The sequence below is a fragment of the Schistocerca piceifrons genome, chromosome 3 (assembly GCF_021461385.2).
Source record: "Schistocerca piceifrons isolate TAMUIC-IGC-003096 chromosome 3, iqSchPice1.1, whole genome shotgun sequence".
NCBI classification, from domain to species: Eukaryota; Metazoa; Arthropoda; class Insecta; order Orthoptera; family Acrididae; genus Schistocerca; species Schistocerca piceifrons.
Genome location: NC_060140.1, coordinates 641,887,562 through 642,031,740, shown reverse-complemented (window position 1 = coordinate 642,031,740; position 144,179 = coordinate 641,887,562).

The following is a 144,179-nucleotide window of genomic DNA, read 5'->3' as shown; positions in this document are numbered from 1 at the left end:
TTAAAGTCAGTGCCGCCACTAGACTGTTTTTTATTTGCAGTGTTACATTTATACGATCATGATTTCGGCTGTAAAGTGCCATTATCAAGTGTTTTAATGTTCTACAGTGCCTAAGATGGCATACTGTCGTATTTAAAATACACTATTAGACACATTGACTAAGGGTCAGTATTTCTGGTAGAAGCCTACTGGTTTGTCTTATCACTGAGTAGAACATCTTGACAGCAGTCACTACTTGATTTTTTTATTCGTTTAGAGAACAAGTGAATAAGAATATTATTTTTGGGTAGTAGAGTTTGTTGTATAAAAATGCATATTTTAACTTCAATAACTTTGAAATAGTCTTCATGGGTTTGTCGCGGGATGACGTGAAAATTCCACCATATTTCATCGCAGCAAGTCTTCGACATCTTCAGGTGGGACAAGCTTGGTGGTGGCTCGGTGGGACTGACGGTATCAGCACGTTAACGCCGTGTATATAGAATACGTGCTCGAAGAATGCGCAGGCGTGGAAATCAGGCATCGCAATGATTTGCAGATAGATGGCGCCCTACTACAACGTTCTCTGCCGAAAATCGTAGAGTGGCTCTCCTGTAGTGTGCTGTACGCTATATTTACTAATATTGCAACCAGACGTCACTGACGAAAATCTATACTAGACAAATGCTATGTCTGTTATCGAAAAAAAAAAATTAATTTTCTCGTCGTGATTTAATAGCCGCCAATGCAGGGTTCCAGACTGTGCTCAGGTGAGGTCCAGCATCCCAGGTCATGAGATTATCGACTGTACGAATATGTATTGCTTCCTTAATGATGAAATCTCTGAAACATGACACCGGGGATAAGACTTCCGTATTTTCATAAATCTTGCGGTGTCCTACATTCAGACAGTGTATTACAACTGCTGACTTTTACGGTTGACCTAGCCGTGTATGCCGCTGATGTTCATCGCAGCGATCTTGTGCTGCGCGACATTTCTGGCCTATATATGCTGCCCTACATTGTCAAGGAATCTTGCACACACCTTGTTTCTTCAGGCCAAGATCATCCCTAACCGAACCCAACAGGTTCTTCAGTTTTGCGGATGCTATGAAAACACACTTAAAGTTACATCTTCCGAGGACTCTCCGATTCTTGGCGACATGGCACCAAAATACGGCCAAAAGGCCAAAGTGGTGGGTGTCTTCGAATATTCCCTCTGCTCCAATGATTGAACTCGCATAAGCCTCAATGCATTATGTATTTTACCCTCAGGATAATCTCAAAGATTAGGTGTGACACATGCCGCATATTGACTCGAGCTCCGCTTAAGAAGTCCAATTTTAACACCACAACAGCTAAAAGACATGCTCTACGAAAACTGAGAAGAGAGCAAGACATCATCATCTTACCTGCTGACAAAGGAGATGCTACTGTGCTTCTCTCACGCGCCGAATATAATAACAAGACGCAAACCGCTCGACTATCCTGCATACAGTAAATTAAAAACTGATCCGACGAGTAGACTCCAGAGAAAGACTTCGGAACCCATCAGAAAGAGCTGGAACTCAGTGCAAGTCACTAAGGGTTTACGTCACCCGGCTACAGTAACTCCTAGATTTTATGGCCAACCCATGATCCAAAAGAATGAGGTGCCACTCCGTCCCATTGCGAGTAACATATGAGCACTTACTTATTTTGTTGTCAAATATTTGACATCACTATTGGGACCTCTCATAGGCAGGTGCGACTCCCATATTCAAAACTCTGAAGATTACATAGGTCACCTGAAAATCCTCGGATTGCAATAGTCTAATCTCTTAGTAACTTATGATATCATGTTTTCATTTACAAAGATACCCTTGCAGTACTGTTTAGAGCTCATTAGCAACAAGTTTGAGGAGGACATAACGACGTTATTTAAACACGTGCTTACTTAAAGATACTTCTTATTTATGACCAATATCTTGAACAAGTGAACAGTGTCGCCAAGAGACGCCCTCTGTCTCCTGTGGTGGCAAATTATTTTGTTGAGGACTTTGAAGAAAAAGCACTACAGACAGCCACTCTCAAACGCTCTTGTTTTCTGTGCTTTGTGGATGATACATTGGTGGTGTGACCTCATGGACATGATACCCTACCTACGTTTCTTCAGCATTTCAGTTCGCTCCATCCGAATATAAACTTCACTATGGAAGTGGAAAGAGATGATACTTTACCTTTTCTTGATGTCATGGTACGAAGGAAAATCAGATGGCACCTTGGGACACAGCGTCTACCGCAAGCTAACGCATACAGATCTATATTTTCAGGCAACAAGAATACATCATCGTGCACAATGTGGTAGTGCATTACGAACGTTAGTTCATAGAGCGCATGTGGTATCTGATCCTGAAAGCCTGTCGAGTCAAATATAATATTTTAAGACAGTGTTCCTGCTAAACGGTTATTCTGAGACATAGATACGTAATGAATTGAGGCCCAAGCGAGTTCAATCAATGGAGCAGAGTAAAGATAGGAAGACACCCTTCACTTTGGCCTTTTTGCCGTATTTTGGTGCCATGTCGTCAAGAATGGGAAGAGTCCTAGGATGTTATGACTTTAAGTATGTTTTTCTACCTTCAGCAAAACTGAGGAATCTATTTGGTTAGGGTAAGATGATCTTGATCTGAGGAAACGAGGTGTGTACATGATTCCTTCTTAATGTGGGGCAGAATATATACGCCAGACATTTCGCATAGTACAAGAACGCTGCGATGAACATCAGCGTCATATACCGGAAAAGCCGGCAATTGCAGAACACTGTCTGAATGTAGGACATCGCACGAATTATGAAAGGACGGAAATTTTATTCACGGCATCATCTTTCTGAGATTGTGTCATTATGGAAGCAATACATATCCGTACAGCCGATAATCTCATGAAATGGGATGCTGGATTTCAACTGAGTACAGCCTGGAACCCTGCATTGGCAGCTGTTAATATCACGACGAGAAAATTAAGAGTTTTTTCGATAATAGTCCCCTCATAATATTTGTCTAGTGTAACTTTTAGTGAGTGACGTCTGGCCGCACTATTAGTAAACACAGTGTACAGCGCACTCGTAGGAGGGCCTCTTTGCGATTTTCGGGGTTTCAGTAAGGCGCCATCTCTCTGCAAATCATAGCGCATTCGTGATTTCCGCGCCTGCGCATTATTCGTGCTCGTTTTCTGTATACAGGTCCTTCACATGCGGATATCATCAATCGCACCTAGCCACCAGCAAGGTTGAATCAACTGAAGATGTCGGACAGTTTCTCTGATGAAATGTTGTGGAATTTGAACAACGTTATCCGGCGACAAACTCGTTAGAAAACCAATGGAGATGGGGAATGGTGGTAAAACTGCAATATTGGAAGAAGAGGACGACACACAAGAAATATGTGAAGATCGGCAAATGTCGATATCGGCAGACTCATGATGAAGAAACCCAAGAAACAATTTCCGACGTGAGTATTGTAGTTTACCAAAGGAACCCTAAGAAGATACTGTTTTTGTTTCAAATGTTTGTGAAATCTTATGAGACTTTCACTGCTAAGGTTATCAGTCCCTAAGTTTACACACTACTTAACCTAAGAACAAACACACACACCCATGCCCGAGAGAGGACTCGAACTTCCGCCGGGACCAGCCACACGAAGATACTGAATTACCACGTCCCGTATCAGGTCATTTTGCTGAGCTGTACGGAGGACTATTCACAATTATACAGAAAAGCTTTATCCATATTCCTAAGGAACAAACGGTACGAATTTGTACGCGTATTCAAAATCAAATAGATGGGAATTTTAAACCCTCTACTTATGAGCAAACTCTGCTAAAGAGTACACGTATGGAACAGAATATGAATTAAAATTTTAAACCTTTATATGATATCGCAGTGCCTGTGTTATTGTGATCATGATGCGAAATTCCTTTGGAGATGCATGCATACCGCGCAAGCGGTTTTCAAATACAACGTCTCACCTGTAGGGGAATATACAGGGTGAGGCAGCGAAACGACATGAATTCGACTCCAGCTGACGGGAGCGGAGGGGGCTTATGGGAGAGGGTGAAAAGATCTGGAGAGACTAGACAGGTGATAATTCCAGTAGCCATGGAGCGTTGGTCAAGCGCGCAACTTGCGTTTGCTGTAAAAGCATATTGTAGAAACACAGATAGTGTGGTTGCTTCAAATGGCTCTGAGCACTATGGGACTTAACTTCTAAGGTCATCAGTCACCTAGAACTTAGAACAATTTAAACCTAACTAACCTAAGGACATCACACACATCCATGCCCGAGGCAGGATTCGAACCTGCGACCGTAGCGGTCGCGCGGTCCCAGACTGTAGCGCCTAGAACCGCTCGGCCACCACGGCCATCAGTGTGGTTGGTGCCCAGCGCGCTTTCCGTCATGAGTTTAATGTACCGCCACCGGCTCCCGTACCATCAAGGAAAGCTACCCTCTTGTGAGTGAAAAACTCTGAAGTCACTGCAAGTACGACGAAGAAAATAGATGGTAGCGAAAAAAAACAATCCAGAACACCGAGATCATTGATCGTGTGCGCGATGCATTAGCCCAAAGTCCACGGAAAAGAGCAGAGCGGCACAGCGCTGAACTTGGTCTCAGCAAACGATTAGTGAGACTGATTTTGAAGAATGACCTACACTATCATCCACACAAAATACAGATAGTGCAACCCTAAAACGATTACAATCATCACACACGCTTTTGCCGAGCGATGCTTAATGTTATTGGAATGAATGGAAAACGAGGGCATAACTTATGGATGAGTGATGAGGCCCACTTTCACCTTAGTGGCTTTGTCAATAAGCAGAAATTACGGTATTGGTCTGCGACTATCCCCATTCTGAAAAAGGAACAGTTTGGTGTGCAATATCTTCTCGTGGAATCGTGGGACCCTATTTTTTTGAAGAGGAACATGATAACATAGTAACGGTGCACTCTGAACATTGTTCTGACATGTTGGCCACCTTTGGTCTGCCTGAAATCGATCAGTATGATCCAGACAAAGAAACATTCTTCTGACGAACGGTTCTAGGCACTACAGTCCGGAACCGCGTGACCGCTACGGTCGCAGGTTCGAATCCTGCCTCGACCATGGATGTGTTTGATGTCCTTAGTTTAATTAGGTTTAAGTAGTTCTAAGTTCTAGGGGACTGATGACCTCAGAATTTAAGTTCCATAGTGCTTAGAGCCATTTGAACCAAACATTATTCTAGCCAGATAATGCAACAAACCATCCCGCTAATGTCTCAACGGATTTGCTTAAACTCGAATTTCCAGGATTGCTAATCAGCAAGAATGGTGATATCCCATGGCCTTCTCGTTAGCCAGGTTTGACCGCCCCAGACTTCTTTCTTTGGGGGCTATCTTAAACGCGAAGTTTTCGAGGAAAATCCATCAGGAACAAAAGAAGATTTGAAGGAGCGAATCCGGCAGGAAATTATCAACATTCCGTTGTAGATGCTACAGAACTGACTCCATATTTAATTTTTATGATGAAACAGTAATTTCTACTCATGTACTTACGATTCGTGTTGAAACAATTATGCTCTTTTTGTATACGTATTATTGGTGATTTTTCAAAACCGTGCCGCTTCACTGCCTAACCCTGTACGTGATGGATGTACGAGTCTAGATCGTAGACGCCTGGCCAACGTAATATGGGAGATGGGGTCTGGCCATGAGTCGCTCGCGGATAGCCAGATGGTAAGGCGACCGCTCGTGATAAGCGGTAAATCCCTCTTTTTCCATTCATTCCAATAACATTAAGCATCGCTCGGCAAAAGCGTGTGTGATGATTGCAATCGTTTTAGGGTTGCACTATCTGTATTTTTTCGAGTCCCGGTCTCGCACAAATTTTCATTGTCATTATTCCATTCTGCAGCAGATGGTTGTCATTATTCACATTCGCGAATAAATTTAATGTATTGAAACGTTAATTACAGAGCAATCCGATCAACTTTCTGGACTAAATGTTTATTTAGAAACACTCACGAATGAGTTAGCAAATTTCAAACCTGTTTGTAACTATTTACCAGAATATGCAATGCAATTTATTCCGGTAAAAGAACTGAAGGAAACCCAGTCTGAATTATAGAATTCTGTACAAGAGATATGTTCTCAAACTAGCCGTATGAACGAGGAATTTGTTACCTGATTACAAAACAAACCTGAATAAGTTAGCGAATGTTTAAGTGTACAACGCGATAGAATTAACAACGAATTTGTTAACTGGTTGCAAAAGAAAGGTGCCCAAGTAAATGAAACATTAAAAACCGAGTTAGGTACAGTAATACGAGCTCAAGTGTACATGTTCTGACCAGTCGTAAAGAAGATAACGATGAAGTCAAAACAGAATTAGTAAAATTACAACTATGCTAACACACGAAACCCCGAGGTAGAAACAAAATAATTTACAGAAAGAGCTATCCGTTTCAAGCAATAATGCAGGCGAGACTCTAGCAGCAATAGCCAGCAACAAAAACGGATACTTTGCTACATGAGAACGTAAAATGTTGTATCGGGAAGTAAATCATGTTCCAGACAAGTACAGAAATTACTCTAAGTGCGAGACGAGGGCGGTAAATGAGTTATTCACAATTTTGATGCAAGAAGGTCTTCTAAAGCATTGTCAATTTCAAGTGTACACACACGATAAGAAAGGAGGGCCTCATCCAGTTATTTCCGTAAAGATTTTTCCAGCGGTGCTGCCAAGATGATGGAAAGACATTAGATGTTACAGTCTGTGATTTCATATGTTCAGGGTGATGGAGCCCTCTGGGCATCGGAAATAATTGGTGAAATTTACGAGAAATTTAAAATATCTGTTCTGGCCAAATACTGATCTCAATGCATCCAAGAGAGGTTAGGCAATGAAGTACAGTCCCCAGAAGCTTGAAAGAGTAAGCAGAAAACTTTACGCAAATATTTTGAAGGTATATGAACAAGACAAGGTATTGGGATGACCCAGTATCAACGAAAGAGTTAATTCTAATTCTAAAAGCAAAACCGCTTCTGAACATGAAAGAAAACTTGTTGCATACATCTGTAACAGACATACAACAACTTCTTGTCAGCAGCTGATTGAGCTGACCTGCTATACGAGGACTCGAAAACGTAACTAATGGCGATAGTCACAATACTAGAAGTGAGAATCAACAACAGTGTAATAATAATAATAATTATAAGAAGAAGAAGAAGAAGAAGAATCACCATCGCCTTAATCACAACGGTAATGTGAATGTTAATGATAGATCCTCACATCAATGAAATTGTATAAATAACTATGATGATGACGTTACTAACAGGTCTAGGTACAATCATGGGTACCGAAATAATAATAGTAGCAATACTAATAATATGACAGATGCGTGCAAGGTAATGTCCAAAGCAACTGGCATTAGAATCCTGTACCACAGAGCAGTGGTCCGCAGAATTCAAATCAAAATCAGAACCAAAACAATAACACTAATAATAGCAGTAACAAAGCAAATTGGAGAAAAAAACCAAACCGTGAGACAATTTGAAAGTAATCAACCATTTAATAGCAATTCAACAAACTGATTTTGGACACGTCATGCTCTCATATTGTGGTCCAGAATAGCGTAGGAGGCAAAACCATAGAACAGATCAGTTTGATCAGATATAATGAAGATGAAGATATACTGTAAGGAAGAAAATAATACTGTAGTCCAAGCCGCATTTGCAGCTGTTGTGAGTAAGGTAAAAACCGCATTGATTATAGACTCATCTACCTCAATAAATGTACTTTCCCTCGACCTATTTAAGCAAACATGTGAGGGTGGTATACCTTCCCCATTAGCAGTCCAGCACTGCAGAACGATAGGTGTCATTGGCGCAAGATGGAAGACTTTTAGCTGGCAGACGCAAGTAGACATTTTTACAGCAAACGCAGCATGTAAGGGCACGTTCCTGCTAGTGGAGAATATGTCGGGCAGCTGTGTATTAGGTATAGGATTTCTGCAGGAGGGGTACGCAAAAATCGACCACTCTGTTGGTTAAGATTTGGTTCAGGACTTGATTAAAAGGAAAGCGAAACATGCTAAATTTTGCTGGAGGGTAAAGGTTAAGTTCGTGGGTACTGAGACATCGATAATAGGTAATCTTTCAATTACTCAAGCTAATGACACTACGTGCACCACTAATGTTAATGATATGCCATGATCTCATTGTAGTTCTACGGAGAAAGATCCTACGATCTGGATATTTAACTAAACAGCAACTCAGTAGTCTTTTGTACAAATACTTGCAGGTATTGTTTGAGAAACCGAGGGTAAACAAACGTTACGTATATGATATGCAAGTACAATCCCATGAAACATATTATAGTGCATCCAAATTGCGTGAAAATGTAATCACATGTAAGTTCTAGTATAATATATTTGTCCAATGAATACCCGTTTATCATCTGCATTTCTTCTTGGTGCAGCAATTTTAATGGCCAGTAGTGTAAGTGTACAGATGAACGTCTTCTCACCCGACAAATCTTAACTCTCTACTAGTATGGTAAAACCAAACGACCTTATTCCCTGCGTCTAGCCCATGAGATGCCTGACCTACGAAAGAATACAACCTGGCGATCTGTATTTTGTTAGTAACTACGATTTCCTTGCTTGTATTCCTGTGTTCCTGTCAGCTTCCGAGGGTTCTGACGTCGACCTACAACCTACCTGGCGAGACGTCGATCCTTCAGTTCCTCAGGGACGTGGGCATAACGGGGATGTCAACCTCGTCCCGTCTGTCCCCAGATCGGTCTGCCGCTACGGTTGCCCCGGTTGCTGCCCGCAGTGGGGCTGAACCCTCGCCTGTGGTTGATTAGGAGGTCGTTCCAATTCCTGGCAGGCAGCGAAAGACGTCCCCGAAGGCTGGTCAGAAAGCCTCTCCGGTGCCTCTGACTAACAGGTTTCAGGTACTGTCACTGCCTGAGCCAGATGCAGCTGCCTGCCCTGTTTCAGAGGATGATACTCAGCCTTGAAGGTCGGGGCAATAGCAGAGGGTGGGCTTATTGGTAGTTGGGAGCTCCAATGTTAGGCGCGTAATGGAGTCCCTTAGGGATATGGCGGCTAAGGAGGGGAAGAAATCCAGTGTGCACTCTGTGTGCATTCCGGGTGGAGTTATTCCTGATGTGGAAAGGGTCCTCCCGGATGCCATGAAGAGCACAGAGTGCAGCCAGCTGCAGGTGGTGGCACATGTCGGCACTAATGACGTGTGTCGCTTTGGATCTGAGGAAATTCTCTCTGGATTCCAGCGGCTATCTGATTTGACGAAGGCTGCCGGTCTTGCTTACGAGCTGAATGCAGAGCTTACCATCTGCAGCATCGTTGACAGAACCTACTGCGGACCTTTGGTGCAGAGCCGGGTGGAGGGTTTGAATCAGAGGCTCAGACGGTTTTGCGACCGTGTTGGCGGCAGATTCCTTGACTTGCGCCATAGGGTGGTGGGGTTTCTGGTTCCGTGGAATAGGTAAGGAGTTCACTACACTCATCTGGCGGCTACACGAGTAGTGGAGGCTGTGTGGCGTGGACTGGACGGTTTTTTAGGTTAGAAGGCCTCGGGAAAGTACGGGGTGGGCTGCAATCTCGAAGGGTGCATGCCAAATACAGGACGTGGTTGGATCAAGGAACAGTCGTAATTGTAGTTGTAAATTGTTGTAGTTGTGCTGGGAAAGTCCCTGAGCTTCAAGCGCTAATAGAAAGCACAGAAGGTGAAATCGTTATAGGTACAGAAAGCTGGCTAAAGCCTGAAATAAATTCTGCAGAAATTTTTACGAAGTCTCAGACGGTGCTCAGGAAAGATGGATTAGGCAGAATTGGTGGTGGAGTGTTTGTGTCTGTCAGTGGTGGTTTATCTTGTAGTGAATTCGAAGTAGATACTCCGTGCGAATTGGTATGGGTGGAGGTTATACTTAACAGCCGAACTAAGTTAATATTTGGCTCCTTCTACCGACCCCCAGACTCCGATGATATAGTTGCTAAACAGTTCAGAGAAAATTTGAGTCTCGTAACAAATAAATACCCCATTCATACGGTTATAGTTGGTGGGGACTTCAACCTTCCCCCGATATGTTGGAAAAAATACTTATTCAAAACTGGTGGTAGGCAGAATACATCTTCCGAGATTGTCCTAAATGCTTTCTCCGAAAATTATTTCGAGCAGTTAGTCCACGAAATCACGCGAATTGTAAATGGTTGTGAAAACACACTTGACCTCTTACCACATACAATCCAGAGCTAATAGAGAGCATCATGACTGATACAGGGATTAGTGATCAGAAGCTCTTTGTAGCTAGGCTGAATACCGTTTCTTCCAAATCCACCAGAAACAAACGCAAAATAATTTTATTTAAAAAAGCGGATAAAGTGTCACTAGAAGCCTTCCTAAGAGACAATCTCCATTCCTTACGAACTGACTATGCAAGTGTAGACGAGATGTGGATCAAATTCAAAGATATAGTAGCAACAGCAATAGAGAGATTCATACCTCATAAATTGGTAAGAGATGGAACTGATCCCCCATGGTACACAAAACAGGTCCGAACGCTGTTGCAGAGGCAACGGAAAAATCATGCAAAGATCAGAAGAACGCGAAATCCCGAAGATTGGCTACAATTTACGGACGCGCGAAATTTGGCACGGAGTTCAATGCGAGATGCCTTTAATAGGTTCTACAACGAAAGTTTGTCTCGAAATTTGGTAGAAAATCCGAAGAAATTCTGGTCGTATGTAAAGTACACAAGCGGCAAGACGCAGTCAATACCTTCGCTGCGCAGTGCCGATGGTACTGTTACAGACGACTGTGCTGCTAAAGCGGAATTATTGAACGCAGTTTTCCGAAATTCCTTCACAAGGGAATACGAATGGAATATTCCAGAATTTGAAGCACGAACAGCTGCTAGCATGAGTTTCTTAAAAGTAGATACCTTAGGGGTTGCGAAGCAACTCAAATCGCTTGATAGGGGCAAGTCTCCAGGTCCAGATTGTATACCGATTACGTTCCTTTCAGATTACGCTGATACAATAGCTCCCTACTTAGCAATCATATACAACCGCTCGCTCACCGATAGATCTGTACCTGCAGATTGGAAAATTGCGCAGGTCGCACCAGTGTTTAAGAAGGGTAGTAGGAGTAATCCAACTAACTACAGACCTATATCATTGACGTCGTTTTGCAGTAGGGTTTTGGAGCATATACTGTATTCAAACATTATTAATCACCTCGAAGGGAACGATCTATTGATACGTAATCAGCATGGTTTCAGAAAACATCGTTTTTGTGCAACGCAGCTAGCTCTTTATTCGCACGAAGTAATGGCCACTATCGACAGGGGATCTCAAGTTGATTCCGTATTTCTAGATTTCCGGAAAGCTTTTGACACCGTTCCTCGCAAGCGACTTCTAATCAAGCTGCGGGCCTATCGGGTATCGTCTCAGTTGTGCGACTGGATTCGTGATTTTCTGTCAGGAAGGTCGCAGTTTGTAGTAATAGACGGCAAATCATCGAGTAAAACTGAAGTGATATCAGGTGTTCCCCAGGGAAGCGTCCTGGGACCTCTGCTGTTCCTGATCTATATAAATGACCTGGGTGACAATCTGATCAGTTCTCTTAGGTTGTTCGCAGATGATGCTGTAATTTACCGTCTAGTAAGGTCATCCGAAGACCGGTATCAGTTGCAAAGCGATTTAGAATAGATTGCTTTATGGTGTGGCAGGTGGAAGTTGACGCTAAATTACGAAAAGTGTGAGGTGATCCACATGAGTTCCAAAAGAAGTCCGTTGGAATTCGATTACTCGATAAATAGTACAATTCTCAAGGCTGTCAGTTCAACTAAGTACCTGGGTGTTAAAATTACGAACAACTTCAGTTGGAAAGACCACATAGATAATATTGTGGGGAAGGCGAGCCAAAGGTTGCGTTTCATTGGCAGGACACTTAGAAGATGCAACAAGTCCACTAAAGAGACAGCTTACACTACACTCATTCGTTCTCGGTTAGAATATTGCTGCGCGGTGTGGGATACTTACCAGGTGGGATTGACGGAGGACATCGAAAGGGTGCAAAATAGGGCAGCTCGTTTTGTATTATCACGTAATAGGGGAGAGAGTGTGGCAGATATGATACGCGAGTTGGGATGGAAGTCATTAAAGCAAAGACTTTTTCGTCACGGCGAGATCTATTTACGAAATTTCAGTCACCAACTTTCTCTTCCGAATGCGAAAATATTTTGTTGAGCCCAACCTACGTAAGTAGGAATGATCATCAAAATAAAATAAGAGAAATCAGAGCTCGAAAAGAAAGGTTTAGGTGTTCGTTTTTCCCGCGCGCTTTTCGGGAGTAGAATGGTAGATAGTGTGATTGTGGTTCGATGAACCCTCTGACAAGCACTTAAATGTGAATTGCAGAGTTATCATGTAGATGTAGATGTAGATTTTATTTAAAAACTATTATACGTTTTATATTGTAAAAATTTGTTTCGTTATGGGAAAGATAACAAGCTCAAATGTGTGTCGACTTACGAACCCTTGTCAACCTTTAAATGAACAATGTCTACAAACAACGATGTAGAACCATGAGTGTTTAATAAAATGTATAAACTTTTAAGAAAAATTCCACAGTGAACTGAACATATTTTTATAATAACTGAACTCTCTAAAATGAGTCGCAGTAAATGCTAATCGAATTCTAAAAAATTTCGTGTTTATGTAATGTCTCATGACCATAAATGTAGTCCCTAAACAGACGAAGATAATGTACAGAAATGATTATAATAAGCATTGCACAACGGCCCTAGATCTCAGTTTTTGCTTATCATTCTCGCTCGCTTTGTCAACTCTCTGGATTCTGAGCTATGCTAGCTTTGATCCGATGTCAATTTAACTCGGTGTTCAGCTTCAAATCTTATCTGGGGAATAAATGTTCAACCAGATTCTGGGAGTAATGAAATATATAGGAATCTTATATGGGTATTATGTTCTCATAAAACATTCTTCTCATTTTCGTTAGTTTCTGTGAAGACCAAAGGTAAGTGTTCATGTCAATTACCTTGGAAATATATTGTTAAATTAATTTTTATTTCATTTAAATACCATTCCTTACCTTGCATATTTAATAATTGTGGAGTAATTAAACACGAAAGCTTTTCTTTCGGTCCATGTGACTTACAAGCGCCATTTCATGTTCAGCTATGTGTCGTCTATAAATTCCGATAGCACTTGCAATCCTTTTTACATTATGAAGTCCTGTTATACATTACACATTCTTTTCCAAAAGCAAACAGTATAAAATTTCACAGTCAGCGAAAGAGCTGCCATCCAAGCTAACTGAGGGCCGTAGCTATTTTAAAGTTGTTACCGGAATTGTTTACTAACTTACGTGAAAACATTTACGTGAAAGCATTAACAATAGATCAAACAAACTATATTTCGTGAAAAGAGGCCCCTGTTTTCTTTAATGTTTCCGCCTTTGCTAATTATTGCGAGTCACAATTAACAGAAAATTAACAATTTCGTTTCTCAGCTATTTTACCTAACTATTTAAATACAGGCGGTCACGTTGAAAGGATTATGTTAATGTGCACCTGGTTGCTTTACTTTTGGATTGTCTTTTTCCGAACGTATGGTCAGTTTCGTAATGTAAGCTGTCGTATGCGAAAAAATTTCGTTGGCAGGAAAGAAATATATGCATAAACCAACTTCATGGTTATAGTTGTCCGCGACAATGAGAAACAAACCTGACATCAAAAATATAAATCAAGTATGTCCTTCCTGAACCAACCTTGTCTGTTACAAAAAGAGATTGGACTGACAACTCTACTGAGAATAAATAAATTCTGCACTGCTAATCGACCCTGTGCAACTGAAAACACGTATCCCCTGTATTTGGCTTACACGTGTCGCAATGGTTTTCATCAGGTGATGGGAGATGAACAATGACGTAGGGTAGTATGAGTTACTCAGCAGACAAAAATTCTTCTCAAGAAACTGTATTAAAAAAAAATTGGTCTCAAAAATTTTCCTGATACTATTCCACTTACAAAATTTCGCCATTGAAGGTTTAGCAAGCAATAAGATAGTATTTACGTATGAAGTACAATTACTTAAGATTAGCACCATAGAAATACAAAAATGTAACTGATCCTGAAAATTTATTCTAACACAAAAGTCGTCATACTAATGATTAATTTCCTTTCGACTTTTCTAAACACTGACTGTGACAAAACTTTATAAAAATAGCAGGAAATTCCTGATTTAGACGGCTGAGTTAAACCAAGAATGCCTATATAAATGCTGCCTCAACAGAATAAAGTATGTTCATTCATTACCTTAAATCCCAGTCTTCCCAAAATAATATCTATATTAGTAAATCTATCTCATTCACTGCACAAAAATTCCTTTTGTAATAACAATTTCTACCTTCAGAACAACAAAATAATTTCCTAGCGCACCATTTTTTGCGTCATTCCTGCACAGGCTCACTACCTCAACACCCCGCTACAACTTCCCATCTCCTCTCCTCACGATGAACCTTTATCAACCTTTAACACACCCGCATCTTTAGTGCAACGGCTACCTAACTATTTTCCGGGAAGCGCAGCGTCTCTAACTAAACAATTAAAATGGTACATGCCATTCTTAAGTCATCCAAAAAGAAGAAAATTACTTATAAAGTTATATACACACAACTTTCACTCTGTATATTACTCTTGCCAGCACTTTGGATGTACTGATACGTCAATAGTCGATTGGTATTCTTCACTCTTCCTGTTGTCTTCAAAATAGTTTTCCATTTCGTGGTGTATTACGTCAGCCGACAGGTCCTCCCACTCGCAAAGACGTGTATACTTTCCACCTGTGCACTCGCAACGTTTTACAGTGCCATTTCTCCTGCACTCACAATGCCGACATTTTTGCCTTTAATTACGCAGAAGAATTTCAGACTTTTCCATATTCTGAATCTTCCGTTCCGATGAACATTTCATTTTCGATTTCTTCATATTCTTTCCTTAGCCACTTCGTCTTAGTTTTCTAGGACTTCCTACTTATTTAACTCCTGAGTCATATGCACCACTATATTTCATTCTTTCAGTGGACATTTTTATACTCCCTTCTCTCGCCTATCAGTCGAAACATTGCCTCTGTTACACAACGTTTATTCGTAGTTACCGTATTTGTACCTACATTTGTCTGGACAACTTCTGTAACAACGGAGAGTTGTCCATTCAGCCTTAGAGAACTAAAATAGTACCTCATCGTTCTTTAGTTCTTTGGTACCTCATCTGTTTGCTCGTATATACATTCTGACAATTTTCGTAAATGTCACGTACTTAAACGTCAAGATGCCGCTGAAGCAATGGCTTGGCCGTGGTGGCCCTTCAAGTACAACACCAGTCTCCGTCTCTGAGATCCAGCTTCGGTGCGGGCTAGGAATGAGGAATTTTCCTACCTCCGGCCCCTCCTCCCCCCGCCCCACCAGGATGGCCTCAGACCTGCTCAGCCGGCTATTATACTGAGTACCATACATACGTTTGAGCAGTGCACGACTATATAATAGCAACCCTCTAGAATATGGTGTTGACTATAGATCCCTTATTACTACATCAGTATTCCTACTAGACGTGACAAGGCCGTTAAACAAGAGATATAAGTACAAATACAATTGTTTTCGGCATCAGTCGCAAACCTCATGCTCCTTTATGGACGAAATATTGAAAGATAAAGAGAGCAGTAATATACGTTTTGGCCAAGTAGCTTTGGTGAGCTGCCGGCCGCGGTGGCCAAGCGGTTCTAGGCGCTTCAGACCGGAACCGCGCGACCGCTACGGTCGCGGGTTCGAATCCTGCAAGGGGCATGGATGTCTGTGATGTCCTTAGGTTAGTTAGGTTTAAATATTTCTAAGTTCTAGGGGACTGATGACCTCAGATGTTAAGTCCCATAGTGCTCAGAGCCATTTGAACCATTTTTTTTTTTTTTTTTGTGAGCTTTTCGGTCTTCTAGATGGCTTCAGGTGAATGTTACGAAGCTAATTTTCGAAACTCCCACAGCTAAATTCTGCAGTGTTCTCGCACAGGAAACTGCACCTTCTCCACACTTATATTAAGAAATGCGGAACTTAAGTTACCTTGTAATCTGTGGGGCGCAGTACTCGTTAAAGCCTGTGCTATGGTAAGTGAGCGGGGTTCACCTTATGACAAAGGATTTTCGTATAGATATCGACCGCGTGTACCTGAATGGTGGCAAATCAGACTTACATCCACTCTGTAATAACAATGATACGTCAAGTAAGTTTGAAACGCAATTACACGTCAGGATGGATCAAAAACAACACAGAAGATGCTATCAATTTGATAATAATACGGTCGTCAGCCTAATTAGACATTAACTGAGTTTCTTCCCTGTAAAAGTTGGTATGTATTCAGGCAAAACAACAAATTGTAACACTGCATAATATAGTAGAATTTTAGGGACCAGAAAATCTATTGAACAGATAGTTTCACGTTCTGTACTGATCGAGGGGTTCTATGCGCTTCAGTTTGGAACCGCGCGACCGCTACGGTCGCAGGTTCGAATCCTGCCTGGGGCACAGATGTGTGTGATGTCCTTATATTAGTTAGGTTTAAATAGTTCTAAGTTCTAGGGGACTGATGACCACAGATGTTGAGTCCCATAGTGTTCAGAGCCATTTTCCTGTACGGATATGGAAAAACCATGAAAACATAACACTACACTATAATGTATACTACAAAACTTTATACTGTCTACTAATCTGATTAAAATCGGGCATAGGTTACCCTAGAAATAGCACTTTCGTGCCACACACAAAATGTCAGATTTGTTAAAGATAAAACACTGATAAATTTTGACTTTTATATTGACTTTAACTTTTGCTGGTCAAACCAATTTGGAACACTTCAAAATTCAAATGAATAAAAAGGGGGGGGGGGGGGGGGCTGAAACTGTTATGATCGCTGTATTAAAAAAAATGATTACTGAATTTATTATGCGTTCAATATTTCCAGTATATAAGTTACTTCTCTTTTCATCTTATTTACTGCTCATTTAAATACCTTTATATCTGTCTCGAAATAATAAATTTCATTACTATATCAATATTAAAGTTATCTTTCAAATTCGTTAGACCTTCTTTATTCACTTACTGGTTCATTAACAAAACATTTCTTTAAATACCATTCTAACATAGCTAGTTCTGCAGATAATTATTATTAACACAGATTTTAATTTTCATTTCGGGACACTCGGATTGTACAACATTTGGAAAGGACCCCGTCTAGGTTAGTTGTGAGGATAATTAAATGATGGGAAAGTTCTGGTAAAATTTAGGTTTTTATTGGACAGTTCACTCTCTGGTCCACACGAATACAGTACTAAAAGTTTCAACCTGCTAGTATCGATGCGGTGGTTGGCGGGCGGCGAGATGACGAGGCACAGAGCACACATACGAGGGCAGTTCAATAAGTAATGCAACACATTTTTTTTCTCGGCCAATTTTGGTTGAAAAAACCGGAAATTTCTTGTGGAATATTTTCAAAAATTCCCGCTTCGTCTCGTACAGTTTCATTGACTTCCGACAGGTGGCAGCGCTGTACGGAGCTGTTAAAATGGCGTCTGTAACGGATGTGCGTTGCAAACAACAGGCAGTGATCGAGTTTCTTTTGGAGGAAAACCAGGGCATCTCAGATATTCATAGGCGCTTGCAGAATGTCTACGGTGATCTGGCAGTGGACAAAAGCACGGTGAGTCGTTGGGCAAAGCGTGTGTCATCATCGCTGCAAGGTCAAGCAAAGCCTGTCTGATCTCCCGCGTGCGGGCCGGCCGTGCACAGCTGTGACTCCTGCAATGGCACAGCGTGCGAACACACTCGTTCGAGATGATCGACGGATCACCATCAAACAACTCAGTGCTCAACTTGACATCTCTGTTGGTAGTGCTGTCACAATTGTTCACCAGTTGGGATATTCAAAGGTTTGTCCCCGCTGGGTCCCTCGTTGTCTAACCGAACACCATAAAGAGCAAAGGAGAACCATCTGTGCGCAATTGCTTGCTCGTCATGTGGCTGAGGGTGACAATTTCTTGTCAAAGATTGTTACAGGCGATGAAACATGGGTTCATCACTTCGAACCTGAAACAAAACGGCAATCAATGGAGTGGCGCCACACCCACTCCCCTACCAAGAAAAAGTTTAAAGCCATACCCTCAGCCGGTAAAGTCATGGTTACAGTCTTCTGGGACGCTGAAGGGGTTATTCTGTTCGATGTCCTTCCCCATGGTCAAACGATCAACTCTGAAGTGTATTGTGCTACTCTTCAGAAATTGAAGAAACGACTTCAGCGTGTTCGTAGGCACAAAAATCTGAACGAATTTCTCCTTCTTCATGACAACGCAAGACCTCACACAAGTCTTCGCACCCGAGAGGAGCTCACAAAACTTCAGTGGACTGTTCCTCCTCATGCACCCTACAGCCCCGATCTCGCACCGTCGGATTTCCATATGTTTGGCGCAATGAAGGACGCAATCCGTGGGAGGCACTACGCGGATGATGAAGAAGTTATTGATGCAGTACGACGTTGGCTCCGACATCGACCATTGGAATGGTACCGTGCAGGCATACAGGCCCTCATTTCAAGGTGGCGTAAGGCCGTAGCATTGAATGGAGATTACGTTGAAAAATAGTGTTGTGTAGCTAAAAGATTGGGGAATAACCTGGTGTATTTCAATGCTGAATAAAACAACCCCTGTTTCAGAAAAAAAATGTGTTGCATTACTTATTGAACTGCCCTCGTACATCCACAGCTATGGCTCGACGTATCGGCACTTTAATTCTTCTTTGCGTCGCAATAATTTTCCATTTACTGCCTACGGAATTTTGCCATGCTGTGTGGGCGTTGGAAACGCATACCCGAGGCTCAGTGAAGCTATGTCTTCCAGGAGAACCCCCTCGCTCCAGAAGGTGTTGCTCAAACCAGTGCCAAACTCCAACTACAACTGCTGAGCCCGTTGTGCCGTGCAGTGCCCGTGCTCATTTTCCCGCGCTCGCCTGCCATTCACCTTTTACCGCTCCCTTACAGACCGGGTATTCACCCGAGGTTTTGCATTCTACATATCCTAACACATTGCCTACGTATGGACCAGACGCACAGTTACAATGTTAAACATCTTACAACAGTTTCAACATCTGTTACATTTCAGTTCTATTACAATATTGCTTGAAATTTGACATTAACGTTAATATTCACATTGAAACTTATTTACAGTTTTCTTAACATAATGACATGAAACAAAAAAATAAAGGATATCAGAACATCAATTACACAAGTTTATCGAAAAATCAGAAGAAAAAAAATACTTATATGTACAATAGTACAGCGTCGCTGTTGTTTCAACCGCATTACCAATTTTTTAATTAGAATGTTCTTTAGACCAGACACTGCACACCTGAGACGGCACTGCACGAAAGCTTGTGAATATGATCAATGAATTTTTAACGTCTTTAACTATCACGCTTCTGGTCCTTAAGCTATGTCAAAGGGTTAAGCTCAGAACCAAATGTGAGACCCAGAACCGGGCCATCTGCCTATAACTACAGTAGTTTTCATCGTCTTAATATCAGCATATCTAAAACAATGTGAACGGTTAAACAGGAATACACACTTTTCACTGTTGGAAAGTGGAAACCTTTCTTCTCCGACCGTTTCTCCCAATTCTGATTGTCAGCGATAACCGACGAACTGTTGTTGCAAAGCCGGATGAGGGACACAAGGTGGAGAAGTCGTCCCCAGTCAGCTAACTCTGTACGGGACGTTTCACTGCCATCGGTCTACTGTTAATAGCTGCTCCTAAACCCACACTGAAAGCGATTAAGAAGCGTTAAGAATTGTAAGGTCTAAACAGAGTGTTGGCTAACTATCAAGACCTTACGTACATCGCTAATGAAGATTACTGCACGAACAAGTACGATCCTTCAAGGATCTAAAGGGGAATAACAAAAAAATTGCTGTAACCCTCGGGCAAACGTCCTTAAACCGAAACGAATTTAAGGAGGACGAGCAGCATTTGTTGTGTTCTCTGTCTGAGGTGCCGCAGCATACTGTAATGTATGTCATGAGAAATCTAATATAATGCAGCATTCAGCTACAAAATAAGAACAGGAATTGTGTAATTTAAGTGCGTCCAACCCTTCGCAGCAACCATACTGTTTTGTCAGGTAACTGGATCCTGAGCATCACTGTCCGTAACTTTGGAGAGATTGTATGCGATTGTACGGAGAATGTGTAATGGATAGAATTGCACACTTCCATTCTGCAACACATCAGACACAGGACAGTTTCCACCTGTCTCAGAAATCCTTCTGCTAGTCCCTCACACAAACATACTTTTGGTGAGGCGATTTGTCGCCAGGAAGTAATGTCATGATTTATTCTTCATCTACTTAATAATACGGCGACATAATTCAGATATACCTACCGACATTAGTTGACGGGGAGAGACAGTATACTATAGTAATCGGACAAGGCCAGCGTCACCTCACACTGCAATGTTGTCAAATTTATTCAAGATGGAATATCCAAGATGGTCACATCAGATATGGCAATGTAGCAGTGGTGTCATGGCGGGAAGTTCAAATTTTGCCGGGAAAATAGGTCAATTGAGGTACCTCCTCTAACCTAACCCCCTCCCCTTCCCAAGAAAATGGCAGGAATTTGAAATTTTGACAGAAAAATGGTCAATTGGGCAACCTCCACTAACCTAAGAAAATGGCGGGAAGATAGGTCACATGGGCTACCTCCAAAAACCTAAGTCATCCGACCACCACCTCATCCTTGGAATTGGTGGGAAGAGGACTCAGCCTGTGCTGGGCTGCTGAATAGGATGGACATAAATCTTTATTTTGTGTGAAGTGTTTGTTTAAACAATTTGAGTTGTCATAGGGAGTAGTTCAATCCATTGTGTTCACCACGAGGCCCAGAGTCCAACTGACCGGGTACACAGTACTGCCACCAGAGGGCGCTGTGGTTGTAAGTTCTGTCTGGGGAAAAGTGGTGGGGCCGGCCGCGGTGGTCTCACGGTTCTAGGCGTGCAGTCCGGCACCGTGTGACTGCTACGGTCGCAGGTTCGAATCCTGCCTCGGGCATGGATGTGTGTGATGTCCTTAGGTTAGTTAGGTTTAAGTAGTTCTAAGTTCTAGGGGACTGATGACCACAGCTGTTAAGTCCCATAGTGCTCAGAGCGATTTGAACCATTTTTTTGAAAAGTGGTGGGAAAGGACTCAGTCTGTGTCCAGCTGCTGGGAAGAGGAAGTAGTGTACTTTGTTTATTTTGGAAAGCTTATTTAGTTATGAATTTCACTTAGTTAATTTATTACATGTATACAAAACAGTGGCTCTGATGCTCTTGGGGTCACACTACATAGCCTACAGATCTGCAAACTAAACATAAATCTCCCTGATAATGTAATACACTGATGTGCAGACATGAAAACAACTCGTAAATTATGAAAAGAATGTACGTAAAACGCTCTGCAGACATGCTCACTAATTGTAAACTGTCGAAATACACTCCTGGAAATGGAAAAAAGAACACATTGACACCGGTGTGTCAGACCCACCATACTTGCTCCGGACACTGCGAGAGGGCTGTACAAGCAATGATCTCACGCACGGCACAGCGGACACACCAGGAACCGCGGTGTTGGCCGTCGAATGGCGCTAGCTGCGCAGCATTTGTGCACCGCCCCCATCAGTGTCAGCCAGTTTGCCGTGGCATACGGAGCTCCATCGCAGTCTTTAACACTGGTAGCATGCCGCGACAGTGTGGACGTGAACCGTATGTGCAGTTGACGGACTTTGAGCGAGGGCGTATAGTGGGCATGCGGAAGTCCGGGTGGAAGTACCGCCGAATTGCTCAACACGTGGGGCGTGAGGTCTCCACAGTACATCGATGTTGTCGCCAGTGGTCGGCGGAAGGTGCACGTGCCCGTCGACCTGGGACCGGACCGCAGCGACGCACGGATGCACGCCAAGACCGTAGGATCCTACACAGTGCCGTAGGGGACCTCACCGCCACTTCCCAGCAAAGTAGGGACACTGTTGCTCCTGGGGTATCGGCGAGGACCATTCGCAACCGTCTCCATGAAGCTGGGCTACGGTCCCACACACCGTTAGGCCGTCTTCCGCTCACGCCCCAACATCGTGCAGCCTGCCTCCAGTGGTGTCGCGACAGGCGTGAATGGAGGAACGAATGGAGACGTGTCGTCTTCAGCGATGAGAGTCGCTTCTGCCTTGGTGCCAGTGATGGTCGTATGCGTGTTTGGCGCCGTGCAGGTGAGCGCCACAATCAGGACTGCATACGACCGAGGCACATAGGGCCAACACCCGGCATCATGGTGTGGGGACCGATCTCCTACACTGGCCGTACACCACTGGTGATCGTTGAGGGGACACTGAATAGTGCACGGTACATCCAAACCGTCATCGAACCCATCGTTCTACCATTCCTAGACCGGCAAGGGAACTTGCTGTTCCAACAGGACAATGCACGTTCGCATGTATCCGTGCCACCCAACGTGCTCTAGAAGGTGTAAGTCAACTACCCTGGCCAGCAAGATCTCCGGATCTGTTCCCCATTGAGCATGTTTGGGACTGGATGAAGCGTCGTCTCACGCGGTCTGCACGTCCAGCACGAACGCTGGTCCAACTGAGGCGCCAGGTGGAAATGGCATGGCAAGCCGTTCCACAGGACTACATCCAGCATCTCTACGATCGTCTCCGTGGGAGAATAGCAGCCTGCATTTCTGCGAAAGGTGGATATACACTGTACTAGTGCCGACATTGTGCATGCTCTGTTGCCTGTGTCTATGTGCCTGTGGTTCTGTCAGTGTGATCATGTGATGTATCTGACCCCAGGAATGTGTCAATAAAGTTTCCCCTTCCTGGGACAATGAATTCACGGTGTTCTTATTTCAATTTCCAGGAGTGTAATACAGTGCACAACCACCCAGCCCTGCACCTAATCAGCTGTTCTACTCCATGTCACCCTGCACCCAACCCCTCCCCGTAACTATTGTACTGCTAACACCATGTTGATACAAAAAAATTATGCAAATTAATTAAATCGATATCCTTCACATGTATGGGGTAGCTTTTTTATTTCCCAGCATCCTATTGTTTAGGGAAAATGATGGAATGTAGTTTAAACAAAAGATCACTAGTAAAAAAACACTTCCGCCACCAGATGCCTGACGCCGCCACAGCTGACATCGTACACGAACTTTGCAGGGGCAGCCGGACACGAGTCACCACTGGGGAGATGAATGCCAGCGCGTGAGCCACCGCTCGCATGCCTCTGCTGTCCGCAGCCAGCAGGTGAAAGTCGCGTCAACTTTCGGGTATACTGTTAGAATTCTTAGACTGTTATATTTGCCGTTGACGTCACATGTCTATGTAAAGAAGAGCAAGTCTCCCTCTGGACGCAATACAGAAATCCTTCAGAATATCACTGGATGGATTGTTCCTAGTGATCCTAACAGGACATACGAGATTCATGTAGCTGCGCAAGTGATTACCATGGTTGACGCATGGCTTTAAGAGCTGCAGGTCCAGAAGAGGCCTAATTGGCAAGTGAGAGATATCTGCATAATGGCTCACCCTCACAGACGCAGCTAAAATGCTGTCAGTGTTATACCGACACCACATGTCTATCTAAATAAGAGCCAAGTCTACCTCTCGGAAATCGTAAAGTGTTGCAGAGATAGTTAATGGTCGCTTTTGTTGTTATTGTAGGAGCATTTATGATGTCTCGGGTTGTCTGGAAGGAAACTCTCGCCCTATGAGGATCTGTTTGCGAAAATAGCTCAGAATAACACCGAATGCACTCTACCTTATTGTCCTAATGGGGCATCCCATGCTACCTTTCCTGGAAATCAATTTGCCCTGCTTTCAACATACGTCACAGAAACTGCAAATGTTATCACCGCTAAAATCCTTGATCATGTATGTGCACACTTGGGAAAACACCATTAATCATAGAAGCGTTCTTCTTGTTTGGAAAGAGCACTGTCTAAGCACAGACAGGAAAATCGGAACAATTACGTAAACAGAATTCGAAGCACTGTCCTGTAGAAGAGAGAAATGCTGGAATTTCCGGTGTCCTACAGCAGCTGGAGATGTCCCAATGCCACAGTGGTGAATGAGTCACCACATCCCACCATAGATACACTGCCCCCATCTTGCTAGAACCAGTCCATAGAGGCGCCTATATCCCAGCACAAAGGGTTATTTTGTGAATGAATGGAGCATTCTGATTGGCTCTTACTGAATTTATGTACCCAATTACTAATACAGCCAGTGTGGGAACACTGTCCGTCTTTTTTTTCTGCAGACGAAACTTTCAGCGGCGAATCTATTTTGTACAGATCGCCATGTTGCAATGACAGTTAAACGTTGTAAAAGTGGTCCACGATCGTCAAATATGGGAAGACACTTCCTCAATTACACTGCTCTGCCGCTGATGATGGAAGCTTGAATATTTCTGCGTGAAACTGATCTCTAACCCAGCTATATATCACCACATACTATAGCCGGTCGGGTTAGCCGAGCGGTTCTAGCCACTAGTGATTACCAGAGACCAGTACAAATACCCCGAAGACTGTTGCACAAAAGCTGGGCTGGTTCCCCTTGGCACAAAGACGTTACTCTTTCCGGCCCCTACCTGATGACTCACTTGCTTTCTATCCCCATCTCCTGACTCTGGGATTACAAGAACATACGTATTTTCACATTTTGTGCCAGAATATCATATCATATCCGCGGTACTTCTCGATATCAAGCACTTAGCAGTATGCTAACGATCAAATGCACACATTATTTCTGAAGATATAGACTGGAAATTATTTCTCTCGAAATCCGAAACTTTAGCGAGGTGGAAAGTGCGGTAAACCACTGAGTAACTAGATACTTATCTTCTCTGCGAAGACCTTCACCTTAAATCCCTCCCCCTCCCCCCCAAAAAAAACAAAAAAGAAAAAGGAAACTGATATTTCCACTCATGAATACAGCTGATTCCAAATCATCCATATAATTTACAAAGTCAGCTAAGGTGCTTCTCATGTCTAGAGTACCAGAAAACGTGTCTTCTACCCGTCTTACACCTTCTAGATGCACACACCACAATCGACGTTCTCTCGACCAAATAAAGGCCGGAAATGTGCAGAAGAGTGAATCGGACCACTTACATGGGAAGGAATAATGGTCCAGCGCAAACACACGTCCATATAGAATATTTTCAAATTTTCAAGGAGAACACATGTTATCTCGAAGGCTATCCATAATACTCAGTACTAAATCGCTATTCAGCCATTTAAAGGGCAACACATTTAGGTTGGCTACATTCCTGTACCTCAACCGGTCTTTCCATTAGGACGGCTTCTGCTGTTAGCGGAAAACGTGAATCATTCCCGCCACAGGCGGCACAAACACGCACCCTCATACAGAATCGTCGTAGGAAGCTGGCTACATGTATAGTTGATTACTGCACTTACAATTAAATATTACGATCGGGCTCTCTTAAATTACATTCGACAATGAGTTAAGTATCGGAAATACTTCCTGCTAATGTCAGTGGCTCAGCAAGTACAGTTATCTGTACCATACTTATGAGTTGACATACTTTTCCAAGTAAAAATTTTTTTCATTCCCTTGCTATTGCAGTATTCCATGTCAAATACATACATCCCTTACAAATGGACATAGTTATTTCCTCTGCACATGTTGGAACACACAAACATACTTCATGAGCGTGATGCCCAATGCGAACCTATCATGCATCCCCTACTACTAAATACTTCGTTGCTGGCATACAAAACAATACTGAGCGAAAAGGGTGGACATCTCTCACAAGTTTTTCCTGCGAATGGTACCACTGTGTCTCAGAAAGAGAGGCGTATTCAACTTACAAGCCGCCAGATGTTAAAAACATGGTCACAACGACCATGTTACTGTCACAAGTGGTCTTGGTTCTCCTCGTGCTCACAAGGATCCATGATAAAAGCTATACTGGCTTTATAAATCGAAGTATTGCGTTACCTCCGAATGAAGAGGTTTTTCCAGACAAATACCATGGTACTGAATGTAGACAGTGATCGGCGGAGTGTGTGTTATCAGACCAACGGTGCGGTTACACGTCGCCGATGATACAAACTCGTGATAAAATTACCGAATTTAGAAAGTTACTCAGCTAAGGAACTTAGTATGAAGCCAGTATTTTCAACTCCCTCATGCCACTGCTAGATATTTCGCCAGTATTTCTGATGCACTCTGTTTCGATGCCACGTCAGAGGTTTGGTGATATATCCACTGGGTTGTAGTTGATCGAGTAGGATTAGAAGTAGTAGATGGTGTGCTGACTGTGGTTGTAAGAAATGTACACTAGCCTTCCATATCTCTAGTGCTACGCTTTCCGGTAGATATCTGTGTTTTGGAATCAACTGTTTCCATTCAATCACATACCTGTATTGGGTCCTATGGAGAAGTCTTTTAATCATTACAGCCGCTAGCGAATCATACTTTTGGCACTCTCATATCTCGAAATAAGTCACCTCTTTTGAACCTATCTGCTACAGTGATATTTTAGGTAGTCCCGATGCCTCTAGCAACTGCTTCCATTTCTGCAGCTTTATGCATGTGAGTGTTCCAATTTAAGTCGGAACTCAGCAAAAGATGGAGATAGCTATATCTGCCACTTTCTGCAATCCATGTAGAAACAGAGTACCTGAGTTAGTACGACAGGACTGTGTTTTCATCATTCGGTGGAAATGGGAACGTGTTGTTGTAGCTCCACCAACAGTATATTATGTGTAAGGTCAGCGGCAAACGAAGCCTTCTTCAACACAAGGTAGTATAAAAGACAGTATGGGAACTGGGAGACGGACGAGGATTTTGCTACTGTTTTGTGGTGCGTCATCGAACTACATATAGGTACTGCAGTCTGAAGCAGATCTACGTCCCTCAGGGCCCGTCCCTCAGGGCCCCAGGGCCCATTCACGTCGACCACCCCAACATGCTATCATCGTTTTTCTATACCATCCAACAGAGCAAAATTGTGATCTATAAAAGCTCCACTAACTTCATCCAAAAGAGAACTTGATAAGTTTTTTACTGCACTCCCTCCTCCCATATATCAAAAACAAATACCGCCTGCATGCCGGCATCGAGCACATGTGATGATCATGTTAAATATATAGGTAGTGATCCATCGCACAGAGCAGTGTAAAGTTGCATCGCCTGTACTGTAGGAGGATGACCATATCCCACAAACTATACTTTAAGCCGCAAGAGACGCTGCCTGTGACCCCGTGCCGTTTTTGAAACATTGGTTTCATTTCTGCTGTAACAAGTTTTGTACACTGCCATACTTTTGTTTTCTCCGCCACAACTTCGAGGTGTATGTCAGGTTCTAAACTGACATTAACACTTTGTGATCCATTGTCTCTCACAGAAAACTAGACTCGCACGGTGTAAATTATGTTGCTGCTGCTGCTACCATAACACACCACACACACTGGATGATTTTAAATAAAAGACCTTTACAATATAAGGAAACTGGAAGAGCTTGAAAGCGTTGTGGAGCGTTTCCAAACTGCTGTCCAAAGGTGATTGATAACCTCTACATTTAAACTCATCTGTCCAGTGATAGCAGGATAGCTGATGACTCTGTGTTCCATTTCGATTTATTTCTCACATTACAGTCATGTACACAATCACTGTTTCAGTGCTAGCCACCCTGAGAAAGTGTTGCCCCTCCACCAAAACTCTTTATGCATCTCAAACAAATGATGTCAGTTAATCATTATGTGGTAACCAACAGTTTGATGGATGGCATAGAAAAGACACCATCAATGTACTGTAATAATAAGCACAAAAATTGATAGTGATCTATCTCTATGCAGATTGGAGTCACAGGGCATTGTCACAGTCTTAGGATAAAATTAGAGACTGAGAGATCCCCTCGCACTGTCTTTGACCAACCCGCCCTGCAGCACCATTACCGATTTAATCTGCAGCTTACCAGAAGTAGACCACTATATCCTGCATCTCACAAATGAATGGAACTTGCCGAGCCTGAGCCCACCCAACTGCACAAGATTTCTCCAGATGCGCCCATGTTGAGGAGGTTAGCACCCCTTATTGGTGTATAGTATTATATTTGAAAGTGTTGTGACGTAATAACAAATGGTTACGAAAAACAAGAAACGGATGGTTTTTGTACTTGATGGAACTCCAGACTGATGGAGTTTGAAGCATTTTACGTAAATCAACTATATTATGAATTTTAAAGTATTGTTCTAGTGTCTGGGATTAGTACCAGGAGGGTATTGGTAAGAGAGAAGTTAAACACACGCACTCCTAAGGCTATACAGTTCTTCACTTAAAACAGGCTATAGCATGCTATAGCACTATAGCCAATTGCATGCAGACGCTTCCACCCACATATTCGACAGTTTCAGGGCGTTCTATTTTTTGTATGTCTGTGTATGTGCATGTGTCACAATTTACGAATTATTTTCGTGTCTGAACATCACTGCACTACATTATCTCCGTGATTTACGAATAGTGTGCCGGTCTGTAGGCTACGTATGTGACCCCAATAACGTAAGAGCGCTTGTTTTGTATCTGTGTAATAAATGAAATACGCGAAATCCATCCCTAAATAAACTGTTCCAAAATAAATAAAGTACACTCCTTCTTCTCTCCAGCAGCTGGACAGAGACTGATTCCTTTCCCACCACTTTTCCACAGACAGAACTTAGAACCACAGCGCACTCTGGTGGCAGTACTGTGTATCAGGTCAGTTGGACTCCGGCCTCTTGGTGAACACACTGGCTGGAGCTCCTGCCTATGACAACTCAAACTTTTTAAATAAAAACTGCATGCAAAATAAGGACTTACTTACATCCTATCCAACGGCCCAGAACAGGCTCAGTCGGCTTCCCCCCAGAGGTGGTGGTCGGATGACTTTAGTTAGTGGAGGTGGCCCAAATGACCTTTTTTCCACCAAAATTTAATCTTCCCGCCATTTTCTGGGTGTAACAATGCAGAGTAGGGCGACGCTGGCGTTGTCCCACTACTGACTCTAACTCGATATGTGCAGGAAGATCAAATATAATAACCATGCGGCTATGGTATGCTAAAGTTTTGTACCTCTGACCACTTGTCAGACTTTCTCCTCTAGTCAGCCCTGTCGTAGATGTGTAATATATTTCATTATTCCAGTTTTAAATGGTAACATTCGCTTCCTATGTGTTTCAGACATTTTGTGAAATTAGAACCATCTCCCCGCAAAAGTAAGGCCTGTCAAAAATATAATAAACTTCATCAAGATTCAACGTGGTCGTGTACCGACGGACAAATCTTCACTTCAAATTTGTAAATGTTCCAATCCCGAAAAACCTTGTCTTTGTTGCACACATGGAAAATAATCGCAGCATCAAGAAGGAGTTTGGGACATAAACTTTTAAGCTGGTAGGCATTTTTCAACACCTGAATGGTGATATGCATTCAAATAACGCGCCTGTGCGTGAGAGTGGTGCTAGTAGCAGATCAGGCTTGCTTTAAATACACGCTGTAACAGTCGTGAGCATTTGTTAACTTTGTGACTGGACATGGTTAGCTGATATTAGTCAACAATGCTTTCAAGGCGCAAAGACTTCATTATCAGCTCCTCACTGAATCTGAACGAAGTATTGTAATAGAACTACAAGAAGCTGGTCGTTCCTTCCCCGATATTGTGGAAAGGCTTGGCAGGGATTTAGCCACTGTATATGATTGATGGTCACGAGAACGCTCTAAGAGAACTGACACAAGACTCAGAATAGGAAAACACACACACACACACACACACACACACACACACACACAGTCACTAATTCAGGAACAGAAGTCGTCAGAACTCCAGCTACAATTTTCACAATCTCTCGCAGTATGCGAAAGTGTGTCTAAAAGTAGCTGCAAGGCGTCCAACGAACATGAGAACATAACAAACTACGTAACAACCTAGTACAAACCGAAAACAGTATCCGCAACACACCGCAATCTCAATTGCGTAGCACTGACATGCATAAGTTCACTTTTTTGTGTTTGTTTTTGTGTGTTTATTTACTAACAGACATTCATACAGCAGCAGATGCCATGATGTATGCCGAGAAAAACGACAGCAATAAATGCAGAAAATATGCCATAAACAACGGCAACAAATGAAAAATCGTGATGTGACGTATAGTAAATAAGGTATTATGAAATTAATTACAGAAACAGTATTTGGAACAAAAAGTATGCATATAATAATGTTTTACAATGTTTTATAAGTATGATTTTTCTGAATGTTTCAGAATCAAAGAACGCACTAATGATAGGGATACTTGTCGCTGAAACAATTTTGGGAGAATAAATAAATAACTAACTAATTCCATACTGCTCAGTGAGGTATACTTGGAAGATTTCTGGAGACACGAGAATATACAAGACAGTTTAAATCAATGGAAACCCGACATTTCGTTATAGTTATTTGATTGTTAAGGGGTAACGAGGAACAGATGTAGACTCAGATAAATGTTTGATAACAGTAAGGAGTAGCCTGAGGTTTAAGTGCATTTCGTGAAGGTTCTGACGACAAATAAATTGGGTTCTGAATTATTCAGGAATTTTGAGCAATATAAATTCTCACACACCGCAAGGTCTGCAATGATGAATGCCACAGTACGCAGTTCTGTCACAGAAGATTGCACATCCTTAAGGAAGGGACGCCACGGCAAGAGGTAGACAATTATCAGGTAGGTATGATCTTAATCAACATGGTTTCAGAAAGTAAAATCAAAAAACCATAAATTACCTACAAAACAAATGTTCTCTAAAATGTTACATATTCGTATGGGGAAAATTTCGAGTAGAATTAACAGACTTTTCAAGGATACCAACCTTTCTATTGCCTTCTTTCTCACAAATACCCTTTTAAATAAATTGACACTCTACTGGGAATACCAATAAACACTTTTCTCGCTCACATGTATACAAATTGACTTGTGGTAACGGTGAAAATAATTTACATTGGACAGACTGGACGTAATTCTGTAACGAGTTTTAAGCAAGATACCCCAGCAATCTCACGAAATAAATCGATGTTTGGACAGCGCCTTATAAACGAGTAACATACGGAAGGTGAAGTCACCAACTGCCTTGAAATATTACACACTAGCCCAAAGGGGCTACTCTTGGACGCACTTCAGGACTTCGAAATTTATATTCACTGAAGAAACAATCCGTCAGTTCTTTTAAATGAACAATCAGGTTTTCAGGAAACTACCTTTTTCGATCTTTTTGAAGAAATAATGAAAGGAAGGATTGTTGCTTCTTCGTTTCCTCATTTAATAACCTTCTATCACACACTTTTCAAAATATTTCACTGAACGTTGTAGATATTGCATATTTCGTTTTTACCCATTGACTCCGTCACTTTTCTGGTATTTTATTTCCCAAATATTTTACGAATTCTGATTCACTGTGTTATACTACAAAAAACTTTAAAAATATTCATGATATTTATTTTACGACTGACATAGCCACATAGCTCTCATTACAAATTTTAATTAATTGTTATAAACGATTTTTGGCCTTATGCTACAGTCATTTACAAACACATTACAACTATTGCAAATGCCGTCTAATTCTCCCAGTCTTTTATAAACCGCGGTGTTCTCTACAAACACCGCTGAAAATTTCGAGCAAAATGCCAATTCAACCAAAGTAACGGCCGCCAGGAAAACGACCCCATGGGAACAGCGTAACCTGCAGACAACGTCTCCAAGGGAATGGGGTAGGCTACATAAATCTGTATATGCCAAGAGGCACTATACAACGTCGCCAAAGCAACAGTATGCTACGGCATGGGCTCTGACAAGCAACGACAAAAACATCGCCGTTTCCATGGAAACGGCGTCGCCTTATAGTACAAACAAGCACCACCACCTGGCGCTCAACGTTCGCACAACCTTCTGAATTAGTGCACTTGAATTTCAAGCTTATTTCAAGCTTATTTCAAGTGCAGCAATTTTTTTAGCGATCTGCACTATTTATTTAAACAGCTACAGTTGTATAATGATATACATATAACTGTATAGTTGGTTTTATACTTCATTAAAACGTCATAAATATTTAAGTAAGATCCCATTGGCTGCAGCTGACGTAATGCACCAAATTGGCGCTCTATTACGTGCTATTTGACGTGTGGCAGTACAGCCACCAGCAGCAGTTATGGACTTGAAAACACGAGGCTGCTCGTCACGCCGATAGCTCCACAAATTAGGTAAAACATCACGCCCCTTTAGTTTAATCCTTGTACATTTTATGCAAGACTGGCATCCCCAATTATCATGCACTTTTATAATGTTTACAGTGCAATTAATCTCAAGAGGACACACTGCATGTGCTGAAACGGGTCTTTTCAAATAACTAATACTCTGCGATCGTGATTGTTTCTTCTTGAGTAACTCTCAGATAGGTAACTATGAAGAAAGCCTGATTAATAGAAAAACTTAAATACACGGGCGGAAATATGAACTATAAAAAGTTTCAAGGGAAAGTAATGTAAGACAGTCAGAAAAGAAATGCGGAAAGTGTAGGGACGCTAACTCGAAAAAGTTTCAGAAAGACTGTGGAGATATCAAGATATGGTAGTCTTCGCAACGACAGATTCATTATATGCAAAATAATAAAGTTAACAATAGTGACGTCAATATCAAGAGTGAAAAAGTACTCAAAGGAGGCAGTGTACACAGAAGTCCACTCTTAGGGGAAAACATTCCACTTATGTGATATAAGTAGTGCATGGCGTTATGGAAGATTTAGACGGCAAAATATTACCGTCAGAGGTTAACACATCTTTGGAAGATTTGTGAATAAACGAAGCAGAAATTGTATGTACTATTCGTTTCGAATTTCGAAAATCGGTAAGCAAACTTTTGTTCAAATTGGTTACGATGAATCTATGTGACTGGGGAAGTACCATCAGACTTCCGGAGATATATCGCCAACATAATTCTAGAGATGGGACGGGAAGATGAAGTTGATGGTAGGAATCATATCCAGAAGAATGAAAAAAAGTGGGTCTGTTAGAAAACGATCATTATGAGAATAAAGACACCAATTTGTTGTTATGAGAATAAATAAGGACACAAGAGATTGGCGAAAGCAGAGTTAAGAAAAAGCAAAACAAAATACCTGCATAAGATACGTTGGCCTTGGAAAAGCTTTCAGCAGCGTAAAACTTCAGTATTTGTTTCAAATTGCAGGAGAAATAGGTATAAATTATAGGTGAAGACAGGTAATATGAACTATGTACAGCGACAAAGAGGTTTCAATAACTGAAGAAGACCAAGAGGGAAGTGTTTGCATTAGAAAGAGTCTCAGGCAAAGACATAGTCTTCATCCCTTTCGACGAAAGTGAAAGTCGATGAAGTAATGGCGGAAATAAAGGAAAAGTACAGGAATGGGTTTAAGGTCAGGGCGAAATAAATCATTGGTAAGACTCGTTAATGGCATTGCTATCATGAGGGTTGACCGAACCTCTTAAGTGTATCGTCTACTCAGCACAGAAAATAGAACCGAAGAAAGACGAATGTATTAAGGAGACGCAGAAATGAGACTGACGAGAAACTCAACGTCAAGACTGGGGAGCACGTAGCACACGAGGTGCTAACTCGGAAGCAGAATAACGTATGAAGCAATGGCGATATGAGAAGCGGAACAGCACAGGCAAAGAGGACGCTTCTCGCTGAAATAAGTCGACTAGTATCAAACATTGACCTTAATATGAAATGAATCAGGCCATTTTATAAAGGGATAGTATCGAAGCATTTGCTAGGCCTTTGTGTTTTACAGAAGGGTAACGCAAATTAAGTGGGCTGATAAGATAATAAAAGAAGTAAATTCCTTACGACTCGTGAGGAAAGGATTATATGGCTTAGAAAAAAAGGCCAGAGTCATTGGAAATGTCTGTAGATAAGTTTGACACAGGAGAGGAAGTCGAGATCACCAGCATGAAATCATGCTGAAGGAATGGACGACCAATCTAATGGGATGTGTTTGGTGTAATCTCTGCAATTCCTGATGCCACAATCGTACTGTCTGATAAGGGTGTACATGTACTGGTACTCTTAGAGTCGGTTTCCACGCCACTGGAATGAGGCGATATACATCGTGTATAAGAGTAACAGATCGAAGTTATCTTCTCCCATAATTCGAACGTCGAATAGCGATGTTCCAGTAACGTGAGAAGAGAAACGGCCGGTAGTTCACAGAATAAAATCGATACCGGTAACACTGGAACGCTGAGAGTGGGTAAGGGGTATGTGGTCTTACGGCCTGGTGGATATCCGTAAGTGCAAGGCCAGCCTTAGACGGTGGGTCCGTGCGGGATAGGGTTGCCGATGCGCAATGACCAATTCTCGCCCAAAGCGCTGACGAGTTCATTCGTTTGTTCACAAGGGGAAGCCACCTTTCGGTCGGTCTCTGATGATAGAATCGAGGCGCACCCCCTGTAGTCATCCTCAAACTATATTACGGAAAGTATTCGATAGAGAAAGTTCATTTTAGGTTCACTTAAAGCTTTATAAATCTGGTTTATGATGATGTGAGCATAATTTTCTTAATGGTAATAGTTCCTGTGATACTTAAATGGGACTAAGACACTGCGACAAATTCGAAAAAGTTTGCAATGAAAAATGGAGGTCGCTACAATTTTGCGTTTGGTGCATACTACATAATATGTTGCTGTATATGAAACTTAATACCAATTTTTTTTTTTTTTTTTACTTGGGTGGTGGTGTCTATCTGTAAACAATCTCGAGTAACTCGATTTCATGTAATATACTCATTACGGTCTCGTCATGCAAGCGATAAAATCAGAATGAGATATTGCCGGCCGGTGTGGCCGTGCGGTTAAAGGCGCTTCAGTCTGGAACCGCGTGACCGCTACGGTCGCAGGTTCGAATCCTGCCTCGGGCATGGATGTGTGTGCTGTCCTTAGGTTAGTTAGGTTTAAGTAGTTCTAAGTTCTAGTGGACTGATGACCACAGAAGTTAAGTCCCATAGTACTCAGAGCCATTTGAGCCAGAATGAGATATTCACAACATTCCTCCCATTTCATAACCGACCTGAGACATCGAAAACAGATTTTGGCAAATGGCAGGACACAAAGAGCAAAATACTTCTTCATTTGTCTTCTATGAAAAGTTTCATTATCTGGCATGTTATTCCACTAACTGCAGACTTTTTCAATGGAAGTATGTAATTTTTAAGGGCCATCGATAGCTGGCGAAACGAGAAATGCTATGGGTTTGGGAAGAACATAACTGAAGATACTACACGTCAATTTGTACGGAAGATGTGCTTTTATATAAGCTACCCACTTTACTTTCCCTTGGTTCCAGACTTAATAAACTATTGTTTCAGAATTCTCTCGTAATTGTGTCTGCACAGCATGTTAGTAAGGTGACAATTTGTAAACTCTGCTGTGTTTTGGAAAAAGAAACAAATTTTAACATGGTAACAATAGAAATGTTTATATTGTACTCAAATTTCGCCGCTCATGACGCTTCTTTGAAAGCTGTAAATGTTGAAGAAGCCAAGGTGAAAACAAATCACTGGATTTCCTGCGGAAATCTTTTTAGATACTAACCAAAGCAGAAGTAACAGATCTTTTTGTACGGTCACCATGCAGGTGTGGGCGTGGAGGGCTTCAATTTAATATTTACAAACAACATGAGCTTCAGTTTAGAACGGCAGCCCTCATCCAGCGCATGGCATTTCCCCTGCAGCGCCTGCGTGCAACCTTCGCCACCAGCCCTCTTCCCAGGCGTGCCCTGCCGACTGCGCATCTACGAGCCATGGCATTTTCCGCAGACATTAACAAAGGCATCGGTGCTAGGGCTGACCCAGTAGGTAATGCGCAAGAGTTCTTAAAGGGATACGTCTCGGTTGGCCGATTCCTTATTTACCGATGACGCGCAACACGGTTTTCTCAGAAGACGCTGTTATCACTTCTTTTTTTCATTGTGTTTCACACGTTCTTGTACGCAACTCACCTTTCGAGTAAGACGCAGTATCAGAAGGAGCGCTGGCTAATGTGTTATGCCTTTATTTGCTGCACCTGAATACGTCTGTCCGTTGTTACAGATAGACAATCGATGGCGATTTATGATTAAAACGTATATTTTCCAGTGGAAGTCGACTGTGGCGAAGGTAGTTTTCCTGGAATTGGGGTGTCCACGGGACACCCTAACTCCAAAGCAAAGCAATATTTTGGCTGCCATCCGAGAATCTAGTGCACTACTATACACCGTTTTTGATCCACAGCCATTACTTGCTTTTTTTCCGTTTATCAACTATTTCTCACTCTTTAATTAAAACACAAAGGACTGCACAAAACAACAGTTTAAGAGAGCGCGCACTATGGTGGTCTGATATGCAACTCAAGAAACACAGTGATGCCAACAGAGCTGTTTTCGTGTGTTCACTGTCATCTGTTAGTGCTGGAAGAGGACTTCAGAGTATCGTTTGTTGACAAGCGGTTTCCGTTGTTTACTGTGTTTTAAGAAAACATTCTGTGCTTAAAATTGTGACACTGGAGTGTTAGAAGCACAAAGGCGCCCAAATCATTTTGAAATGACACACGGCAATTTACCCAGCGCCCAACTGCTTAACTTTGGAAATGTACACCACTTAGAATAAAGTAATCCTTATTTGAGCATGGGGAAGTATTATAATGATATTAATTAAAGTAGGACGGATAGTACGGGGGCCGCATTGTCACGAGCCGGATATTCGAGAATCTACTACGGATATTTCTCGCTTTCAAATGAGGAAGAGAACTGTTAAAAGAACTGTTACTGACGTTGCTTCTTTAAATGACTGTTTTTCATTTCGTGCGCTGATCGCCAGTATGAGTTCCGGGAACTACGAAAGGCCCTGAAAAATATACTTGGTCCCAATGCTGTGAATATTCTACTGGTGGAAGTTAGCTGTTACTGGAATGTAATCACAGTTTACGCATCGTCACTGTTACCAACGTCTCTCAAGAAAGAACTAAATTCTCTTAAAACACTCGTCGAGAGATGAGTGCGCAAACTTCTCATTGGTTACCACCGATGTTTCTTCTTGCTTTCAGAGAACCTCCGCAACTGAACTTCATTGACTTCCGCAATAACTCACCTCCACTGCCGATAAATTGTTCTTTACTCTCCAATCTATGTCATAATACAAGAAAAACAGGCAGACGTAATAGCGATAACTTACCTCAGTAATATATTTATTTTCTTTATAAATCATAGGAAAGGTCGAGAAACTCGTAAATCCTGCGATAGCCCAACGTCAGTTTAGTGCTTCGTAGTTATTATTCGGTTAAAACGTAAATGTACAGTTTAAATAATGCAATCTACACAGGAAAAATTACTTTCCACTAAAATAGTGTGGCACCGTTGCAGGTCTCCTGATGTAACGTAATTTATTACATGTATTTACTATACAATATTTTCTAAACCATTAGATGTACAACATTTGCAAATTTGATACATGATGCTATAGACGAGGGTGAATGTTTACAGCATATACGTATGTAAAAGCATTTTTTTATATTTCTGAACATAACTTTGTGATAAGGAAAGCAATATGGTTTTAAGGAATGAAAACTGTTTGAAATCCATTGTTTTCTTACTCGGTATGTGAAACATTTTGTAAATAACTTACACATCATCGAGAGGAACCTAATGCGCCTGTAGACTTTAATAAGATGTTAGTACCTAACTTCCGATGAAGAACAACTGCATTTTCCCGTCTTGGGTCAATGTCTTCGATGGAAAAGTCCTGTGATTAATTTGGAGATCCTGCTCTGTTAGTTCGGCTCTGGCTTTAAACTTTTCTACTGAAGTATCATCTCCAAGCCGTTTTCTTCTTCATATCCTTGATAGACTAATGCAACTTATCTCACACTGTTTTCTAAATATCAGTCATTTCATTATTAAATGTAGTTAGCCCCTCAAACATATAAAAATCCTTCAATCATTTCAACAATTTTCTCTCTGTTGTTAGTTAATATGTTATGCGTTATCCTTAACTGATGAAATGTTATGTTCACCTAACATAAGCTTCTAGTCAGTTTTTCCATTCTTTATTTTTACTTTTTCTTCTTTATTTAATTATTTATTTATTTATTTAGCTGCCAATTATTTCCTTTCCCGATCATTTACTGGTCTTCTCGTACACTTTTTAAGACGTTTGCGGACAGTTTAAGTTTGCATACTCTCTCATATTCGAGTTATTCAAATTCTCATCTTCATCATAACTGTTGCCTTCTCCCATGTGAAGTTTACCTTTTTCAAAAAGTTGGATCCGCTACATTGTTTATTATTTGCCTCTGTCTTTTCGGAAAAATTCGACGTACTGATTGTGTCTTTACAACTCGCATAAAGGCAATTTCATCTTAGGTTAGTTCCATTTGATCATTTTATTTCTTTCGCTCTCGAAAGACATGTTCTTGGAAAGGTGTGAAACCGTTTATACTAAGTTGTCTACATTATCATACCTGAAGTTTGCTTGGTTTGGGGTAGCGTATTTTACCGCTAATTAAAAACGTTCTGGGTTGTGGGTGGGATCCTACCCATCCCTTAAATTTGTAATAAAAGTCGTTAGCAATAGTGACTAAAGATTTCCAGTGTAAGGACTCAGAAGCGTTTTGCCAATGGCCCTGCCAAAGAGTATGAAGGAGCGAAGACAATTTCTGGGTAACCTTCTTGTTTTTAGGGTGATAAAGCGATCCTAAATGCGGAAAAATCATCAATGCTCAATGACACAGGAATGTAGAAGACAAATAAACCATTACACGCAAGTCACATACGGTGTATCCGCAGGCATGTAGAATGTACCTGAAGTAGCATTATGATGGTTCCCCCCATTGACAAAAGATTATGCGTTGAAATCTCAGAGAGGGAAACGCCTTGGAGCAGGTGACCTCGGGAAACAAGTCTAAATGTAGAATGTAGCTAGAAAAGCTGTGACGTCTAGGCCTAGATACAGTGGGGTCAGAGAAGTGAAATGGAAAGAAGATAAGGACTTCTGGTGCGACGAATATACGATAATATCAACAGTAGCAGAAAATCGTATGCCGCGGTTAGAATTATTTAGGAATAGGATGATGGGTCAGACTGAGTCATTGTGAGCGGTCGAGTGATAGGTTTCTTCTCATCAGAATCGATAGCAAGCAAAAGCGAACTACAATGGTTCAGTTTACAGCCCTAGGTCACAAAAAGAAACTGAAGAGCTGTAGAAAATATAGAATAAAATCGAACAGATAATTCAGTATGTAAGGAAATATGAAACTCAAATAATCACTAGGAAGCAGAACACGATAGTAGGGGAAGGCATAGAAGAAATAGATAACGCAGGCTAGGTAGTAAGACTGAGTTCTGCGATGTCTTTAAGCAAATAACAACGAATACACTGTTCAACAGTGACAAGAGGAGACAGTGTAACTGAAAAATGCTCTGAAACACGGCAAGATTCCTACTGGTTTACATCATCGCCAAACAACGAATTCGATATCAGATATTGGAGTATAAGGCATGTCTGTGAGCACATACGGACTCAGATCATCAATTATGATGAAGATGACGAAGTGGGATCGTGAAGTACTGAGGACTAATAAAACTCATTTGAAGTGCTGTAAAGCTGCAGACACTGCAATAATGAATATCACATTATGTAGCTCAGTTCGAAAAGAATGATCTTCTTTGACAAAAGGAATCACATAAGACGCACACTCAAACATAACTACAAAAAAAGTACTTGCGAGTAAAGATTGGATAAGTGCATAAGTACTTCAGCTGATCGAAGAAAGGAAGAAGTGATAAATGTCTAGCGAAAGATAGAAAGTCTTAAGTCACTCCATAATGATCCAGATAAGACGTGCAGGAAAACCAGGACGAAATAGGTAGGGTAAAAGGTAGTGAAAGAGAAACAGAAATGTACTTCGAAAGGATTGAATCGGCATAGGCAAAAATCAAATCAAACCGCGGTGTAATTAAAAGCAAGTGTGGAGCGTTAAGAATAAATAAGAATTTCGATGTTATACGCAGAGGAGGGACAGATACGTGGAGAAGAGTACACTGCAGGAGATTACGAAGAGAAGGAATTGTCTGATGGAAGACATGAGGGACCCAGCATTGATGTCATAGTTCCACAGAGTTTTGACGATTTGAGATCAAATAATGCAGAAAGGATTTTCTAAAAGTTGTTGGGGGAAGTGATAGTCAACAACTGTTCACGTTAATGAGTAGAATTTATGAAACTGGAGACCTATTATCACACTTCTGGAAAAATATCAGCCACAAAATTCCGAGGACAACAAGAGAGTATAAATGGAAGAGTTATCGTTAAGAACACGTGCTCTGAGACAGTAATTTGTTCTAATGAGTTCATTGAGCGTTTTTTTTGTTCATTTCTGTTTCTCAGAATGTCGAGCCGGTGGTTAATGTTTCATTTTTCTACGAATAATGGTAAAAAGAACAAAGATGAATTTTATAAATTTGCCTTAGAAGAAAAATGCCCTGAGGTGACCAAAGTCATGGAATAGCGATATGCACATATACTGATGGCGGAAGTACCGCGTACACAAGATACAAAAAGACAGTGCATCCGCAGAGGTGTCATTTACACTCAGGTGACTCGTGTGAAAAGGTTTCCGACGCAATTATGAGAGCACGATGAGAATTAAAAGACTTTGCATGCGGAATGGTAGTTGGAGAGAGACGCATAGGATATTCCATTTCGAAAATGGTTAGGGAATTCAGTATTCCGAGATGCAAGGTGTCAAGAGTGTGTCGAGAATAACGAATGTTCGACATTACCTCTCACCACAGACGACACTGTAACTGACGGCGTTCCCTTGACGACCGAGATCAGTGGCGTTTTTCATAGAGTTGTCAGTGCTAACAGACAAGCAACACTGCGTGAAATAATCGTCGGACTCAATGTAGGATATAAGATGAACGTATCCCTTGGGATAGGGCGGCAAAATTTGGCGTCAGTGGACTATAGCAGCAGACGACCTAAGCGAGTGCATTTACTGACATCGCCTGCAGTGCATCACCTGGCCTCATGACTATTTCGGTTGTATCCTAGAATACTGCAAAACCGTGGCTTGGTCAGATGAGTCGAGAGTTCGGTTGGTAAGTGCCGATGGTATGGTTCAAGTGTGGCGTAGAGACACTGTGCAATCCAGTGGTGGCTCCACAGTTATGTGTGCTTTGTTTATGTAGAATGGACTGAGCGGTCTGGTCCAGTTGAACCGATCGCTGAATGGAAATGGTTATGTTCGAGTACTTCTAGACCACTTGCATCCATTCACGGACTCCATGCTCCCAAGCAATGATGGAATTTTTGTGGACGACAATATCCTATATTACTAAGCCACAACAGTTCGCGATTGGTTTTAACAACATTCAGGACAATTCGAGCTAATGATCGGCTACCAAGATCACCCGAGATGAGTCCCAGCAAACATCTATGGGGCATAATCGAAAGAGCAGTTCGAGCACAAAATCCTGCACCGGCAACACTTCCGCAGTTATGGACAGCTATAGAGACAGTGTGTCTCAGTATTCCTGCAGGGGACTTCGAATGACTTATTGAGTCCATACCATGTCGTGTGACTGCACTATGGCGAGCAAAGGAGGTCCGACACAGTATTAGGAGGTATACCATGGCTTTTGTGTCCTCAGTTTATGATAACAGTCTTGTCATTTTTATGCAGCATGTATGGTACGCAGCATGAGAAATATCGTATTTTACGGACAATAAGACGCCTCGAACTATAATAAACACATTAATTTTAAGCAGTTTTTTTTAAAAACAGCGTTTTTCCCGTTATTATTATTAGACTGCAAAGCCAGACTACAATAAATTCTCAGTTTATAAAATCGAACTGTCCTTTAAAATCCCTGAAAATCGCGATCTGAACTTTCTTAATCTTCTTATTCTTCCTCTTCTTCCACTTCGTCGTCATCGTTGTCCTCTTCGTGTGTAAGATGGTCTTCACTGCCATCGAGAGCGTTACTTATGCTGTACTTCTTGAAAAATTTAACAATAATGTCTTCTCTCACTCTAGATTATGACTATTTTTATCCGCTGACACACTTGTTTGGTTGAAGGTCGTTTTAAAGCTATCTTCGAAGAGAATTAATTTTGGATTTCATCTATCACCCTTTCGTTCCATTCCTCTCACACATACACTTTAATGGTTTATTTATCGAGACATCAAGTAAGTCCTTCAAGAGTAACAGGAAGCTCCGTATTTCCCTGTTTCAGTTTGTCTTTTGCAGAATTTTTCAAGTGTCTACTAAACTGATCTGACACAAGAATAAAGCACCTTCCCTTCCTTCCCACACTCTGCTAATCTGTAAGTTCATACTACCCTCGTCCTTCCAATCCTTGTCAAATACGTGAACAACACTTGGCAATATATTAAAAGGTGTTGCGCTTGAAAATGGTCATTTGATTAAGTTCAGTACCGTCGGCACAACATGAAAGGACAACCGTGTAGTGCATTTTTTCATGTCCACTTGTTTTTATAGTTTGTCTTAGCATCTTCCATGGCAACAGTTCTCTCTCTCGGAATTTCAAATGTCAGAGGAGTTTCGTCCATATTCCCTATTTGGCTTACTTCCACATTGGTTTTCTTTCGATGTTGAATAATAAAGTGATGGAAAGATCATATTTTATCTTCATTCTCTTGTGGCGCTTTCTGAGCGATATTGGTTTTGGTTCCCAACTACGTCCATGATGCTTCATAAACCTGTAGTACCAACCATCTCCACCCTTAAGACTGTTAAGTTCCACTGTAACGCTGTGTATATGAATCATCTTGTATCACCTAATTCCAGTGCCATTTTGACGGTGTTCTTGAATCATTTCAGTACGTCACCTTCCAGATTTGGACTTATGCATTCAGTCCTCTATTTGCAAATTTAGTCTTCCTCGTCTTTTTCAGTTGTTCTTTACTAGTCCGCCAATAATGAACGGTTTTATCTGTTAGTGGAGGGCCAAAATACCGCTCAGCTGCTCTGTTTCCTTTTTCTACTGCATATGCTATTACTTTCAATTTATAGCTAGCATCATATGAACATCTTTTAATTTTTTCCGTTACGAAATTATCTACTGACAAAAATATTGCACTGTTACCGATAACACAAATAACTTTTAATTCAAGTTCAGCACCGTAGACTGCGATTACACATCATAGGCTAGTCGGTGATTGTGATGGCGGGACAGGAGGGAGACAGTGTTAGCAAGCTTGTGAATCCCCACAACTCATGATCATCGCATCGGTGCACTGCTGCTGCCAGTTAAATCCAGTGTTGGCCGATGGACATACGTTTGAAATTAAAGGCTGGACATTTTCATACTAATTTAGATTATAAGACGCACCTGCCTTTTGAAGGCAATTGTTTGAGGAAAAAAGTGTGTCGCATAGCCGGTAAAATACGGTATACAGCGACAGCAGAGGCATCTACTGCGCTCAAAACCGCCGGTCGAGAAACGGCGGCTGCCATTATTACTATAATGTTTGTATACGCTAAATGCACCACTCCTTTTTCCCTACGTATGTTTTATTGAGAGTAAGTTTTCGGCGGCAGCCACTGGAACACGGTTACGTGTAACATTTTATGTTTTTGTTAACACTCTGTAACATAGAAAAAAGAATTTTAATGACGGGACGTGACGGGAGGGGGGGGGGGGAAGAGGAGGCGGGGTAGGCAAGGACTGTAGAGGGGAGAAATCTGTTTATGTTTTAAGGTTGGAAAACGGCGATGCTATGTAGTACACTCGCTGATTTTAATTTAATTTTTCTGATTTTCAGGCTTGTTGTTGTTATTGTGGTCTTCAGTCCTGAGACTGATTTGATGCAGCTCTCCATGCTACTCTATCCTGTGCAAGCTTCTTCATTTTCCAGTACCTACTGCAGCCTACATCCTTCTGAATCTAGTGTATTCATCTCTTGGTCTTCCTCTACGATTTTTACCCTCACGCTGCCCTCCAATGCTAAATAGGTAACCCCTTGATGCCTCAGAACATGTCCTACCAACCGATCCCTTCTTCTAGTTAAGTTGTGCCACAAACTTATCTTCTCCCCAATTCTATTCAATACCTCCTCATTAGTTATGTGATCTACCCATCTGATCTTCAGCATTCTTCTGTAGCACCACATTTCGAACGCTTCTATTCTCTTCTTGTCCGAACTAGTTATCGTCCATATTTCACTTGCATACATGGCTACACTCCATACAAATACTTTCAGAAACGACTTCCTAACACTTAAATCAATACTCGATGTTATCAAATTTCTCTTCTTCAGAAACGCTTTCCTTACCATTGACAGTCTACATTTGGTATCCTCTCTACTTCAACCATCTTCAGTTACTTTGCTCCCCAAATAGCAAAACTCCTCTACTACTTTAAGTGTCTCATTTCCTAATCTAATTCCCTCAGCATAACCCGACTTAATTCGACTACATTCCATTATCCTCGTTTTGCTTTTGTTGATGTTCATCTTATACCCTCATTCCGTTCAACTGCTCTTCCGAGTCCTTTGCTGTCTCCGACAGAATTAGAATGCCATCGGCGAACCTCAGAGTTTTCATTTCTTCTCCACGGATTTTAATACCTACTCCGAATTTTTCTTTTGTTTCCTTCACTGCTTGCTCAATATACAGATTGAATAACATTGGGGATAGGCTACAACCCTGTCTCACTCCCTTCCCAACCACTGCTTTCCTTTCATGCCCATCGACTCTTATAACTGTCATCTGGTTTCTGTACAATTTGTAAATAGCTTTTCGCTCCCTGTATTTTAACCCTGCCACCTTCAGAATTTGAAAGAGAGTATTCCAGTCAACATTGTCAAAAGCTTTCTCTAAGTCTACAAATGCTAGAAACATAGGTATGCCTTTCCTTAATCTAGCTTCTAAGATAAGTCGTAAGGTCTGTATTGCCTCACGTGTTCCAACATTTCTATGGAATCCAAACTGATCTTCCCCGATGTCAGCTTCTAGCAGTTTTTCCATTCGTCTGTAGAGAATACATGTTAGTATTTTGCATCCGTGCTTATTAAACTGATTGTTCGGTAATTTTCACACCTGTCAGCACGTGCTTTCTTTGGGATCGGAATTATTATATTCTTCTTGAAGTCTGAGGGTGTTTAGCCTGTCTCATACATGGTAGAGTTTTGTCAGGTCTGGCTCTCCCAAGGCCGTCAGTAGTTCTAATGGAATGTTGTCTACTCCCGGGGCCTTGTTTCGACTCAGGTCTTTCAGTGCTCTGTCAAACTCTTCACGCAGTATCGTACCTCCCATATCATCTTCATCTATATCCTCTTCCATTTCCATAATATTGTCCTCAAGTACATTGCCGTTGTATAGGCCCTCTATATACTCCCTCCACATTTCTGCTTTCCCTTCTTTGCTTAGAACTGGGTTTCCATCTGAGCTCTTTATATTCGTACAAGTTGTTCTCTTTTCTCCAAAGGTCTCTTTAATTTTCCTGTAGGCTGTATCAATCTTACCCCTCGTGAGATAACGCTCTACATCCTTACATTTGTCCTCTAGCCATCCCTGCTTAGCCATTTTGCACTTCCTGTCGATCACGTTTTTGAGACGTTTGTATTCCATTTTGCCTGCTTCATTTACTGCATTTTTATATTTCCTCCTTTCATCAATTAAATTCTGTATTTCATCTGTTACCAGAGGATTTCTACTCGCCCCCGTCTTTTTACCTACTAGGTCCTCTGCTGCCTTCACTACTTCATCTCTCAAAGCTACCCATTCTTCTTCTACTGTATTTCTTTCCTCCATTCCTGTCAATTGTTCCCTTATGCTCTCCCTGAGACACTGTACATTCTCTGGTTCTTTCAGTTTATCCAGGTCCCATCTCCTTAAATTCCCACCTTTTTGCAGTTTCTTCGGTTTTAATCTACTGTTCATAACCAATAGATTGTGATCAGAGTCCACATCTGCCCCTGGAAATGTCTTACAATTAAAACCTGTTTCCTAAATCTCAGTCTTACCATTATGTAATCAATCTGAAACCTGTCAGTATCTCCAGGCTTCTTCCATGTATACAACCTTCTTTTATGATTCTTGAACCAAGTGTTAGCTATGATTAAGTTATGCTCTGTCAAAATTCTATCAGGCGGCTTCGTCTTTCATGTTTTAGCCCCAATCCATATTCACCTACTACATTTCCTTCTCTCCCTTTTCCTACTCTCGAATTCCAGTCACCCATAGCTATTAAATTTTCGTCTCCCTTCACTACCTGAATAATTTCTTTTACCTCATCATACATTTCATCGAGTTCGTCATCATCTGCAGAGCTAGTTGGGCATATAAACTTGTACTACTGTAGTAGGCGTGGGCTTCGTGTCTATCTTGGCCACAATAATGCGTTCACTATGCTGTTTGTAGTAGCTTACCCGCACTCCTATTTTTTATTTGTTGTTAAACCGACTCCTGCATTCCCCCTATTTGTTTTTGTATTTATAACCCTGTATTCACCTGACCAGAAGTCTTGTTCCTGCTGCCACCGAACTTCACTAATTCCCACTATATCTAACTTATCCATTTCCCTGTCCTCTTGAGTAGTCCCCGCCCGGAGATCCGAATGGGGGACTATTTTACCTCCGGAATATTTTACCCAAGAGGACGCCATCATCATTTAATCATACAGTAAAGCTGCATGCCCTCGGGAAAAATTACGGCCGTAGTTTCCCCTTGCTTTCAGCCGTTTGCAGTACCAGCACAGCAGGGCTGTTTTGGTTAGTGCTACAAGGCCAGATCAGTCAATCATCCAGACTGTTGCCCCTGCAACTACTGAAAAGGCTGCTGCCCCTCTTCAGGAACCACACGTTTGTCTGGCCTTTCAACAGATACCTCTCCGTTGTGGTAGCACCTACGGTACGGCTATCTGTATCGCTGAGGCACGCAAGCCTCGCCACCAACGGCAAGGTCCATGGTTCTTGGGGTGAGGCTTATATTGAAAATATAATTATATTGAAAATATTAGAGTAATGGTAGGATTACTGACCTGCTTTTTGATCCAGCAAACTAGTGCACAAGTGTTAATGAAAAATAAATCTCTGGTTCAGATTAACTTATTCCGTATTTGTAGCTGAAGGAAGTCACATTTCTTGCCACTTATGCAATTTTAAAGTCAACATAACCATATACAGAAGGTAATAATAGTTAAGCAAAAAAGACGCGAGCAACATCATCAAAAAAACACAGTCACATGAGTATGAAATATGAAATTTACTGCACTACAGAATCTCTGTGGCAACTGTCGAATTGTGTAGCTCACAGAGAGCACTTCCAATACAGCCCACTAGTGGTGTTTTGTAGCTCGAGAAGAGCAGTAGAGTTTTGGAGTTAATATGGCTGGTCGTGGAGAACGATGGCGGTGCCTGAGCATGTCCTCTTGGATTATTGGGAGGTTAGTCCCTTTTTTATTGGGAGGTTACGGAATTTATCTGTTGGGAGATTACATTTGGCGACAGCCGACCACGTTCGATTTTTTATTTTTTGTGAATTTCTGAAAAGTAGTCAGTTATACATCTGCTCTTATTTACCTTATGTTAAATGTAGTTTTCATCTGGCACAACGCGTTTACTAATTTGTCACTCCTTCTTCCTTTTTCCCTTTCCATCACATCGGTTGTGAGGGTTCCGGTACCTGTACGGAAAATAGGAATACAGATCAACATAAACATCATTTCCGCCCTTTTCATTGCTCATGAAAACCACGCATGTTGTACCACCATACAGCTAGACCGTGGTCCAGATTGCGGTACACACAAGTACCTCTAATACCCAGTAGCATGTCCTCTTCCTACGATACATGCCTGTATTCATCTGGCATACTGCCCACAAGTTCGTGAAGGCAGTGTTGGTCCAGATTGTCCCACTCCTCAACGGCGATACGGCGTGGATCCCCCAGAGTGGTCGGTGGGTCACGTCGTCCATAAACATCTCATTTAAATCTAGCCGAGGCATGTTCGATGAAGTTAATGTATGGAGAACATTCTGGCCACTCTATTCAAGCTATGCTGTTATCCTGAATGAAGTCATTCACCAGATGTGAAAGATGGGGACGAATTGTCGTCCAAGAAAGCGAATGCCTCCCCAACGTGCTGCCGATATGGTCGTACTATGTGTCGGGGGATTGCATTCACATATCGTACAACCATTACGGCGCCTTTCATGACCTCCAGAGGCGTATGTCGGCCCCACGTAGTTCCACCTCAAAACAGCAGGGAACCTCCACCTTGCTGCACTCGCTGGACTGTGTGTCTAAGGCGTTCAGCCTGAACGGGTTGCCTCCAAACACGTCTCCGACGATTGCCTGGTTGAAGGCATATGCGACACTCATCGGTGAAGAGAACGTATAATAGGTCTATTAGTAAGGAATTTATTGCTTGCGCACTCGAGCGGATGTGACTTCGAAGGATTGTTCACTTTCTGCCTGCAATATGTAAGCTACAACAGAATTGCAGACCAGAGAGCAGTGTCGGCAGCAGTAGTTAATTGTAGCTCGCACTCGGGAGGTTGGGTGAGGTCACTCCAAATAGCAGTTGTCGCGTTGTATAGCTCACAAAGAGCACTTGCGTGCTGGAGTTCGGACAATGCAGTCTAGTAGTGATGTCTCGTAACTCGAGAAGGGCAGTAAAGCTATGGAATTACCAATGTAGGTCCTGGAGAATGATGGCGATGCCTCAGCGATGTAGTATAAGGCAAAAGCAAAATATTACTGTTCTTTATTGCCGCGCGTATATGTTAATTGCTACAACTGATTTTTGTACTATAGTTGTATCAAAGCCCATGTAAATGTTTTCAAAAATCTTGCAATATTCATCTTTCTTATAAAGATAACTTTTGACACTCATTTATGTGGATTTAAAGTTTTTACTAATTTCTCCTATCGATAGTCGTGCCGATTATCGTAAAGAAAATCAGTTGTTTTTCATACATAACAAAATCTTGTGGCCAGCACTGCACTGGGCTGTGCCAGAATAATTTCTTACAGGAGCAGATACATACAGGAGCAGATATATACACGTCATCCGGCGACATCATTGAGGTAAGAATTTTCAGTTTATTCAGAATGATTTTTCGGGGCCATGACGCAGCACTGCTGACGTCCGGATTTACCAATTTAGATTCACAGTCAGTTAATTATTGAAAGGTTACATTACGACATTTCTTTTGAAATGTTATATATGAGTCACATTTGAATTGGCGGATTAGGCAATTTTTTATTGGGAGGTTGCGGAATTTATCTGTTGGGAGGTTACACTTTCTGAAAAATAGTCAGTTATATGTCTGCCCTTATTTACCTAATGTTAAATGTAGTTTGCATCTGGCGCAACGCATTTACTAATTTGTCACTCCTTCTTCCACAGATCATCGGCAATTTATTGCTCTTTGTTGTTATTGCATTTGTTCCATTTTTACTTTGTCTTTGTTTCATTTTGAGCCTATCTTTGACTTGTGAAAATGCCCCGAAAAACTGCCAACAGTACATCGCGATATGTAATGAGTGAAAAGGCCGACTTGATTAATTTGACTGATAATATTAGTGACACTCAGTGTCATAAAGATAATCCTCCAATTACAATCACCAGCTGACCACCAGTAATGATTATAATCTAAATGATGAGCAAACGGTAAATTTAACGACAATTGATGACGCGGCACGTTCCGCTACTATGAACGCTGCCCAGTTTGACACATGTGACTTGCAAAATTTACACAGTGAACAGATATATGTTTCTAACGAAGATGAACAATGTACTCAACATACGTCAGATTTATTTCATTCCGATGTAGTGACAAACAGTGTACATCCAATTAGCAAACCATTTCATGAATCAGACAATGAACAAATGGTTACAAGAAACGTGACAAATGCAGATTCACCATCACACAGCACAGAGAATAGGGTCACTAATTTTGGCATGGATCTAGATGTGTCATTATTGCTACAACTTAATTAGAAACACGACAACAATTACAAACGAGTTAGTGAACAGACTACAGCCGTTGGCGTGCAATGTCATGATACCAAAGAATAGTTACGTGAGGAAAATAAGGCTTGTACTAGGAATAGTAGTGGAGAAATTAGATCCGTTGAACTAGAAATACGTAATACACAAGCAGCCACAACAAAATTATCTAGAGATTAAATCAGTGCAGTTACTAAACAATGTTCAGAAAACGCAACACAGTTACGCGACGAGTTTAAATTAATGTCAGCAGAACTTTCACGCACTCTGGATGCGAAAGTCGATAAGAAATTTGAACAACGGAACAGCCAAATTGACTAACGTTTTAGTCACCACCTACAAAACAGTGAAACGCATTACCGTAAATTCATACAGGAAGAGAACAAAGTAAATAAATAAGTCATGGAAACAATTACTACACAGAGACAGGAAGACAAGCGAAAGTTGTTTACGAAAACAAAAAATACTTAGACACCAACATTGTTACAGTATCAGACGAAATCATTACTATCAAACTGTTGAACACTGAAATGCTTGGTGAAATCTCCGATCTAAAAACAAAAACAGATACTGATATTCAGACTTTGGAAAATAAATACAGAATAGACTTTCAGGCAGTGACCAGCTGACTCGAACAATTGGAATTAATACAGTATCCTGATGCCATTGAAGCAGACGTTAAGAAATTAAACAAAACCACACGTAAAATGCAAAAATAAATTGATACCTGTGACACTAAAATTGACGTTCAGGTAAAAGCACTGACTGAAAAATTTGATGAATTGGACAGTCGTATTGACGTTATCGAAAATCAGACGATACGTCACCACTTTGGTTCAATCAAACACCCAAATTCCAAATACACGGCAGACAATCAGTGAGATAGGTACGTCCAATAATACATTACGTAGAAAATTGTGTTCTTTACAGCAAGAAGCGACAGAAATGAAAAAATGTTTCAGCCTCTAACACTTCACAGCATACACCACATTCTGAACATTCGTCACACAGCCACTATAACTTAGGTAATTTACAGAGAGTAGGTGACTCAGATTCCAAACAGACACAGACAAACAGATTCTCATATAATCCTGAATCTGCTCAGACATTCAGAGACGATGATTTTGATTACAAGCACTTTCTATGAGTTAGGAAATTTAAGGTATTTAAAAATGATAGAACACCGATTCGCCCTTGGCTTGGATACAACAATTTAGTTTTGCTTTTCCACCAGCTTACCCCAATGTAGTACATGTCGAAACTTTGAGAACAAGAAAATCCAAGGGCAATCACCATATTTCCAATATTAAACCCTTTATTGAATGAATATACTTCATTATTTATCACACGGTAATGCCATTTTCAGATATTCATGATGCTCATGTTTTTTCTTGGGAAGTGCCCCGCAAGGTCAGGTTAGCAAGTCGCTTTTCTTGTCATTATACCTCAGACCATGCACATTGTTCCAGATTAACTTACATATGTGTGAACACTTATGCACTTGTATCTATGTGACTACTTACTGATGATGACCATATTTTTTCTTGGCAAGTGCCCGGAAAGGTAAGGTTAGCAGGTCGCTTCTCTTCATCTACATCTACATCTACATGACTACTCTGCAATTCACAATTACGTGCTTGGCAGACGGTTCATCGAACCACAATCATACTATCTCTCTACCATTCCACTCCCGAACAGCGCGCGGGAAAAACGCACACCTAAACCTTTCTGTTCGAGCTCTGATTTCTCTTATTTTATTTTGATGATCATTACTACCTATGTAGGTTGGGCTCAACAAAACATTTTCACATTCGGAAGAGAAAGTTGGTGACTCAAATTTCGTAAATAGATCTCGCCGTGACGAAAAACGTCTTTGCTTTAATGACTTCCATCCCAACTCGCGTATCATATCTGCCACACTCTCTCCCCTATTACGTGATAATACAAAACGAGCTGCCCTTTTCTGCACCCTTTCGATGTCCTCCGTCAATCCCACCTGGTAAGGATCCCACATCGCGCAGCAATATTCTAACAGAGGACGAATGAGTGTAGTGTAAGCGGTCTCTTTAGTGGACTTGTTGCATCTTCCAAGTGTCCTGCCAATGAAACGCAACCTTTGGCTGGCCCTCCCCACAACATTATCTATGTGGACTTTCCAACTGAAGTTGTTCGTAATTTTAACACCCAGGTACTTAGTTGAATTGACAGCCTTTTAATTGTACTATTTATCGAGTAATCGAATTCCAACGGATTTCTTTTGGAACTCATGTGGATCACTTCACACTTTTCGTTATTTAGCGTCAACTGCCACCTGCCACACCATACAGCAGTATTTTCTAAATCGCTTTGCAACTGATACTGGTCTTCGGATGACCATACTAGATGGTAAATTACAGCATCATCTGCGAACAACCTAAGAGAACTGCTCAGATTGTCACCCAGGTCATTTATATAGATCAGGATCAGCAGAGGTCCCAGGACGCTTCCCTGGGGAAGCTTCAGTTTTACTCGATGATTTGCCGTCTATTACTATGAACTGCGACCTTCCTGACAGGAAATCACGAATCCAGTCGCACAACTGAGACGATACCCCACAGGCTCGCAGCTTGATTAGAAGCCGCTTGTGAGGAACGGTGTCGAAAGCTTTCCGGAACTCTAGAAATACGGAATCAACTTGAGATCCCATGTCGATAGCGGCCATTACTTCGTGCGAATAAAGAGCTAGCTGCGTTGCACAAGAGCGATGTTTTCTGAAACCATGCTGATTACGTATCAATAGATCGTTCCCCTCGAGGTGATTCACAATGTTTGAATACAGTATATGCTCCAAAACCCTACTGCAAACCGACGTCAATGATATAGGTCTGTAGTTAGATGGATTACTCCTACTACCCTTCTTAAACACTGGTGCGACCTGCGCAATTTTCCAATCGGTAGGTACAGATCTATCGGTGAGCGAGCGGTTGTATATGAGTGCTAAGTAAGGAGCTATTGTATCAGCGTAATCTGAAAGGAACCTAATCTGTATTCAATCTGGACCTGAAGACCTGCCCGTATCAAGCGATTTGAGTTGCTTCGCAACCCCTATGGTATCTACTTCTAAGAAACTCATGCTAGCAGCTGTTCGTGTTTCAAATTCTGGAATATTCCATTCGTCTTCCCTGGTGAAGGAATTTCGGAAAATTGTGTTCAAGAACTCCTCTGTAGCAGCACTGTCGTCGGTAACAGTACGATCGGCACTGCGCAGTGAAGGTATTGGCTGCGTCTTGCCGCTTGTGTACTTTACATACGACCAGAATTTCTTCGGATTTTCTACAAAATTTCGAGACAATGTTTCGTTGTGGAACGTATTAAAGGCATCTCGCATTGGAGTCCGTGCCAAATTTCGCGCGTCTGTAAATTTTAGGCAATCTTCGGGATTTCGCGTTCTCCTGAACTTCGCATGCTTTTTCCGTCGCCTCTGCGACAGCGTTCGGACCTGTTTTGTGTACCATGGGGGATCAGTTCCATCTCTTACCAATTTATGAGGTATGAATCTCTCAATTGCTGTTGCTACTATATCTTTGAATTTGAGCCACATCTCGTCTACATTTGCAAAGTCAGTTCGGAAGGAATGGAGATTGTCTCTTAGGAAGGCTTCTAGTGACACTTTATACGCTTTTTTAAATAAAATTATTTTACGTTTGTTTCTGGTGGATTTGGAAGAAACGGTATTGAGCCTAGCTACAACGACCTCGTGATCACTAATCCCTGTATCAGCATGATGCTCTCTATCAGCTCTGGACTGTTTGTGGCTAAGAGGTCAAGTGTGTTTTCGCAACCATTTACAATTCGCGTGGCTTCGTGGACTAACTGCTCGAAATAATTTTCGGAGAAAGCATTTAGGACAATCTCGGAAGATGTTTCCTGCCTACCACCGGTTTTGAACAAGTATTTTTGCCAACATATCGAGGGGAGGTTGAAGTACCCACCAACTATAACCGTATGAGTAGGGTATTTATTTGTTACGAGACTCAAATTTTCTCTGAACTGTTCCGCAACTATATCATCGGAGTCTGGGGGTCGGTAGAAGGAGCCAATTATTAACTTAGTTTGGCTGTTAAGTATAACCTCCACCCATACCAATTCGCACGGAGAATCTACTTCGACTTCACTACAACATAAACCACCATAAACACCGTCTGAGACTTCGTAAAAATTTCTGCAGAACTTATTTCAGGTTTTAGCCAGCTCTCTGTACCTATAACGATTTCAGCTTCTGTGCTTTCTATTAGCGCTTGAAGCTCAGGGAGTTTCCCAGCACAACTACAACAATTTACAACTACAGTTCCGCCTGTTCCTTGATCCAAGCACGTCCTGTATTTGGCATGCACCCTTTGAGATTGCAGCCCACCCCGTACTTTCCCGAGGCCTTCTAACCTAAAAAACCGCCCACTCCACGCCTCACAGCCTCCGCTACCCGTGCAGCCGCCAGCTGAGTGTAGTGAACTCCTGACCTATTCAGCGGAACCAGAAACCCCACCACCCTATGGCGCAAGTCAAGGAATCTGCAGCCAACATGGTCGCAAAACCGTCTGAGCCTCTGATTCAGACCCTCCACCCAGCTCTGCACCATAGTCCGCAGTCGGTTCTTTCAACGATGCTGCAGATGGTGAGCTATGCCTTCATCTCGTAAGCAAGACCGGCAGCCTTCACCAAATCAGATAGCCGCTGGAATCCAGAGACAATTTCCTCAGATCCAAAGCGACACACGTCATTAGTGAAGACATGTGACACCACCTGCAGCTGGCCACCCGGAATGCACACAGAGTGCACACTCGATTTCTTCCCCTCCTTAGCCGCCATATCCCTAAGGGGCCCCATTACGCGCCTAACATTGGAGCTCCCAACTACCAATAAGCCCACCCTCTGTGATTGCCCAGACCTTGAAGGCTGAGAATCATCCTCTGAAACAGGGCAGGCAGCTGCATCTGGCTCATCCAGAGACAGTACCTGAAACCTGTTTGTCAGACGCACCGTGAGTCTTTCTGATCAGCCTCCGGGGACGTCTTTTGCTGCCTACCACGCCTTGGAACGACCTCCCAATCAACCACAGGCGAGGGCTCAGCCCCACTGCGGACAGTAACCGGGGCAACCACAGCGGCAGACCGATCTGAGGACGCGACGGGACGAGGTTGACATCCCCGTGATACCCCACAGTGGTGCCCATTGGCAACAGCCTCAAGCTGCGCGACCGAAGTCAGCACCGCCTGCAGCTGTGAGCGAAGGGATGCCAACCCAGCCCTCATCCGAACACAGCAATCACAGTCCCTGTCCATTCTAATCAATGTTGAACAACAGTCACTGAAACACGAGTCTGTGCCTAGATAACGCAAGGGAAACACGCAAAGAATGTATTAACTAACCTGTACAAATGCCTAACGACTGCGCTACAATATGCCTGAATTTACGATTACAGTAACTAAAACTCGATATTACACCCTCTATACGAAACTCACACGCAATTTAAGTAAGAATCTACGAAGTAAACACTAAAGCGCGATGCTACAACTCTCAAATACTATAATACGCCCGAAATTTATGAATTAAACAATACAAGTACCCAAAAACACGCAAAGAAATTAAGAATTAAACTATGTAACAAATAAGTAGGCTAGGGGTATATGACTTGCTGCTGCAGCTGCTTATCCAATGGCGGCAGGGAACACGTTATATATCAGACCGTGCCATATATATATATAATGGTTTTCCTATCGAAAGTAGAATTTTCTCTGTATGCGCTATAAAATCTTTAACATATAAGGAACCCCAGTTGACTCTGACATTTTGCCTTATGATATCCCAATATCTTGAGTATTCCACATTCTTTCTTTTTTTTTGCTACTACATTATGATATTGTGTGTACATTTCTGCACTTGAAAACTGTCTATGGTTTTGACCTAATACGTTTTCTGTCATGCTATGCTGTATGCGTAGTCATATCACTAGGAACAAGTTTTCATTTAATGGGTATATGATTTAAATGCAAGATATTACTCCATATTCATCATTTTCAGAAAGAAATACCAAGTAAAAGAAATAAATTAAACAGCCACAGTGGTTTACTATGAAATGGAAGTTTCACCATCGGAATGAACGAAAGAAAATGGAATACCTTGCCATGAAGAGTAAATGGATCTGAATTAACAAAGATTACCAAAATATAGTATATGCACCTCATTATAGCAACATTGACTAATTACTTTTCTTTCAAAGTATGACGCAATTGCGGCAGACAGTCGACCAGAACTACGTATGTTAATTTTAGTGATGAACTATCCCAGAAGTAAGAAACTTAGTAATATATGAAATGATGAGTCTGATGAATGATGCTGATAAATAAGATAATGAATAATGAACTCTTCTGGCAGAGGATAATAAATGATGGTGTCTAGTTATATGAAGGAAATGGTAATGAATAATGAAGTATTTTTTTTTTTCTTTTTTGCAGATGAGGATAATGATGAAGTTTATGTAGTTATTTAGGTATTTGTTGTAGTTCTATTTGAAAGTATGTCGTATATTGCGTAGTATAATGATTGAATGTTTTGGAAAGGGACAGCTAGATGTGTCATTACCTGTTATTTATAAGTTTACCACTTTTCAGCATAATATACATTTCTTCTTTCATTTCAATAATCCACTTTCAATTTTTTTCTAGGAGGAGCTTTTCATGACATTAAAATGATTTCTGAAATATGTCGTTGTGTTACATGCTACAAGCACTTTGTTATTAAGCCTTTTCTAGTACTTCTTTTTACCCAGTTGCCTGTATCAGCCATGAATTTTATCACATATACTCTACTTATCTTATAACTTTGCTACAGCTGACTCATGACGAATGACGTTAATAATCCTTATTTCCAGCAATAAGTGAAAAGCAAATATTTTCGTGCCCCAGCAATTGACTATTGATCCCAACGCAATGCACTGCCAGCACAAAAAATACTAGTCGCGACTATTACCAGTATACAACTAAATAATGCTAACAGTTTAAGATATATTGCTAGCCCTATATATAATGCAAATTTTACTGATGTATTGATTCCATTATGTGTATGTATTATTGGACTAAACACGCTGAGTACTAGGTCCAGCGTCTTATATTTTAAATATGTCATCTGTCACATGCATGATATCAAATATGCTAATTAGCAGCTTGTTGCTACACACAATAACTCCTGTTTTGAATAATTAGTTCTTTGTCATTTGTATTGCTTAATTATGTTGTGCAATACTACATAAATGCTTTGTAACTGGCCAATGAGTGCCCATAATTATTGAAATCAGATGACTTCTGAATAATATTTTTTAATGCTATATAAATGCTTTGTAACTGGCCAATGAGTGCCAATAATTACTGCAATGAGATGACTTCTGAATAATGTTTTGTAATACTCCATAAATGCTTTGTAACTGATCAATGAATGCAAATAATTATACAAATCGGATGATGCATTAGTGTAGTTCTGAATGATGACTAGCATAAGACTTAATGTACCGTTCACCTACTGACCTAATTAACACGAATTACTGCGATATCCTTATGTCCTGTCCATCCTCATGGTCATGGATCACTATATTTGGTTTTTGCACTAATGCTACATTGATGTAAGATTATGAATTTTACAAGAACGTGGTGTTGACATATTAAGCTGTCCACCATTCTGATAGACACAGATGTCATTAAGGTCCTACTGTTTGATGTACCTACTGTACTACCAAGAGGACAACATGCAGTCTTAATAATACATTTCAGTGTCTTGGCTACACTGATAAATACTTCAGGGAAAAGAACTTCAGATTATCACACTTGGTGTTGTGCTTCTGTGAAAAGATATGGACTTTTGTGCAGCTATGTGCAACCCACTGTGCTACACCCATGATGCTATCCTTCCCATTCCTTTCCTAATTCTTGTAAAATTGGCAAAAACTGATATAATGCGTATGCACTCTGTTTCACTTCTTAATATGTTATGTATTCAGTGCGTGTGCACTTTATGTCATTTCTTAATATGTCCTGTACTTATATTATTTATCAATAATCTTATATACTCCGTGACTGCAGACTTAGTAATGCTCATGGCAAGTCCAATTGACTTAGCATCGCTGCTGTAAGAGTTCCGTGACTAAGGAATTTATTGCTAGTGCACTCGAGCAGATGTAACGTCGATGGATTGCTCACACGCTGCCCGCGATATGTAAACTACAATAGGATCACAGACCAGAGAGCAGTATCGGCTGTAGTAGTAGTTGTAGCTCGCAGTCGGGCATTTGGGTGAGGTCGCTCGTAGAGAGCAGTTTTCGAGTTGCATAGCTCACAGAGAAGCACTTGCGTGCTAGAGTTCGGACAACGCAGTCCAGTAGTGGTGTCTCGTGGCTCGAGGAGAGCAGTAGTGTTATGGAATTACCAAGGTTGGTCCTGGAGAACTAAGGCGGTGCCTGAGCGATGTCGTATAAGGTAAAATCAAAATATTATTGCTCTTTATTGCCACGCGCATATGTTAATTGCTACAACTGATTTTTGTGCTATTGTTATATCAAAGTCCCACGTAAATGTTTTCAAAAACCTTTCCATAATAATCTTTCTTATAAAGATAACCTTCGGCAGTCATTCATATGAATTTAAAGTTTTTACTAATTTCTCCCATTGACAGTCATGCCGATTATCGTAAAGAAAATCAGTTGTTTTTCATACATAACAAAATCTAGTGGCCAGCATTGCACTGGGCTGTGCCAGAAATATTTCTTACAGGAGCGGATTTATACGCGTTATCCGGCGACATCATTGAGGAAAGAATTTTCAGTTTATTCAGAATGATTTTTCAGGGCCATGACGCAGCACTGCTAACGTCCAGATTTACCAGTTTAGATTGACAGCCAGTTAATTATTGAAAGGTTACATTAAGACATTTCTTTCGAAAGGTTATATATGAGTCTCATTTTTATTGGCAGATTAGGCACTTTTTTATTGGGAGGTTACGGAATTTATGTGTTGGGAGGTTACACACGTGATGCCAATCCTGAGCGGTCCATTCAAATGGTTCAAATGGCTCTGAGCACTATGGGACTCAATTGCTGAGGTCATTAGTCCCCTAGAACTTAGAATTAGTTAAACCTAACTAACCTAAGGACATCACACACATCCATGCCGGAGGCAGGATTCGAACCTGCGACCGTAGCGATCTTGCGGTTCCAGACTGCAGCGCCTTTAACCGCACGGCCACTTCGGCCGGCTAGCGGTCCATTCGGTGTGTTGTTGGGCCCATCTGTACCGCGCTGCATGGTGTCGTGGTTGCAAAGGTGGACCTCGCCATGGGCGTCGGGAGTGAAGTTTCTCATCATGCAGCTTACTGCGCACAGTTTGAGTCGTAACACGACGTCCTGTGGCTGCACGAAAAGCATTATTCAACATGGTGGTGATGCTGTCAGGTTCCCTCCGAGCTATAATGCGTAGGTAGCCGTCATCCACTGCAATAGTAGCCCTTGGGCAGGCTGAGCGAGGCAAGTCTTCGACAGTTCCTGTCTCCCTGTGTCTGCTCGATGTCCGAACAAGATTGCTTTATTTCAGTCGAGATGGCTGTACACTTTTGTTGAGAGGCCTTCCTGGCACAAAGTGACAATGCGGACGCGATGGAACCGCGGTATTGACCGTCTAGGCATGGTGGAACTACAGACAACACGAGCACACCTCCTCCATGGTGGAATGACCGGAACTGATCGGCTGTTGGACCCCCTCCGTCTAATAGGTGCTGCTCATGAATGGTTGTTTACACCTTTGAGCGGGTTTAGTGACATCTCTGAATAGTCAAATGGACTGTGAATGTGATACAATTTCCACAGTCAACCTCTATCTTCAGGAGCTCTGGGAACCGGGGTGGTGCATAACTTCTTTTGATATGTGTAGTTTTAGAAAGTAATTAAGCGGTAGGGGATGAACGGAGGATGTTACTTTCAGGTGGAAGTTACTTTCGCCCTTAAGTTTTGCATAGCAGTGAGCGTCTGTGAATGATCCACGAAGCGGTACACGTGCCAGTTTATTCCCAAACTTGCGCTTTATTGAGATGGGCTGTGTACTGTAGCTGGCTAAATAACATGATGCATAATTCGCATCATGATGTGTTGTTGAATCTGTGTTCTGAAGTAGGTGAGAGGGCAGGTAACGTTGCTTACATCAGTTTTATTGGGAAACTGATACAAAATCTGCGCGATGGTTGTTCCTGTTGTCTTTTGGAGTTTCCATTCTATGAAAGTCTCTCTATATGTAGAATATACACTTGACAATCACAAAGTAGATACGACTAAAGGTTTTTATTGGCTTACATGTCTTAAATTTGTTGTTATCTTATGCGGGGGACATTTTCATAAAGACAAGACAATACATGAGAACACTGGAACTGAATATTGGACATGGGACATCAGAAGAGAGGTGGAGTGAAGCGAAGGCTTTTGCTTCCAGTAAAACTGAGGAGACTTATGTTTACGTTTTATGTTCAGCATATTTGACAACGTGTGCTGTACATTAACATTAATAATTCTAGCTGTAAGTACAGAGTAATAAGCTGTTCAGTCGTCGCAAATGCTCTCAGATTATCTCATTAAGAGCTTTATGCACTAAAAGGAAGGCTTTCAAACAGATTTGTGTATACGCATAAGAGTGTTACGCACCGGTAAGTCACACGAAGCCCAAACCATTTCACCAGTTATTCCTTTTATCACTAACGAAGATTAGATAAAAGAAAAAAGTTATTATCTCCCTCACGCTCTTGGAGTCGACTCAGAATTTCTTAGTTGCTTTCTCAATCTACTTGCACAAACGTTTTAAGGTTAGAAGTATGTATATTGTTGTGAATGATGTTTAATGTTTTCAAAGCACCCCACATTACATAAAATGTATTAATGTGCATAAGCTGCCTCTATAGATTATTATAATGTATCGAAGAACGTGTAACCATTCACCTGGCTTTCCTATCGCTGCACAAGACGCGAGAGCGCTGCTGTATCTTGGTCGTGGGCTACAGTATTTCGTATCGCTCAAGGTCCCAATAGCGACGTAATAGCAGCGTTGTCGTAGAAGGAAGTGTTAACTGATGATCCGAACCTGTTTTTTTTCACTAATATGTGATGAAATAGGTTTAAGTAAGGACCAACAGTCTCCTCATCAGTGGGAATCCAATGTTAGAAGCTGACAATTCTGACACCAGTGTCGTCGCCTAGTAGCAAACCGAATGCATTAGGGAAAGTTCCGATTCCAAAAACTGGAATCAGGTACAAAACTCTGTTTCCTCTGATGCGGACTGACTCCTGTAAACAACGTCAGCAGTTTACGTGGAATAACTTTTCTTTTAATTTAATCCATTATGGAGTCGAGGTAGCTGTTGTCGTTATACTGGTTATCACTGTTAGCATTCAACCGCGATTCTTATACATATATTTTAACAACGCGTTTCAAGAGACAATGCTCTCATCATCAGGTTGTAAAGTCTATGTCATGAAATTAAACCGATTAAAAAGACAAAATACCATCACAAATAGTTGGGAAGTCCATAGAGTAAAAACAGAATCAAAAGTATATTGGACTGTGGGTCCTCGTCTTACATTGAAGTTGTTGACACAAGTCGATGGCCGTCCCATAGCTACCAAGTATGCTGTCGCACTGTGCAGGCTCGGGAGCTGTTGTGGACTGACGTGCCTAGGTGTTGTGGCGTGGTTACAGCCGTGTGCTTGACGGTTGCTTCCAGTTGCCATCTAATAAGTATTTCTCTAATAATCCTATTCCTCTAATAAACCCTATAGTCTTCGAGAAATGCGTCACACAGCCCTCTCTTTTCGTCGCCGTATTGACCTGGTCGCGTATATGAAAATGGTTGACAATAGCCAATACGCTTTAATTCATTTCCACATTAGTAAATGAGATATGTTCGAACGACATAACCTTTATTAATAAAATCAAGGCAATAGGCAGAATATTGGCAGGAAAAATACTAGAAAAATATTGCTACATATAAACTCTGAAAATCTTCCTTACAAGGGAATAATTGGTCTTAGGGAGATACTTACGTCCAAACCATTGAGGACTAAAAGAAAAAATCGGTGAGATGTTGTTACAGACTTGCAAAAAGTAGAAGGAAACTTTTCCTTTTTGTAGAGGAAACCCGTGTTTCACTTGAGAGATAACCTTTAACGAAAAGATGTACAGGTAAGTGTAGGGCAGAATCTTGAAGCTATTGAATGCAGAGTGCACACAGTGTCCTACAAAACAGTTAGCATGTTTACTACTTTCCACAGCGAGCTTAAACTATGCGATGGCAAATGGGAAAGAAATTCATCATGATAAAAGATCTAATGGATCAATGTCAGTTTCAGAGTTAAATTACTATCGCAGGCAGTTCCTCGCACAAAATCGTACTAAGAGCATCCTATTAAGAGGTTTTGCTGCCCAAACTTTTCTTTATGACCTCAAATGCAGCTTTCCTCGGAGTCGAAGACATGAGTACCTTATTTTTATCAGAGAATATTAACGATATAATGAGATGAAGCTATGCACTTCACCTTTGCTTCGTTTTGTGTAAATAATTCGCCTGCGTCGACACATTTCAGTGGAAAATTATTAACGATCGTTATCTTGTTGACTTCTTCCAGTCTCGCTACACCCATGAAAAATAACAAATATCAGGAAGCAGTATTGTGACCTTAAGAGTTCCTAAACAGGAGCGAATTTGTGTGCTTTAGTAGTTTAGTTTATTGATTTTTTGCGTGTTAATTTAATATCTAATAGCAACAGTTCTCACGTTTGCGATTGCGTCAGAATGTAAACCGATTTTGTGACATATTAGAAGTTCCTAACCAGGGGCGAATCATTTAGTTTCACCTGAGTGCTTTTGCAGTTAGGTTGTTGAATCTCTGCGTATTAATGTAATTTATTAGACACAGTTTCTACGTTTTCGTCAGGGTCTACAGTAGAGTTGCGCAGCACGTGCCGGTAGTCCATTTATATTCATAGTTTAATTTTCCACGGTCGTTAGTATGGACAGGGACTGCGATTGTTGTGTGCGGATGGGAGTCAAATTGGTGACACTTCGCTCTCAACTTCTGGCTGTGATGGCTTCGGTTACACAGATTGAGGCTGCAGAGGATGGGCACCACTATTTTGTGCCGGCCGTGGGGATCCAACGGACGTCCAGCATGTCCAAGCCCTCCTATCGGTCCTCACCGGTGACCAGCCCAGTTACTGCTCGCACTGAGGTTGACCCCTCACTGATGGTCTAGTGGGAGGTCGCACTGGGGCGTAGCAGGCAGCGACCGCACGTAAGGCCTCCCAGTTTGTTTGACAAACAAGTTCCAAGTGCTATATGTGCTGACTCTGTCGCTCTGTGTCAGATGCTGTCACCTGTCCTATTTCAGAGGAAACCTCTCAGCCTGCAAGATCCGCACAATCACAGAGGGTGGGAATATTGATAGTTGGGAGCTCCAACGTTAGGCGCGATATGAGGCATCTTAGGGACATGACGGGAAAGAAAGTCAATTTACACTCCGTGTTCATAGTGGGTGGAGTCATTTCTGATGTGGAACGGGTCCCCCCACACGCCATGAAGAGCACAAGTTGCAGCCAACTGCAGGTGGTTCTTCACGTCGGTACCAATGATGTGTGTCACTTTGGATCAGATGAGATTCTCTCTGGTTTCGAGCGGATAACAGAAATCGTAAAGGTTGCCGGTCTTGCTTGCAAGATGAAAGCTGAGCTGACCATTTGCAGCATAGTCGACATGACCGATTGCGGAACTCTGGTACAGTGGAGGGTATGAATCAGAGGCTCAGACGGTTCTGTGACCGTGTAGGCGCAGATTCCTCGAGTTGCGTCGAAGGCTTGTTGGGTTTCGGGTTCCGCTGAATAGCTCAGGTGTCCACTATATACAGGAGGCGGCTACACGGGTTTCATGGGCTGTCTGGCATGGACTGGACGCTTTTTGAGGCTAGATGCCCTCGGGAAAACACAAGAAGGGCTTCAGTCACAAAGAGTGCAGGTCGAAGACAGGATGAATGTAGATACAGTGACCATGGGTATAACCGTTGTAAATTGTCGTATCTCTGTTGGGAAAGTACCAAAGCTCCAAGCGCTAATAGAAAGCACTGATGCTTAAATCGTTATAGACACTGAAAAAGTAGCTAAAACCGGAGACAGAATCAGCCGAAATTTTTCCATAGAACCTAACGGTGTTCCGAAAGGATAGACTAAACATGATTGGCGGTGGCGTGTTTGTTGCTGTTAGAAATAGTTCACCCTGTCGAGAAATTGAAGTAGATAGTTCCTGTGAGTTAGTATGGGCAGAGTTCATCGTTGCCAACCGGAATAAGAAAAAAATGGATCCTTTTACCGACCTCCCAATTCAGATACACAGTTGCTGAAATGTCCAAGGAAAACTTGAGTGTGATTTGAAACACGGACCCGACTCATACGATTAAAGTTGGTGGTGACTCTAATTTACTCTCGTTACACTGGCGAAAATACATGTTTAATTCCGGAGGTACCCATAAAACATGATCCGAAATTGTGATACACGCATTCTGTGAAAATTATTTCGAGCAGTTAGTTCGTGAGCCCATTCGAATAGTAAACAGTAGTGAATACACACTTGACCTCTTAGCAACAAATAATCCTCAGTTAATAACGAGCATCAAAACGGATACAGGGATTAGTGAACACTGGGTTGTCGTAGCGGGACTGAATATCGTAACCCCAAAATCCTCCAAAAGTAAATGAAAAATATACCTGTTCAAAGAAGCAGATGAAAATTCACTTGACGCCTTACTGAGAGGCAATTTCCACTCCTTCAAATTAATAATATAAGTGTAGACCACATGTGACTTGAATGTAAAGAAATAGTATCGGCAGCAATTGAGAGATTTGTACCAAATAAATTAACAAACGACGGAGATGATGCTCCTTGGTGCACAAAACGAGTCAGGACATTACTGCAGAAACAACGATACAAACATGCCAAATTTTAACACACGCAAAATCCCTACGATTGGCGACCTTTTATAGAAGCTCGAAATTCAACATGGACTTCAATGCGAAATGCGTTTAACAGTTTACACAACGAAACTTTGTCTCGAAAACTGGCAGAAAATCAAAAGAGAGTCTGGTCGTACGTAAAGTATGTTATGGGCAAGAATCAGTCAATGCCTTCTCTGTGCGATAGCAATGGAGATACTAGCGAAGACAGGGCTGTCACAGCACAGTTACTGAACACAGTATCCCAAAGTCCCTTCACAAAGGAAGACGCAGAAAATACTCCAGAATTCGAATCAAGAAAAGCTGCAAAGATCAGTAACGTAGAAGTAAATATCCTCGGAGCAGTGAAGCAACCTAAATCCCTTAATAAAGGCAAGCCTTCTGGTCCAGACAGCACACCAATTAGGCACCTTTCGGAGTATGATGATGCATTAGCTCCATATTTAAGAATCATATAAAACCGTTCTATCGACGAAAGATCCGTACCCAAAGACTGGAAAGTTGCGCAGTTCACACCAATATTCAAGAAATGTATTAGGCGTAATCCACTTAATTGCAGGCCCATATCATTAACGACGATATGGAGCAGGATTTGTGTTCGAACATTGTGAATTATCTCGAAGCAAACGGTCTATTGACACAGTGTCAGCATGGGTTTAGAAAACATCGTTCTTGTGAAACACAACTAACTCTTCATTCGCATGATGTATTGAGTGCTATTGACAAAGGATTTCAGATCGATTCCGTATTTCTGGATTTCCGGAAGGCTTTTAACAGATCTACAAGCGGCTTGTAGTGAAATTGCGTGCTTTTGAAATATTGTCTCAGTTACGCGACTGGATTCGTGGTTTCTTGTCAGAGATGTCACAGTTTGTAGTAACTGAGGAAAGTCATCAAGTGAAACAAAAGTGATTTCTGGCGTTCGCCAAGGCGGTGTCATAGGCCCTTTGGTGTTCATTATCTATATAAAAGATTTGGGAGACGATATGAGCAGCCGTCTTCGGTTGTTTGCAGATGACGCTTTTGTTTATTGACTAATAAAGTCATCATAAGATCAAAACAAATTGACAACGATTCAGAAAAGATATCTGAATGGTGCGAAAATTGGCAGTTGACCCTAAATAACAAAAAATGTGAGGTCATCCACATGAGTGCTAAAAGGATTCCGTTAAACTTCGGTTACACGATAAATCAGTCAAATCTAAAGGCCGTAATTTCAGCTAAATACATAGGAATTAAAATTACGAACAACTTAAATTGGAAGGAACACACAGAAATTGTTGTGAGGAAGGCTAACCAGAGACTTCGTTTCTTTGGCAGGACACTTAGTAAATGTAACAGATCTACTAAGGGGACTGCCTACACTACGTTTGTCCGTCCTCTTTTAGAATACTGCTGTGCGGTGTGGGATCCTTACCAGATAGGACTGACGGAGTACATAGAAAAAATTCAAAGGAGGGCAGCACGTTTTATATTATCGCGAAATATTGAAGAGAGTGTCACTGAAATGATACAGGATTTGGGCTCTACATCATGAAATGAAAGGCGTTTTCGTTGCGACGGAATCTTCTCACAAAATTTCAACCACCTCCGAATGCGAAAATATTTTGTTGACACCTACCTACATAGGCAGAAACGATCACCACGATAAAATAAGGGAAATCAGTGCTCGTAAGGAAAGATGCAGGTGTCTGTTCGTTCCGCGCGCTATACGAGATTAGAATAATAAAGAATTGTGAAGGTAGTACGATGAACCCTCTTCCAGGTACTTAAATATGAGTTGCAGAGTATCCATGTAGATGTAGATGTAGATCGAATAGAAGTGACGGAATGGGCGCTCCTCAGAGAAACTGGAAACTGTGCGTTCCGCTGACTTAATTGGAAATCTGAGTCATTCTCCAGGATACCGTGAACGACATCGTAACTACTGTGAGTGTGTCCATCCCATAGATTACAGAACTGTCTACGGAACGCTCTCTAGAAGCTGTTGTCTACATCAATATCGTGTTTGGCTGGACCGTGTTAGACAGCTTCCATTGCAGTTATCAAATAGTTATGTAAAGATCTTTCCTTATATCTTTTGTGTGTGATTTTTTTCCGATTCTGGTTATCGGTCACAAGTACAGGAACCTTACACAGAGATCACGCTTCGTTGCGAAAATAACTTTACCAAGTGCCTTGTACAAATACGTATCTCTTTTGCGTTGCAAATATTTATATTATTTGCTAAAAGAAAAGAAAAAATTTCAATCTGAATTAATAACAGTACACGTCAAATAGCTTGGGCTTATTGATCCTTTCGCATGTAATACACTTCCCTAACACTGTCTAGGTTCATTCAGCTCGTTAAACAGTTAAGTTAGTTTTACATTCACCTAAGTAACCATTGCCACGTTGCGATTTCACGTTAATTAAACAATCACTGACCAAGAAAGCGTTTCCAATTACGTTGTACTATGTATGTTTTCTATGACCAGTATTAATTGTCTAACATGACACTGTATAAAACATAAATCGTTTATTTAATCCTAAGTGCCTTTCTGGGTAACAGGTGGAATACTTTTCGTTTCCGTCCTTCTAAACGGACGAAACGCTTTGAATTATAGTTCCACTTCCTATTAGATTCTGCACGTTACTTATCAGAGGCACGGCGGCATGTCGCTGCCCCGTAAGCAAACTCAACATCGACGCTTCTTTCCACGCCACGTCGGTGCCTGACTATACTGAAGCACTGTTGTCGCTATGCAGCAGTAGAATGCTTCCACAGAGAAAGGGCACGCTAGAGTTCGAAAGTTTAACACAGCCATTAAGTAACAATATCGATAAGTTACGACAGCAAAGACAGCAGTATTCCTAACACTGTCCTCTGAAAGAGGCGTTACATTCACTTGCAACCAGTGGCTACAGTCATCCCTGATTGTCTGTATCCTAGTAATATTCGGTAGCTTAGGGTAAACTGCAGGCAGTGATTTAGAGCGTAAGTATAGATGGCATCGTATTAGAACGTGTTATCATTAGTGGACGGAATGTCGACTGTAAGGTCAATGTTGAGCTTATTGCGAATGCATCTTGGCCAAATTTCAAGACGAGCTACATCGTATCAGGCATGTTTTTTGCATTTGTCATTGGCATTTTCGCAATCAATACGTACTCTGTAACTGTTTAAATATTCTGCTACAGCGTCTAATAGTTTGGGTGTTTCATCGGTCGACGTTCCTTACAAACATGATTATGTTTAAAATACGTATTTCAGGATGTTATTTTTTCTCACTGTAAAATCTGCGTAGATTTTTCTTCGTCACATTTCACGGAGACATAACATAGGTAACAAAATATTCGTGTTGTCCTCGAAAGCTAGATGCATATATCACATTTTTCAGTAGCCCGTCTTGAATTCTGAAACCAGAAAGCAGTTAAAATAAATAAATTAATTATTAATACAAATGAGAGACAGAAGATCCCCCTTGGTTGCCCGCTGCCCTTGTTTCACCATAACACAAATTACAGTCGAATGACAAAAGTCATGAAATGCCTCTCATTCTGGTGTCCGATCTCTAACTCTCCTTGTACGCCCCTGCAGAGATACTCAGTCATGCTGCCTCTATAACCGTCCATATTTGTGGAAGTGTTGATGGTACAGGATGTATGCACGAACTGACCTCTAGATTATGTCCCATAAATATTCATGGACTGATGACCTCAAATGTTAAGTCCCATAGTCCTCAGAGCCATTTAAACCATAAATATTCGATGGGATTCATGTTGGGTGGTCTCGGTAGGCAAATTAGTCGCTCAAATTGTATGAATGGCTACAAATGTTCTACAAGTAACCGAACAAAACCATTTCCAGTGAATGATCGTTCAGTTGGATAGGAGGACCCAGTCCATTCCATGTAAACAAGCCCACACCCTTACAGAGCGATTATCACTTAGCACAGTCCTTTGTTGACAAATTTGATCTGTGCCGCAGTCGAACTCTGCAGTCAGCTACACCCATCCAAAAAAGTTTTGCCTCACCTCGGTTCCGAGAGTTCTGGAACCTGTACAGAAAATTGGAATAGAGATCAACATAAACATAATTTCCGTCGTTTTTATTGCTCATGAAAACCGCGCCTTGCATGTTGTACCACCATACAGCGAGACCTCCTGAGGTGGTGGTCCAGACGGTGGTACACACCGGTGCCTCTAATACCCAGCAGCACGTTCTCTTGCATCGATGCATGCCAAGATTCCTCGTGGCGTACTGTTCACAAGTTCATTAAGGCGCTGTTGGCGCAGGTTGTCCCTACCCCATAGCGGCTGTTCGGCGGTGGGTTACGTCGTCCATAAACAGCCCTTTTCAATCCGTCCCAGGTATCTTTGATAGGGTTCATGTCTGGAGAACATTATGGCCACTCTAGTCGAGTGATGTCGCTATCCTGAAGGAAGTCGCTCACAAGATGTGCACGATGGGAGCGCGAATTGTCGTCAATGAAGTCCAAGACATCGCCAATATGCTGCCGATACGGCTGCAATATCGGTTGAAGGATGGCATTCACGTATCGTACAGCCGTTACGGCGCCTTCCATTACCACCAGCGGCGTACGTCAGCCCCATATAAAGGCACCCCAAAATAGCAGGAAACCTCCACCTTGCTGCACTCGCTGGACAGTGTGTCTGAGGCATTCACCCTGACCGGGTTGCCTCCAAACATGTCTCCGACGATTATCTGGTTGAAGACATATACGTGATGCCAGTCCTGAGCGATCCGTTCGGCATGTTGAGCCCATTTGTGCCGCACTGCATGGTGTCGTGGTTGCAGGAAAGGACCTCGCCATGGACGTCAGGGGTAAAGTTGCGCATCATGCAGCCTATTGCGCACAGTTTGATTCGTAACACGACGACCTGTGGCTGCACGAAAAGCATTATTCAACCTTGTGTCGTTGCTGTCAGGGTTCCTCCGAGCCATAATCCGTAGGTAGTGGTCATCCACTGCAGTAGTAGCTCTTGGGCTGTCTGAGTGAGGCGTGTCATGGCCAGTTCCAGTCTCTCTTTATCTCCTGGATGTCCGAACAACATCGCTTTGTTTCAGTCCGAGACGCCTGGACACTTCCCTTGTTGAGAACCATTCCTGGCACAAAGTAGGAATGCGGACACGATCGAACCGCGCTATTGACCGTCTATGGATGGTTGAACTACTGACAACACGAGCAGTATACCTCCTTCCTGGTGGAATGACTAGAACTGATCAGCTGTCGGACCCCATCCGTCTAATAGGCGCTGCTCTTGCATAGTTTACATCTTTGGGCGGATTTGGTGACATCTCTGAACTGTCTAAGCGACTGTGTCTTTGATAGAATATCCACAGTCAATGACTATCTTCAGGAGTCCTTTGAACCGGGGTGTTGAAAACTTTTTTTGTTATTTGTTTTACCAAATGAAAGCCACACAGGGAAGCCATGTGGTCGAGCCCACTTGCTACAGTTCACACGGCTCTTCCCGTCTGAGGTACGAGTCTTCTCTCGGTAGTGTACGTTACTTTAAGTTACATTAAGTAGTTTGTAAACCTAGGGACCAGTGATCTCAGCAGTTTGGTACATTAGGAATGTACCTAAAATTTTCAATTTTACCAACTGAAATCTGGACTCTTCTGACCAGGTCACGAGTATCCAGTCGTCGATGTGTTCACGAGCCCAGTAGAGGCGCTGCAGGCAATGTAATACTGTTGGCATAACCACTCACATCGGTCACCTGATTCCATTGGCCATTGACGCCAAATTTCACCGCACTGTCCTAAGGATACGATCGTTGTATGTCCCACATGGGTTTCTGTGGATGTTTCACGCAGTGTTACCTGTTTGTTAGCAGCGATATCTCTACGCAAATGCCACTGCCCTCGGTCGTTAAGTGATCGCCGTCGGCCACTGCGTTGTCCGTGGCGAGAAGTAATGCCTGAATGTGGTATTCTCGACACACTCTTGACACTGTGAATAGCGTTATATTGAATTTCTTAACGATTTTCGAACTGGATTGTCCCATGCGTCCATCTCCAACTTCCATTTCTAGTTCAAAGTCTGTAAATTTCCGTTGCGTGGCCATAATGACGTCGGATACCTTTTCACATGAATCACCTGTACACAAATGACAACTCCACCAATGTACTACCCTTTTATACCTTGTGCACGCCATACTACCGTCATATTTATGTGTCCATATCGCTATCTCATGACCTTCGTCACCTCATTGTATATCATGTAAAGTGTATAATTAGTGGTTGCTTTGTTAAGTTCCCAGTTCTATCAGATCATGTAAAACTCCGTCGTCATGCGTTACTGTGGCCGTAGAAGCACGTGTCTGTATCTTTACGGTAGTAGAAGAGCTTCTGTATTTATCAACCGCCAGTCTGGGAAGTCAATTCACATTGCAGAACCCAGTCTTTTCTATATATTTACTAAGATGGTATCTGTTCTTTCGGACATGTCCGAAAGAACAGATACCATCGGTGACCAAGCAGCTTGTTAGAATGAAATTACAATGAAATGGACACCCTTAGCTGCTTACAGGCGTTGACATACGTCATCGGGGACAGATGAAAATGTGTACCCTGACCGGGACTCGAACCCGGGATCTCCTGCTTACATGGCAGACGCTCTATCCGTCTGAGCCACCGAGGACACAGAGGATAGCGCGACTGCAAGGATTTATCTCTGGCACGCCTCCTGCGAAACCCACATTCTCAATGTATTGTCCCACGCTACACTCGTAGTGCCACCGCCCTTTATACTCATTACTCGCGGCGCGTTGGCGATTCCCGTTAGAGTTCGGGCACTGTTTGTGCATTCGCACAGAAGAAGAAGATGGTCAAGAGGCAGGTGAGCCTTAACTCTATATTTACTAAGATGGTATCTGTTGTTTCGGACTTGTCCTCTGTGTCCTCGGTGGCTCAGATGGATAGAGCGTCTACAATGTAAGCAGGAGATCCCGGGTTCGAGTGTCAGTCGGGGCACACATTTTCATCTGTCCCAATTGACGTATGTCAACGCCTGTAAGCAGCTAAGGGTGTTCATTTCATTGTAATTTCAGTCTTTTCTAACCGAGCTCCCTGAATTGTTTCTTACTTTAACGTCATCCAGAAGGCGAGTGTAACTTGTGAATATTGCCAACGAGGTGAATATGACCGGATTTCTCTCGGTTTCTTGAAATGCTTGTAAAATGATAGTTATGTGGACAATACGAGGGAACAAAAAACGAAATGGGATGTCGCATTAAACAGAAAGGAAGGTTATTCATTTGATAAGCCAAATATTACTTGACGACTTAAACGTGAAGATGCTGGAAGAGATAGTACTGAGTGAATGCAATCTGCGTTATCACTAAGGTGAAGAGGAATCCTACAGAAGGTAAAGAGTAAAAGAATACAATGGGTGGGCCATTTAACCCGTATGCCCGATGGAAGACAGGCGAAGGTGGTACTAGAGGGGAAACCAAACACTAAACGCCCCATTGGACGATCAAGGCGGTGCTGGATGGACGACCTGGCGAAGGACCTAGCAGCTCTGGGGACTAAAGACATCTGGATGAACCGGGCACAAAACAGCATGTAATGGCGGAAGTTTTGTGGAAGTAGCGCTTGGTCTGCAGGGCCTGTGACCGCTGGATATCGATATGAAGTGGAAATGTAAAACATTACATTTATACATAAGTTCTAGTGTGACATAATGCCTGATCCTAGAGCTCAACTGCAGATATTACAGATATTTGTCGTGAAATGTTAAAAACAATAATATGTTACTCTTCCATGTGTTACTATAACATTCATTCGATTATGATGATTGGTGAAGTACTGTCCGCCCGCCAGTGACAGTTATGTGGGAGGTGCGGGTGAAAGCGGGTTGACATTGAAGCTTAATTGAGCTGAGGAACGTCTGCAGCAATCTCAAGTAAATTTTGTATAAACGTTACTTTTTAATTGTATAAATATTTGTATAAAATTATTGTTAATATATTCCAGCCACACCTATGGTATACAGTTTAAAAATGGCTCTGAGCACTATGGGACGTAATATCTTAGGTCATCAGTCCCCTAGAAATTAGAACTACTTAAACCGAACTAACCTAAGGACATCACACACATCCATGACCGAGGCAGGATACGAACCTGTGACCATAGCAGTCGCGCGGTTCCGGACTGAAGCGCCTAGAAGCGCTCGGCCACCGCGGCCGGCTAATACAGACACAGTCTTATCCCAGCATGGAATATCACGAGAGCGTGCACAGGCCATCATTGCAGAAATGCAGTACGAACTACTTTCTGCACGTTAAGTGCTTGCTTCGAGTCATCACTCCTGACCAAACACAAACAGAGGAGACTGGCCATCTGTCAACCATATGTTTTGCGTTTTCAACGTGAGGGCGACTGGATCCTTAACAACATTGTACAGGTGATGAGTCCCTCGCAGCCAGTGTCTATAATCCCTTCCTGTCTTAGTTCGTCAACAACACTGTGACAGGTGATGAAAGGTGGTTTAACCATTCTGACCCCAAAAACAGGAGGGTATGAAAGGAGTTCCGCCAGAAAGCAGAAACGATGCTAAAATATGATTATATGAATGCATGCCGACTGTTCACTCGAACATTTCCGAAAAAATACGACGCATTCATGTAACTGATTCTCGTCAGTGAGCAATGAACCCACAACCTTCTGAGAGGTTGGACAACTACGTTCGACCTCCAGAGGGAATCTAAAAATTATCGAGCATAGAGGACATGGACAGGGACTGTGGGTAAGTGACGGAGAGTCGGCCAGGGAGTGTGCCAAGATAGCCGCCGCACTGGCGATAAACACCGTGTCTGGGTGGCGCAGTGGTTAACGTAACTGCCTTGTAAGCAGGAAATCCCGAAAAGTTAGAAATTTGTGGTGAGATCCTATGGGACCAAACGGTTGAGGTCATCGGCCCGTAATCTTACACACTACTTAACCTAACTTAAGGTAAATGATAATTAATTGAAACCCTTAGCTGCCAACAGGTGTTGTTGATATTCCTCGATGGGGACAGCTGAAAATGTATGCCCGGGCGGGACTCCAATCCGGGATCTCCTGCTTACATGGCAGACGCTCTATCCATCTGAGCCACCGAGGACACAGACGAACAGCGCGACTGCAGGGACTTATCCCTTGCACGCTCCCCGTGAGACCCACATTCCCAACATGTCCACAATTTACATACCTAAAAGATATTTGCCCATCCACTTATTACATTTTCAATGAAATTAATACTGTTTTAATGAGATGGGTTTGCGCAAGTATCCTCACAGTTGTGTAAGACACAGCTAGCTAATCTGAGTCATTTTGTAACACACACACACACACACACACACACACACACACACACACACACACTGCAGGCTTACGCATTGGCGGAAAGGTACCAGTCCTTGTTGAAATTTGGTTCCTTGCCTGATGTTATCAAATGCATTATCGCAGTCCTGTCAGAAAAATCATGGCGTGTTTTTTGACCACAGGCTCAGCAATACATCGTTGTTTAACGTCTGAGACAGCATAAAGTGTCTGAAATATGATACCAGGACAAAGAAGGCTTCTTTATGCTGGGATAAACCCCATGTCTTATTGTGTACAGTTTTCCTTGGTGAGGCATGATCCTGATAGATGTTACAATGTGTCCTAAAAGTTTATTTCGTCCAGTCCAAATTCGGACTTTTAGAGATCTACTGCTACACTTCACTCAGCTAATGTCTGACGAACACTACTTACCAGTTCCAGGTGCTCTGTCCACGACTTTGTCACTATAAGCTGGTAGTCCACATACATTGTTACCCTGTCTAGCAGGTCTGTCTAAGACCTTGATGAAAACTCCAGAGCTCTTGTTGAGTCTGAAGGGTAGAACTCCAAACTTGTAGCTATGACCAGCAAATATAAATGCAGTGTATTTTCAACAGGTTTCAGATAGTAAGACCTGCCAGTATGAGGCATTTGGTCCAAGCTTGTAAGATATATCACGCCCTAGGACTTAAGTATTTGTTCTCTACATTTCTGATCATGTGCACACAGGAATGATATCTTGGTTATGTCAAGCACAAGGCGAGTGTTACCGTCCGACTTGGAGACTGTGATCAATGGGCGACTATAAGGGGATAAGGAGGTCTTTATTAGCCCCAACTTCAGCACACATTGTATCTCTTTGGATTCAAATTTTTCTTGCGCCAGGGGACAGATTAGGTAATTCGGCAATATGTCTCATGCTGTTTAACTTGCATGTGATAAATGTATCCTTTTATTATGCCCAGTTTCTCCGAGAATAGCGCAGCGTAATGTTTTAACAGTTCTGGAAGTTGGTACTGTTGACTGTTGTCGAGATAATTTTATTCGGTGATCTTAGTATCAATGTCTTTTTAATGATGTCAATCACATTCTCGTCATTCCTACACATACGTGAGTAGATAGGATTGATGGAGGACATCGAGAAAGTTCAATGACGGGCAACACGTTTTGTATTACCGCGAAATAGGGGAGAGAATGTCACTGAAATGATGCAGGATTTGGGGTGAAAATCATTAAAACAAAAGTGTTTTTCGCTGTGGCGGTATCTTTCCACTAAATTTCAATCACCAGCTTCTTCTTCTGAATGCGAAAGAATTTTGTTGACCCCGACCTACATAGGGAGAAACGATCACCATAATAAAATGAGGGAAATTAGAGTTAGCACAGAAAGATATAGATGATCGTTTTTTCAGCACGCTGTACAAGATTGGAATAATAGATAACTGTAGTGAAGGTGGTTCCATTAACCCTCTGCCAGGCAATTAAATGTGATTTGCAGAGTATCCGTGTAGATATAGATGTAGTCTTCCTGCTTATCATTACACGCAATGTGTTGAACTTCGGCCAGTCATAAGTAACCTTTAACCAAATACAATACTGTCCGTGTGCTGCCAGTTCTACAATTCTGCCTTTATTCCTTAGTGAACATACAGTAAAAAAAAGTTCTATATCTGCATCCCTCTCTCTCAAACAGTCCACATACGGATCCAACAATTTGGCTATTTTGCATCAGCAATAATGGCATCGTATGTATCTGGTTTATGCACCAGAAGAAGTCATAATTCACCACAGATACACTTGGAGCAGAGTCGTAGATGATATTCCATGAAAAGTTCCCTTAATCGCAGTTTCCACCAGTTCAGTGTTCCGCTGACCACATCTGCGTGTATCAGCGCACAATTCCTCCTTCAGGTCCAGCCCCTCGTTGTACCTGTGCATGGATAAATTTACCTGATAATTGGCCCCCATTTGTGCTCCACCCCTCCCCCTTTCGACGACATGTTGAGAGCTTACATCGACAGTGTAGAGTTTGGCGCTTGTGACGTGTTGGGCAGGGGTTCGTCAATAACGTCAAGAATACTAATGCCATGAGATTGCTGCAGTATGTGCGACGCCATCTCGTTTTGTGGCATTTCCACTGTTGTTGGTTAGGAGGTGGCATTGATATTACACTGACATTATTTACCGAATGGTATCCATCCCACGGTGGATTCAACTTCCAGTTTACTGGACCTGTTCTTTGTTCAGGATAGTTCACCTCACGCATGTTTTTAGGTTGGAACTGGGCATTATACTCGTACTATCTTTGTTCCGCATTTTTCTGCTAATATTGCTGTTTCGATTACGGAACTGATTACGGTTTGATCAACTGTTATGACTGTTGATTTAATGTCTATTTGGTTGATTGTTGTTATTCCATGTACAGTAATCACTACCACTCTTTTTACCGTTCTCGAGTGGACTGTTGACATTCTGATTTTGTTTTTATTGTAGCTCTGCTTCGCATCCTCTTGGGTAAGCCAGAGTGAATCACCTACGGCTATAAACAATTCCAAGTCCGTATCAGGAACGTGGTATAGTTTTTCGCGTAAAGCGATCGGTAATCTAGATTTTGAAATCCTTAACACGTCGCACGAAGACATGGTTTCATCCCAGTATCGCGAGTTATTCAAGTACTTTTCAAAGTATATGCGCAGGTATCCCTGCTTTGGTTTGCCCGCCTCAGGATTATAATCTTGTTTTCTTAAGCGTTCTTGTGCACACTTCGACCAGAAGCGACCCAAGAATGTCTTGTCAAATTCAAAAAGCGTCTGGAAGCTATCAGCGATCTCCATCTCCCACAGAGTTAAGTCGCCAGTTGTAAATGAAATCACGAAATGGATCATTGGTCTTTCAGTCCATAACGTAGGCAGTACATTCTGAAAACTCTTAAGAAATATCACGGGAGGCACAGTTTTCGTCTCTTCTTTGGATTTTTGGAACTAACAGTGTTTTATTAAAGATTCCTCATATTTTATGTGTGCCAATGTTGGAACCACAGCTCCAGTTTGTCGATACCTACTGTCATCGACCTAACGCTCTTCTCCAGGCTTAAGCTGCGAAACGTCATGCCCATTCTACCGCAGTTGTCTACTACGTTATTTTTCCTCGCAGCTCGCTCAACTATTCCTAGGCTGCAGAGTCGCGTCTGCTTAGTATTCCGTCTTCCTATCAAAGTTGATAAACAAATCGTCTACAGTCGCCGTAATTTTTTAACCTGCTCTTCAAGCGCTTGATGCGCTTCCCCTTATGTAGTGAATTGTGATTCTATTTCGCTCTCTTTGTAATGTAAATCGTTGTTTTGCGTAAGAAGCTCTTCGAGCTGGGTGCGCTTTTTATCTATGATGTTATTGTTGTGGTCTTCAGTCCTGAGACTCGTTTGATGAAGCTCTCCACGCTACTCTATCCTGTGCAAGCTTCTTCATCTCCCAGTGCCTACAGGAGCCTACATCCTCCTGAATCTGCTCAGTGTATTCATCTCTTGGTCTCCCTTTACGATTTTTACCCTCCACGCTGCCCTCCAGTACCAAATTGGTGATCCCTTGATGCCTCAGAATATGTCCTACCAACCGATCCCTGCTTCTAGTCAAGTTGTGCCACAGACTCCTCTTCTCCCCATTTCTATTCAATACCTCCTCATTAGTTATGTGATCTACCTATCTAATCTTCAGGATTCTTCTGTAGCACAACATTTCAAAAGCTTCTATTCTCTTCTTGTCCAAACTATTTATCGTCCATGTTTCACTTCCATACATGGCGACACTCCATTCAAATACTTTCAGAAACGAGCTCCTGACACTTAAATCAATACTCGATGTTATCAAATTTCTCTTCTTCAGAAACGCTTTCCTTGCCATTGCCAGTCTACATTTGATATCCTCTCTACTTCGACCATCATCAGTTATTTTGCTCCCCAAATAGCAAAACTCCTTTACTACTTTAAGTGTCTCATTTCCTAATCTAATACCGTCAGCATCACTCGACTTAATTCGACTGCTTTCCATTATCCTCGTTTTGCTTTTGTTGATGTTCATTTTATATCCTCCTTTCAAGACACTGGCCATTCCGTTCAACTGCTCTTCCAAGTCCTATGCTGTCTCTGACATAATTACAATGTCATCGGCGAACGTAAAAGTTATTATTTCTTCTCAATGGATTTTAATTCCTACTCTGAACTTTTCTTTTGTTTCCTCTACTGCTTGCTCAATATACCGATTGAATAGGATCAGGGAAAGGCTACTACCCTGTCTCATTCCCTTCCCAACCACTGCTTCCCTTTCAGGTTCCTCGACTCTTATAACTGCCATCTGCTTTCTGTACAAGTTGTAAATAGCTTTTCGCTCCCTGTATTTTACCCCTCCCACCTTCAGAATTTGATAGAGAGTATTCCAGTCAACATTGTCAAAAGCTTTCTGTAAGTCTACAAATGCTAGAAACGTAGGTTTGCGTTTCCTTAATCTTTCTTCTAAGATAAGTTGTAGGGTCACTATTGCCTCACTTGATCCAACATTTCTTCAGAATCCAAACTGATCTTCCCCGAGGTCGGCTTCTACCAGTTTTTCCATTCATCTATAAGAATTCGCGTTAGCATTTTGCAGCTGTGACTTATTAAACTGATTGAGATTGTAATTATCATATTCTTCTTGAAGCCTGAGGGAATTTCGCCTGTCTCATACATCTTGCTCACCTGATGGTAGAGTTTTATCAGGACTGGCTCTCCCAAGGTTGTCAGTAGTTCTAATGGAATGTTGTTTACTCCCTGGGCCTTGTTTCGACTTATGTCTTTCAGTGTTCTGTCAGACTCTTCACGCAGTGTCATATCTCCCATTTCATCTTCATCCACCTCGTCTTCCATTTCCATAATATTGTCCTCAAGAATATCGCCCCTGTATAGACCATCCATATACTCCTTCCACCTTTCTGCTTTCCCTTCTTTGCTTAGAACTCGGTTTCCATCTGAGCTCTTGATATTCATGCAAGTAGTTCTCTTTTCTCCAAAGGTCTCTTTAATTTTCCTGTAGGCAGTATGTATCTTACCCCTCGTGAGATAAGCCTCTACATCCTTACATTTGTCCTCTAGCCATCCCTGCTTAGCCATTTTGCACTTCCTGTCGATCTCATTTTCGAGACGTTTGTATTTCTTTTTACCTGCTTCATTTACTGTATTTTTGTATTTTCTCTTTTCATCAATTAATTTCAGTATCTCTTCTGCTACCCAAGGATTTCTACTAGCCCTCGTGTTTTTACCTACTTGATCCTCTGCTGTCATCACTATTTCATTCCTCAAAGCTACCCATTCTTCTTCTACTGTATTTCTTTCCCCCATTCCTGTCAATTGTTCCCTTATGCTCTCCCTGAAACTCTTTACAACCTCTGGTTCTTTCAGTTTATCCAGGTCCTATCTCCTTAAATTCAGACTTTTTGCAGTTTCTTCGGTTTTAATCTACAGTTCATAACCAATAGATTGTGGTCAGAGTCCACATCTGTCACTGGAAATGTCTTACAATTTAAAATCCGTTTATCTGTGTCTTACCATTATATAATCTATATGGAACCTTCAAGTATCTCCAGGGTTCTTCCATGTATACAACCTTCTTTCATGATTCTTGAACCAAGTGTTAGCTATGATTCAGGAGGCTTCTGTTGTGTCTTGGCAAGACAGCCAAGTCACTATGAGGTGAATCCGAAAGGCACGCGTTAAGCTCACGCAGGCTGGCGTGAGGTCTGGAAAATGACAAGGTCTTTATAGTAGCAAAAATAGTACGTAGCTTCTGGAATACTTAACCTTAATCCATAATTGGTGAACATCGGTCTTACGGTACATGCATCACAAGATTAATAGCAAATGATAATGGCGCCTTGCTAGGTCGTAGCAAATCACGTAGCTGAAGGCTATGCTAACTATCGTCTCGGCAAATGAGAGCGTAATTTGTCAGTGAACCATTGCTAGCAAAGTCGGCTGTACAACTGGGGCGAGTGCTAGGAAGTCTCTCTAGACCTGCCGTATGGCAGCGCTCGGTCGGGAATCACTGATAGTGGCGACACGCGGGTCCGACGTACACTAACGGACCGCGGCCGATTTAAAGGCTACCACCTAGCAAGTGTGGTGTCTGGCGGTGACACCACAGCTTCCTCTTTCATTTCTTAGCCCCGATCCATAGACACCTACTACATTTCCTTCTATTCCTTTTCCTACTGTCGAATTCCAGTCACCCATGACTATGAAATTTTCGTCTCCCTTCACTACCTGAATAATTTCTTTTACCGCATCATACATTTCATCGAGTTTGTCATCATCGGCAGAGCTATTTGGCATATAAACTTGTACTACTGTAGTAGGCGTGGGCTTCGTGTCTATCTTGGCCACAATAATGCGTTCACTATGCTGTTTGTAGTAGCTTACCGCACTCCTATTTTTTTATTCATTATTAAACCTACTCCTGCATTACCCCTATTTCATTTTGTATTTATAACTCTGTATTCACCTGACCAAAAGTCTTGTTCCTCCTGCCACCGAACTTCGCTAATTCCCACTATATCTAACTTTAACCTATCCATTTCCCTTTTTAAATTTTCTAACCTACCTGCCCGATTAAAGGATCTGACATTCCACACTCCGATCCGTAGAACGCCAGTTGTCTTTCTCCTGATAACGACATCCTCTTGAGTAGTCCCCACCCGGAGATCCGAATGGGGGACTATTTTACCTCCGGAATATTTTACCCAAGAGGACGCCTTCATCATTTAATCATACAGTAAAGCTGGATGCCCTCGGGAAAAATTATGGCTGTAGTTTCCCCTTGCTTTCAGCCGTTCTCAGTACTACATCAGCAAGGCCGTTTTGGTTAGTGTTACAAGGCCAGATCAGTCAATCAACCAGGCTGTTGCCCCTGCAACTACTGAAAAGGCTGCTGCCCCTCTTTAAGAACCACAAGTTTGTCTGGCCACTCAACAGATACCCCTCCGTTGTGGTTGCACCAACGGTACGGCTATCTGTATCGTTGAGGCACGCAAGCCCCCCCGCCAATGACAATGTCCATGGTTCATGGGAGGGGGGGAGGGATTTTATCTATTTAATCTTTAATATGGTCAACGATATGCTTAGCTGGTACATCGAAGACCTTATCAAGCTCTTCTACTAATCTGTTGTCTCTTCCTAATCCTTTCTTTTTTTCCCCTTCCTCCTCCTTAACTACTTCCTTCTCCTCACGTTCTGTCTCGGTAATCCTTTCTCTGTCTTCTTTTTCCCTTTCTTTCGTGTTTTCTTTCTCCTGGCGTTGTAGTTCCTTATCAGCTAACTTTTCCTGTACAGTATGGATTAAAGCCGGGGGAAAGTCATTTCCTATGACCGTCGACAGTATAACATTTCCTGCCGCTACTGCATGTTCAATATTGAACTTATCGTCAGCTGATCCGGCGCTTGCTTGTGGTTCGAACGTTTCCACATTAGAACCAGACGTTAAGATCCATAATTCAGACTTCTCGATTTCCTAAGCTTGATATTCCAGCTAACATTATCCGTATCAGTATATGGCAACTCACTGATATCCTTAGTCTCCTCTAAATTTGCAATATTGTCACCTTCCTCTTTCTCTTTGGCCTGCTCTTCTTTGATGACTAAGTACAAAGTACACGCTAGATATACACAAATACAACACACAAAACACAAAAAAGGGTATGACACTGAAAATGGTGCAATAAACCGAATAAAAAATCTTTCCCCCTTACTAAACCTACTGAAAGGTGGCTACACTGAGTCACAGCGCCAGAGACTGCACCAAAGATTATTATTCCGCCGCCTCCACTGTGCAGTAGTTGTTGAGAGGATGTCGAGTGCAGTTGTTGTTCTGTTGAGCGAGAGAGTAGATGCTGTTCGGTTGGTGTAATGTATAGATGGTCTAATGGAAAATTTTCGTCAATATATAATGAGGTAATAAGGTATTACAGTTTTCTTTAATGACAATGCCTCTTGCTCACAGGTACAGTCAAAAAAGCATCTGGCTCATGTTCATTTATTAGACTTGTAATTCTGGTTTCTATGTGCAGTTATAGTATTTCCGGTTTTTCAATTAGTTCATTGTAAATGGTGTTCGAAATATTTTGTCGTATTGAGAAAGAACCGAGCCAGATGCATGTACGTTGACTCACACTACCACAGACAGAACTGCTACACTTGTGCTTTGTTATTTCGTAGCTTTTATAGTTGCAGGGGACTTAATTAATTAATTGTGTTAATTGATATTCCTTGTCATTCTTTATTTTTATTTTATGCAGTCAGATTGCGTGCTAATACTAGTCAGGGCCAACCGGTTACGAAACTTCGTAACCGGTAACACACGTACTAAAATTATTGAATTTATTCATTAATATTCTAATAATTAAGTCCCCATGCACTACTCTCTAATAATCTATTGAAACTAGTGTGTGAACGAAACTATCTCTCACAGCACTGCAGTATATGTAGCGACACGAAATACTTTAAGAAAAAAATGTACAAACGCAAATCACTGATTGGATGCACACAAGCTACTACTGGCGTGTATCCTAGAAGCTTGGTGGGCATAAAACCGTCCCCTTTCCTTTAATGTTCTGTCGTATTGTAAATTTTCTCAGAATCTGAATTTGCAATGCCTTCACTCTATTATAGAATCCTTGCCAATCAGTATCTATGTCATTGTTGTGATCGACGTAGTTCATGAAAGAAAATACAATTCATATTACGATAAAATACAAATATTGTATAACCCAACCAGTCAAATATTTCTGGCCCCACGTTGGGCGCTAGTGTGTTGTTTTTAATATGTATGTGCTTTAATTGTGTGTACTTTGCGGTTCACTAAACTGTATGATTTGTAGGCAAATACACGTACAGTTACACATCAAATGACGCCACACACACTAAAGTAACTATCACAACTTACAGTGGGCAAATTACACAGTCTTTTTTATGGATACGTTACTTCAAGATTTAATGCCCGCAAGGTAAAACACATAAAGAGCGTTGAGAAGCACTGTACTGACTCGCATGTTAACGAAGTATGTCAGTTTCTTTTTGCGCTGTAATTTCATTGAAATTAATACTGCTTTAATGTCATGAGCCCTTTTAGAGAAATATTATTGTGTGCCATATTTATCACTGTGAATTTACGTAGCTGAGATAAAAGACAGCCGTTATGCGGCAACGACAACAATTTACGGAAAACTACTATTAATCTTCGCAAATGAATCAAAATGACACTGAAGTTAAATAATGTAATGAAAATGCAAGCTTTGTATGTTGTTGCTACTGCTCTATGCGGTTTAGTATTGGTAATATTCAAATAAGACGTAGCGGCCGTGCAAATGGCCGACAACAATCAATCATTTATATGCTAGCGCAGTATTACGCTTTATAATATTCATAAAAAATAAATTATTAGTTTCGTAATAGTGTTTTTAAGAGCAAGTAAACACATATATTTAACCAAAATGCACCGTAAGTACACTTAAAATGTCTCTAACGTCTACCCGTCATCCAAGATTAAGACCAGAGTGAGTAATTACATAACATCATTCGACTGTTTCACCATTATGGATATTTTTAATGAAGAACTAATATACGTAGTAAGTCGATATTATTTTTAAATACAATCACGTTGAATGATAAATGTTTTTTCTGTACATTTTATGTACATGTTTGAAGCATCATAAACGTCTCAATTGCACTGTTCGTAATTCCATAAGAAGGAACATTGTTCTCCCTAGAGCAACCGGTAGACAAAGTCATGCTCACAGTGTTCTGGGATAGTCCGGGTGTGGTGCTTTTGTAATTCATGCCCAAACGCACCACCATGTACGCTGCACTGTACTGCGAGTGTCCTCAGAAAACTGGAAACACTAACCCATGGAGTATCCTCTACTTCAGCGCGACAGTGCCAAACCACAGACGAGCGCTCCGATATCCGTAACCATCAGACACCATGTGTTCCGTGTTATCGATCATTCACCATGCAATCCCCATCTGGCTCCATCAGATTTCCATCTGTTTCCAAAACTTACAGAACACCTTCGAGGACTTCACTTTGATAGTGACGAAGCGGTGCAAGCAGAGGTGAGGTTACGGCTGTGTCAATAAACATTCTACACTGACATTATCAACAAAGTGTTGATCGCCACGGTGACTATCTTGAGAAATAAATAAACAGACATGAAGAATAAATATAGAGAATCTCATTATCTTTTATTAAATAAAAGTTTCAAGAATTTTCAAATTAAAAATTCGAAAATATTACTTTTCAGCAGGCAAATTTGGCGATAGGTGTATAAGTGTAGATTTTGTGATTATTGGTATCTTCATATGTACCCACTGTATTTAGTTAGTTTTTTCTCCATGTTTAACAGTGTTTGAGCAATCACATCACATAATTTACTATCTGATGCTTTGTACATGATCGTAATTGCACCACTGAAAGGAGTACGCCTTTCAGTATAGAGTTTTGCGTACACAAGTCTACACTTCATCCCCCTGCCTACTGCCAACGGGAAAATAAGTATTAACAGCTTGCTCTTCCCACATGTACCTGGAGTTATTAATCAGCCTAAAAATTATACTACTCTTAATAGCAATAATTATTAGTCTACAAACAAAATATATACTGATGTAATGCTGTTCAGTGTACTGCCCCTACCACCAACAAAAAATCTGTTCTGATACACCCCTAACTCCCTATATATAAGGTGAAACAGAACTCCACCCCTAAGCTATGAGAGATGAGGTATGAATGAAATGAATAGGCGAACCAGAACTCCACAGACTAACTCCTAGGAGGGTACTATGAACCAAAACAAGAAAAAAATATTCAATAAACGTGAGCTCTAAAACGTATACCTTTAGAGCTATGAGCAGTAGTTCAATAGAGGAGATAGCTTCATAGTAGCGAAGAGGTACAAGTGGTCACAGCTCTTAAGATACGCATTTTACATCCAATACTTACAAGAAATTTCTACCTTGTTAATGTAGGTAGCAACAATCCTGAAAGTTTGTCCATGGAGTTCTGGTTCAACCAATAATTGATATATGCGGACGTGGTCAAAGCTGAGGGCAAACATCTAGTTCACAATAAACTATAAGGTTCGTTCTAACATGAAATTTCCCTTACGAGAAGTATTTCAGTAATTTGTCGTTTCCATGCCTTCTCGTCAGGTAAGTCTCATATGAAACATAGCTCCAGCTAGGTATAAACTGGGGATGTTCTCTTCTGGCTGTTTGGAATGTTCAAATATACCATCCGAATTTTCGCGTGTTATAGCGAGATTCTTTTCTCCGGTCTTGTGAGAGATCAGTCCCGTAATTCTTTTGACAAATCCATCTGAGTGCAAAACAAAGTATGTGTGATTGTTTAGGAAGCATTTAACCGCCTTGCCATCGTCTGCAAGCCTCGCAGAGCCACACAGATCCCGCGACGGGTCCTCTGGCGCGAAATCGCTTCGTCGCACGGCCATTCTGCAATTCGCAGTGGAGCAGAAATTGCCCGCCCACAGACACGCGGCAGAGCCCGGGGCTGTTATGACATCTCAAAGCGGCAGAATTGCGTCCGCCAGCACGCAGAGGGCAATAATTTGCGAAGGGTCTCGCTGCGGCCGGGTCGGACGGCTGATTTGCATGACTTTACGAGCCACGTCGGACTCACAGGATCCTCTGTTGGTGGTCCAGTCCGCTCAGTTGCTCTCGTGCCAGAGTTTGCGGGGTGGCGATAAATATTTCCAGCCGCCTGAAATACTCTGCGACCGTCACCAAAGGGCATCCTCGATGACCAGTTGCGCACGTTGTTTTTTGTTCTCTTCTCTGGTTCCCTTCCTGAGTGAACCTACGCATTTAGCACGTCTGCCGTTACTCGTCACGCTAAATACCAGTCGCGGTCCGCCAACATGAAACCGCCCGCTGTGCTGCTCCTCGACTTATCAGGCACTTGCGTGCTTGGAAGAGGGCACTGCCTGTTCCTCGAAGAGCATGCAGCGTTTCGCTGGTGAGAGGAGGGGTTCACAACTAACCGGCATGGCATGTTAGTCGGGGAGACGTCACATTCTACTGCGGCAGCCGAGCCGACAGCTCAGCCACAGTCAGCTCCGCCATCAAGGACAGTGCCACCTATAGTGATCACCATTGTTCCAAGCACGTGCAGCTGTGCAGATACGTATGACGTATCTTCCTTTGGGGTACACCGCAGATATCGTAAAATATTGCGAGCACACAAACTAGGGCTACCACAAATTGTTTAAAACTTTGTTTCTGTGTGGATCCACAGGCCCTAAATAATAAATGAAAATTTTAAAATTTTGTGTGTGGCTGGATCAGCAACGGCAGGATGAATCTTCTTATATAAATAGTAAACAGCTAATCACTTCCAAAATGTGAAGTTCATTAAAACCTCTTTACAATGATTTCAACTTTTATAAAAACGTCTTTTTCATAAGCAAGTATTGCCAACTGAATTGGATGTTGCGGCAGACGTACGTTAAAATCTAACCGAAAGGCGTCAACCAAATGTAAAATACTAGCCACACAATAACTAAACCATGCACAACATGGTTGTTGTTATTCGGTATTTCCACCCGAATGTATAGCAAGTGTCCAAGCTATATATTAGTGAGGAAGTACCAAATATCAACAAAGAGATTGTGCATATTTTGTGATTATGGAGGTGAATTTTTGTAATTGCCTGATGCCTTTCGACTATATTTTAACGTATATGTGCCACAACATGTATCCAGTTGTCAATATTTGCCTCTATAGAAGAAGTTTTTATAAATGTCGAAACCATGGTAAAGGGGGTTTAATGAAGAACCTTCCATTGGGCAACTGATTGGCTGTTTGCTGTTTCTACAAGAAAATAAACATAACACACCCTACGGTAGGCTATAATGTAAACAATCTTTTTTAAATCATGCAGTTAGCTAATTTCGATAATCTGTCACTCTCAAGCATCTTTAAAACCAACGTAGAAGAGTATAACATTGTATACATCACAATACATCGCCATGTGTAAGTATCACATTACACAACTCACGATAACATACTTCCTTACGATGCACTTTACCTACTTACAGGTGTGATATTATTTTTCTCTACACATACGAAGCAGTCGTCATATTCCATTCTTACATTGGGAATTCATGCAGATCAATGTCACAACCTCACATGTAGTGGTAACTGTGCTCTAATTACTGCAGCCCAACAACGAATAACAGCTGATGTCGAAGATACACTTACATCCAAACACAGAAAAACTGTCAACAGAAAATGTAAGAGGCGCATTACTTATATTTCTGGCGTGTCAGACTTGGTGATGTACTGTATATTAGGTAATCAGAAACCGAAGACTATTTCAAGGCATACAAACAAACGAAATAAACTGTTTTATAAACCTGTGAATGTACATATGGGTTCTGACCCAGTGCTTATGCCGAAGCGTACAACCAGTGATGGGACGAATGATATGTACATTACAACGCCGTTAAATATGATAACAAAATTGCTACTCTACACCCTCAAAACTTTTTTTAATATTATTTGATGGCATGTGAATTGTTACTTAGTGGCTTGTTCGGACTATTACTATTTTATATATCTGACTTCTCAGTTTTACCGTAATATTTACGTAAATCAAGAACGATGTACTTTTAACCTCCCACGCCAAATGATGGGGATATGTTTTACAGTAAGCAACCGTGTATATTTGATGTCATGTATGTATGGGTTCTTACCCAGTGCTTATGCGGAAGCCTATAATCACTGTTATAACACTGCTAGCTTGCCCAAAGGGACAAACGAGACGTACATCAGCACATCGGTTAAATATGATAACAAAATTGTTTATCCACACCTACAAACATTTTTGTAATGAACATTGTGTTTCACGGCATTTTAATTATTAAGTAATGGCAGTTTCGTACTGTTATTATTTTTTTATATATTTTACTCCTTAGTCTTAACGTAACATTTTACGCAAATTACGAACGTTGTACTTCTAACTTCCCACGCCAGATGGTGGGTATTATGTTTTTTTTTTTTCAAAAACCTATGTTACACCTCATTCATGTTATTCATTTATTATTGTTTTTCATTATCTTTTGCTCTTTTATATGTCCTGTGCCCTGACAACTTATCAACGATCTGTTTTATGTTTTATAAGTTTGTTTTTTAAAAAACAATACGCCAATGTATTTTAGATATTTCATTCCCCCTTCGTCTGCTATGTATTGTACGTACATTTTAAATTTGAATTACTGCACGATTCACAAATGCACAAGAGTTATTTAGTGTTAATATCTCGCAAAACCAGTAATACTATGCCTTCACGTGACACATGTCACATAGAGGGCGTGTCAAGCCCCGTCACACCGAGGTCTGCTGAACAAGTGCATGTAAACAGCGACCTCAGTCTATGTGATCGCCGTAAGCTTATTGACACCAGTGCTTACTAATTTAAGTTATATATTACAGGTATGTTCCTAACAAGTGTTATGTTCATATGCAGATGTAAATGTGATTTTCTGTTTTATACTCTCTGATCGTAATGTAAAAAAAAATTTAACTTCTAGCACTGAAGATGGTCACTAAGTGACCGAAAATCGATTTTGCGATAGTAAACAAAAATATAGGACCAATGCTGTCTCTCCTTCCAAGTATACCCATTATCTGGTCGTAGTGCACAGGACACTATGGAGTCGCCAATCAATAAATAAACTATGTTATACAGCAAATTAAAATAATATATGAAACAAGTATATATTTCATAAAATTTTGAAAGATGGCAAACAACTAATTTCTAGCGTGCCAGACTTAACGAATGCGTCGTATCTGTTGTGTCAGCTACTGCGGGAGTCAGCATGGACACAACACAAAAGGAGAGAAGTTGCGATGGCCGGTGGCAGGAATCCAAAATGATCTGCATATAACATTTTAAGATTAATTAATCCCTTTGTTTGTAAAAAGAAAATAAACATAAATTACCTTACTTCCTGTGCCTCCTACATGCAACAAAAAATGGCTCTGAGCACTATGGGACTTAACTTCTGAGGTCATCAGTCCCCTAGAACTTAGAATTACTTAAACCTAATTAACTTAAGGACATCACACACATCCATGCCCGAGGCAGGATTCGAACCTGCGACCGTAGCGGCCGCACGGTTCGAAACTGTTGCGCCTAGAACCGCTCGGCCACCCCGGCCGGCTACATGCAACACTTTTCGCTATTACTTCTAGCAGAAGGCAGGTTAAGTCTCGTCTTCCTGTCACTCAGTACTGATGCTCTAGGAGTGTGAGACCGAAGGGCCCGATGACATCAGCATTTCGATTCCATAGGAACTTACCACATCTACCACCATCTGCGACCGAACTGTGCCGACCAGCGATGGGTGGCTGGTTAAATCAGTATTGACAGGGGGCGCTGAATTATGTCTTCCAAGAGGTGTGGCGTTGCCCGCTCTTTCCACTGTCGCGCGAGTCAGCGCCGTCTTGATGCTGGTCCGCGGCGCTGCGCTGGTGGGTTTGCGATCGACATTTTAGGACTGCACAGTGCCGTACGTTATCAGTGTCTGAAGACAATGTGCAGACACACAGAAGCCAACTTCTGACATTTTTTGTAGAAGAGCAATCCATAAAAATACACGTTTCATAATATTTTTATCTACTAGCGGTGATGAAGCGAAAGAAGGAACCTTTCGATTCTATATGGAAGATATCCTGTAGTATTCTCAGAATTTGTACAGATATGGGAGACTTGAGACCAAATAAGACAGAGAGGACAGAAAACATTCCATCGAAGTTTCTGAAGTCTATGAGGGAAGTGGCAACCAAACGACCATTCAGGTTTCTCTCTAGAATCCATGAGACTGGAGACGTACCACAATTCGCATAATTCCGAAGATACCAAGGCCTCATAAATGCGAAAATTATCGCACACAGCTCATGCATCCATATCAATGCTGAAAGATTCGCTGATGACATTGCTGTTATCTGTGAAAATGAAGAATTATAGGTCGTTTTGCACAGAGTGATCTTATGGGTACACCTTATGGACTAAGAGTAAACCGGAAAAAGTCATAGGCAATGAAATGTAGCAAAAAAGGGAATAGTGAGAATCTTAACATCAAAATTCGTCATCACAAGTAGGCGAAGTTAAGGAAGCAAAACTACCCATGGCAGATGAAGCTTAAAAACCAGACCACCACAAGCAAGTCTGCTAGTATCAAACACAGAACTTAATTTCAGAAAATTATTTATGAGGATTTACGTATGGAAAGTTACATTGTATTGTGGTGAGTCAATAACTGTGGGAAAAACGTAATAGAAGAGAAACCAAGCGTTTGAGGCGTGGTCCTACAGATGAATGTTGAGAATGCCTTATGAAACCTTCCCATCTCCTCTATACCTCTTTTGTTATTGATAACCTTCCCTTTTCCAATAACTTACCTAACCTTCCCTTAGGATTTCTTTCTCTTGCTTAATAATAACAAATGAAATCTTCCCTTTGATATTTATTCTCTTTCTCTATCTTCCCATACAAATTTAATTGCTGCTTATTAAATGTGATTTTCTGATTATTTCGACGAAACATAGAATGTGTCGTCGTCGTGGCCCTCAGTCCTTATCTGCAATAACCCAAAACTGTTGCTTACCTTTTTTACTGTTACTGGATCGCCATCTGACTGCTACATCGAACTGTGACATGAATATACTTACTCTGTTTTACTATACTCTATTACCTGCTGGTGGGCTTTATAAAATATAAACATCTTTCATAAATTGTGATTTGACAATAAACAATAGAAATATACACTTCTTACATAACCCTCCACTGGATTTCCTTCAAATTTTCCCACGTTGTTAAGTCATTTGGACATGACGTAAGAAGGAAATTTGATTATACAAATATGTGTAGTAATAAGTAAGTTAATGATATAATATTTCTTTCAACAAAGCACATACATATACTGTCATAAGAATTTGTTTTCCTAAGTCTAACAAAGAGAATATTCAAAAGAGTCTACATCAAAATATACAAATAATATGAGTCAGTAAGTTGGAAGTGTACATCAGGTAGTAAAAGTTACTTATATTTCTAATACTAATGGATGGCAAAAATTAGAACATAGTTTATGTTTCATTATAAATTGGCATCTATTAGTACCATATTCAAGGAAGGGATAAAAAAGGAATTGGATAGCATGATCAAAGCACTGGCAACTGTCTGTGAACGCACTCAAAAGTCCGTTTCTTTCCCTCACATAGCACAACACCAGAATTCGCCATGTGATTCCGTCGTCTCTTTGGTCCATAGTTTTAGTGTAACCAGACACTAAGTTAACCATCGAATTGCCTGAGTTGCCGCAGCTACATCAGTTACAAATTCCAACTCCAATTGTCCATTAGTAGTGATGGTGTGCATCTTGGTATGCAAGCACCTATTGACATACATCATGACTGTGGTGTGCATCTTGGTATGCCGACATCTCATAGAAAACATTGTAGATTGAAGTAACTTGGTTCACTATTCACTTAATTTGTCCTCCATAACAATGGGGATGCACAGGAATTTAGGTACAGGTATAATCATTTTGTCAAAAGGTTCATGGATATGGTTGATACCGTAATTAGCAAATTTTACATCGTCTCTTTCCTCTGTGCTCATAAAATTATTTATTATAATTTTAAAAGGATAAAATATTTCACATTGTGTGACTGTAGATAAAGTTTATAGTTTTAAACAATTACATAAAAAAACATTTTCCATCTGTAGTGAATTCAACCTACAATACATATTACATTACGTGACAGTCGATAACATAAACAAATATTTCTGTAAGTGGAATTTAATAGTACATTTAGGCATCAACATTTTAAATAAAATAGACAAGTACCTTTATACAAACTATGTCACGTTCTGTGACTCTAAATAAATCTTAATCTGGTGCTCATATAAATAATTACATAAAGACACTGTTATATTACTTCACAGGTTGTGAATTCACAATTTTTGAAATATGAAAGTACATTTTGACAACATATGTCACTTTCTGTGACTTCAGTATGTTCGATAATGTGTTTGTCAGTTACGAGTCATATTGTCAGTCGACTACATATTATGTTTGAGTTGTGTAACACACATCGTCATTGTTATTTAAGAGAAAACATTTGTATTATACGTAGAGTGCGAATCGGTATGCTGACATTTGGTGTGATCTGTTTTTCCTATGTATGTATCTGATGTAAAAGATATCATGTTCAATGCAAAGTACATATAGTAAGAAATTTAATGTGGTTTCTGTGGTGTCACCGCCAGACACCACACTTGCTAGGTGGTAGCCTTTAAATCGGCCGCGGTCCGTTAGTATCCGTCGGACCCGCGTGTCGCCACTATCAGTGATTGCAGAACGAGCGCCGCCACACGGCAGGTCTAGAGAGACTTCCTAGCACTCGTCCCAGTTGTACAAGCGACTTTGCTAGCGATCGTTCACTGACAAAATACGCTCTCATTTGCTGAGACGATAGTTTACCATAGCCTTCAGCTATGTTATTTGCTATGACCTAGCAAGGCGCCATTATCAGTTACTACTGATACTGAACCATGTACTGTCAAGACCGACGTTCACTATTAACGGATTAAAGTTAAGTATTCCACCAGCTACGTCCGTTTTTCTAAATTCTAATTTCCTTGTCCTGTTCCAGACCTCACGCCAGCCTACGTGAGCTGAAACGCGTGCCTTTCGATCTCTTCTAGTAACCTAGTGTTGGCTCTCCTGCCAACCAGAACACTGGCGACGAGGCGAAACTGCGTTCTTCTTTCAACTGCCCTGATTTACTTGTGTAATGGCTTCGCCACGGTCTCCAGATGTACTGTCCGAATTTTATCGCTTACAGAATCAGCAGACGCAGGCCTTACTGGATGCCCTTGGACAGGTCGTCCAGGGTCAACGTGCGATGCAAAACGATGCGGCAGCCGCCGCTCCACCGCTAACGCAGCCACAACACGCTGTTGCACCAACTTTTCGACCTTCTGATGCTGCACTGGAAAGCTGGACGGAGTGGTCACGCCAATTTGGATTCCATCTCGCCGCCTACAGAATTCAAGGTAACAAGCGGCAGCCATTTTTGTTGTCTTTAGTCGGCATACAAACGTACCGTGTGATAGTCAAATTATTTCCCCGACGCGACGTAGCAACTCTGTCCTAAGACGAAATTTTGTCTGCATTAGTTGCATATTTCAAAGAATCAGTCAATGTGGTTGCGAAAAGGTATACCTTCTTTCGTACAAAACGTACGGCAGGTCAGACTAATCGGGAGTGGGTTGCAACCTTGCAAGGCCTTACTAGGGATTGTGCTTTTGAGTGTCAATGTGGACTCCCTTATTCAGATACTATATTTTTTTTTTGTCATCAGTCTACTGACTGGTTTGATGCGGCCAGCCACGAATTCCTCTCCTGTGCTAACCTCTTCATCTCAGAGTAGCACTTGCAACCTACGTCCTCAATTATTTGCTTGACGTATTCCAATCTCTGTCTTCCTCTACAGTTTTTGCCCTCTACAGCTCCCTCTAGTACCATAGAAGTCATTCCCTCATGTCTTAGCAGATGTCCTATCATCCTGTCCCTTCTCCTTATCAGTGTTTTCCACATATTCCTTTCCTCACCGATTCTGCATAGAACCTCCTCATTCCTTATCTTATCAGTCCACCTAATTTTCAACATTCGTCTATAGCACCACATCTCAAATGCTTCGATTCTCTTGTGTTCCGGTTTTCCCACAGTCCATGTTTCACTACCATACAATGCTGTGCTCCAGAAGTACATCTTCAGAAATTTCTTTCTCAAATTACGGCCGGTATTTGATATTAGTAGACTTCTCTTGGCCAGAAATGCTTTTTTTGCCATAGCGAGTCTGCTTTTGATGTCCTCCTTGCTCCGTCGGTCATTGGTTATTTTACTGCCTAGGTGGGAGAATTCATTAACTTCAATGACTTCGTGACCATCAATCCTGATGTTAAGTTTCTCGCTGTTCTCATTTCTACTACTTCTCATTACCTTCGTCTTTCTCTGATTTTCTCTCAAACCATTCTGTGTACTCATTAGACTTCATTCCGTTCAGCAGATCATTTAATTCTTCTTCACTTTCACTCAGGATAGCAATGTCATCAGCGAATCGTATCATTGATATCCTTTCACCTTGTATTTTAATTCCACTCCTGAACCTTTCTTTTATTTCCATCATTGCTTCCTCGATGTACAGATTGAAGAGTAGGGGCGAAAGGCTACAGCCTTGTCTTACACCCTTCTTAATACGAGCAATTCGTTCTTGATCGTCCACTCTTATTATTCCCTCTTGGTTGTTGTACATATTGTATATGACCCGTCTCTGCCTATAGCTTACCCCCACTTTTTTCAGAGTCTCGAACAGCTTGCACCATTTTATATTGTCGAACGCTTTTTCCAGGTCGACAAATCCTATGAAAGTGTCTTGATTTTCCTTTAGCCTTGCTTCAATTATTAGCTGTAACGTCAGAATTGCCTCTCTCGTCCCTTTACTTTTCCTAAAGTCAAACTGATCGTCACCTAGCGCATTCTCAATTTTCTTTTCCATTCTTCTGTATATTATTCTTGTAAGCAGCTTCGATGCATGAGCTGTTAAGCTGATTGTGCGATAATTCTCGCACTTGTCAGCTCTTGCCGTCTTCGGAATTGTGTGGATGATGCTTTTCCGAAAGTCAGATGGTATATCGCCAGACTCATATATTCTACACACCAACGTGAATAGTCGTTTTGTTGCCACTTCCCCCAATGATTTTAGAAATTCTGATGGAATGTTATCTATAATTATGCGACTGTATTTCGCAGATAACTCTTTTCTGCGTGCTTTGAATTTCGCATGTATTAAATCCAAAAGATTGTGGGATAGATGTAGTATCTTACATTAACCTTTCGTTAGTCTTAGAATGACTGAGCGACCGAAATGACGGTCGTCATATCTCCATCTCAATGCTCCCACTATCAGAAGCACAACAAAGTTACCGACCTACCTTCATTCCACTGCAGAAATCAGCGCTTCCTGCAGGCTACGCTGCCTCGGCCGCGCTATGTATCTGGTTTTGGGGGCCTCTGGTGAGGTGCGTCGGCATCTCAACCAGCTGCGCCTCTGTCGTCGCACGGGATCTGCCGCTCGCAGTCTGCTTTCAGTGACGGTGCGGTCCGGTCAGCGCCCTGGGGACCCATCTACTGGCTCGCCTCAGCCTCGGGTGTTACCGACGCTGCCTTCAATTTTGCCCCATGGCGACGCGCCGCGCCATCGCCGCCGCCGCCTGTTCTCCCGCCGGCGACGCCCACAGTGGATGCGTCGCTGCGACCGCCGGGCGCCTCCCTGGGTCACGCGCTGCCGATCGCTTCCCGTGACCGGATGTCCTCCGACATAGAACTCTTGCCCGCTCCGGACCATATGTCGTCTTCGCCCGTCGGGTGCCCCGACCCGATGGAGGTCGACCCTTCGGCCCCTCCTGTCTCTCTGCGGGCGCATACACCGCATGTTGGCGTGCACCCTGGAGCAGGTTTTCAGGCGTTTCCTAGCTCCCCGCGGTCCGAATGGCAGGGTGTAGGTGGCACAGCCTCGCCTGTTGTTAGGCTCCCCACCTCGTCGCGTACGTCAACATGGGGTCCTCCCCACGGCGGGCGGAAGCCATACGCCACAACCGTACGCCGATTTGCGATTTGCCAGACACCACACTTGCTAGGTGGTAGCCTTTAAATCGGCCGCGGTCCGTTAGTATCCGTCGGACCCGCGTGTCGCCACTATCAGTGATTGCAGACCGAGCGCCGCCACACGGCATTTGGAGAGAGACTTCCTAGCACTCGCCCCAGTTGTACAACCGACTTTGCTAGCGATGGTTCACTGACAAAATACGCTCTCATTTGCCGTGACGATAGTTTAGCATAGCCTTCAGCTACGTTATTTGCTACGACCTAGCAAGGCGCCATTATCAGTTACTATTGATACTGAATCATGTACCGTCAAGACCGACGTTCACCATTAACGGATTAAAGTTAAGTATTCCACCAGCTACGTCCATTTTTCTAAATTCTAATTTCCTTGTCCTGTTCCAGACCTCACGCCAGCCTGCGTGAGCTAAAACCCGTGCCTTTTGGCCTCTTCTAGTAACCCGGTGTTGGCTCTCCTGCCAACCAAAACAGTTTCTCCATCCGTAGTGCTGCGCTGCGCTGTGTCACCCGTTATCAAAATAAACCATTACTTAATTATATTCCTTACATACTAACGTCTTCATTCTCCTCTCTCCTTTGTACCTCGTGTCACCTCTCTGCATAGCCTATAATAAAATATTCATTGTTAATAATCATCAGCGCACGGCATGACTTCAATATCTCTCTGTATTACCTATAACAAAATATTCGTGGTTAATAATGGTCAGCGCACGGCATGACGTAAACATCTCTCTGCATCTAGAATATCGCGTCAGCTCTCGGTATGACCTGTAAAGCATTTACCAACATTTCTCCATATTCAATACTGATATTATAATTAAATATACGTTTATTTTGGTGTACTATGACAACAATGCCGCATGCACGGGTTAAAGAATACATCTAACTGCTACTACTGTATGAAAATTATTTGAACGTGTTATACAATTACATTTAAAGTAGTCCTGTTAATTGCTTCACTTACCTTACATAATGTGAAATAGATGTCCTGCGAGAACGCTTCTAAGACTGCTATTAATGTTCAGTGTATTTATCTAGCTCACTGTATTCGGGCTTGCTGGAATGTGTCAAAAAGCTCATTGTTATACTCTGTCAATATGAATCCCTGTAAGGAGGTTTTTCTATTTTAAGAATTTCTTTATGTTTGACATATGATGGTTTCCTCTCGACTTTTTTGTTCTGAGTGTCTCAATGTGTACTACATTAGCGTGCGGAATATTTCGAATTCTGTACGGTCCTGCGTATAGAATTTCAAATTTTTTGCATCGTTTCTTCCCTTTATGTGACAGATAATGGGTGCGAACTAGTACCTTATCGCCAATCTCGTACTTGCGTAATCTACTTACCTGCTTCTGCTGTCTCTTCCAACGATCTGCAGCTCGTTTAATGTTCGCTAGTGCCGTGTCTATTATCTCACACTGACGAAGTCTACGCTTCTTTGGAAAAGTAATCATTTCAGAAAGTTTATTCGGTGGGTCTTTATTCGTCAGTATTACAGTTGGTGAGAGCATCGTTGATTCGTTAGGTATTGTATTTATTACTTCTTGAAACTGTGAAATGTATTCATCCCATGTTGTATTTTTTCTGTGGCAATAAATTGTAAAAAGTTTCCCGATCTCTTTCATTATGCTTTCTGACGGGTTAGAAGAACTGTGATATCTTGATATGTAAATTGGTGTTATGTTCTTACTCTCTAACATTTGTTTCCATGTGTCTGACCTAAACTGCGGTCCGTTATCTGAAATAGCCTTCTGTACATGTCCTACTATTGATACAAAATCTCTTACAAATGCTCTTGATACTGATCTAGCTGTTGCTTTCCTTGGTGGAGAAAATGTTACAAATTTGGAAGTCAGTTCTACGGCAACTAGAATATAACTATAACCTTTACTTGCTCTGGGGATTTGACCGAAAAGATCTACTGCTGCCATGTGTCTTAACTTACTTGGTATGATGGGATACAGTGGTGGAATATGTGATACTGTAGATGTATTAGCTTTCTGACATATCTTGCAGGATGCTATAACTTTGCGAACGTGTTTTTCCATATAGTTGAAGTGGTAATTTTGGCGAAGAATTAGAAAGCATTTCCTAGCTCCGTAATGTGCATAGCTTAGGTGCGTATACCATATCAATTTGTTTCTGATCCCTTCTGGAATACATAAAAGCCAGTTGTTGCCGCTGGGTACGAGCGGATAAACAGAATATTTTGATGCGTAGTGTAATTATGTCTGATTTTTGCTTTGCTCTTGTCTCGCCAAAGCGTTAAAATCTCTTTTAGTGTTTCATCTTTCTGCTGTTCTCTCTCTGTCCTGTAATGCTGATGATATAAAGTTTTCGACAGCTACTTGTTTGATGTACATAATACTATGGTTGTTGTAGCAGAAGGTATTTTCTTTCTCTAGTCGTTTGTGCTGAATAGATCTCGATAGTGCGTCGGCAACAATATTCTGCGTGCCTGGAATGTGTACAATAGTAAAGTTGAACTCTTTTAGATATAATTTCCAACGGCTTAATCTATCATGCGTAAGATTTGCTGATAGTAAAATCTGGATTGCTTGGTGATCGGTATATACTGTGGTGTGTCTTCCATATAGATAATGACGGAATCTCTTAAATGCCCATACTACACATAGCGTCTCTAATTCTGTTACAGAGTAATTGCGCTCTGTTGGAGAATGAATCCTGCTTGCAAACGCAATATGTTTAACGATTGTCTTACCGCCCTCCTCAACTTCCTGGAAAATATGTACTCCTAGTGCTGTAGTTGAACTATCTGTTGCAATGGAAAAGTTTTGTGTTGGGTCAGGATGCGATAACAAAGGTGCCCTTAGTCAAGCTTCTTTCAAATTCTCGAATTCAGCTTCAGCGTCTTCATCCCATGACCAAATTGTGTTTTTACCTGTGAGCTGGTATAGCAAGGGTGTGTCTAATGCTTTATAATGAATGAATTTTCTAAAATAATTAATAAGGCCTAAAAAGCTCCGAAGTTCCTTCTTATTTGTTGGCACGTCGATATCTTTCAATGCTTGAAATTTGTCAGAGTCTGGTGCAAAACCTGTTTGTGAAATGATATGACCTAGAAATTTTATTGAGGCCTTTCCAAATTCAGATTTACGGAGGTTTATAGTTACACTCTTTTGCTCGAATGTATTCAGTAATTGTTGAAGAGTGTGGTTGTGCTGTTCCTAGTTTTCTGCTGCGATTAGAATGTCATCTACATATGTAGTAATTTTGTTTCTAAAATCCGGTGGGAGAATTGTATTCATGCCTCGTATAAAGGCTACAGACGAAATCGTTAGTCCAAACGGAAGTTTACAAAATTGGTAACATTCACCAGAGCAAAGGAATGCCGTATACTTTCGGCAATTTGGATGCAACTGGATTTGCCAAAATCCTGATTTGAGATCGAGGGTGGTATATATAGAGGTGCCATGAAACTTTTGCAGTAACTCTTCTAACGTCTGGGGTCGGTCAGTTTCTGTAATGATTATTTTATTAACCTCACTTGAATCTAAAACTAAACGGAGTGATCCATCCTTCTTTTCAACGATGTGTAATGGATTTATATATTGGCTTGCTGCTGGTTCAATTATACCCTCATCAGTAATTGCTCGTAACTCTTTCTTAACTGCTTCTGTGTATTGGATTGGATAGTGTTTTGCCTTGAAAGTCTCGTGTGGTTTCAACTAAAATTCGTACATAAATCCTGTCATCGTTTCTGCAACATTGTTAAAAACTGTTTTATGTTGCACAAGAATTTTTCTAATTCTGTGCGCTCTGTGTCGTCTTTTGCTATACAGTCTCCAACCTTGCGTGTAATTGTCTCTAATACATTATACTCCTGTTCCTCTGCCATGTCGTTATTATGTGTATTCGTGTATTGTGTGAGATAACAATCGTTATCTTTAGAATCTGCTATAATCCCGATCATGTGCATATTTTGTTCTTCTGAGGATACTGTGGTTTGAAATCTCACTACCACTTCACTGTCTTCCTTGTGTAATGTTAGGTATGACGATTTAAAGTCAATCTTTGCGTCTTACTGTACGAGAAAATTCATTCCTAAAATTATATCAGTTGTTAAATGTGGAACTATCCAACACTTGCTGTGGAAAGTTTGCCCGGCAAAAACAAACGTTAATTGTGTCTGTCTTTTGACTTCAATGATTTTTCCTGGAAATGCTCCCTTAATTTTAGTTTTGTGTAACGGGAATACTGGTTAATCATTATCGCTATTGCATCTGTTAAAAGTGTCTTCGTTAATTACGCACATTGGTGAGCCTGAATCAATTATTGCTAAAATATTTTGTGACTTTAAATTTATCTGAATTATTGGGTGGCATATAGTTTTCTGCATGATCGGTTTTTCGTGTAACAGTGTGTCTCGCACGTCGTCGAATGTAATGGAATTGTCTATCGTTATCTTTTCTCTGTCCTTATCCATAGTGTCGGCATTTAGAGATTCATTACAGGCTATCTCTAGTCATAAATGTTCTGACATTTCGTTTTCTGTTGGGGAGTGTTACGTGTTTTCTATGAGCTGTACTGTTCTACCGTTGGGAGTGCCGCGTTGAATTGTTGGATCCAATCCAGTGGATGTATTTGCGTCCTGTCGTTTTTAAATGTTTTAAACTTTCTCACTGAATGGAAATGCTTGTGGTCGAAACCGTCATGTCTAAGTGTGTAATTATTTTCGTGATGTTGTGAATATGAATTTGTGTGTCTTTCTGCCTGGATAAGATCTCTTACTCTCTGAAGTCTACCGACATTATATGTATTGTGCATCTGAGGCATGTCGTAATGGTGTGTGTTCTGTTGGAATTGATTGTTTGCAGTTGTTTCTTGTGTGTCAGCTATCCTTTACTGTAAAGAATTGATTTTCGGATGTAACAAATTATTACGTGATTCTAGGTCTGCGATTGTTTGATGCACATTTGTAATTTGCGTATCTTTACTATTAGAAATCTGTTGAACTGAGACTGGTGTAGTGTCATCTGACTTATTCTCATTGGTAGTATCTAACAGGTCTATTCTTGCAATGAGTTCGTTGATCTTTTCTGTCAATTCGTTTCGTAATTTATGATTACTTTTGGTTACTTTCTTAAAACCTGCTTTCAAATTTTCTGAGTCTTGATTGATTTCTATGTGTTCCATTTTGTCAGTTAGTGTCAGAACTTCTTCTGTTAATTTATCCCTAGTATTCTGGATTTCAGTGTGGGTAGAAATTTTCGCCTCAGTTGTATGTGACTGGATTTCGGTGAGCCTCTCTTGTATTTGAATATTTGCCTCCTTAACCGTTTAGATTTCTTCCGAAATCGAGTGTATATGATTGTCGATGTAAGTTTTTCCCTGAGCAAACATTTTATTGTTGTCGTCCTGTCGCTGTTTATTAATTGTTTGTGATAGTTCTTTTCGTTCTTTATTCTGCGATCGTACCAGTTTGCGGTGACGTATCAAACAGTTTCCTCTGTGATTGTTAAAACGTTCATCAATGTGAGCGTTTTGTTTAGAAAAGTTCTCTGACATTGTTTCTCGTATGCTTACCGCGAATGCGTGTAATTCTTGGTTTGATTTTTCAGCGACTGCTTGAATTTCTACTTTGATTTCGTGTTTTAGACTTTGGTACATTTTGTCTAATTTCTGATCTGTGTTTGTGCGTTCTGCCTTGATTTCGTTTTTTAGGTCTGCTGATTCTTGTGCCCTTCTGTTAAAGTTTTGATTCGAGTCTTGTCTCATTTGTAGCAAAACTGCCATTATTGCATACGTTTCGTTTTGACTTCCGTGTGTATTTGAATTCGTTGTTAAAGGCTGTACATCTGTGTTCATTTGTACATCCTCAGACGATTGTAATCGTGTCACCTCTTCCGTGGTTTCGGAATTTTTGTCGATAAAACTGTGGTATCTGTTACCCAGATTGTGTAGCTGTGTACCGTTTGAATCTGTCTCGGCACGTAATGTAATCACACTGTTTGACTGCATTATAGTGGTTTCGTTACAGAAACTATTATGTCTGCTACGCGTAATTTGTGACTGTGTAGCGTCTGTTGTATTTAAAAACAAATTATTTTGCACTAATGTCTCATTATCAGTTGACATTTCTGAATTTGATTGTTCGTCAAAAGAATCCATATTATAACTGCTCTCGAATGTCTGTTCACCTAATGTTTCACTACCGCGATTTTCACACGTAATATTTCTGTCCATTCCTGAAAAGAATTTCTCGTCACTATTTTCTACACTTTTATCGCTTTGAGAGCGAGTAATTATTCTGCGGGACATTGTCTATAATTAGCACACGCAACAAAATATATCACTGTTCAAAGCGGATTTAACACTGAACAAACACTTTTCAATGCAGAATCAATTGCCGATAGGCTGTGAATTAAAGGTATACAGTTTAGTATAAGCGTTGCGCCACTTAACACTAGCTTATTCATACAATTGTCAGAGTCAGTATATTCATTTTCACAGTAGATTCACTAAAGAGTCTTACCGATTGGATGTCGCCAAGTGAAACCTTCTCGTCTCCTCTATACTTCTTTTGTTATTGATAACCTCCCGTTTTACAGTAACTTATGTAGCCTTCCCTTAGGATTTCTTTCTCTTGCTTGATAATAACAAATGAAATCTTCCTTTTGAAATTTATTCTCTTTCTCTATCTTCCCATACAAATTTAATTGCTGCTTATTGAAAGTGATTTTCTGATTATTTCGACGAAACACAGAATGTGTCGTCGTCGTGGCCCTCAGTCGTATATCTGCAATAACCCAAAACTGTTCCTTACCTTTTTTACTGTTACTGGATCGCCATCTCACTGCTACATCGAACTGCGACATGAATATACTTACTCTGTTTTACTATACTCTATTAGCTGCTGGTGGGTTTTCATAATAAGTGGCTGTATTTATCACCAAAGCTGACGTTATTCCTTAATAGCAAAGCTGACGTTATTCTTTAATTAATTTGACTGAAGTTACGTAATTCATAGTTAAACTTTTTCTTGACAACAATAAAGTTTTGCAAAGTTTTACGTTGGTGGTTTTTGGGATGGATTATAATTAGAAATGCAATACTGCTGGCAAAAGTTAATTATATTCTGAATGAAAAGATTTTACAAACGTTCAGATGGGACTTACTTTTTACAATAATCTTACAACTAGCAATGCGCAAATATACCTTCAGTAGTCTTGAGTTTCTCAAAAATATTAATTCAATAATATTAGTTCCTCTTATTATAATAGTTAGCTGATGTCTCTGTACATCCGTTTATAATCTCTTGAAAATCATAGCTAGTGGCTGGCAGGCACATCGCTCCTCTCAACCTCTCGCTTCAGACCTGCTACCGACTCGCTTCACTTCTCTCTTACTACTGACTTCCTACGAGCGCTAAAGTGCGCTCTCTCCTGCCAACAATACTTTCTGGTGCAGACAGTCCCTGCTACCATTACAAAATGTATCAATGCGCGGTCTTTCCCGCTCTTTTCTTGAAATAAATCCATATGCGGTCTCTCCCACCCTTTTTAAAATTATATCAATTTGCGGTCTCTCTTGTCAACAACACTTTGGTGCAGACATTCCCTGCTACCACAATTATTTCCAACATGACAAATATTAATTATTCCTACTTAATCCTATTAATAAAATATAAATAACTTTCATAAATTGTGATTTGACAATAAACAATAGAAATATACACGTCTTACACATAGACTGATAAAATAACGAATGATGAGGTTCCCCACACAATCGACGGGGAAAGGAAAATACGGAAAACACTGACAGGAAAAGACGGAACGATAGAACACGTGTTAAGGCAACAAGGAATAACCTCGACGGCAAGAGACGAAAGTTTGAATAGACAAAACAAATAATGGAAGACGTGGGGTGCTAGGACTACTCTGAGATGAAGAAGTTAGCGCAGGAGAGGAACTCATGGCGGTCAGCAACAATCATGTTACGAGAATGATGACTCAAAAGAACTTCTTCTCGTTTGCGGTAGGGTATTAAACAATCTGTACAGTTTTTATTTCTCTTTTCTGACAGCACACAAAATTCTGAACAGCTCTGATAGAAATTTCAGACATAATAAGTTGAACAACAAAACCGCAAATCGGTGACGTAGTATAACTGAGGCGGAATAAGAGGAACCAGCCCCCATTCGACGAGGCAGATGGAAAACCGCCTTAAAAACCATCCACAGACTTGCCGGCACACCGGACCTCGACGCTAATCCGGCACGCCTTCCCGATGGAGAGGAACACCTGCGATATAGTTGGCCGCCCTGTTCTATACAGAGGAGACCACGTTCCGTCTCTCTGGTCATGTTAACACACGATTATGGTCAACGAAGAACCGTTATGCTTTGCCGGATACGCCATTGTATGGTCAGAAAACTGGAGTGTGAGTAGCAATATCCGTACGGCGCATTACTGGATTGGACCTTTATATTTGAAGAAAGCGTGGATGTCATTATTTAATGATCCGTGACTTCATTGGCCAAGTAAAGGAGGACGAAATCAACTAATCACGGCCGGCCGCTGTGGCTGAGTGGTTCTAGGCCCTTCGGTCTGAAACCGCGCGACCGCTGCGGTCGCAGGTTCGAATCCTGCCTCGGGTAAGGATGTGTGTGATGTTCTTAGGTTAGTTAAGTTTAAGTAGTTCTAAGTTTTAGGGGACTGATGACCTGAGATGTTAAGTCCCCTAGTTCTCATAGCCTTTTCATTTTTTCAGCTAATCAAGGTTACAACTGTACGATGCTACCGCACACACAGCCAACAATACTAAGTGCCTTCTGGAAGAGTTTTTGGGGAACGGGTCATCTTAAAAAATTTGTGACTTCCTCGCTGGCCGACCTTATTCCGCAGATTTTTCGTAGGGGAGCAGCAAAATGGTAATACATTGCAATCCCAACACACGGTTTGTGATGCATGAGTAACATATCACAATCCTATCTGCAAAAAGTGGTAAGCGGGCTAGGATTAACAGCCGTCTGAGGACGTCTATTTCAACATACGTTTTAACTGCACAGCAACTTTCCTAACACTTTGCAAAAGAACTTTTTATTCAATGTCATAAGACAGTGAACACACACCGAAATTACAACCTAACACATTTCAATAAAATTTGTAGGAAAGCTTATTGTGTGCACAAATACGCTGCCGAAAGAAAGTACATCTAAAAGTACTACGTGTAATCTGATCCGATGACGTCTTATGTCACAAGCTACAACTCCCGTTCAACCTTGGAGTTTCAGGAGGTACATTAACCAGCCCTCGATACATGCAGAATGTTGTTACACCCATGCTTTTGTAGTTCTTGCAACGGGAAGGTGATACGTTGTTCTATCCGGATAATGCTCGCCCGGACACTGCCCGTGAAACTGCGTGCTCTGCAGACGTGCACCAACTTTCCTGGCCAGCAAGGTCTTCCGACTTGTCTCCAGTCGAGCACTAAGATGTGGAGCGAAGTGACTCGTGCGACACGTCAACCAAAAACTCTTACATAAACGCATATACCTCGTGTTTACGGAACATATCACCGACAAGACATAATTTTTCCTACTTTCGAGGAAACCTCTGTTTCTCTCTTTTGAGAGGATGCAGTTTTCTCCCAACAATCACAGTTTCCACGCTGAGGTAATGTCTCACTTAAAGAATCTTTTTTTTTCATCTCAGAGTATCACTTGTCGTCTACATCTTCAATTATTTGCTGGATGTATTCCAATCTGTGTCTTCCTCTACAGTTTTTTGCCCTCTACAGCTCCCTCTGGTACCATGGCATTCTTTACCTGGTATTGTAACACATTTCATCCTGTCCCTTCTCCTTGTCAGCGTTCCCCACATATTCCTTTTCCTCGACAATTCTGCGTAGAACCTCCTCATTATTTACTTCATCAGCCCACCTAATTTTCAACATTCGTGTGTAGCACCAGTTCTCCAATGCCTCGATTCCCTTCTGTTCCGGTTTTCCCACAGGCCATGTTTCACTACAATACTCTTCTCCATACGTACGTTCTCAGAAATTTCTACCTCAAATTAAGGCCTGTCTTTCATACCAGTATACTTCTCTTGACCAGAAATGGGCTTTTTTCCAGTGATAGTATTCTTTTGAAGTCGTACTTGTTCCGTCTGTCATTGGTTATTTCGTTGTCTAGGTAGTACAATTCTTTAATTTCATCTACTTCGTGACCATCAATCCTGTTGTTAAGTTGGTCGTTGTTTTCATTTCTGCTACTTCTTATGACTTTCGATTTACTTTCAGTCCATATTCTGTACTCACTAGACCGTTCATCCCATTCAGCACATCATGTAACTCTTCTATACTTTCACTTAGGACAGCAATGTCATCAGCGAATCTTATGATAGATATCCTTTCACCCTGAGTTTTAATTCCCCTCCTAAAGCTTTCTTTGAGTTGCACGTTGCTTTTTCGATGTACAGTTTGAACAGCAGGGCTGAAGGACTATATCCCTGTCTTTCACCCTTCTTAATCCAAGCACTTCGTTCTTGGTCGTCCACTCTTATTATTCCCTCTTGGTCTTTTACATATTGTATATTACCCGTCTCTCTTTACAGCTTACTTCTACTCTTATCAGGATTTCGATAATCTGGCACCATTTTACATTGTCGAACGCTTTCTCCAGGTCGATAGACCCAATAAACGTGTCTTGATTTTTCTTTAGTCTTGCTTCCATTATTGACCGCAAGTCAGACTTGCCTGCCCGGTGCCTCTACTTTTCCTAAAGCTAAATAGAACGTAATCAAACAATTTTCATTTTTCATTCTTCTGTATATTATTCTAGTCAGCAACTCAGATGCCGGAGTTGTTAACTGTGCGATAGTTTTCGCACTTTGCAGCTTTTAATGGCGTCAAAAACACATGTATGTCTTTGCGATGATGAGTATCATTTTGATCAACAAACCATCTTCTGATCCTTCCCTGGAAATGCAGTAAGAAGTGTACCTTATGAACATTGTTTGAGAACCTGTAAAACTCGTTGCATATTTTCGATGTGTTCTGCAGTATGACTTAGAGCTTTAAAAAATAGCTTATAATCATTCTGGAGTAGAGTCCGTACCTAAAATGCAAATTATCACGGAGCCCGCTGAGTCATAAAGATATGTATTGTAGAAAAGTAACGTAACGATGACATTATTAGCTGTGTCTGATGTTCTTGTTCCAGAGCTACGAGAGATCTGTGGTGTCGTCCCAGACGGTTTTTGCTTTCGGTTGTGATATTAATTTCAGTTGGGTTATTGAAATTTTATTCAGAAGGAATTAAATTTAATTTATTGAAATATAAAAGTAATTTCCCGATGTTACTCAGGGTTTTTATTTTCATATACCAGCGTTTCTGTACGTGATGACGCTGTTTTTCCCAAGCACTCGAGGGCTTGCTTTGTGGTTTCAGCACAGTTCCATTCATTTTACATTTCCTTCTAGAAACAAGCTATAGACCACACACATCGCTAGGTTCTGACATGTGATATTTTTTATGTGACAACTACGTGATTCGCAGTGGCCACGTTAAACAGAATGGACACTCATATGGCGCCTCGTGTTGGAAAAAATGGTTACTTCCAGTGGAAGCAGGAACGACACAGCGTGTTTAGGGACTGAACAGTGGCCATATATTAGCTCAACGTACATTAGCAAACTAAGTAATATAATTTTTGGAAGAACTATAACTTCAAAAGACTGCACTGAGATGCGGAGAATAAAGCATTAAGTGGTTGTTGGCTAGAAAAATTAATAACAAGGAAATATACTGATACCAGAACACTAGTTGGTTGTTAGTGTATAATAGATATAGGTATACATCTGGGTTCCCCTTGGAGTGTAATACTGCGAAGGAGGTATATACTAATACATTGTAATTATGTCTTAATGAAGACAATGTCATATTAGAGTAACTGTCCCAAGAAAGAGGAAGTAACAGGTTGAGTAGTGGCAACTCAGTCCGAGCTGTGGACGCAAGAATGGGAGAGGTGTATGCACCTGGCATCTACCAGTGTGAAACATGAGTCGCACTACAGTCAGCTACCATTATCTGGCGGCAGCTGGGTGTACGAAACCATAGAGCGGCCAAGTGCCTGATGTGTGTTGCCAATTAGTGGCTAAATATTGAAACTAATAAACTGTTTCGTATGTTATTTGTATGTAATAGGGCAATTGTAATAATATCTGAGTTTCTGGAAAGGGTATCATTATTTATTATTACATTAACTGTATCTTTAAACGTGCTCAGAGACCTCGTCTTTAAGGTAGTGAATTACATACGGGGAATCCCCGTCAATGAGAGAACTTGAGGCGTCGGAGCGCAGTATTCAGGCGCCAAGTATCAGACGGTAGTGCGAGTTTATCAGAGAAGCAGTAATGACCAGGTTCTGGGAGTCTGTGTTGCTAACAAGTGAACTTTTAGTTAGCTGGTCGATTTGGGGAAGGAACCAAACAGCGAGGTCAACTGTCCCATCGGTTCAGGAAAATCACCGAAAACATAATTCAGGACGACCGGAAGTGGGTATCAACCGTTTTCATCCCGAATGCGAGTCCAATATGCTAACCACTGAGCCAACTCGCTGGTAGTGAACCTATGTGAGCTAAGACTGCTGTGCATCGGACAAAGTATTTATGATTGATATTGGTAATGGATTACAACCCAGAAAATTTGTGTCTCGACGATAGCTAGGCGCTTCAGTCCGGAACCGTGCTCCTGCTGTGGTCACAGGTTCGAATCCTGCCCTGGGGATGGATGTGTGTGATGTCCTTACGTTAGTTAGGTTTAAGTACTTCTAAGTCTAGGGAACTTATGAACTCAGATGTTAAGTCCCATAGTGCTTAGAGCCATTTCAATCATTTGACGATAACTAATATTGGTTCATATTCAACCAATGGTGCGGTTTCGGCGCTGCTGCACAACTTGGACAATGCATGGCTTCTTGGTATGTTTTGCTGTTGGAGAAGGACCAACTGCTTGCTGTTACAGCAAGTAATATACGTTCACCCAAAAAGTATCACAGGTTGGGAACAGTGTAGAAGTCTGGAGCGAGGTGCACGGCAAAGGTAATTATGATAGATTCTTTTCATTTGACATTGAGCCAGTAAGGGACGCTAATAGCCGCCATTACGTGCAGTATTATATGTACTAGTATTTCTTAAAATTGTGCAGCCAATTTTTCTTCAGTTTGCGTGTTGTATGTATATAACTGAATAATAATTTCGTTATAAACCTTGAATTAACGCCGTGTCTTCTCATTCAGACAAAGTAATTCAATACAGTGTCCATGTCTTATAGTGTGCTAACCCTCACCAAGTTTGCAGTGGTTACAATGGCAGTGGATGCTATAGCAAGTAGCTTCATACGTCGAATACGACGTGCACACAAATTTTGAGTTTCGTGTTTAGCTTTCTCCTCGAGACCATTTTTGAGAGGAGATTACTGCAGTTTTTCCACAACTTGTGCTATACAGAATTGGCACTGTAGCTCTGCAGTTATTTTCAAAAGTAAAACAGCTTGTGACAATAGAGAAATGAGTACTTAGTGATCGGAATTGCAACAGTATAAACCGGTTGCACAAGTAAGCTAAAAGTTGTTTTGTTTATCAGACAATTGGCATCAACCACAGGGCACATTCTGTCTTCAAAACAATACAGGCTAAGTAGGGATTCTTATTGTAACACGTATGCTTTAACGGCCGGAGTCTTCATTAATTATGACTTCCGAGCTAAGAGGCCGTGGTCCGACTATAGAAATTCTTCCACCTGACGTTTCGTTGCAAACTGCAGGTAAGATTTTCCGAGGTGAGTCAACGGCTGGTTGCTGGAAAGTGGACGTCTGGTTTATATTGAGCAAATAGAGGGCCTCACCACTCGACACGTGCTATTGATAGTGAAACTTTACTAACTAACGTCATTACTCTCGATGATAGCACATCGTTGGCACAAAGTCGACAGTAATATCTTACTTGACTTTAAGACTTCCTCTTTTCTGTTAAAATTGTTCTGGTGTTTATAAATGTCTATGGGTTCTCTGTACATACGTGCATAATAATGCGATGTCTTAGCTAGTACGCTTATCTAACTAAATTTTATTTCATGATCACAGTTTTCAAAAACATGTTCCGCTACAGCCGATTTGTCGTTGTGTCCCAGACAACGGTTCCTTTTGTGTTCGGTTAGGCGGGTATTGTGACTTCTTTTCGTTGATCCGACATAAACCTTATCACAACTACACAGGATTTCTAACCGAGTATGTTGGGGCTCCCAAGAAGATCAGTGAATGCTTAAGATCGGCGAAAGACGCACGACACCCTTTCGCAGTCCCTGGCATGTATAAAATTCCTCGTAATTTTATTGAGGTTTATATTGGAGCAATGAAAAGAAGGGTCAATGCCATTCTATCCGACCACAAAAGGAACTGTCGTCTGGGCCACACCGACATGTCGTACGTAGCGGAACATGTTTCTGAAAACTGTGATCATGAAATAAAATTTAGTTAGAGATGCGTGCTAGCTAAAACATCGCGTTGTTATCCACGTATGTACAAAGAAGTCATAGACATTTATATACACTACAACAATTTTAACAGAAAAGTAGAAGGCTTAAATTTAGATAAGACATGGCGGTCTACTTTCTATCGACAATGCGATAATCGATTACGTTTGATCGAGAGAAATGACGTTAGTAAGAGTTAGTTTCACTGTCGACAGCAAGTGGAGAGATGTGGCGCCCTCCACTTGCTCTATATAAACCCGATCTCTACGTCCCAGCTGCCAGTCTTTGACTCACCTCGGGAAATGTTGCCCGCAGTTGGCAGAGAAACGTCAGGAGGAAGAATTTCTGCTGTTCGACCACGGTCTCTTAGCCCGGAACCTTAATTAATGAGTACAGTCTTAATTAATTTGTTGGTTACATTAAGAACCTTCACCACATGCAGAATCCTTTGTTATCAGATGGTTCACATGGCTCTAAGCACTATAGGACTTAACATCTGAGATCATCAGTCCCCTAGATTTAGAACTACTTAAACCTATATAACCTAAGGACTGAAGCGCCTGGAACCGCTCGGCCACAGCGGCCGGCCCTTTGTTATCATTTGTTTTGAAAAATTCATTAAACAGGAAGGAATTCGTGCCTTCAGCACATTTACAATCAAGAGTAATGTAATCATGTGGACCATACTAAATTTAATTGTACTGCTTGCAGTATTATTCTACGCATTAAGGAACGTCTTGTTTTGAGGGAAATCTTGAGAACTGAATTACTAGATCTACTTGAGTTTTGAGGTTTCTTCTCTTGTCCAGTCATCTCGAAGTCATTAGTCATTAATTAACTCTGTTATAATCCGCGCTATTGTCCATCAAATTCTACAGTGTAACACCTGTGCGAAATTAGTAAAACTATTAGTAAACAGTAAAACTAACAGTAAAACTAACAGTAAAACTAACAGTAAAACTAACTGTAAAACTATTAGCAAGACTATTGCCCCCATGAAACATAGACCTTGCCGTTGGTGGGGAGGCCTGCGTGCCTCAACGATACAGATAGCCGTACCGCAGGTGCAACCACAATGGAGGGGTGTCTGTTGAGGGGCCAGACAAACGTGTGGTTCCTGAAGAGGGGCAGCAGCCTTTTCAGTAGTTCAGGGGCAACAGTCTGGATGATTGACTGATCTGGCCTTGCAACACTAACCAAAACTGCCTTGCTGTGCTGGTACTGCGAACGGCTGAAAGCAAGGGGAAACTACAGCCGTAATTTTTCCCGAGGGCATGCAGCTTTACTGTATGGTTAAATGATGATGGCGTCCTCTTGGGTAAAATATTCCGGAGGTAAAATAGTCCCATATTCGGATCTCCGGACTGTGACTACTCTAGATGACGTCGTTCTCAGGAGAAAGAAAACTGGCGTTCTACGGATCGGAGCGTGGAATGTCAGATCCCTTAATCGGGCAGGTAGGTTAGAAAATTTAAAAAGGGAAATGGATAGGTTAAAATTAGATATAGTGGGAATTAGCGAAGTTCGGTGGCAGGAGCAACAAGACTTCTGGTCAGGTGAATACAGGGTTATAAATACAGAACCAAATGGGCGTAATGCAGGAGTAGGTTTAATAATGAATAAAAAATAGGAATGCGTGTAAGCTACACTAACAGCATAGTGAACGCATTATTGTGGCCAAGATAGACACGAAGCCCACGCCTAGTATAGTAATACAAATTTATATGCCAACTATATCTGCAGATGACGAAGAAATAGAAGAAATGTATGATGAGATAAAAGAAGTTATTCAGATAGTGAAGCGAGACGAAAATTTAATAGTCATGGGTGACTGGAATTCAACAGTAGGAAAAAGAAGAGAAAGAAAGGTAGTAGGTGAACATGGATTGGAGGTAAGAAAAGAAAGAGGAAGCAGCCTGGTAGAATTTTGCTCATAGCATAACTTAATAATAGCTGACACTTGGTTCAAGAATCATAAAAGAAGGTTGTATACATGAAAGAAGCCTGGATATACTACAGGTTTCAAATAGATTATATAATGGTAAGACAGAGATTTAGAACAGGTCTTAAACAGTAAGACATTTCCAGGGGCATATGTGGAATCTGACCACGCTCTATTGGTTATGAACTGTAGCTTAAAACTGAAGAAACTGCAAAAAGGAGGGAATTTAAAGAGTTGGGACCTGGACAACCTGACGAAACCAGAGTTTGTACAGAGTTTCAGGGGGAGCATAAGGGAACAATAGAAATTGGGGAAAGAAGTACAGTAGAAGAAGAATGGGTAGCTTTGAGGCATGAAGTAGTGAAGGCAGCAGAGGATCAAGTGGTTAATAAGACGAGGGCTAGAAGAATTCTTGGGTGACAGAGGAAATACTGAATTTGACTGATGAAAGCAGAAAATATAAATATGCAATAAATGAAACAGGCAGAAAGGAATACAAATGTCTCAAAAATGAGATCGACGGGAAGTGCAAAATGGCTAAGCAGGTATGGCTAGAGGTCAAATGTAAGGAGGTAGCGGCTTATCTCACTAGAGGTAAGATAGATACTGCCTACAGGAAAATTAAAGAGGCCTTTGGAGAAAAGAGAACTACTTGCATGAATATCAAGAGCTCAGATGGAAACCCAGCTCCAAGCAAAGAAGGGAAAGCAGAAAGGTGGAAGGAGTATTTAGAGCGTCTGTACAAGGGTAAGGTACTTGAGGGCAATATTATGGAAATGGAAGAGGATGTAGATGAAGATCAAATGGGAGATACGATACTGCGAGAAGAGTTTGACAGAGCACTGAAATACGTAAGTCGAAACGAGGCTCCGGGAGTAAACATTCCATTAGAACTACTGACAGCCTTGGGAGCGCCAGTCCTGACAAAACTCTACCATCTGGTGAGTAAAATGTATGAAACAGGTGAAATACCCTCAGACTTCAAAAAGAATATAATAATTCCAATCCCAAAGAAAGCAGGTGCTCACAGATGTGAAAATTACCAAACTATCAGTTTAATAAGTCACGGCTGCAAAACACTAAAAATGGCTCTGAGCTCTATGGGACTTAACTGCTGGGGTCATCTGTCCCCTAGAACGTAGAACTAGTTAAACCTAACTAACCTAAGGACATCACACACATCCATGCTCGAGGCAGGATTCGAACCTGCGACCGTAGCGGCAAAACACTAAAGTGAATTCTTTACAGACGAATGGAAAAACTGGTAGGAGTCGACCTCGGAGAAGATCAGTTCGGATTCAGTAGAAATATTGGAACACGTGAGGCAATACTGACCCTATGACTTATCTTAAAAGCTAGATTAATAAAAGGCAAACCTACGTTTCTAGCATTTGTAGACTTAGAGAAAGCTTTTGACAATGTTGACTGGAATACTCTCTTTCAAACTCTAAAGGTGGCAGGGGTGAAATACAGGGAGCGAAAGACTATTTACAATTTGTACAGAAACTAGATGGCAGTTATAAGAGTCGAGGGGCATGAAAGGGAAGCAGTGGTTGGGAAGGGAGTGAGACAGGGTTGTAGCCTCTCCCCGATGCTATTCAATCTGTATATTGAGCAAGCAATGAAGGAAACAAAAGAAAATTTCGGATAGGTATTAAAATCTATGGAGAAGAAGTAAAAACTTTGAGGTTTGCCGATGACATTGTAATTCTGTCAGAGACAGCAAAGAACTTGCAAGAGCAGTTGAACGGAATGGACAGTGTTTTGAAAGGATGATATAAGATGAACTTCAACAAAAGCAAAACGAGGATGTGGTCGAGTTAGCTCGGGTGACGCTGAGGGAATTAGATTAGAGAATGAGACACTTAAAGTAGTAAAGGAGTTTTGCTATTTGGGGAGCGAAATAACTGATGATGGTCGAGGTAGAGAAGATATAAAATGTAGACTTGCAATGGTAAGGAATGCGTTTCTGATGAAGAGAAATTTGTTAAGATCGAGTATAGAAGAGTATAGGAAGTCGTTTCTGAAAGTATTTGTATGGAATGTAGGCATGTATGGAAGTGAAACATGGACGATAACTAGTTTAACTAAGAAGAGAATAGAAGCTATCGAAATGTGGTGCTACAGAAGAATGCTGAAGATTATATGGGTAGATCACATAACTAATGAGGAGGCATTGAACAGAATTGGGGAGAAGAGGAGTTTGTGCCACAACTTGACTAGAAGAAGGGATCGGTTGGTAGGACATGTTCTGAGGCGTCAAGGGATCGCCAATTTAGTATTGGAGGACAGCGTGGAGGGTAAAAGGCGTAGAGGGAGACCAAAAGATGAATACACTAAGCAGATTCAGAAGGATGTAGGCTGCAGTACATACTGGGAGATGAGGCAGCTTGCACAGGATAGAGCAGCATAGAGAGCTGCATCAAACCAGTCTCAGGACTGAAGACCACAACTACAACAACAACAACAACAATCAGATATTAAACGTGTATTCTCCTATCCTGAAGTCCGCTGCTGCTTGCACAGGTTTAATAGCTATTACTTCAGGATAGGGCATCGCAACATATGAAAGAATGAACACCAAAGCGGTGCTCAAATAAAAATTAAATACTCCTTCCTTAGAATATTTCTTATGCCGTTGGTGCATTCAGTGTAGGAATTGTTCCACAGGAATAATATTCTGCTATTCTCTTGCAGAATGATAAAATTAATCACATGAAGAGAATATTACATCGTTTCAGAAATTAGTTTTCTTTCTTGTAGGAGTTGGTGCTTTCAAATATTTTAGCAAACCAATACAAGGATATAATCACCTATTGAAACTGCACACTGGTGATAAAGGATCGATTTAACCCCTCATTCCGACTTTGACTAGAGCACAAAGATAAATAAAATAAAAATCATGGAAGTCAGAAATTTTTTTACAAAGTAATACCTTCTTAACTCTGCAAAAAAAATATTTCTTTACAGAGAACATTTATGCAAATGTGTGTGAAAGAAACTATATTCACTCACACGTGATACTCTCCACATAGGAAAAATGGTGTGAAATTTCGGCCGTTAACAAATGTTTGTGAGTATAAAACAATTTTAATGTCAAATGATTAACAGTCATGATAGAATAAATGGTACTATCGGGAATGGATAGTATGAAATGCAAGGAAGCAGTTTTTATCTTCATTTAAACACAAATTTGCTTTACACCTCTCCTACATTCACATAGTTCTCTTGTCATTCCACTGTGACCATGACTAAGGATATCTAATCTCCTGTGGAAGTAACGATGACACCTCATATTGAAGCCTATTGGTCAATACTGGATCTGTGCTAGTTGGTCTACCACGCTATTTCTTACTTCAAGACCAATCTGACGAAGAGTTTGAGCCAGTTGAGCGCTTCAATTCTTCTGCTTCAATGGCGTGCTGCTGTTCATTTTTAGGGAGTACCCATATGTATAGAATCGACGAGTTTATTGCAGTTGTATCAGTCAGATGGGAAAAAAAACCTCACATACCATCATTTCTATGTAACCTCTATGTGACGTCTGTCAATAGTGTTATCTACATTTCCTGCACGTATATAGGAACAGTAGTACGACATGGTACATTATGTGTTCTCTATTTTTTCTGTCAAACCTTTTCACTTCAGATTTTCAAAGCTCACCTACAAGTGTAAACAGGAAAAATGCAATATTGTTGTCTTTATACAAAACGGAAGAAATGTCCACTTTGTTAGCGGTAGTAATGTATTACTTTGAATACCCATATAATAAAATCCTTCAGCCCCTTTTCATTTTGAAATCTACAGTTTGGTATTCTATTCCTTTCGAATGTTCCTTGATACTGAATCCCTAGCTTGAATAGGTATACAACTAGGTCTATAACGTACAATGTCCGTATAATATATGTCAAAATAGATCTTGTAGCTCTGTTTCCTTGGAATTTCCCTTGCAAGGCGAATCACAATGCTTCTAGAAGCTCCAATACGTATTTCGTTGCCCACTGTGAATTTCAATTTTGTGTGCAAACCTCATTTATCCGCACAAAACGAAATGTTTATATCGCCATTTACATCGGTTGTGTTTCATACACGTATGTAAAGGATGAGCCAGACAGTAGGGGATTTTATTTTATTATATGAGCTTTCAAATGGTAACTTCATTTTTACATTACGACCAAGCCATGGCTGGCAGTGTTAGCTGCCAGTAAATTGTTTCATCCCACGGTTTAGCAACATGAAGTCAGCACCGAGGAAGGGCACCTTGGACACGCGCCTCCCTCACGCGCTGACGAGGTAACGCCACCCCAGGCATCGCTTAGCAGGCGACGTTCTGGAAAGTTCCATGCCGCCTGCATGGTTTTCTCGGTTCCGACCAATCAGGGCATAGGAAGCCGGGTGGTGCGTCAAATATACACGGCCGCCCATCGCCTGTCCCGCTCTCTTGTACTCTTGTCTTCTAGCTCTCTTGGACACATGCCCTGTAGCAGTGAACATCTCCCGCTTCTCCCGGGGCTGTGGCGCTCAGCACTTAGTTTTTTCGCAGCTGGCATGCTGCTCACACCGGCCCAATTGACCGACGCCAACTTTCGTTAGTTTCGCGAACTGTGTCTCGCCAAACTCTACGCTCTGGCTCACCCTCACCTCCGTAGGCCTATGTGAACCTTTTTTAACATGCTTTTGCCAATAAATGGCCTTTATCTCAAAATTATCCTATTCAATCCATAGCGCTCACCGCCTGCCCATACGCCCATCCTGTACAACTGGTGTCAGAAATGGGATTATGCGTGACACCATGCTAGATGCCTTGTTACAGGGGGTTCTGTTTAAAACTACATTAACACGCACAAATATAGAAATGAGGCACCAAGTATCATATTAAATTGTTGCACATACCATATCAATACCATAAGCCTATTTGGGCTAATCATCCGAGTTCAATAAGTTTCTCATGCATCAATATATTTGCTAAACACCATAAAGTGAGATGGACAAAGAAAAATGGCACCAGTTTTATGCAGGTGAGGAGTAGATTGTGTCGTTAATTGTCAATGCTGTTGCTAATGAGAGGAGAACAACAAAACTCGAAGAGAATCTAGAATTTCCATAATGGAAACAGAAAGAGTAAGGAACTGGATTAGAAAAAACTAATTTGAGCGTAATTTCTGAAGGACTTTTCCTTTATGAAGGTATAGTTCACGACGCATCGTTGACACGACGTTATCGCCTACTTAACTGTGTATATGACAATTCTGCCACTCCAAGATAGCTGCTACGTACTTACTCTTCAAACTCGACATCTCTCATTAAAAAATAAATAAATGAAAGAAAACTTTACTGAGCGACCAAATTCGCTGTCTTTATCCTCTCAACATTTGCGACTAAACTCGCCGTTTCTATAACTCATTGGGCCCAGCTAGTTGCTGAAAACTCTGTCTATCCTTGGTTATACCACAGTGTCCTGGGACACGTCATACAGGTAAGTGCTACTACGTCAGTAGGCGGTAATCCTTCGGAAAATACAACGGAAAAATAGTGTCAAAGAACCCTCAACGTTTTGAACGGAGATTTCCGCTTACTGGCGGTTTAGCTGCGGGCTAGACGCGGTTGACGTCTGATGGTGCCTGATTCGCTGTCGTCCGAGATCACAGAACATTGTTTTCGTGAACTCTTCTTCGACATGAAATATTAACGTCTGACTGTATTAGTTCAGCTGAACTGAATAGTTTTGTGTTCGAATACGCCTGGATAATAAATTCCAAAAGGCGTTGTTCTTTTGAAAGCTGACAGATGAACGTGGGTAGAACAGACTATGTTGCGAAACGGAAAAGTGAAGAAGCGACACAGACAGCTAGGGTACCGCGCGATCGCCATTCGTGTCACGTATGGTACGTGACCCTATGGGTGTTATTCTCTTGTTCATCCAACAGACTAGGTATGTGGCCAAAGCTTGCTCGTTCTGTGGGCGTGGTTCACTCTGTTTTTGTTACCTATCACGGGGGTAGGCATGTGGCATGTCCCTCCAGATAAACAAATAAAACATGGTTACCTCTTACGTTACCCTTCCAAAATAATTTCTTACCTAAGGCATCATTACTATTAAACACTTAGATAGTTGTCAGTACTCGGGAACTTATTCTAGCATACTTGAAATCCTACAAAAATAATTATCCTCATCAGTCTAGTAACACAGTGACACATGGAAACACTAGGTTCATGTACCCATGTACTAAAGTTCTGGTGCTGGCAAAACTTTAGTAAAACTTCTCTAAATATTTGATAATAGCATAAATAAGACATGGACTAAATGAACAATAGCAAGAATAATACATCGACATAAGTAATTGGGCCCAAGTAATTAGACGTAAGTAATTGGCAACATCTCATAGTGATACAAGCGGTGGCAAATTCGCAACAAAAGCAAAAGTCCAAAATCATTTCCTTTACACAAAATTCACTTATTCTCCAGTTACATTTCGTAGCAAATTGAATGTAAGTATCTCCTCACATTCCTTTATGCTCTCGTTTATATTTTCATACCAACTGATAGTCTTTCGTACTTCTACCTACAAGAAAACAGTCGTTAAGTCATGGCAATGTTAGGTGTAATGCTGTGGCGTAGTGTAAGGTCATGTTAATACTTCCTTTAACAAGGTTCTGATGAAAAGTGGTTTTATGTCTCCTTCAATGAACAGACCAATAATTATTAAACATTTTGTATCATATTTCCTGTGTTGATTTGTACTCCTTGCCTCATAATTGCGAATATTGGTGCTTATCAGTCTCCCAGTCAATCTTTCAAGGGTATGAATGTTGTTCCTTTTGTTAATTCTCTCACCTACTTACTTGCATATATTCATTATAGATGGCTCGGCGAAGCTAGTTGCATCTCTAAGACATCGATATGACTTACCCGTTGGCGCTTTTGGTTTTAATAAAATTAGAGTCCAATTGTCATGTGTAAAGTGTATAAGAAGGAAAGTAAGTTCCTTAGTGCAGTATCGATAGCAGCTATACTGCGCCTGCCGCAAGACGAAACGCAGGTTAACAATAAAAGTTGCTGCGGGCCGCCACGAGGGCGGCCTGCCACGCGGCAGCCAATAGAAGGAGAGCACCGAGTCTTCCTTCTGAGAAGACGACGAGCCATACAGCAGACGTACACCAGCTAGCCAACGCAGAAGAACAAATTATCTATGAACATTGTATCCTGTACTTTGCTTCGCTCAACATATCAGAAGTTATGTAATCTATTTATTTCTCTTAATACAAGTTATTACTAATTGTTTGCTTTGTGTTGCGTATCCCCACATCCTGGAAAACTTTCTTGAATTGAACCCACACTTTTGCTCTGCTTATCCACTAAGGATGCAGCAGAAAACGGCGACGAGGATGGGTTTAGAGATGTTTTTCTACTATCTGTGAGTAGCGCATTGCTTGTTAGCCGTCTTTGCTTAGGTCAAAAATTTTTCGCAGGGATTGCGACACATTCTCACTGACATGCCGATTTTGCTTTTGTGTGTTTTGCCTTTTTTCATTTTTTTGCTTGTCTGCCATTATGCTTTGCTATAGTCTTCGTAACATCAAGTTGTCGTACTTGATTGCTAGCTTTTCTGCTAACATTTTTATTGCTTGTGTACCTTGGCGACCCCACCTGAAATACCTGCTGGGCTTCCCAATATGCCACAGCCAGCAACGCACCACCCACTGTTGCTGATCTCTTGAATGTTATTTAAGCCCAGGTTCAACAGCAGCAGAGCCAAAGCCAGCAATAGGTTGGATTGCAACAGTTGATGCTCCAGATGCTGCAGCTACTACGGCAACAGCCAGCAGCAGTAGCCGCTGCTAAACCAACGGTGCCGACATTTCGCGCCTTCCACGAAGAAACAGAAGATTTGGAGACGGATCTGCAGCAACTAAAACACTTCCTGGCCCACCACGTCCCACGTACTGAACAGATCCATTATTTTTTGTCGTGGTGTGGGGGTAGGACTTTTACAATAGCTGAAAAACTCTTTCCGGATAAATCCATAACGCCCTCTCCAAGTATTTTGCGGTTCACGTGCACGTTGCTGCAGCCTGCTACCAATTTTTTAGATTAAAGAAAAAGGACAATCAAACGTATTGCCAATGGGTAACTGATTTGCAGGTCTTGACTAAGAAATGTAACCTGAAGTGTGTATGTGGTACGCCGTATGCAGATACATTGATTAGGTATGCACTTACGCAGAACTTGAAACCACAAAGTGAGAGACAAAATTTTGCAATTCAGTAATCCCTCATTAAGTCAAGTGTTAACTATCTTTTATCACCAAGAAGCACATGAACTAACCTCTCAGTGCTTTGATCATCAACTGTGTGTACAGTAGTTGCACGTATTAACGAATTATAGCTAGCAGTTCAGGTCGCAACGACCGTCAAGGAAACGGAGAGCACGCTTCTAAGGTGCCCCACGCTACTCGTGGGAACGCGGCACGCAGTTCACGTAGCAACCGTCACAGATATGTAGCCCGCACTGACTTCAATCAGAGCAGGAAGTCCTGTCCGCGCTGTTTCACTAAACAGAAATGCTGCAACTGCCCATCCAGAAATGTGAAACTTTTTGCTTGTAAAAAGATAGGCCATATACAATCAGTTTGCTTGCAAAGACAAAGACAGGCAAAAAGTCAGCCTTCAACCAATTTAATCACATCATATCCCGTTAGTGACCATTATATTAATGTCATTATAGACATTTCCAGTGTCACAGTCTCACAAAAGTGTGCGTCTTCCATTAGTCAGACAAAACAGATTGCTTGTGAACTTGACAATTCATAAATTTGCCAGTGCAGTTACAATTGCATACCGGAGCGTCACTTTCCTTACTTAATAAGAAAACTTAATTTGCTAGGACGACCTCCGTTGAATCCGGCACGAGTTAACTTATCAGCTTATAACGGAGACGATATTGAGGTACTTGGCACCTGTAGATTACCCGCCACGTACCGTAATTGTACAAAAACAGTGACCTTCCACGTACTTTGCTCGGAAGATTCCACGAACACTTTTGGTCTGGATATTCTCGATTTGTATCAATTGACAATACAGGACAATGTACTTTCAGTGAAATCGTGTGTGCCCACAGACAGTATACAGAAATTGTCATGAATTCGCGGACTTTTTCCCTGTGGCATGGGAAAAGCACGTCAGTTTACTGCAGAAGTGACCTTCAAAGCCTCAGCGCAACCTAAGTTTTGTCGCGCTCGCCGTGTGCCTCTCGCCATTCAAGATCAAGTAGCTTTTGAACTTTCTGAATGGTAACGACAAGGTGTGATTGAACCAATCTCGGCCAGTCAATGGTCCTCTCCCATTGCGCAAATTCGAAAGCCGTCCTGCCGCTTACGCATTTACGAGGACTTCAAAAGAACAGTAAACCCGCAGCTTGTTGTGGACACGTTCCCCCTACCTCGCCCGGAAGAACTTATGGAGAGACTCGACAGGGGGAAGTATTTTTCTAAAATAGATCTGAGAGATGCCTACTTGAAATTGCCATTAGATGTAGCGTCACAAAATGTCCTTGTCATTAACACTCATGTTCGCTTGTTTAAATTCTTGCGATTGCCTTTTGGTTGCGCATCTTCGCCTGCTAGTTTTCAGAGATTTTTGTTACAATTGACAGCGAAGGTTCCAGGTTGTTCCACTTATTTAGATGACATTGTAGGTGCTGGACGAACATTTGCTAAATCTTCGTGCTTTGTTTGAAGTTTTGTCCGCAGCTGGACTAAAGTGTGACAAATCTAAATGTGTCTTCTTTCAAACTGAAATGGACAAGGTGTACATCCATTACAGTCACATTTGCTTGCCGTCAAAGATTTGCCGCCTCCCAAAAATCTTCGAGTTGCAATCTGTATTAGGAAAATTGTATTATTATTGCAAATTTATTCCTACCGCAGTACAAATTGCTGCAACATTGCACCGCCTTCGAAAGAAGAATGTACCTTTCCATTGGCCTCCCGATTGTGCCAAAGCTTTTCAGACATTTGAAAATGAACTCTTGAGTGACAGATGGTTAGTTCAGTTTGATCCATCGCTCCCTGTAGTATTAGCGGCTGACGCATCGGCCTCTGGGATGGGTGTTTTGTCCCATCGCCTTGGACACCAGGATCGTCCAATTGCTTTCGCCTCAAAATTGCTAAATAATGCACAACGCAAATATTCTCAGATTGAAGAAGAGGCACTTGCTCTTGTGTATGGTGTAACAAAATTCCACCACTTTTTATATGGCCGTAAATTTTTCCTTGTCACGGACCATAAACCATTGCAATCGTTGTTGCACCCTAACAAACCTCTTCCGGAATCGACAGCTGCGTAACTTGCAGCGTTGGGCACTGATTCTCTTCCTACAATTATGAAATTCTGTATCGCCCTACGTTCAAACACGCCGACGCAGACGTTTTGTCCCGTCTGCCGATAGGTCATTATTATGATTTTGATTCGTCACCGGCGTCTTGTTTTGCAGTCGACGCTCAGGTTTCAGATTGGCTTGCGTCGTTTCCGCTTGATTTTCGGAAGATAGCTCACGCTACTGCCACCGATCCACAATTGAAACTTCTTGTGAACTTTCTTCGTTTCGGTTGGCCACGATCTTCAAAACAAATTGCAGACACAGTAGTTTGCAGATCTTTTGCACGCCGTAATGATTTGTCCTTGTATAACGGTGTCATTTTGCTTCGCAGTGGAGCCGATCAGTTGCGTGTAGTTGTGCCAACGTCATTACGCGCACATGCGTTGCGTCTTTTGCATAAAGGACACTGGGGTGTCATCCGACCAAAACAGTTAGCTCGCCGCCATTGTACTTGGCCTGGTATCGATTCGGAAATCGAGCGTATGACGTTACGTTGTACCGTCTGTTCTGAACATCAGTCAGCTCCGCCGCAACGCTTACTTGCTTGGCCTACTGCCACCTTGCCATGGCAACGCCTTCACTTGGATTTTGCGGGACCATTTTGGAATTAGCGATGATTATTGTTGCTTGATTCATAGTCATTTTCCGTTTGTGGTACAAATGTCTTCTACCACGACAGCAGCAACAAACAAGGTGCTTCGGTCCATCTTTTGCAAAAAAATGGCTCTGAGCACTATGCGACTTAACTTCTGAGGTCATCAGTCGCCTAGAACTTAGAACTAATTAAACCTAACTAACCTAAGGACATCACACACATCCATGCCCGAGGCAGGATTCGAACCTGCGACCGTAGCGGTCACGCGGTACCAGACTGAAGCGCCTAAAACCACACGGCCACACCGGCCGGCCATCTTTTGCATAGAGGGGTTGCCGCGAACAATTGTTACCGATAACGGACCACAGTTTGCTTCGTCGGAGTTTGTTTCTTTCTGCAAGAGCATGGGAACTGATAACGTCACAAGCGCACCGTTTCATCCTCAGTCAAACGGTGCCGTTGAACGTCTAGTAAGGACATTTAAAGAGCACATGACCCCGCCTCCGACACGATCATTCCAGCGAGGACGCCTTGCTTATTTTCCTGGCTACCTATAGCTCGCAGCCGCACAACGGTTCCTCGCCGGAAGAATTATTGCATGGACACCCACATCGCACATTACTGCACTTGCTTCGACCGCCTCTGAGTCACGCGCCCCCTGGCGTCGCCATCCTTACCATCGCAGGCTCCTTCTCCAGACGTCCATCCAGTGGAAGTTGATGACATCGCGGGACAACAGTAGCACGCCATTCCAGCTGTGGAGATTAGCGTCGCCCATAGTTTTGGTAGTTTTCCATGGGGCTCGCGCTGAGCCTGGCGTCCCTGCCTGCAGTTCGACGTTCAGGCTTCATCAAAATATTCACACAGGTCACTCTCCCCCACGGTCGTTAGCGCCCAGTAGCCATGACGCGACGGCCATAGGCCGCGAAGGGGGGGGGGGGGGGGGTGTGCAGTATCGATAGCTCCGATACTGCGCCTGCCACGAGAAGAAACGCAGGTTGGCAGCAAAGTTGCTGCGGGCCGCCACTTGGGTGCCCCGCCACGCGGCAGCCAATAGAAGGAGAGCACCGAATCTTCCTACTGAGTAAAGACGTACACCAGCTAGCCAGCGGAGAAGAACAAATTATCTATGAATATTGTATCCTGTACTTTGCTTCGCTCAACATATCAGAAGTTATGTAATCTGTTTATTTCTCTTAATACAAGTTATTACTAATTGTTTGCATTGTGTTGCGTATCCCCACATCCTGGAAAACTTTCTCGAATTGAACCCACACTTTTGCTCTGCTTATCCACTAAGGATACAGCACCCTAGTATTGAAAATGTGCGTAAAGTTTTTCAAAGGGTTCGTTATATAGTGGTTAAGAATTCTGTGTTGACATTCAGTGCAGCTTGAGGTGCTAAGGTGCGACACGCATCGCGCTCGTGAGAATGTAAGTTGCTGACAGCATAGCTGACAGTACAGCTGCATCCGGTTTCAACTGACTTGGCGGTAGTACTGACATCCGCACCCACGTAAGTCAGTGCTACTGCACTAGGCTGCGGGCGGAACTAAGCCTTACGAATGGCGGGTTCCGTGATTGTTTTGTAATACTAATGGTGTTTACTACTGTAATGTGTTTTTAATATCTTAGACCAGGTCGTAGATGGCTTCTCAAGTAACCCTTTACAAGTCAGAACTTTTACTTCTCCCTTCTTTACTACTCCCACTTAATACATATATAAAGCATTCCCAGTTTCTGTCATGACAGATTAAACCTTAATTTCAATAGTGGTAGTGTTTAATGAAAGTAATAATATCCTATTTAGTAGAGATATGTCAGTTACTTCCTGCTATCATAGGATACTGTACTGCGGTCCCACGCCTCAGGAATGCGGAGGGGCAGATGTCGTTTCTTTACTTCTGCAGCTGGAGACAACGCAGATGGCCAGGCCTGGTCCTGGTGGGGGGTGGCGAGGGTGGCGTAGAACTGATTAGGTCTTTGTATGTGGGTGGTGGGGTAGCCTCCTTGCTGTGTGACAAGTGAAGTTCTCTTGGCGGTCACAATATTTTTTCCAAAGTTACCATATAATGCTCACAACAGTTACTCAGGGACTCTAATAACTTCAATCGCTAGAGCACACGAAACTATCAGGTTCCAATTATTTTACTTACACCCTGTTTCCCTAAAATTTAGGTAACTGGCAGATGTTAGACTTCTAAATAAACTGTATTTTGCGATGGCATTCCAAACCCAACTCCTTGGCTAACAGTTTACCACACAACGGTCATTTAGAGAACAGATATCATGCAAGGACCAGCTTCCTTGACGCCATATAGATCCGTTTATTAACCTTGATGGTAATACGACATAGCTGGAGATCGATCTGAAATTCAAACGTTTTGTAATCCTGATGGTGTAGACAATTGGTACAAGGAAAAATTTCTGTCAAGATTTTCTTCCTTACTAAAAACTCAAATAGACAACACAAATCGATTCTCATCTTTAGATGAGAATATTAAAATCTGTAGGGCAATATTAAGCTGGTGAATTTATTTCTATAATATCCTTTTAGGTTTGCTGTTTAAACTGCAACGTACGAATGTACGAAGGTTTAGTGCGGCTGAGGCATGTGGCCTGCAGGGCGAAGGGTGGGTAGTGAGGAGGGGCGAGGGGAAGCAAAAAGACACTTTTACTTCACCCTGACAACAAAAGCTCTTGGCATGTTTGCCTCATTCAAGTCATCATCTTTCATTCATGTGTTTCATTAATATAATTTTGTCTTGATTTATGTTTAGAAGTTTTATGGTTCTTGTATACACATAATATTGTTGACGTGTGTAAGTCCCTTTGCAACCACTAGGAGGTCTTTAGAGTCTCTACACCCTCCCATAGGTTAAGACTCCTGCCATTTTCCGTGAGGGCAATTCTTAATCAAGTGACGTGTACTTTGTTATGCAAACTACAATTTTTTACATTTAAATAATTAAATTGAGCAAATTCACGTACGTTCCCCACTCCCACGGAAGAGGGAGGAGGTAAAGGATGAGCCAGACAGTAGGGGATTATACTAGATGAGCTTTCAAACGTAATTTCATTTTTCCATTACGGCCAAGCCACGGCTGGCAGTGTCGGCTGCCTGTACATTCTTTCATCCCACAGTTTAGCAACAGGAAGTCAGCACCGAGGAAGGGCACCTTGGCCACGCGCCTCCCTCACGTGTTGACGAGGTAACGCCTCCCCAGGTGTTGCTTAGCAGGCGACGCTCTGGAAAATTCCATGCTACCTGCAGGGTTCTCTCGGTCCCAACGAACCAGGGCGGAGGAAGCCGCGTAGTGCGTCGTATACCCAGCCGCCCGTCGCCGGGCCGGCTCTTTTGGATGTGTGACCTGTGGCAGTGAACATTTCCGGCTTCTCCCGGTGCTGCGGTGCCGGAGACTTAGTTTTTTCGCAGCTGGCATGCCGCTCATTCTGGCCCGATTGACCGACCTGACTTTCGTTAGCTTCACGAACTATGTTTCCCCAAACTCTACGCTCTGGCTCACCCTCACCTCCCTAGACCTATGCGACCCCTTTTTAACATGATTTCGCCGAAATGGCCTTTATCTAAATATTATCCTATTCATTCCATAATGCCCACCGCATGCCCATACGCCAATCCTGTACACATACATCATGTGAAACCTAGCTTTTAATGTACAAATTTGTTCGTCAATTGACAAACGCTCACTCATTGCAGTTGAAAGGCTTTTTTACTCACATGATCAACTACAGACGTAATTTTGTACAATTTGCTATGATACAGACTCTGAGAATCTAGTCGCTTCGTATCGTTGTTAAAATTCAAAGTAGTCAGCAGAGTCCGAAAGTGCCCTTGAGACGTTGTCTGTTTTGTTAGGTCAACACCGGTACTATCAATCCGGAGATCATGAACAACAGTAGCAGGAGCCAAAGAGCATACACCTATAAATTTTTTACTCCCATGCGCATTGACATTTATTGTTTAACTTTTTCTTAGTGCTGTGAAGATTAATTTCTTCTACAATCTTTGGCATTAATTCGTCAATAAAGAAATATTTAAAAATCCGATGCGGCGTCGACAACTCTAAGATTGATTTGGGGCGCTGTAATACTTACTTTGAATATTAAAAAAATCATTTACAAATGAAGCATTTTTTCAAATGATTCGATTCTTCTATATCTTTTGGGTGTTTTATAGAAGCTTGTAATACAGGTATATCAGCAAGTAGTTCATTACTAAAATCCCTCAAAAAATATTTTCTTCACATGTAGTCCCTATAGTAGTCTTAAGTTTGATGTCACTGTCTGCAAATTCCAGATCATTTACGTTTATAGAAGAATCTTCATCTGAACAATCAATTTAACTCACCTCCACAGCCAGACAAGTTTTAGGAACATTAGTTCTTCGTAATTTGTCACTTTACGTCATCCGTTACCAATATACGATACTGACTCCAAAACACTCAAACAAGCACAAGGAACTAGCAGAAAACTGAATGAAGGAAACACTAATCTGTTATCGTATTGAGTGTGGTACAGAGTATTAGCATGCACTATTGCATGTATGGAATCAAAAGTAATTCGTGTAGCACTTATGTATTTATTAACAGAAATGCAAGTTCAAGAGAACTGTACTCTCCACAGTTTGTAGAAACACAGTATTTTATATATTTATGTGTTCTTCCTTCAGCTCTCAATAGAGCAATATATGCCTGACAGAAAGTACTACACAGAGCAGCACGTACTGTCCCATCATAAGCCCAACAGCGCGTTCTAATGACAGATTCTTTTCAGTTACCTTCATAAAGCAAATTTTCCCATCTGCAAAATACTGTGCTCCTTCTTGCACGTCTCCAAAGCAGCACAGTGAAGTGTTAAATGCAGTAAATCACGTAACTGCAAAAGTTTTCTTTTCATGTTGCTATACAAAACCACACATGGATAGTGTAAGTAGGCTGTTTAGGTTTTCTTATTGGTAACGCCACGTAGCGCTCTGTATGAAAATCACTGGCTGTGCTGTGTGCAGTCTGTGACTAGTTTGCATTGATGTCTGCCATTGTAGTGTTGGGCAGTTGGCTGTGAACAGCGCGTAGCCTTGCACATTTGGAGGTGGACTGCCAGCAGTGGTGGATGTGGGGAGAGAGATGGCGGAGTTTTGAAATTAGTAAGACTGAATGTCATGAACTGCTATATATATTATGACAATTAAGGTAAATACATTGTTTGTTCTCTATTAAAATCTTTCATTTGCTAACTATGCCTATCAGTAGTTAGTGCCTTCCATAGTTTGAATCTTTTATTTAGCTGGCAGTAGTAGCGCTCGCTGTATTGCAGTAGTTTGAGTAACGAAGATTTTTGTGAGGTAAGTGATTTGTGAAAGGTATAGGTTAATATTAGTCAGGGCCATTCTTTTGTAGGGATTATTGAAAGTCAGATTGTGTTGCGCTAAAAAATATTGTGTGTCAGTTTAAGCCCAGTCACGTATATAATTTTTCAAAGGGGACGTTACATATGGCGACCCTACCAGGATACTTCACACTTACGAAATTGTATTTTGTCTGTACTTTGTGAACTGTTCATATTTTATCAGACCCATTGTGATATTATGAGAGCTTTGAATGATATATTTGGTAAGGGAGCATGATTTTAAAGTACGTTTGAGGTAGATGACACTATTGAAATGAGCAGAGAATTTTTTTTAGGTTTTGGAATTATTGGAGAAAGCTACGACGATTTTGAGAGTTGACTGACGTGTTTTGATGTTATTATTACGATGACCATGTGAATTATGCTCTTGCGGTATGGTTATGATCAATAAGCTGATGCTATATGAGTTATTTGAGTATGCTACGTATCTGTTATGATGAAATATTGAAGAAGTGTTGACGAATAAGGTAAGGAATAATGAGTAGTGGTTAGGGACTCTGGTTTGTGAAAAAGGTTGTTGGAAACCAAGAATCGTACATTAAGAGTTATGAAATGTATGTAAATGCGTGAATGTGTTACAATGCCAACGGAAATTTTTTGGACTCCGTTATATCAATAGGATTTTGTTTCTACAGATTTGTAACGCAAATTCTTGACCTGTGAAATATTTTTATATGAGACTGTCACTGTAGCGGAAACTGCTGTCGTAAATATTTCGGTAAGAATGTTAAGTGACCACCTTCATGTAATGCATCGTGGGCACCCAGCTGCACGACAGGCGCCTGAAAACAAGCCATTAGTGTGTGCCTTTCAGAGGCACAGGTGGAGAAGAAAAAAAAAGGGGGCCATTATCCTCGATATTGACAGTCCTTTGTAGAAAGCATCGTAAATACGACACCCTCAAACTTGAAAACATGATTACACTGTAGAGTTCTTAATTTATGTTATTTACTGAAACAGAATGATGAGAAACATTTCATGTCTATTGTCTTGCTAGTTGAAAGATTGTTTACTGCATTATGAAATGCCATATGGCTAGTGAACGACGCTTCACGCCTTGCTTTGCCCATTATGTTTAATATCTAGTTCCTAGCTGGACTGCAGCATTAAATTTTATAGGTGTACTAATATAAATATTTTATGCCTACAGATCCAGTAAAAAATAACTTTATGATGGATGTACTCCAAAAAAATGGGGGAGCACAAAAAGACATTTCCACTTCACAGGAATTGCATACATAATTTTTGTCAGTGACTTGGTAACTTGTCTGCTAGAGCAAGTTACAGTGATGCATCACTCTAGTGTTAAGATGTGACATAGGTATTAAACATGGCCACTTTTACTCTAATATTTTTTGTGCTTGAGCTCTCTCATGTTTAGATATAAGTTATTGCATTTGCTGTGGCTGTTTGCCAGGCATAGTGCTACTAAATTTCACTTTGTATTACTCTGTTAAGCTAGTTTTACTACTGATTTATTTTTCTTGTTGCTGCACATTGGCTCATATTAGTTGTAATGTTGCATTGCTTGGTAATTTAGATTTACTGCAGCTTGCTTTGACAATTTCCGTTTTTTTCATTGCTGTTTGTATTAATTGTTTTATGCTGCTGCATTGCCTCATCCCTCAGTTTAGCACCTCAGCTCAGTAGATTTAAGTTAGCTTAAGAGGGGGTAGACTATATAAGAAACTAACTACGATGAATTGGAAGAAATGCATTGAGAAGCTATAAGAAAATAGTTTCGCCAAAAAAGTTGTGCACAGTGGAGAAAAACTATTTTTGAAAGAGGATGTGAACAGAATACAGAAAGCATGCTTGGATTGGACTTTTTTTTTTTTTTTTTTTTTTTTTTTTTTTTTTTTTTTTTTTTTTTTTTTTTTGGTGGAAACAAATGTTGAAATAAGACGAAAGATCTATGGAATGAAGTTTTGGGTTGGACTGCAGTACCAAATGTTACACTGAAAACAAATCCTGTCCTTTTCTCCTGTGTTGTTCTGCTATGTGTTTATGTACTCTTGTATATTTGTGCTTTTCCTGTCTTTATGTGTTTAGCTAATAAGATTTATGTTGTAGAATTTTTCAAATACTATGTTATTTTCTTCGTAAAGACATTATTTATTCTGTTCTGTTTTAATGCTCATGTGTGAAGTTGATGTTTCAAAAGTTATTCTGAGCTTTTATGTATGTACTTATGTCATGATTCCTGTAACACTGATGTATATGTTATTTCGATTCTTTTGTAAAGCCTGTTTTGCTACAAATGTTATCTGTATTGTTATGTTCTTTAATGATGTATTTTGCACCTTTGTTATTGTATTCTTATGTTACAAAATTGTAATTGACACCACTTCATCAAAATATTAACTTGTAAGTTACATTTCACTGCACACGTTTTTGTTGGTCATAGTATATGGACAATATGTGAGAAGTAGGGACTGATAGTGTTCGGACGTGTGTTAATCATTCAGCAAGGGACTGGATAACAGCATTGCTGGTTCTAAGGACAATTCCAAAAACTTTGTGAGTGCACAAGTGGTGGTTTATGGACTTGTTATACTCTCTGCAAGACTCTTCGATGGTGATTGTGCACCTGCACAGTCGCTACACGCGGCTGCTGGCCGTCTCTACAAGGACTACAGTGGGTCTGCATCTCTGATGGCCCACCAATACCATTATTTCTACAAGGACTGCAGTGGGTCTGCACCGCTAGTGGCCCACCAATACCATTATATCGACAAGGACTGCAGTGGGTCTGCACCTCTGGTGGCCCACCAATACCGTAATCCCTACCAGGACTACAGTGGGACTGCTCTGTGATGACCTACCTACCAATATTCTTCAAAACTTCGACTGACTCTGCTGTGGGTTTACTCTGTTGTGGCCCATTACCTGTCTGCATGTCAAGAGTCAGCACTGTCTTTCCGTTGGAAGGACAACACTACTTTTTGAAAACTGCATGGAAATCCACTACTTCTGTGTGCATTTTCTTTAAATGCTCAGACTTTGAGAAAAAAATTCACTGCAATTTTACTGTGATGAATGATCAGGATTGTCTTTATGGACTGTGAGAAAATTTTAGCTTTTGACCAACACTGTATCAATAAGTGTGTGCATTTGATATCTTTGTTATTGTAATTATGAAAATTTTTTTCAAATCTGTATTGGCCACTGCTCAAAACAATTTGTAAATTTTTTTGTGGGGAGCATGGGGGCTATGTAAGTAGGCTGTTTAGGTTTTCTTATTGGTAACGCCACGTAGCGCTCTGTATGAAAATCACTGGCTGTGCTGTGTGCAGTCTGTGGCTAGTTTGCATTGATGTCTGCCATTGTAGTGTTGGGCAGTTAGCTGTGAACAGCGCGTAGCGTTGCGCAGTTGGAGGTGAGCCGCCAGCAGTGGTGGATGTGGGGAGAGAGATGGCGGAGTTTTGAAATTTGTAAGACTGGATGTCATGAACTGCTATATATATATTATGACTATTAAGGTAAATACATTGTTTGTTCTCTATTAAAATCTTTCATTTGCTATGCCTATCAGTAGTTAGTGCCTTCTGTAATTTGAATCTTTTATTTAGCTGGCAGTAGTGGCGCTCGATGTATTGCAGTAGTCTGAGTAACGAAGATTTTTGTGAGGTAAGTGATCTGAGAAAGGTATAGGTTAATATTGGACAGGGCCATTCTTTTGTAGGGATTATTGAAAGTCAGATTGCGTTGCGCTAAAAAATATTGTGTGTCAGTTTAAGCCCAGTCAAGTGTATAATTTTTCAAAGGGGACGTTTCAATAGGTACAGTAATAGCGATTCAGTTTTTCCCCACCAATCCAAGAACTTCGAGACTCTGTTAGTAAAAAGCAGAGAAAATTTAAGTTGGTTGTTTTAAAATTTCAGAGTTTTATGTACTCTTCCCCCACTTGCGTACAATGCATAGAACGTCGATACAACCACGTGTAAATGTCAGAAACATCTTTCTTTGGGATATTAAACTCGCGAATCACGTTCCCACCTTCTCTGGTATTTGTAGACCGTCAGAGAGCATCTGCACAGTGATTTATCCGCTTTTTTCATTTCAGTCAAGTCGCTGAATGCGTCCACAGGTCGCTTCCTGTTCGGGAGTCAAAGTGTGCCGGACAGATATGGCACATACTTTTCTTCTTTTCAAAACATTGAGAAAAATGTCTTGAACGCTTGATTTAAAGATGTTCAGTTCTTTGCTGCACTGTGATTTCCAACATGACAGCTTTGACAAATTCAAATTGCTCTGAACACTATGGGACTTAACATCTGAGTTCATCAGTCCCCTAGAACTTAGAACTACTTAAACCTAACTAACGTAAGGACATCACACACATCCATGCCCGAGGCAGGGTTTGAACCTGCGACCGTAGTGATCGCGCGGTTCCAGACTTAAGCGCCTAGAACCGCTCGGCCACACCGGCCGGCCAGCTTTGACACCTGAGGGTCCCACGTCCACTACAGGAAACTCATTGCTCACAGCAGATTGCCAGTTCAAACTACCACCGTAGTTGCTGTGCTGATGTCGCTTATGCACCACAAATAAAATCAGTTCCTGTACATTTTAGGACAGTATAGAAGACAATCTGGCTTAGAGCTGCGCTACGAAAGTGTAGATCGAGAAGTCTGGTCTCACGTTATTAACAAATGTTACTCGTAACACAGAAATATTTATATTGGTAAACGAAATAAGAGTCGAGTTAATTATGGACGTATTCATACACTGAAATACCAGAGATATATTAACATAACGTTTCTTTCTTTGTACTGAGTCTGTCGCTGTCCACGATGTAGGCGACCACTTTTTGCTTCAATAATGTTCTGTTCCTTATTCTGTAGTCTCCGATAAGTCTTAGTATTCTAAATCTTCCCTGTAGTTTACGAATTTAAACTGGAACTCGCAGTGTCCTGCGCTGACTGTTCACTGGCGCCGACCTGTAGCAGCAGCTAGCGACCCGTAGCACCTGCTATTGGTAAACTCCCTCCCTGCTCGGTCAAGTGTAAAGTCGTGCTGCCGAGCTTCGCCCAAAAGTTGGAGCTCATTGGAGTGGCGCCAACTTCTCTTGTTCCCGATCCAAGTGCTACTGGCTGCGTAAATACAAAAGCCACTTTAGCCGCCACACTTCCTCCTTTCTCCGAGGAAAATATCCTCAATCCGTAATAATATTCCGGCAGAATAGCGACCTGAAGCCCTTAAGAGTAACGTTGTGCCAGTTCCTTCATTTCTTCTATCGACGTAACTGCGATGGGGCAGCTCGATATCTCTCGACGAATCCCAGTTACAGCTAAAAGCTAACGATTGTTTGGCTCTTAATTCCAATGTAAAAAAAAAAAAAAAAAGATTTACCGCAAAAAAATTTCGGTAATGCTGATCGCTGCCACCATTAACGATTTTGCCAGCCGATCCAGTAGAGGAGTTCGCGCTCTTTCCTTTTACGCTGAAGCCGTTAATGGGCCATTTGTCAGTTCTAATACCGACACATCAAAAAAGTTTTTCATCACCTCGGTTCCGAGACTTCCGGAACCTGTACAGAAAACTGGAATAGACATCAACATGCTGACCTGACATGGCCAAACGGTTCTTGACGCATCAGTCCGGAACCGCGCTGCTGCTACGGTCGCTGGTTCGAATCCTGCCTTGGGCATGGATGTGTGTGATGTCCTTAGGGTAGTTAGGTTTAAGTAGTTATACGTCTAGGGGACCGATGACCTCAGATGTTAAGTCCCATAGTGCTTAGAGCCATTTGAACAATTTTTTAGATCAACATAAACATCATTTCCACCCTTTTTAGTGTTCATGAAAGCACACATTGCATGTTGTACGACAATACAGCGAGATCTTCAGAGGTGGTGGTCCAGATTGCGGTACACACCAGTACCTCTTATACCCTGTAGCACGTCCTCTTGCATCGATGCATGCCTGTTTTCGTCCTGACATACTGTCCACAAGTTCATCAAGACACTGTTGGTCAAGATCGTCCCACTCCACAACGGCGATTCGGCGTACATCTCTCAGACTGGTTGGTAGGTCACGTCATCCATAAACAGCCGTTTTGAATCTATTCCAGGCGTGTTCGGTAGACTTCATAACTGGTTAACATGGTGGCCACTCAAGTCGAGCGATGACGTTATCCTGAAGGAAGTCAGTCACAAGATTGTGCAAGATGGGGGCGCGAATTGTCGTCCATGAAGACGAATACTTCGCCATAATGCTGCCAATATGGTGCCACTGTCGGTCGGAGGATGGCATTCACGTATCGTACACCGGTTACGGCACCTTCCATGACCACCAGCGGCGTACGTCGGCCCCACATAATGCCACCCTAAAACAGCAGGGAACCTCCACCTTGCTGCACTCGCTGAAAAGTGTGTCTAAGTCGTTCAGCCTGACCGGGTTGCCTCGAAACACGTCTCCGACGATTGTCTGGTTGAAGGCTTATGCGACACTCATCGGTGCAGAGAACATGATGCCAATCCTGAGCGGTCCATTCGGCTTATTGTTGGGCCAGTCTGTACCATTCTGCATGGTGTCGTGGTTGCAAAGATGCACGTCGCCATTAACGTCGGGAGAGAAGTTGCGCATCATGCTGCATACTGTGCATAGTTTCACTAGTAACGCGACGTCCTGTGGCTGTACGAAAATCGTTATTCAACATGGTGGCGTTGCTGACAAGGTTCCTCCAAACCATAATCCGTAGGTAGTGGTCATCCACTGCAGTAGCAGTCCTTGGGCGGTCTGAACGAGGTATGTCATCGACAGTTCCGGTTTCTCTGCATCTCCTCCATGAACGAACAACATCGCTTTGTATATAATGCTCTCGGACGAGACGTCGGATCTCATAGGGAAAACTCCACAATATTTCATCAGCGCAACTGGCCGACATCTTCAGGTGCGATGAACACACTGCTAAGGCAGGTTTTTTTTCCTTTATTGTTATTTTAATACCTGAACAATCAGGTAGGCTGTCAGCGGCATGCTACGCCGCTCTTCAGCCATAGTGTTGACAATAACAGTACAAGAATGGAGAATTAGAATGAACATAGTGACGGGCAAACAATAGTGTTCACAGATACACAAAAAACCCGGAGCCATTCACATTCGACGGCAACGACACTGGAAACACGTTGACATGGTGCAGATAACACTGATGAATCCGACGGCACAAGTGAACGTAGAAGCGTGACGGCGGACACTAAAAACACAAAACGACCTCACACACACGAGACAATGATGGCGATGATCTCCAGCACGCAAAAGTCCACGTAGCGTGTGGAAGTCCGGGGACCTGCCAAGAGGGGAAGAAGGGTGAGGGGGGGTGGAGAGGGTGGAGGGGGTAGAACAAAGATGCCAATGGCTGAGGAGATGGGAGGAGTAGTAGAGGGACAGGGGAGGGGAGGCTCGGGGGAGGAGTGTGGAGAAAGGGAGGAGGGAGGGAGGGAGCCCAAAGGAACAGACACAGGAAGAGGGAGGGAGGATCAAAGTTGGTAGGAGGGGTAGATGGAGGTGAGGAGGACATCATCAGGGAGGGGGAGCTGGTGGAAGCCACCTTGCGAGAGGGTAAGGAGGGTGGAGAGATGGAGACCGGGTGGGACGTGGGAATACAGGCACGGCAGTGGGCAGGGGTGGGAGAGGATGGCTGAGACAAGTGGATGAGGAGGATCGAGTTTGCGGGAGGTGTACAGGATCCGTATCCTTTCAAGGAAAAGGAGGAGGTGGGGGAAGGGGATGAGATCATACAGGATCCGAGTGGGGGAGGGGAGACGGATGAGATAGGTGAGGCGGAGAGCTTGGCGTTCAAGGATTTGTAGGGATTTATAAAAGGTAGGGGGGGCGGAGATCCAGGCCGGATGGGCGTAACAAAGGATAGGGTGGATGAGGGATTTATAGGTGTGGAGGATGGTGGAGGGGTCCAGACCCCCGTATGGCCAGAAAGGAGCTTGTGGAGATGGAGTCGGGAGTGTGCCTTGGCTGGGATTGTCCGGAGATGGGGAGTCCAGGCGAGGTGACGGTCGAGGGTGACGCCAAGGTACTTAAGGGTGGGAGTGAGGGCGATAGGACGGCCATAGACGGTGAGATAGAAATCAAGGAGGCGGAAGGAAGGGGTGGTTTTGCCTACAATGATCGCCTGGGTTTTGGAGGGATTGACCCTGAGCAGCCACTGATTGCACCAAGTGGTGAACCGGTCAAGATGGGATTGGAGAAGGTGTTGGGAGCGTTGCAAGGTGGGGGCAAGGCCAAGGAAGGCCGTGTCATCGGCAAACTGGAGAAGGTGGACGGGGGATGAAGGTGGCGGTATGTCCGCCATGTACAAAAGGTACAGAAGGGGGGAGAGGACGGAGCCTTGGGGCCCACCGGCGGAGGGGACAAAGATGTAGGAATCCGTGTTATGGATGGTGACGTAGGAAGGACGGTGGGAGGGAAAGGAGCCGATCAGACGGACGTAGTTAATGGGAAGGGCGAAGATTTGGAGCTTGAAGAGGAGACCGGAATGCCATACACGGTCATAAGCACGTTCGAGGTCCAGGGAGAGGAAGAACGCGGAGCGACGGGAATTAAGCTGGTCGGAAAGGAGATGAGTGAGGTGAAGGAGAAGGTCGTCGGAAGAGAAGGACGGCCGAAAGCCACACTGGGTAACGGGAAGGAGTCGGCGTTGAGGCAGGACCAGAGCCCCCTATTTGTGCCAGTCTTAGGCAGGAAGTGCGCATGCGTGGAGGCGCCAAATTCGATGGCCAATAGCGACGATATCAACCGATAGCTGGAAGGACAGCAACGCCACCTACAGGATGAAGAACCTTCGGCGCACGCGCGGAGGCTGCCGCCGCTGCTCTGCGCTGCCATCGGCTGCCCCAGCGACCTCTGTCGGAAGCCGCGAGCAAAAATGCGCGTCCGTGTAGGCGCCTTGATTATCCTCCCGTTGTCAACAGGATATTTATGTAGCTTGCGAATCGTCATCCGTCGTATGACCAATAGTACTCCTCTCTGCTCGAAGCGACTTCAATATGGCCAGTGCTGGATACCAAGCTGTACTAAGCTGAAAGCCCGTGTCTCTGTTTACAAGATTCGTCGAGCTACGTATTTCCACTGTTTCCTTAAAAACAGTCCCAGTACGAACTCGTCGATGCGAGAATTTTGGCATGTTGATAATTCATCGACTGGCCTGTACTGAGACAATGCTCGCCCACTGTAGACTTTTCTGGTTGCTCCAGACGAGTGTAGCGTCGGTGTTCAGTACATCTGTCTTCTACAGTGCGGCAAGTTAGTCCGATGTACGACATGCCTCAGCTACAAGGAATCTCGTAAACACCGGGTCTTCTTAGGCCAAGGCTGTCCTTAGATGAGCCCAAGAGAGTTCTGAGTTTTGCCGGCGGACGAAAGACACATTTAACTTTATGCCTCTTCAATAATCTTCCTATTTTTGAAGAGACACCGCCGATGTATGGCAATATGACCATTCCCCTTTGTTCTTCGCCTTCTTCCACTTCCTCACGTTTTGTAACCCGCTTCGGTTGTAAGGCACGGCGAATCTCCCGTTCGGAGTACCCATTTTGTTGGAAAGTGGTACGCAGATGGAGTAGCTCATTGGATAAACTGTCTGAGTCTGATATGGCTCGTGCTCTGTGAACCAACGTCTTCAGTACACCACTTCGTTGCGAAGGATGGTGACAGTTTGTGGCCTGTAAGTATAAGTCCCTGTGTGTTGGTTTACGGTACACTGCGTGACCTAATGTGTCATCTTCTTTTCTCCGTACCAATACGTCCAGGAACGGAAGTTCGCCGTTTTTCTCCATCTCCATAGTGAACTTGATGTTGGGATGAAGCGAATTAAGATGCCCAAGAAAAACATTCAGTGGTGCAATGCCGTGAGGCCAGATAACAAAGGTGTCGTCCACATATCGCCAAAAACACGTAGATTTCAAATCCGACGTCTGGAGTGCTCTCTCCTCAAAGTCTTCCCAGAAAATATTAGCCACAATGGGTGACAAGGGGCTACCCATTGCGACGCCGTCAGTCTGTTCAAAGTATTGTCCATTAAATAAGAAGTACGTCGAGGTGAGCACATGATGGTATGGTGCGAGTCGTAAGTTCTTGAGCCGACGAATAAAGTCTTGTGATTTACGGATATGATGCTCACAGTTTCCTACTAAAGGGCTCAGATGCGCTGCCAGATGTTTCGCCCCAATATTACTCTCAATAGGCCGCAGCGGCACATTATCCTTGTGAATTTTGGGCAATCCGTATAGCATGAGAGGTACGGGCGCCTGTGTACGTAGTCTCTTAGCAACCACATCGGAGATCGTGCTGTTTTTGAGGAGCTCCAAAGTTTTTCGCTGAATTTTGTCTGTGGGGTCCTTGTTTAGTGTGCGATATGCAGAGTCTCCCAAAATCTGGTGCATCTCGCTCAGATACATTGACGTGGAGAGGATAACAGTGGCATGTAACTAATCCGCCGGTAAAATCACAATATAAGGATCTTCTCGTAGGGTTCGAACCACTGACCTCTCTGCAGCTGTTATATTGTTCTTAGGCACTTGAGTCCGTGCCAGAGCACGGCAAGTCTCCCGCCGAATCTCCTCGGCAGATTCCCTGGGACGTTTTAGGACGCATTGTTCGACGGAGCTAATGATGTCCAGAACAGGTGGTGTCGTCGGAGTGGGTGCGATGATCAATCCTTTCTCCAAGACCGATACCGCCGCGTCAGGCAAAGGTTTGTCCGTTAGATTGTATACAGTTCGTCCACGAAATCCGTTGTTCTCTTCTTGGGGTAAACGGTCTCTGAAGCGATGAAACTTATCAATTTGGCGTGCTGCGTCTTGTTGTCGTTTCCAGTCTCCGAACGCCCAAGTAGCGCTGTCAACCCACGTCCAAGAATCAGCGGACAGTCTTGACGATATCTTGAAATGAAGTGCCAAGAGCTCTCCGGATACGAAGTCCAGTTATCGACGAGTATGGTGAATCCTTTCTCCTACCAGTGCATGGCCTGCTCGATTTTTTATCCTTTTGGCGGCTGCAGAGGTTATGAAGTGCGTCACCTTAGCGAACGTCGGAATAACTCGATGATCTCGTTATCTTAATAAAACCGTAAGAGAAGAGAATCGAAGCATTTGAGATGTGGTGCTATAGACGAATGTTGAAAATTAGGTGGACTGATAAGGTAAGGAATGAGGAGGTTCTACACAGAATCGGAGAGGAAAGGAATATGTGGAAAACACTGATGAGGAGAAGGGACAGGATGGTAGGACATCTGCTAAGACATGAGGGAATGACTTCCATGGTAGCAGAGGGAGCTGCAGAGGGCAAAAGCTGTAGAGGAAGACAGAGATTGGAATACGTCAAGCAAATAATTGAGGTCGTAGGTTGCAAGTGCTACTCTGAGATCAAGAGGTTAGCACAGGAAAGGAGTTCGTGGCGGGCCGCATCAAACCAGGCAGTAGACTGATGACAAAAAGAGAAAGGGCACATAGCAGTCTGCTCTTCTTATTCCGTAGTTTATCAAAACTACTAACTTCTTTTACCATCTCCTCTCCGTATAGGATGCAAAATGGCTCTGAGCACTATGGGACTTAACATCTATGGTCATCAGTCCCCTAGAACTTAGAACTACCTAAACCTAACTAACCTAAGTACAGCACACAACACCCAGCCATCGCGAAGCAGAGACAATCCCTGACCCCGCCGGGAATCGAACCCGGGAACCCGGGCGTGGGAAGCGAGACGCTACCGCACGACCACGAGCTGCGGACTCTGTATAGGAATCGGATGTGTTGCTCCAGGCTTTGCAGACGGACATGTAGTGTATATGGTTCTCGGGCGAGACGTCGGATGTCATAGTGAAAACTTCACAATATTTCATCAGCGCAACTGGCCGACATCTTTAGGTGTGACGAACACACTGCTAAGGCAAGACCAGAGCCCCCTAATTATGGCAGTCTTAGGCAGGAAATGCGCATGCGTGGAGGAGCCAAATTCGATGGCCAACAGCGACGATATCAACCGATAGCTGGAAGGACAGCAACGCCACCTACAGGATGAAGAACCAAAGACTTCGGCGCACGCGCGGAGGCTGCCGCCGCTGCTCTGCGCTGCCATCGGCCGCCCCAGCAACCTCTGTCGGAAGCCGCGAGCAAAAATGCGCGTCCGCGTAGGCGCCTTGATTATCCTCCCGTTGTCAACAGGATATTTATGTTGCTTGCGAATCGTCATCCGTCGTATGACCAATTGTACTTCTCTCTGCTCGAAGCGACTTCAATGTGGCCAGTGCTGGATCCCAAGCTGTACTAAGCTGTAAGCCCGCGTCTCTGTTTACAAGATTCGTCGAGCTACATATTTCCACTGCTTCCTTAAAACACTGTCTCAGTACGAACTCGTCAATGCGAGAATTTTGGCATGTTGATAATTCATAGAATGGCCAGTACTGAGACAATGCCCGCCCACAGTAGACTTTTCTCGTTGCTCCAGACGAGTGTAGCGTCGGTGTTCAGTGCATCTCTCTTCTACAGTGCGACAAGTTGGTCCGATGTACGACATGCCGCAGTTACAAGGTATCTCGTAAACACCGGGTCTTCTTAGGCGGAGGCTGTCCTTAGATGAGCCCAAGAGAGCTCTGAGTTTGGACGGCGGACGTAAGGCACATTTAACTTCATGCCACAAGCAACAAAATATGGTTCAAATAGCTCTGAGCACTATGGGACTTAACATCTATGGTCATCAGTCCCCTAGAACTTAGTACTACTTAAACCTAACTAACCTAAGGACATCACACACATCCATGCCCGAGGCAGGATTCGAACCTGCGACCGTAGCAGTCGCGCGGCTCCGGACTGAGCGCCTAGAACCGTTAGACCACCGCGGCCGGCCGCAAGCAAAACAACATCGCTTTGGTTCACTCCGAGACGCCTGGATACTTCCCTTGTTGAGAGCCCTTCCTGGCACAAAGTAACAATGCGGACCAGATCGAACCGCGGTATTGACCGTCTAGGCATGGATGAACTACAAGCAACACGAGCCGTATACGTCCATTTTGGTGCAATGACTGGAAATGATCGGCTGTCGGACCCAGTCCGTCCAGCAGGCGCTGCTCATGGATTGTTGTTTACAACATGGGGTAGGTTTAGTGACACCTCTGAACAGGCAAAGTGACTGTGTCGGTGATACAACATACACAGTCAACGACATTCTTCAGGTGTTCTGGGAACCAGAGCGATGCAAAACTTTTTTTGATGGGTGTAGATTCTTTGTGAAACAGACCTCTTTGGAAAACAGAAAATAGATAAAGAATACAGTTTTTGATGTTCTGTTCATATGTTGTCCTGGTATGTGATACAGTTTAAGGATATAGGATTTTCTGAAATCTTCGTCACAAACTTCTAGGACAAGTAGAGGAGAGTGGGTGCATAATATTCTGAATAGGAATCCATGTCCAGAAATGTACCGTTTCCGTGCTACGATTTGAAAACATGCTGGCAAAAGGACCAGTTTTACGAACAATTTACCAGGTGTGTCCCAGTGCATCACTTGGTTGACAGTTGTACTCATTAACAGCAAAAGAAATTTTTCGTGAATTCGGTGACGGGTTCACTTCTGTGCGATGCTGTATAGCCTCTTCCACTCTGGGCGTGCAGCGTCTGCTTGGAGCACCACAGTCACGCCTGTTGGCGATGAAGGTACCCCTTCCCTTTTTTAAGCTGTTGTTCAACTGTGGCGAAAAGGTTATGGGATGGAGTCGGACCTTGTGGAGAACGATCCTCATAAAAGCAGTCCTTCTGTTACCGTCAGCTTCACCCTCCAGAAGGATCAAATCGGTGTATTCTGCAAACGCATACTTATCGATGTTGGTGTAACGGACATGTGCATTATGCTCGAACGAGATTAGAGAGGCCGGATAGACGTCACATGACATCAGCCTGCTCCACGTATGCTCCCTCCACCACGACTATCTGTTTCGTACTGCCTAGAAAACATGCTTTCAAATGGCTGTTGTAGGGAAATGGTACGTTTCTAAAAACTGGGTTCTTATGCAAAATATTGTGTACTCATTCAAAAAAAAAAGTTTCAAATGGCTCTGAGCACTATGGGACTTAACAGCTATGGTCATCGGTCCCCTAGAACTTAGAACTACGTAAACCTGACTAACCTAAGGACATCACACAACACCCAGTCATCACGAGGCAGACAAAATCCGCGACTCCGCCGGGAATCGAACCCGGGAACCCGGGCGCGGGAAGCGAGAACGCTACCGCACGACCACGACCTGGGGACTGTACTCATTTCTCTCTCAAAGTCTTCAAGTTTGTAGCGGAAGTTTTCGAGCATCCTGTACGTCTTTAATTTCATAAATATATACAACTTCGCCTCATTTGAAGAATTAAGTGGTAAATAAAGGAAAATCCCGGGTTCGATTCTGAGCAGGTCGGAGATTTTCTTCACGGTGCAGCCAGGTATTTGTGATGTCGTAATCATTACACCTCATCTGTATCAGTATCCATGTCGCCAAACTGGCGCAAAATAAGAAGACTATAGCGCCCAATAATTTCTTCAACTGTGTTGATAGGTTCATATCGATCGGACCTGTCAGGCGGCCGTGTAGTTGTATAGATCAGGCTAAAGTCAGGGGCCGCAGTCTCTCCGAGCATAGGAGAAGCCGTCTGCTCTTGCGGTTGAACAGTGAGTTGTGGGCCGTCAATGGGATTGTTTACCTGTAAGCAGATTCGACGGATTACGGTGCGGTGGATGCCGCCGCTCCTCGGCAGTGGGAATTTGACAGTTGTTTTGATGTACCGGAGAGCGGCGTAAGCGGGCCTGGGAGTTACCTGTGTTCGACCGGTAGTGCACCACGAGTGTTTCAGTAGTTACTGTGTTCGACTTTCGTCCACCGTATAAACTGCAAGCTGAAAATTTAGTGTGCTCGGCTTTGAGAAGTGTGCTGTCTTTCATGCTCCATTGTGGATTAACATTTATTTCCGTTATCTGTT